Raw genomic sequence first — 144,179 nt, forward strand, 5'->3', positions numbered from 1 at the left:
TGAATGTCACATTCATTGCACAGGGCTGCCCACATGGTCCCTGCCCCCATCCACTACAGGGACCAGGGCTCTTGTCCATGGAGCTCTGCAGAACAGAATCCCTTTCATGCTTGCTGACTCATGGGTGGAGATGAATTTCTGGAGGAAATGACAACTGAATTGGGCCTTGAGAGGCAAAGGATTTGCACTATAGGGAAGGACGGACTCTGAGAGTCTACTGTCTGCCTGATCTCATCTCCTAACATTCTGAGGATTTTCAGTTACTGAAGCACGGGACTTCATTAGCTCCAAGTCCCAAGCTTCCGACTAACACTGTCCTCAGCAGTGTTTGAGGGTTTTACCTTTTTCTGAGCCCCTTTCCTATCATTTCTTGCCTCCAGTGAATTCTCCATGCTTTCTCTATGTCTCAACAGGTCAAGCTATTTTTTTCTCCCTCTCTGCCCCACATGACTCCTATCTTCAGTTTCTCAGAACAATACTACTGTAAAGCTGTCTGATGTCTGGATTTTAAGGTGACCACCGAGAGCTGCAGCGTAGCACAGAATTGGCAACATCTCAAAAGTTCTGACAGATTTCTTTCACCCAGTTTCCCAGGTCCAGGGAGATGTACAAAATATTCTACTAGCCATCCCACTTGGAGCATCACTTGTCATTAACCTGGGGCCACGGCTAGAGTAAGGCAAGGCTGATATGATAAAAAGGTCCCCTGATGTTATGAGTGGAAGAACTGAAAAGATATGATCAAGAGACGCCCCGATATTATGAGCTGAAGAACTAAAAGGCCTTCTTTTAGTATAAAACAGCATGAAGGAGGATTTCCAGGCTAGTGTTTGGCTCTGCTCCACACGGTCATTCAGGGACCTGGTTGTTAGTGAGTTCTTGCTTCATGGATCACCAGGCCTTGTGTCATTCATGAGGCTAAAGCTGCCATGGCCTGGTGGCCAGAACCAGCAGGCAGGAGAAGAGAGGGGCAGAGCATGCGTACTGCCTCTGGCTCTCACCCAGGAGCGGCATGTTCCATGCATGAGAATTCAGTCCTGGGACCAAACCCCCTGCAAGGGGCCAGGAGGTGCAGTTACTACCCAGGTAGCCACGCGCCCGGCCTCATATCTTTTACTATAAAAGAAGGGGAAGCCTGGATTGGTAGCTCAGTTGTTTTGAGTGTCATCCTGATACGCCAAGTTTTCAGATTTGATCCCTGGTCAGGGTACATACAAGAATCAACCAGTGAATGCACAGATAAGCGGAACAACAAATTGATGTTTCTCCCTACTTCTCCCCCACTCTTTCTCTCTCTAAAAACAATAACAATAAAATGAAAAATAAAATAAAATAAAATAAAATAAAATAAAATAAAATAAAATAAAATAAAATAAAATAAGGGGAGGAGCGATGCCAGTGGAAAGCTAGCAGTCTCTGCCACATCCTTGCGCTCACTGTCTGGAGACCTTCCCCGTAATACCCATCTTTCCCTCCACTCTGCAGCAGTCAGCTTTTACACTCCTGCCACATTTTTAGTGAAAACAATTGGAGTCCTCAAGCTGTAATGCCCCCCTTCCAGGTAAGACTCAGGGGCCTTAACTTTCAGTGCAAAAACAGCCAGTCAAGCTCTTTTTCTGCACCAAAGAATCAGCTGCCTTTGCGACATAGGCCCCCTGTTCCTATAACAGAGCAGGTATTTCACTGTGTGTGTGCCATGAGTGCCACTTGTGTGCAAGCTTGTACACAGGAATGTTTCCTTTCTGCTACAGGAGGACTGAGTGCAGGGGGTGACGGGGAAGAGATGTCCCGGAGACAGAAATCAAACAGGGCAAAACAAAGCAGTGAAAGAGAAAAGCATGGGATTGGGTGGCAGTAGCAGGTGGGCCTGGGGCACAGGTGAGTGAAGAGGGCCATGAGCAACACATCTTTCAGTCTCCGGTAACAGAAACCACAGACCAGCCAGCAGAGGCTAAGAGGGATGATTACACAGGAGGCCATACAGATGGTTCCGTTCCCAGTGTGCCTACAGCAGGGCTCCAAAAAGTATCGCGGAGCCCTCGCCTCTCTCCCTGAGCTGTCTGGTTTCTGTCTTCCCAGTTAGGTTCTCTCCACAGGGGCCTGGTATCTCTAGTCCACTTATCTGGAAAATGGTTATGTTTCCAGCAAGTTGCCAGGGTCAAGAAAAGTACAAAATCAGAGACAGGTCATTCCATGCAGCAGTTGCAAGTAAAGGGCTTCCTTCCCTTGACAGTTCAGATCTAGAAAGTTGGGAACCTGGCAGCGTCTACTGTGACCTTTACGATGACCTTTGTCATTCCTGTGCCACACCACTGTCTCTAGCTCAGTCGTGAAGGTATGCTCCTGAAATGCCTACTGGGCAGAGTGATGGGCTGAAGGCACAGATAACCTGTGGGTTGACCGTCACCTTGTGGCGCTCCTAAGTGGGACCTTAATACCATAATACTTCCAAAGAGCATTTCGAGAAAAATTGGAAGCACTTAATATACATTTAAAAACCATCGCATCCTTCACGCACCTTAAAATTACTGATCCTTTCACTTATTCAAAAAAAATTATATCTATCTATCTATCTTTCTATCATCTCTCAACATGATTATATAATAAGCATGGTATTTGACTCTGGGGAACACAAGAGCAGATAAAAAAAATATCTAAAAGTTCATCTCTCTCACCAGAAGTAAGTTCCACTAGAGTAGAGATCTTGCCTGTTTTGTTCACTACTGAGTGTACAATGTCTTGGAAAATGTGTGGCATACAGTAGAGCTCAGTAAACATCACTTGGTTGACTAAAGCAGCACATAATCATTGCCCTCCAGGAGCCTGAAGGCCAGTGGAGGAGGAAGACACACCAACACAATATAGTGTAGTAAGTTCAATGACACAGGACATCACAAAGCTGTACAACAGCAAACAGGGGGTGGGGGTGAAGGAGGAATGGATAAGGCTTCTAAGAGATGATGCAACGTGGACACTGAAGGATGCACAGAGCATTGCTCCTGACATCCTTGCTTTCCTCCCCTCCTTTGCAAGGATTCTTGATTCCATGGCTCCTCCTTTGATGGGCAGGGACAACAGGCACAGAGCGAGCACTCTGGCCCACTCTTTCATGGGCGTGGTCCTTTCTGTAGCTGTGACAATGGTACAACTTCGCAGAATCTTAGCCTGTGGGACTGCTGCTCTGGGGGATCTTTAAGGTCAGAGGTGGCGAAAGGGATGGTGATGACCACAAAGGCACTGGAGCTCAAGGGGGAGCTGGCACTGCGCAGGACTCTCCCTGCAAACTGGGCCTGCGCAGAAGTGCCTGGGAGCTTTTCCAGTGTGTGGCCAGTTTGATGGGGTTAAAACATGATTAAGCCTAAAGATGTAAACAGCAAATTCCCAAGTGAATAATGATGTAACGCTCTGTTAGAGTTAGGCCGGATTATAGCTGGTTGGGTTGCCTCATATCAGAATCTGGTCCAAATGTCGATTCCTTTCATAAATTCCATAGTCGTCCCCAGGAATATCATGACCCACCAAAGAGAAGCCTTTCTAAAGTTTCTAGAGTCTCAAAGACACATTTCTCAGCACCACCTGGAGAAACCACCAACACCAGCTGGCCCTTAGGGGCCCCAGGAAGATGGTCTGGGGTGGACAGACAGCCCGTCGGCCCTTCTCAGGCACGCAGGCCGTGGAGGCCTGGGTTGCATGATCTCCACTTCACCTGCTCCCAGAGAGGGAAACGAAACAAAGGTTGGTCAACATCAAGGAAAAGTAAGACCACGCTCAGCTGAAATCACATTGAATCGGGGCCAGGGCCCAGTTTGTAACCCTTTACCCTTCCTGGTACCCCTGCAGCTGCCATCAACACCCGCACAGGATGGACTCTTTCCCCAGGACAACAAATCCTCAGCTGATCAGAGAACAGAAGCACTGCTCTGGTGGTACCTTCCCGGGACCCTCAGAAGGTCTGAACATAAGTGGAAACCCAAAACATATTACTTTTCAGATGTGAACCTGCTTTCACCCTAGTTTCAGGAGGTCGATCCTCAACACTCCCTCAACCAGTGTGGGGTGTCCCTGGTCTGCACCATGTTCCTGGTGACTTCAAAGGGAGCCTGAGAGGAGCCCCAGAAGATGGGCCTCCTTATTGTGTTCCAGTCAGTGTTTCTGACAGCAAAAGCCACTGTTCCATCTAGGCGAGGACCTAAAATGATGGAGCTCTTTTCAAGATCAGCGACAGGAAAGGAAAATGCTGCAGGAAGCCATAACAGTAATTAATCGTTATCATGATATTAATATGCAACATCTGGGCTTCTAGAAACTCGGCCAATGGGCACACAAGCATTGTGTAGGGCCGGAAGCACAATCTCATCTCCGGGTTCATGAAAACAACTGAACATAAGCTTGAATCTGGGTTTGTTTTGTAAGACTCTTGGGATTAAACCAAAGCCAGCTAACTATTTCATGTCAGAAAGTAAGATGTTTTCCTACTCGATAAAATTATACAATAGACTCTGAGCAGTTGAGTTAAATATGACAAAGACTCAGAATGCGATGCTTGCTGTTGCCCACACTATTCCCAGGCTCATCTGGGAAATCCCCATGATTTCTCCCATGACCCTGTTCTGGTCACTCCCATACCCCACAGGGTCCCCAGTGCCACCACTGGCCTGGCCCGTTATCAATGAAATAATGGAAAAAAACAGATATCTAAAAATGGAACTCTAGTCATCCTCTGCCCCCTGCTGATCACCTGGTGACAGGTTGGTGGCCTGCTCAACCTTCATGGCTTCATGGGAATAATAGTATTTTCCATCTACAAGCAGGTTCAACAAGATGAATGATGTACCTCAACTTTACATATACTTTATCCACTTTCCCTGAAAGTAGTGCCATGAATCAACCAAATGGCAATGCTGTGAATGTGGGACCTACAAACATGCACAAAAAGAACTGAACCGATGTTATACCCTGTGTAATTTTGCTTATACCCACTTATTTTCATGGGAGCAACGTGATATTTTTTCAGCTTATGGTGAGGTCTTTTTATCATCAGATAATTCCTTGAGGTTTCACCCGGCTGGAAGTCCCACAAGTCCACATGTTTTCTCATAAGAATTTAAAATAAATCTGAAAATAAATGGGTCAAAAAGCCAGGCTTGTCACTGAAATGTCTCCAGAAACCACTCTTTCTGTCACATTTTCATAGCACTTTTCGGCCTTATTACTAGTTGTCCCGGTTTCAGGACCACCTCCTTCCAACGCGTTGCATACTCGTACCACGTAGTCTTCTAAACGTCTATTATCCATCTCTGCTCACCCCTGGCTCCTGCCACCTGGTGTAGGCCCTTCAGAGAGTAGCTCCTCCTTGTCTTTCTCATCTCGCTGCCTGTCATTCCCCAGCATGAGACGTCTGACCGATCACAGGGGACACTGGCCATTCTACTACATTCCTTGTCCCTTCTCACCAACAGAGTAGCTGTGCTGTTACTTCGTCGTAATAAGCCAAGTAATAACAAAGACAGGACTCCCTTCTGTGTTCTGTTGCTGTGGAGCATTGCTTTTCAAATGGTGCACCACAAGAATTTTAAAAACATGCAATACCTGACAATATAGGTAGGGGACGTGACTTCTTTTTCTTCAGATTGTCAAATTTTAAAAAAAGAGAGAGAGAGAGAACAGCCGACACAACAATAGCCATCTGGTGTGAATGAATCAAAATTATACTCATTGTTTGGTGAGATCAGCAAAAAAAAAAATGATTTTTTAGTGCGCTGCAGAATTTTAGTAACTAGTTTATGTGCCGTGAGATGGAAAAGGTAAGAAAATCACTCCTGTAGAAGCTTAGAATAACACTCTCAGTGGCTTAGTGGCTAAAGACACTCATTCGTTATGTCACGCAGGTCAGAAGTCCAAGCACAGCAGAGCTGGCTTCTTCGCTCAGTGTCCCACAAAGCTGGAATCGAAGTGACAACCTCAGCTGCAGGCTCCACCAGGGAAAGAGCTGCTTTCAAGCCCCATGAGGCTGTTGGCAGCGTTAACTTCCTTGCAGCTGGAGAACGCGTGGTCTTTTTAGCTGTCATCCGGGGCCACATGCTGCTCCTAGAAGCTTCTCCTCGGTCCCTGACACATGGCTTTCTCCACAGACCCTTCCAACCTCTGACTTCAGAAATGTCCTAAACTCTCTGAAAGGCTCACTCGATTGCAGCAGGCCCACCCCGGTAATCTTCTGATTAATGCAGCCCATAGGGACCTCGCTTCCTTCTGCAGAATTGCTTTCACCACCCATCCAATCATGGGATTCACATCTCATTATATTCACAAGTTCTACCCCCACCAAATGGAGGGGGTTGGCAGATTACATAAGAGCACAGATCACTGGGGTCATCGTCAAATTCTGTCACTCCTTCCTCTCCTTCCCTGCTGGGGAAACTCTGTGTTATTCGTTACCTGGGAGCTCATGTAGACCCACCTCCTGGGTTAAGTAATCTTGACATCCCCAGGCTGAGCTGCTGGCCTGGCACTCTTTGTGGGTCCCTGTTTGGCCCCATACTACTATACATATTCACCACATTGTATTATACCTGGCTGTGTAAGTGTCTGTTTGAATTAAGGTGTAAGGCAATGGGCTGTTGTGGAATCCTCAGTTTCACTTTGCACACTGCAGATTCCATGTTTGTGGACACTGTGTTCTCTGTGTTAAAAGCCCTTTATACACATTGCTTGCCCTACTTGGAAGGGAGGTGTACTGGGCTCTCTAGGAGGAAATATTTTCCCAGGTAAGGGTAGAGGCTTACTACTAAGGGAAGCATGAGTCCCTTTGACCTTGCACAGCGCCCTTGCGCATCAGCAACTCAGGACCTTCCTGCCAGGGGTGTAGACCCAGGATTCAAATGTAAGATCTGAAGTGCTATTTCATGTTCATTCTGCATTTATGAAGAACGAGATGCTAGCTCCTATGAGAAAACATTCTCAGCAAAAGGAGTGGAAAGATGCTAAAGAAGAGGCATCCTTTGTTTCTTAATGTGCAGTTTAATTTATTTCCCATCTGCTGCCCACATGAACGAGGCTGGTGCCCTTCACTAATGGAATAAAGGAATTAAGCAAGAGCACTGTTGGTATCCACGTAAGAACTTCAGAATGGCCATTAGTTACCCATTGCTTCTTCCCCTGGGGAATTTATTTTCATATAGGAGTTGCCATTGAACGGGCTTGATCCTTCCCCCTGAGAGCCTGTCAGTTCAGGTCTCACCCAGTCTTTCTAGAACTAGAGGATCCACTTTTGTGCGCTGTTCCCTCCAGGTGCACAGAATGCAGACAACCACCACGTGAGCCTCTTGGATGGTCCATAGACACCAACATGCATTCCAGATTGGGAGGAAGCAACCGTGTCTGCCCACTTAGCAATGCAAAATAGATCCCGCACGGTCAATTTTCTGGAAAGAAAGCTGGAATCTGAGTAATTTTATACTATAGGCTGAATTTCAGGATTCCTCATTTTGCAAAGAATGAGCGTGGGAAGTTGTCCAGAACCGCAGCTCTTCGCTGGGACCATGAAAGGAGTGGCTGGGATTTACCTCCCAGGATTCTTCCGTGCAGGATACACAACTCAGCAATTACTCTGAGTGCGGAACCTCCAAGAAAACAGCCAGGACAAAGAAAAAATAATGACTCCGTACATTAAAACATGTTTGCAGAAAACTGCATTCTAAACTCTGTGCCAGTGGAATGCTGGGCACAGAGGCACCAGTTAGGGTAATATTTAACCAGGCATTTCACCTGGCATCCAGCTTCCATTAATGGAATTAAGAAAGATCTGCCAGTATTCTGGGGAAGATGATTCCCACAGTTCCCCTCCAAAATGTTTTCAAATATGCAGGGGAAAAAAGAGATGAATCAGGCAGAATACCTCGTGGACAATTTTCCTAAGCTGGGATAAATTATGTTAGCTTCTGTTCCCTGATCAATACCTTCCTCAAGAATGTATGGATACGTCCATTTGTCCTAATCAGCAGAGACAGGTTAAAAATTGATCTGGAAAGTCGGCACTTGACCTTGTGACTCTGCTTTGTGTCAACACATTTGATCACATCTGGTCTTGAACTGTAAAATTGTTGGCCCATCCCAGAGCATACTGTTCTGACAGCTGCATGCATTTTGTTCACAGAGTCACTCCTCTCCCAGAAACTCGGGCAACCAGGACAACACAGCTTTCATTGCTTGATCCCCTAACCACAAAGAATTCTAACAAGTTTCTGCAAAAACGCCTTCTGGCCCAACATAGTCAAAAGGAAGGAACATGTGAGACAGTATCATCAAGGGTGTACACTTGGATGTGGGGAGACCCCGATCTGAGTTATAGCTCTGTCTTTGACCCTCAGGTATCCCAAAAGGTCTAAGACAGTCACCTTCTGTCCCTTGAGTGTGTGTGTGGGTGTGGGAGGGGTGAGAGGGTGGTAGTTGTAGGGGTCCAAAAACAGTGCCACTATTTTGAAAATGCTTTTGAAAATGCTTACACTATTTAACTCAGCAGCAGCGTAGTGACCAAACCCTCTAGTCCAGAACAACTTGGTGCTTTATGAAAAAACATGTTTTCACTAATTCAACCAGGGTTTACTGAGCATCTACCATATGGCAAAGTCATTGCTAAGGACATGGGATATGAATCACCTCTATGAGGAAATAAATAACACATTTACTGACTAGAAAATCAACCCTTGGATTCTAAACTATCACTTTCTAATTAAGTAATAGACTAACGGTAAGACACACAAAATATTAATATACTCTTAGTACGCTGCTAAAAGAAATGTGCTAATACAATGTACATTGTATACTCGAGTGATATGGTAAATATGATAAATAATATACTCAATTTCAAGAATTTAAAATTTACTTTAAATATTTTTATTTATTGAATATACCTTGGATGGTTGCATTTAAATGACATCATAGTTCCATGAGACAAAATGTCACTACATAAGTAACTGAAACTCAGAGGTCTTTAACCACATGTCCAAGGTCACGCAGCTTGCTGAATAGGTGAATCGGCCAGGATTCAGAACCCAGGTCTGTCTGACTGCACAGGGTCTGTTCACAGCACCCACCCTGCTAACCTCTTCAAGGTGCCAACTGCTTCAACAGCTTAACAGCTTCCAAGTGCCTCACAGGCTTTCACGGGTTGACCTCAAGGTGGCGCTAGAATAATCTGGCACATTTAGGCCATCTAGCAAGGCCTAAATTGCTAGCAAGGCTTAGCAAGATTCTTCAAAGAATCTTAAAGCTTTGTGTAACTTAGGCTAGAAGTTCCATGTGAAGGCCTTATCATGGCCTCTAACTTTGTCCTCTGGCTCCAGTCTGTCCCCAGAGTCCTGGGAGCCACTGTTCCCCACTATCCAGGCCTCCAGACGCTCCCTGCACCCATCTTAGAATGACTACTGGAAATCCGGCAGACAGGTGCTTCTACCGGAGTGAAGTCAACATTCTTAGGTAACCATATATGAAAGCATTGAAACTCGAAAAGTCGATATTCATGTAGCCTGATACCACCAGAACCAATAAGTAGAGACAGGGATTGAATCTTTATGGGCACTTTATTCAGATGCCAGTGATCTGAGAAGATGGAGGGTTACGTACCCTAAAAACCACTTGAACATCTCATCTCAAGCCAACCTTTTTATAAGGAGACACGGGTGGATAAGGGGTCTGGGAAAAGGCTCATCAGATAAGAGTTGCAGTCCAGGAGAGATTTTCTTCGTATTTCTTATCTACTAATCAACAATGTGAAATCTAATGAACAAAATAAACTAACCAAAAAAATTTAAAAAGAACAGTCTTCCATCACTGTCCATGAGGAGTTTCTGGTTATAGTTTGGTGTGAAAAGGTAGCCACACCGTGCAGTAGGACAACATACGGCGCCACCTGACCGGGGTCTTCATCTAACACCAACCAGACGCAGACACAGGAAGGAGAGGAAAGACAGTCCCCTGAGCAGACCCACGTTTAAGAAAAGTAGCTGCACTGGGAGGAGAGAGCAAAACACAGGGAGGAAATGGGTTAAGGGTGCAGTTGTGGGGGAGGAGGGACAGAATGGGGAAACTGGCAAATTAAACCCAGGAACGCCTTGTAGCATCCTAAGGAATCCTGATGTGCACACACCTCTGCTGTGTCAGCCTGTAATGTGTTTTCACCCACTGTCCACTCATCTAACAAAATGCCAACGTGATTTCAAAGAATCACACCCTCCCCTCAAGGCTGGTGGAACCTGTGAGTATGACGGAATATTTTTCTGTGATTAGATTATGATACACACCTAAGATGAAGGGCTTAATACAGAGTTAATGGACAGGGAGATTTTTCCAGATAAGCCTCATTTAATTGGCTGAGCCCTTTAAGAAAGGTCTCAATGTCAGAGTTGGAAGACAGGGTAGCAAAGGCCCCCCAGTTGGCCTTGAAGAAGCCAAGAGCCATGCTGCAGAGAAGGCCATGTGGCTACAGTAGACTACAGCCACGGTCCTCAGTCTACTAGTCTTGGACCTGAATTCTGCCAACAATGCCTCAGTAAGATCTCGGCCCCGGCCGGCTCCTTGACGGGCCTTGTGAGACCCTGTGCAAGGATCCAGTCGGCCATGCCTGGACCTCTGCCCTACAAAACTGTGGGGCAACAAATGGTCTCTGTTTGGAGGGAAATTTTGTTATGCAGCATGAAAAAATGAATGCACCAGCTTAAAACTGATCTCCTCTGAGAGATTTCCATTAATTTCCTTTCTTCCTCTATACCCCAGCTCTCTATTGCGCACTTTTATACTGCTGCATATATACTGTGTTGTAATGTATTTGCTCGAGTTTCTTTATTTTCTACTAGACTCTAAGCTCTTAGAGGGTGAAGATCTTCTCTCTATCCTGGGGCCCCAGCACAGAGAATTCAACAGCAGGTGCTCAATATATTAGGGAGCTGAACTGACAATAAATTGAATAAGCATTCCTTAAAGAAAACAGACAATTGGATCAAATCAGATGGTGGCTTTGTCTCTGGCATTTGGTCAGCTCCTTCAGGTACTACAGGTAAGATCCAAATGAGGAACAGGAAATACCAACTATGACAAGTTCTGGAAGCTTGTAGAATTTTTAAACAAACGAACGAACCTTTCTGGAATGACCTACCCATAACCCCACACTGAGGCAGAGGTTAATTTATTCACCTCTAAAAAGCCCTCTCTTGCCACAAGGCCTAAGTCCCCAAGAATATATAAACAAGGTAACAGAAAATAGCTTCTTAAGCTAGGAATGCAAGCTTCCTCCCAGTTGGTAGCAGTTTATAGAGACATTTCCTCTTTTGAATGAGATGAGATAGGTGCTGATAGGAATAGTGTCTGAGTAGAGTCGGGAAGAATGTGAGCTGTTGGATCTGATCCGAACAACAGATAGTTGTTTGCATCCAACATTTGGACTAGGAAATGAGAGGTGTAAGCACCGACTGCCAAAAGCCATCCTCCGGGGTCTGGCACATTTTCAAGCTCCTTCAGATATCATTCATAACTATTTTAGCTCCATGGAGGCAGGGCAGGATGGATGCAGCCAGCATGCAGATGCTCAAGTCAAATGGGGGTGAAAAGTTGAAAGCGTCACCTCATTAAACACGCATTAATTCCAACAGCAGTAATAGCAGTAATAACAATGGCCCTCCTATTGGATCACAGATATGAGGCAGGAAAGGGGTACTCTACTCAGTGGCTAGATGTTTAAGTAAATGAATCTAGGTACATTTACACATGAACTTAGCTGGTATTTGCACTTCTCGAGAAACTCTAGAAGGGCAGCTCTATGATTTCTATGCCTCTCCCTGTATCCCCAGTGCCAAGTTCAATGCCTGGCAAATAATATGCCCTCAATTAATATTTGATGACTGGGCTTTCTGGGGAAACACATCCTAAAGCTGAAAATAACAACAAATGCTGAACCAAATGAAATCACTAGAATCTACAGCTGGCAAACCTCTTCTCCCTCCCTCTTTCGGGAGATTAATTGCAGTACTTAACATTTGTAATGCATTTCTGACACATCAAAATGGCCACAGGGGAATGTGTACTGAAAATCTAATCCATTAGTATGAGTAAATTGCCTTGTGGTCCCAACTATCCCCTTGGGATTCGAAGATGGGAGAGAAAGGGAAACTCACTTTCAATGTTTTTCTCAATGTCTTAATTTGGGAAAATGCAGAGGGTTTTTTTTTTTTCCAGTGGTTCATTCTGAGGTCTGGGCAAGGGTTCAAGGCCATTCCTGAGTTATCTAAACTGATTCATCCTCCCCCATCCAAAGCCAACAATTGCGAAGGTTTGCAGAAGTACTCTGCCCTCACTGTACTTAGTGCTGAGAGGTTTTTAATCTTTTCCTTGTTGGTCTCCTTATCTTTTGGTGCTTCTCCGTCTCATCCCCTTTTCCAGAGGCTCCCAACGTAATCAGCATCTCCTGCAGCTGATGACAGACACAAGAAGCAGATGGACTAAGAAGGTTAATGGAAGGGGGACGGTGAGCCCAGGCTGACACAGAGAAGGAAAAAGCAGCCAGGAAGTCTAGGTGAGTTACGATCAGGCCGCGGAGGCTTCAAAGAGTTCAGCAGCAGGGCCAGGAAGAGGCATTCGACAGGCCAGCTGGTCATCCTCCATCCCCACAGAAAGGTCACTGTCTCAGCAAATTAGAAAAATTATATTAGCGTTTTCCAAAGGGCTTTTTAGGTCTTTGTTCTTGTCCGTGTATTCCCGTTGTTTGTCAGCTCCTTCAGTTAGAACATCTTCCCAAGATGAAAGGATCATTAGTTTAATGTAAGGTTTCCGGCCCACCATCTATTCTCTCAGCTCGTGTTGGGAGAACCCGGAGTTGATTTTGGAGAAGGGCTGTTGGGCCATTGAGTGCCATCTTGGTGAGACTGTCAGTCAGAATACATGGGGCTGAGCCTGCAGCCGATGGGGATCCAGCTGGGGTCTTACTCTTGGGGTTGCAGAATCGAGTGGCACAAGGGTTGGAGCTGCCTTGGCCCAGGGGCGGTGCCCATGAAGACTGGCAATAACCTCTGCCACATAGAGAGAATCTCAGTGCTACCCCGGTGTCTGTCTGTCTGCGTTTGTTTGCGTGGTTTTTCTCTCCAGCTGTGGACCTTACTCCCTATCTTTCCAGCAAAGTCTCTTTTGCTAAAGTTCGATGGAGCTGGTCCCTGTTGCTTGCTGCCAGCGACCCCAAAGAGATATGTATCCAGCTTAATCTTCTGCGATATTCTGGTGGAAAAAAATAAGAGATGACTGGTAACATGAGCGCATGAGAACAGGATGGAGCAGATAGAAGGTGACTAACCCGGAGAATATCACTGTGGTTCCAACTCTGTCCACTGGCATGGTCTTGTGTCATTCCCGAACTTTCAAAACAGTGTGATTACAGCAGTTAGAATTCCCCTACTGCACAGATTTTACTTGTGGTTCTAGTTGATAAAATGGGTTCCAACCAGCTTAGTATTCAGTATAATTCCAGTACGAGGCCTGGCCCCTGTCCGGGAGGAAAACACACTTACTTCAGAAAGAACGAGGAATTCAACATTTTTTCATTGGGACACAAGCTCCGGTGGCAATGAACGTGAATGTTTATGCCGAGAACTCTGAATACTCAGGTTTTGTCATCTCCCTGCCCCCAAGATACATGCCTGAGACAATTTTGGAAATCCCTGGATCCTTGGAGAATAGTGTGAAAAAACTAGGGGTAAACAACAAGGATATTGGATGGGGAGGAGAGATTTCTGTGGCCTGTGACATCCTAGGAAGTCTCTGTGGTCCAGGTGGGATGTAGACTTTGAACGATGGATGCCATTTGAAAAGAAAGAAGTGTGAATGGGTGGGCGGGGCCAGGGAAAGGACTGGGAAGAAAACTATCAGGCTCACCTGGAGGATGGTAGCGAACAGCAAGGCAGATAAGCTGGCTCACACTTTAGAATTCTGGGACCGGAAATCAAGTCTACAGTGTGAACGGAACTGTGTGCAGTCAGACAGACATAATCCATGATACACGTGTGTTTAACTTTACCAAAAACTGGTATTATAAGTGTTCATAGAACAGATGCGAATTGGAAATTCATATTACCAAAAGCAACAATTGTTTCAAACAGGACATTTTCATCTTTGAAAGTTGCTACATTCAAATGATTGGGTGTTGGGTGTGGATTTGGAGACCTCAGGTATCAGCACGATACCTGAGAAGAACATGAAAACGTTGAAACCAATCAGAAACGAGGAAAAATTGATCTTCACGAAAACAGAATAATCCTTGGTAAATTCTAGTTTACATTACAAATGTTGGATCAGTAAAGAACACATGGCCGTTCTAACGTTCAACCACAGTAGGCAATTCAACCACCAACCACAGGCAGAAGCCCACCCCATAAGCAACACCAAACTTGGAAATTTTCATCAATAATTTTATTATTCCAATCACATGGAATAATAAAATAGTTCACAAAATTACTCATTATCATCATCACCATCATCACCACCACCCCCACCATCAAGAAACATTTATTGACTAATACCTCCATTTATACTCAGATAAACAAGAGCCTATGTACATAATGCCTTCCTTACACAATGGCAAACATGTTTTTAAAATCAGCCAGTTTGGAAATAATAGGAACGGAAGCAGGCCCATAACATCCCAACAGATGTTCCCTGCAATGCCTCTTCTAAAATGATATCGACTACTTGGTGCTAAAGACAGTCCACAGTGTTTCTTTCCTGTGGTACAGTGGTTGGGCCACTTGGTTTTGTTATTTGACGCCGTCTTGGCCTTGGCAGGGTTTCCACCCCCCCCTTCCCACTCCTCCCCCTGCCCAGCTGGCGTTTGGGTGTGGGGCTGAGGACAGGGGATTGCACAACACCGCACAGCATGAGAGGGACAGGATCTGGCAACAGGGCCCCCAGAGATCCGATCCAGCTGCTGTAAAAGAAATCTCATGGTATGTCCCCACCCTGCCCCTGACGAAATCACAAGTGATCTTGGAAAGGTTACAAGACCAACTTGCTGATCTGTGCACACGTATGAAAAGCAGGCAGGGCAGCCTGTGACAGAAAGGGAGAACCAGGGGTTCCTAGGACCTGCTCCACCCCCACCTGCCATGTTCTGTGACCCCTGGGCAGGTGTGAAACCCCTTCCACTTTCTTACTCCAAAATGGACACACACACACACAAAATCTCATTCTGGAAGACATCATGAGAATGTTCTAGGAATACGAAGGGGGTAAGAAAATGTTCAACATGGTCACAGAAGAAAAAAGAGAAACAACAAAAGTTATGAACATTTCATAGTTATATTTCAAATTCCAGAAACTTTAAAAATAAAGTTTAGTAGGATGAATGTGGTATTAGAAATGTGCCAACATGAAAATGACAAACTCTACTTTTTACTACTGAGATGTTAGATTAAATAAACATTCCAAGTGTGTGAGTCTTGGGCTGATTTCAGGTCACAGAATCACGCATCTCTCATTTCATCAATGGCTGCTGTGTAAGGTGAGCTGGGCTGAACAGTATCGCCACCGTGTTATACTGAGGTTCTGAGAATCTCGCTGATACGGCATGGCCCAGTTATCCCGGGTTTAGAATTAAAACAGCAAAGGAGCTACTGGGGAAGCTCTGCCCTGGACACATTACCTTCCTGAGAAATATCCTTTTTCATTGTTTTTTTCAAGATCTTACTCATTTATGTTTTAGAGAGAGGGGGAAGGAGAGTGAAACTTCAATGGGAGAGAGGAACATTGGTCGGTTGCTTCTCATACATGCCCCCACTGGAACAGAACCTGCAAGCCGGCCTTGGGCCCTGACCAGGAATCAAATCCACCCGATGGTGCCCAACCGACAGAGCCACAGCAGTCAAGAGGAGGAATATTCTCGAGAAAAATCTACCTGGCATTTCGCTCTGAGGACTGATCTGTAAGCAAGCCAGAGCAAGGTGGCAATTTCCCAGACACTCGCAAGACCTTGATCGCATCCAAGAAAATCAGCCACATTTCCTTAATATCATCCAATTAGCCACCCCATATTCAAATTTTTCAAACTGTCAACAAAATATTGTTTTTAGCCCCCCTCCCCACTTTTTTTGGAAACACAATCCAAACTTCACACACTGGATTTGAACAGTCCCCTTACCTTTTTTAATTCCCTCTTAACCTTGACTTTTGAAGAGGCAAGTTCGATTTCCTTGTAGACTATCTCGCGTTCTAGATTCATCTGCTAGATTCAACGTGTGACCATCCCCTATATTTCCATCAACTGGGTATTAGGGCCTTGTTTAGTTTCCAGTTAAACTTGTTGGCAAAAGCACTCCACCAATGGTGCTGTGTACTTCATATTGCACAATGACAAAGGGCCCTGCTTGTAACGATGCTAAGCTTGATCACCTGGTCCAATGGGACCTTGTGACATGGCTATAATAGAGATACACTTGTTCCTTTTGCATTGGCAGGCCCTGTGTGGGACGATGCTGGGCATCATGGGAATGCTTTGTTTCCCAGCGGCATTCAAGCTAATACTATAGTTTACTAGCCTTGCACAACGGTGATGTTCTAATGCTATCCTTCTACCTACATTGTCTATGCTCACATTATTCTTCTTAAAGAAGCACATTCTTCCATCAGTGCTAAATAGGCTTTGTTTTATTTTAAAAATCACAGAACAAATGCAAATTCTTTCCTTTCCTCTAGCTGTTAATTTTCAGTGGTGTATTAGTATGGTAACAAAATATCTAAAAGGGAAAAGTTGAAAAACACCCTTTTAAAGTGTTTGGAAACCTCAAGTCTTTTCCATTCATAATCTGCAGTCAGCTCAAACCGGCAGTTTCACTATAGGCATACTCTGCTCTGTTTGGAGATTTATAATATCTAGGTAGAAGATGGTTATCAACTAAAATACAATCCACTTGCTTTAGGTGCCGTTTGGGTCTGGGTGATCAAACAGTTCATCTTCTACCCAGAAGGGTATTACAGAGAGGTAAAATCTAAGATGATGTTTAACAACAGTGAGAGCAAGAACAGAGAATGTAGGGACATTTGGCCATTCATCCTCAATAGGAAAGTGTCTCTGTATCAAGTGAAAGGGAAGTTCACTGCATGGCTGGGTACCGAGGAGAGGGACCGACGTGAGAAGGGATGAAGTGGCTTGAGATCCTTTTTACTCTTCCCACTGGACTCTGTCCCCCCGACTCCTTTGTACTATGGAAGGAGTCGTTTTGACTCATGAAAACAGCCATAGGCAGTTCCAGAAGAATGAAATGACTGCAGATTTATTCTTCCTCCTCTTTGTTTATTTCTTTGACCGTAGGACATAAAAGGCATTTGTTTCAGTGCAGACCACAGCTCAGTGAGTAATTTCCCATGCCAGGACAAAGTCCCCGAAAGGTCTAAGATGCCATAGCAGATAATCGGGGCTCCCTCTGTTCCTCTGTCTGGGTCTTTCCCACTGCCTCCCCCTCCCCCTGAAGAATTGTACTCAAGTGTTGAGAGCTAATAAAACCTATTGAACATTCTGTCTTCCTTTGTAAGGTGCCAGGCATTGATTTCGTTCAAAACACCCCAGGTGGCGCCTACTTGTTCCACGCTCTTTGCCAGTCATTGGAACGAAACACAGTGGGAGAAGGGGAGAAGCTGGGAGACTCCAGTGGAGAAAGGACAAGGAGGTGGGAGTCGGTTCTCTCACTATAATAATCTGCTCCATTACAGAAAGGGAGCCAGAACTGCGGTTTTCAAATTTATAGGAAAAAAAAAACAGAAAAAAATGCATGCTGTAGAGAGAGTGCCATAAAATTTTCTCCTTCCCTGTCTCATTTATTTCACTTTTCCCCGCCAAGGAAATGGTCAATTGAAAAAAAAAAATCAGTGTGGGGCCAAAGAGTTCGATCAGAGTTAAAGTCCATGTATGAAAGAATGGGGCAAGTCCAGGTGAAGTTCTGGGGTGGGGGGGACCGTCTGACCAAGGACAGACCACCTCCAAGTTTCACTGTGGCAACCCCACTCAGGAGAACAAGCAGAGAATGGATGCCAGCAAATGTTACTGTAACAGGATAAGTGGGGGGCAGCTGCCCTTGGCAAGAGAACTGAGCCTGCTCGTTTTCATAATACGAGAGAGAGGGAGACCCCGGGCTCGCTCACCAGGTGCGTTCTGTAAGCTTCCCCTGGTCCTGTTTCATTAGGTCCTCCAATATTATTGCAAGAGGCTTCAAAGTGATCCAGAGAGCGGCTGGCCATCCTGCTGCACTCATTTTGACTTCTGTTTGGATTTCATGGTTTGCCTACTAAAAAAAAAAAAGATTTTTTTTGGTCCGTGAAAAATAAGAAAGCAACTCAGAAATCAGTGAGCTTCAATGTACAGGGGTTGAATCCAAAAGCAAAATTCTGGCGACATCTTTTAGAACCTCTCTGTCATGAGCTTGTCTGATTCACGGTCAAGTGCCAGGTACTGAACTCACAGCATGGAGGTGATGTCACGGCTTTTATTTACTGTTGTTTTAAGAAACGTCAAGTTTCTTGGCAGCATGTGTAGAAATGCATCACAATTTCTTTTCATCTCAATGTCATAGGATAAATTTGGGATTTTTTATTTTATTTTTGTTTTGTCTTTTTCCTAAAGAATGGGATTTCTCTCTACCTCACCCCGGCCCCAGGCTTCCCCTCACTTTCCACTCAGAGCAAAGGCAGGCAACTGGGCACGTGCCTTCCTGTCCTTGGGAGGACACAGCACAAAACATATGCAGAAAGAAAGTGCACCTAGGATTTTGAGCTTCCGGATACACATTTCGAACATACGGCCAAATATTAGTTTGAAATTTCTAAAATTTTGGTTTGGGGGATATCTAAAGCATTTCCCCAGGGGAGTCAGGGTATAAAATGACCAGGCAAAAAAAAAAAATGGTCATTTTTTTCCTGGCTCTTAGCCTCTATGAAGATTCCAGGTGCTGAGAAGGGGAAGGAAGGAGGCAGGGGTTCAATTACAGAGTTGAGATGGTCCCTGAGAAGTAGCCAGGTGTTCTGCTTTTTCTTCTTTGCCAGCAGTCCCCCATTTGGGGGAAACAAGAATAGAAGTGTGGGTCTGCTTCACCTTCTGCTAAAACCCAAGAAGACAGCCATGCCCTGGGATCCCCCTGACACACGGTGGTGCAGGAGAAGTGGACAGAGTGTAGCATCCAGCCAGGGGAGAGTCAGATGGCATGATGGGATTCCCTTCAAAGGACTGTGGCCTCCAAAGAGACTAATTTGTGCTGCATGCCCTGCAGAAGGTTGGCTGAGACAGTCAAGGCCGAGGGCTCAGCAGTGAACTCTGAGGCCCAGGACTGCACTCAGTCAGAGCCTGATGGTATCAGCAACCCACCAAGACTGGTGATCGGTAGCAATGTTCTGTATCTTGATAAGAATTCCACATTGTATCAAGATACATAATATCTACAAGATTAAAAAATCAGTGTGCATCCCTATGTTCATTGCAGCATTATCTACAATGGCCAAGATATGGAAAAAACCTAAGTTTCTATGTGTGTGTGTGTGCGTGTGCGCGTGTGCGTGCGTGTGCGCTTAAAGGGAATATTATTCAGCCATTAAAAGAATGAAATTTTGTCATTTGTGTCAACATAGATGAACTTGGCATTTTGTTGGATAGAGAAAGACAAACACCGTAGGATTTCACTTACAAGTGGAATCTGAAAAACAAAACAAACAAAACAGAAACAAACTCCCAGATAAAGAAAACAGTGATGACGGCCCCAGCGGAGGAAGGTTGGGAGACAGGTGGAAATGATGGAGGGGATTAAGAAGTACAAACTGCCAGTTGTAAAATAAGCCATGGGGATATTAATATACAGTTTAGGGAAATGTAGTCAATAATACGCTAATAACTTTATATGATGACAGATGGTTAGTAGGCTTAGTACGGTGATCGCTTGGTAAGGGATAGAAATGTCTAACTATTATGCTGTACACCTGAAACCAATCTAATATCGTAATATGGTAAGTCAACTATAATTTAAAAAATCCATTGGCTGGCAAAGGAAAAGGCCAATCTCAAACACTCTCTAACACTTCGAGAGCTCTAAGTAAGATGTTACATTTGGCTAAACCCACACATGTGTTTACACACAGAGGTTGGAATGAGGAGCAAACAGAGAAATAGATACAACTGGACATTTCCACCCAGCTCATCCTTACCCTGATCTACCCTGTTTTCATTTTCCAGGCAAGTGGCTTTTGTGACACTCAGTTATCCAATGGATAGTAGCCTGGACCTGCTGTACCCAGTCTAGTACTAACACTGAAGTAGTAGGTGTCACTGCTTCTAAACAGAGACACAAAGAGCCACATCTGGGTAGACCAGATGTGGTAGACCAACATCTGTCTCCACACAGAGGTAGACCTCTACAGAGGTAGACCAACAAAAGGAAGCAAAGAAAACATTCCTTCCGGAAAAGAGAGCTTCATGGGAGGACAGGTAATAGGTTCATGAGAAGCAATTCTTTGAGTTTGGAAGAACACATGGTAAGCCTTCTAGTGAGGGCTCCTGGAAATTCATTTGCATGCTGCACGGTAATTCAAAATTAAACCAAGCATTTATTTACATATCTACTACTGATTTACTGACTTATTTAATAGATCTTTAAACTAAATCACCTTCATCAATCGGTAAAGTCTGGAGCTTGCTTCTCCACTGTTACTTGGTGAACACATAGGAAAACTTGTTTATAATGTTAACCTCAGAAATGTACTATTTGGCCTGTAAACCTACGGCTGAAGGAGCGGGGGAAAGTTTAAAGCATTCCAGGAAAAAGAGAGAGTTTTGGTTTTAAAAATCATCTCCTGTATCATTATCAGATGACCTGGACCACTTCTTCATTTTCATGGAATGGATAACAGGATAAAACTGATAATAGTGTTGTGTATCACTTCAGCTCCCTGAGTGTACAGGATGATACAACATGAGCGACAAAATATCATTTTCCTAATTGCACTGTGAACCAGGAATACAGAAGTGAGACGGCAATACAGCAGGATAGTCTTAGGACAGACGTGAGGGACGTTTGCGAAATCCTGGAAGGTGTTGTCAAGCAAGGTCCTGGGAATGACCAAGAAGATAAGTCCTTGAAGCGGTAAAACAAATACTGAAACTGAAATGACACTGAGAACATGTTCCATATACAATCCTCTGGGGTGGTTGGAAAGTCATTATTCCCGAAGAAGAGAACTGAACAAATGACCCCTCAAGGCTCCAAAGCCTCAGGATTCCCTAGTCCTGGGATCTGGTCCCTCATGGGCTAGACCAGCCTCAGCGGACAGAAGCCAATGACCCGGTGAGCTAGTGAGATCTCTCCTGTTTTCAACATCTGCGAGTGATAAGACAATGGCAAATATTATGAGAGTAAACTCACTGCTCAGAATCAACCCAGTGAAGAAAGTATCGTGACCATCCCCATCCTGCAGATGAGATCAAGGAGGTTCTGAAAATCACTCAAGGAGACACACTGAATGAGTAGTGTAGAGACAGGCTCCAGAGCCTGGGCTGAGTATGCTCCTCATCCAAAGTGGCGTTACTTACCAGGTTTATTATGATCTAGATCTCCAACAAGAGTGGATGGGGTTATCAGGTGATAAGTGGAGGCAAATTTAAAATGGTAAGACTTTACTTGAGTGAAAAATCAATTCCACAATAGTAGCACTGAACCAGAAGAGGTTAGGAGCCCTGTACCTACAGAAGTTGGGCTGAAAGACTTCCACAGGGGAGATAATGGAAGCAAAGAAAGGAAACGCTCCAATTGGCTATACCTTAAAGGCGGCTTGACTGTGACCAGCTGTCCTTAGCATGGTGATTTCATGGCCTTGAGGCAAGTACAGGCTTAGATGTGGGTTCGCTTACATAGGCTGCTAGGGAAGTATAGCCACATCAGTCTAGTGGGTACCTTAATGACTTAACCTGGTACATGCCTTGTGGCTCATCCATGCCATAGGAAAAATCATGTCTCCAGAAGTGGAGGATTACAACATGGAAAGATAAAAAGCAAGGTTCAACGCCATATAACAGCATGTGTCCAACTTTTTTAAAAAAAAGAAACATAAAAGTCTGTAGTACATATTTAAATGAAAATATAAATATATAAACAACTTAGAAATATCATATTAACTCTAGAAGGACACATACCACAACGTTGACAGTGCTCATATGTGGATAATAAGAGAACGAATTTTTTTTCTTTTTGTTCAATGTATTTCCCATTTTTACCATAGCCATCCTAAATTGTGTAATTCAAAAAGTTCTATAAAGTAAAAACATAAAAAGGGTCTCTAAAAAGAAGAGATTTTGTGTTATACATGGGGTTAGAAAAGGGGCAGAAAAGTCAGTCTGTCTTATAGAATCACCAAGGGGTAGCCACGAGGGCAAATGCTCCCTGTGCGCCCACAGGAACCCCACCGAGGGAGCTGGGTGATGCCCCCCGCTCCCGCTGGCCCCCACAGACTTGCTGGGCCCTGGTATTCCATCTAGGCATTCACTTTCCTAGACATCATATCTCAGAAGAGATGGAAACAATTGTTCTAAATTTAACTGATTGGAAAACAGGAAGAACCTTAGACAAGTCCATTGTATGCAGCACCGTAATCTATGAAAGGCACAAAAGCCCATTTTTTTATGGAATGCCCACAATGGCATTTTTTTAGGGCATGAAAAGTATCCTTGTCACTGACCGTTTAAGGTCTTCTGGAAAATTTTTAATTTTCTCAACTTTAAAAGGACAGAATCAGTACTTTCTTGTCTCGACATTTCAAGAGGCAAAAGTAACGAAGAAACATGGATGAGACATTTACGTGCACAGTATACAAAGGAGCTGGGGTTGTTTGGAGACCGTTTGTGATGCAGTCTTCGATTTCACCAGGAAACTTGGACATCCTCAGGGGTTAAAGGAATCCTCAACCGAGAGAACAATGAGTAAGGTATTGAGATGGAGGTGGACTTCATTTATAAATACCTCCCTTGGAAATGCTCAGTTTGATGTCCAGACATGGCACCATCGTGAGCCCATCCTTTCCTTTTTGGCCCCATTCCCAACATGTCAGCGTTTCCCAACACCCTCTTCTCAGTTCTCTACTCCTTTATCTCCTAGGGATCCTAGCTCACCTACTCTCTCACCTCCACATCTGCACAAGTAATTGTCAAATTGATGCCATTACTCTGGAACAATCAGGGAAGGCTTCCTGTAGGAGGCGGGCTTTCAGAAATGGGAAGGATTTCAGTTGGGGGGACACATATAGGGCCAAGAAAATCTCAGATAAGGGGAGCAAAACTAAAACACAAAATGACAGACGAGCTGGGTGTGTAAGGGGCACCACTAGTTTGACGGGAAGGTTGTTCGTTCACCCTGAGAAACATCACATTTTAGAGCTGTGCTTTTATTTTTCTGTCACACCTTCTGTCTCTTTGTCTCCCAGCACCGGCCTGGACAAATGAATGTTCCTGACCAATCCGCACTTCTTTTACACACTGGTTTTCTTTCACACATCTGCATGGCTGACTGTGCATCATCAAAGACCAATCCTGATCTTTCCCTGCTGACTGCTCAGACAAGAGTCGACTTCTTCTCCTCATGAACCGTCAGCGTTTATTTGGATGCTCACTGTTCAGAGTCAGTTGCTTATAACACATGTTTTTTTTTGTATAAGATGGCCTTTTACTCACAATTTTCAAAACCTGAAGCTAGCAGCTCTCCACCGACACATCACACATGGCTCTGTGTTCTACTGCCTCAGCCTATGTCCGTCCACACTGTAATCAGCAGTGCGCCCACACAGTTCTAGGGTGTGGTCTCAGAACTGCAATAGTCAAAGACTAAGTCAACCTCATTAGCTGTGTGCAGCATGCCACGCAACACCACGGGGAAGTAGATATTTCACAGACGCTTTCTGACAATTTTTATAACATATGATCCAACCTGCAGAAAGAACTTTGCATTTCATAGGAAAAAAATTAATTCATTTGACCTGGGATCTAATGGTTAGAAACTTACTTTATGCACATAGATGAAAGAGAGAGAAAGACAGAGAGACAGGGAGAGATGAATTTTCTTAAACAAAGATGTTCACTAAGGAAGTTACACATTTCCAATAAAAACAAGTGTTAAAAGCTAAGATATACTGAGATCTCTTTAAGTGCCAGCTACAGCTTTAAATGTTTTATATACATTAGCTCATTTAGTTTTTGACGATAACCACATGATATAACTACCATTCACAGGTGAGGTAACTGGAGCATGTGAAGTTCATGCAACATGTCCAAGGTCGTGTTACAGTAACGCTCCACAAAAGTTAATTATGTTACATCAACTCAATGGAACTATTCTTAATGACCATTATAATGACCAAAGAAAAAAATTAAAAATTCTTACAAGTTTGGTGAAAATTTTAACTATGATATTATATCATGATAAGTGACATTTTAAAACTGTAGACCTAAAACTATGTTCGTTTAGGAAGGAGAAAAAATAAAATAAGATTTGTTAGGATGATGGATTTGGTGGTGTTTAGGTCTCTTAGTCCAAATTACTTTTAATAGAATTTAATGTAGCTTTTAGAAGTAATTAACTTTTAGAAGTAAATGTGAATGGTGGTGGAGTTAGCATATTTTATTGCTGAATATCTTTTGCTTCTGTAAGAGTTCTTGAGAATATTATAGCCTTCTAGATCCATCTCTTCTTAATCACTATGTGTCCACTACCCACTTTTCCAGGTACCTAACTCCTCTTGAAAAATAGAAAAGGTGATTGAGAGGCCAAAGGTTTAATCCCAAGTTTCTATTTTATTTTCCCAATATCTCTGAAAATTGCTTTGTTTACCTAGACTAAGAGATACAAGAAACTGAGAGATGACCTAAGGAACCAGGTTGAAGCTGATCAAAATGCAGGTCTTTGTCTGAAATGGACCGAAGTATTGCTTTTATCAGCCACTTCATGTTGCTCTGTAAACGCATCATTGTGCAATAAAGAGGGAGAAGCAACTTAGCTGTTGAATGTTGTTGTATGTTGTTGACAAGTACTATGTAATATACTTGACATTCTTTGGAGTAGAGATAATGATGGCCTTAGTTCCCCACTCCACCCCGGCACACCAAGAAAAAAAAAATTTAAAAGGAAAAGTACTAACAAGCAACATTACAAAAATCAATTTATATGATCCCAAAGTAAAATCTTGACTTATCTGCATCACCATGAGGCATAACCCAAAACAGGAGAGAAGCAACATTCATGCATTGAAATGGGCAAGGACAGCAGCCATTGAATAAGAGTCTTTAAAATAATTCAAGGGAATTGGAGTGCGGAAACAAACCCTGCACCCAAGTTACAAATCTCTGGTTCCACGGGGGACACAAGCACATCTGTTTCCACACACATCTGGACCTCGGCTACCTGCCCCTCCCCCCTCAGGCCAACCCTCACAAAAGCTATGGGAATAACCTACCATCTAATGGAGGTTCTCCGACTTGCATGTAGTATGAAATCATAAATCCGACATAATTTCAGATGAGCAATGAAAATGGAAACCTTTAAAGTCTATACTTTCCATAGGAAGTCTCAGTCCTCTCTGAACAGATGATTTTGATTTTGGAGATCACGGTGGGCCTTTAACTTTTTCAGTGTTGGGGACATGTTAAATTCCAAGACTCGTTCACTATCCTAAAGAAACAGCAGTAAAATGTGGGTCAGAATTCAATTCTCCCAGCTTCAGAGGCTGGGATGAATGAACTAGTTTTGGGGGGATGGGGGGAGACACGACCCGACCCTTCACCTAAACCAAAATGACTCCCAGTTGAACTTTTCACAAAGTTCCCCAAACTATGTAATGGAAATTTTCTTAAAAAGACATCCCGATTTTATGTTACACATTTTCCTATTGCAAATCTGGCTTGAAGTAGAGGCCGGTCAATAGTTGACTGACCACCAAATCAGAGAAGATGCTTCCCTTCCTGGCCGTCCCTGAGGCTGTGACTTCTAGAATGTTCAATCCAACTATTCACAAGCAATAATCTGGTTAAAAATGAACCACTGGGGAAGTTCATCTCAGTGGATTAAAAATGTGTTCTGAATCAAGGTATTTAACATTAACTTATCTTAAAATTTCTTTTGATCAATAAAATACTCTGGAAGCCATTGGCATTGACCATAGATAAACTGTCATTGGATATATATGGCCATGTAAGAAGTATTGTTATCAAAAGAAAGAAATAAAGAACCCCATAGATGATCCCCTGAAGTTTTCCAAAGGGTGGATGTGTTTATTGTCCCAGCAATCTGACCTTGAGCAACAACCTGAACTACAGACAGCCAGGCTGTGGCTTCGTCTGTGGCTGTGGAAGAGAGAAAAGGTCCCTGGCTCTTAGGAGAGGTAATACTTCCACTGAGGCAAAGACCACAGGACTGTCTGCCACTTGGGAACTAATACCAACCACTCAGAGGCAGCTGGGTTGGGAATCAGTTCCTGGCCACACTTAGGAGAATCTGGATGAAACGACTTAATTTTCAAGCCAACTCTTTTTCTCTCTTAATTCATAGAATTGTTGGGTATCTGCTTCGTTCCTTTGGAAAATGCCTACATGTGACAGAAAACAAGCAACCCATTGGAAACAGTAGCACACACTTCAGAGAGGATGCGAGAGCTTAAGTCAAGAAAGGCCTTCCTTGTCTTCCTTGTGTCCAGAGATCTATCTTGTGCATTCTTTGGCACCAAAGAATCCAAAGCGTGCTCAGAAATGCAGAGGTAAGAAGAAAAATGGGGCAGGGGGAGTGGTGGAAGCGAGACAGGCTTCAGGAATTGGTGGGTTCACCAACAGGGAGCATCAGTCTGTGGGTCCCCATCAGGAGGAGGGGATGATGGAGTGCTTGCTCGGGGGGCAAAGGGAAGGCAGAGGAGACTATTCTTCAGTAGGCGTCAGGATGGGAGGGGACGAGTTAGAGCTCTTAGTAGTTTTAGTAGTGACTATCTCATTATGGTGGGAGGAGGGTGTGGGAGAGGAGTGACTCATTTTCAGGAAAAGGAGATAGTGCTTGATGTGGGGAGGATCAAGAAGACAAGATGCAATACTAAGTATCTAATTCAAAGGAGCCACATTATAGAAATCCCCAGGGAAGCTTTCCTTCCTTTCTTTTAAGAAAACAGAGTGAACTCCTGAACTGTTCTAAAAAAAAGGGAATCAGAGAGAGGACAAAGGTATTGCTGAGCCCACACCTATACATTCTATCCTGTTTTGTTTTGTTTTTTAAAATATAAAATTCGTGTGCCTATTCAGTGTGTGGGACCAATCAGATACCTTCAGCAATTTTCATGTTAGATGATCTGATTGCAAATTTCACATGAAATAAATTTTAATAAAGCTTCACAGTAATCACAACTCTGTTCAGTCCATTATTCTCCACGTTTCTAAAAAGATTGGAGTTATTTCACATGTTTTTCAATAAAAAAGAAGAAATTGTAAGTACAAAAGACACACATGGTCTCGCGCGTTCAGATAATCCCCGTGGGGACGCGTTTAAGTAATTGATTTTGAGTAACTTTGGCCTGAAAGTGAAGTCTCACTGCTTTCCCAAGGAGTCTGGGGACTGAGTGGGAATACAGATGGTGTGATGGAAAGTTTTAAAGACTTCACCCAAAACGCTCTATTCTTTTATTTCACCTTGTTGACTAGACCAAAATAAATCTCCGTGTCTGTAATTCCAAAAGGCATCTGCTTCTCATGGATATACAAGGTTTAAAATATATTGCACCTCTTTCGGGTGCTCTGAGTCATGTGCCCGCAGTGAACTCAGGTAAACCCCAGGGACATCTACTTCGAAGGGTTTGTGCCCCCCAGGTTCACACCAGATACTGTTAGCGTCATTGTCTCCCCCCAAGGGGAGCTGTGTTAGACTGTCCTCTGGCTTTAACCGAAGGAGGAACTCGCCATCCACGATCAGTCGATACTGCTTTCCTAACCCGGCTCCTTTCATCCTCCAAGCAAGAGTTTCCCTGCCTTTCACTTGTTTTTGCTGCTTCGCAGACATTCTATAGAAAGTTGTTGACCTTCTTTCCCTAACAAGTGCTTTCTCCGTTAGCCCATTTCCACACCTCATAAGGGATGAGTCATATTCTCCACTGGGCACGTCATCAAAAAGCCCTAATCGAAACCATGTTATTGCAATGGGAGTTTTCGGGGTTAGTTAACTTTCTCAGCTTTATGTGTCCCGTTGGGTGGAATTCGTACATCGGTCAGCTAGGCTTGGCACATGGGGGGCTCGCCGTGCGTTCACTCTGCGCAACCGTGGTCATCTTCCTTCCGCTTTCACAGAAAGAACACATCCGTCCACTCAATCCCCGTATTATGAAAACCTGTTTTATTTTTTTCTCAGAGGACATTCTTATCTCCCCAAACTCTTGGATGACATATTCAGAGAAAGCATTGGAAAGATATTCTAGTAGAATCTCCCTTGATATCAGATACATGCAGTCTTGCATTCAATTGAAATACAGCTTCCTGCTTTCTGTCTCAAGTTATTAGTTAAATCTTCAACAGCAGTCATCTGTTGTGGAATCAAAGTTATGACATTGCTTATTTCATTGATCCTGGAATCACTGAACCGAGAGAGCAGATTTTTAGAAATTCTCTTCCTCTTGTTTTTTAAAAAATATTTTACTTATTTATTTTTAGAGAGAAGGGAAAGGAAGGAGAAAGAGTGGGAGAGAAACATCAATGTGTGGTTGCCTCTCATGTGTCCCCTACTGGGGCCCTGGCCTGCAACCCAGGCATGTGCCCTGACTGGGAATCAAACCAGCGACCCTTTGCTTCACAGGCCTCTGCTCAATCCATTGAGCTACACTTGCCAGGGCTCCTCTCATTTTTTAAATATATTGTTCCTTGATCTACTTAATAAACATTCTTTGTTTGAGAGAGCTTCCAGTGAAACATGGATGTGGATTTTCTCCTCCTTTCTACTTCCCACTCCCAAACAAAGACCTGACAGCTTTCCTGTTCAAATCACTGATGTTTCTCCAGACCATGGGGCCAAGGACTCGACCTGTGCCACTTTCTGGAAAGAAGGAGGTGCTCAGTGGGACTACCAGGTACTGCTGCAGGGAGGAACCCTCATGAATTTAGTGGCTTCTAACCATACCAACTCAGCCTCGCTCTCAGAGCTCTGCAGATCGTAAGTCTGTGTAACCTCGACTGCGTTCTCTGTCCAAGGGTCTCATGAGGCCAGAATCCGCATGTCAGCTAGCTGGGCTCCTATTCAGAGGTCTGGAAAGAATCCACTCCCAAAGTCATTGAAGTTGCTGGCAGAATTCAGTTCTATGCGGTTGTAGGACTGAGGTCACTATGTCCTTGCCAACTGTCCAGCTGGGGTCATGCTAAAGAAAAATCACACTCCCCAGCTGTTGGCGCTCTTCTTCCATCTTCAAAGAGAGCAACAGTGGACAGAGACCTTCTCACATGGTGGATCTGTGACCTTCCTCTGCCCCCGTCTCTCCTGCCTCCTCTGCTCCTGAATCCTGACGTCAGCAGAGAAAGTGCTTTGCTTTAAAGAACTCATGTGATTTTGTAGGCCCATGAGGATACTCCAGAATTATCTTCCTATTTAAAGATCTATAACCTTAATGACACTTCCAAAGTCCCTGCGGCCATGTAAGATGACTATTTTACCCACAGGTCCCAGGGATTAGAGGAGGGGACATTTCAGAAGGGGGTGTTATTCCGCCTAACACACTGGGAGGTATTTTTCTCTTCCTGTGAGCAGTGTGGACCCCAGCACACGAGAACCTGAGAAAGCAGAGTGTTCTCTTCTCCAAAAACACCAACCAGGGAACCTGGTGGCTCTGAGGACCCTGGGGAGACTCTCCTGGTGACATGTTAAGAGACGGAAGTTCACTTAGCACAAGCTTTCCTGCAATCTAATTTTGATCGTGCTTTCTCTTAATTATACCTCTTGGTGAACTACAGTGTTAAGATCTCTCAGACTTAGTTTCCAAGCTGTTAGCAAGGATTTGAATCAGTCAAAGCACACAAGGCTTTGGTAAATAACTCATAAGCTTGGCTTAAGGCTAGTCTTTGATTCAAGAGCTGGAAGATGGTGGGATAAACCAAGGCCTGAGGAAGTCAGGGCTGGATTTGAGGAATGTGGGAAGGAAAGTTATACGCACTGATCACTTCAATCTCAAATCTTATCCAACATCAGAAGGCCTGAGTGTGGCTTAGGTGAAAGGTACGACTGAGTGAATCCCCACTACCCCACTGGCCCTCACGGGGACATGTCCAGTGTGGAGATATGGTCAGTTCAGCAGCACCGAAGGACAGGAATTTGCCAGTTTTGAGGAAGAGTCTGGAACTAGGAGCCCCTGGCCTTATCTTCCTCTTGTCTTCCCACCTGCTGGGCACGCCCTGCTCAGCAGGGACTCAGGTTCAGGTACAATGCGGTAACACCCTCCTTGTTCACGCTTAGGCAGCTCCCTTTCATCTGCTCCTGTACTACAGGGCTTCAGACTATTCCTGTGTTCTCCCGGGCTTCCCACGGGTGTGGACTAATGGTTACCTAAAACCTATTACAGTCGTTCTTCCGTATAGCGGGCAATGCTCAAGTCTTCTATAAGAAATGGTGTAGTATTTGCATATAACCTATGCACATACGTGTGTATACTTTAAATCATCTCTAGGTGACTTACAATACCTAATGCAATGCCAATGCCATGTATGTAGTTGTTATACTGTATTGTTTATTTAGGGACTAATGACAAGAAAAAAAGTTTGTACATGTTCAAGATGGCTGCAACTATCTTAGGCTTAACTACACGGTACATGTCAGCAACAATCTAACTTTATTTCTCTCAATATTTTCAACTGACACTTGGTTGAATTGGTGTGAAACTCACACAAAAGGCCGATGATTTGTGCCCCCCACTGCTAATGTGCATTACAGTACTACTTGAGTCTTTAAAAAAATCCTATAAGGCCAGAAGAAAGGTATTTTTAATTTCCTCGTGATAACAGATCCAGAGGATCTTGTTCAAAGTCACACAGAATTGGTGTGACTTGAACCCACTAGTATGAGATTTACTTGTATCTTCTCCTGTCAAAACGCAAGCTTTAGGTAACGTGGCCAGGAAGGACATCCCTCACCCCGCGAGTAACTGATGTTTTTGTCCAGTGGGCAGATGGGAGCAGATTGCTTCCTATGCACTAACTTCCTTAGACATGAGGTCTTTTTAATGTTTCAAGCTCCTCCCGCCCTTGAATTTGAAGACATTGGTTCTAGCTGTTTTCCTGAACACACTCGGAAACCCAGGGGTTACTCCACGGCTCAGTTGGCCTGCCCACCTTCGTGCACACCCTCCCCCACGAAGATGAGCATGCGCCCCTCCCCCACAAAGGCCCCCTCCCCCTGGGAGAGAGGCTCAGCAGCCCTGAGATTAACTGGGAGCTAAATGCAGGCAAGTAGCCAAACCAGAGTGATAAGCATCCTGGTTTTGACGGAACACTTAAAAATCGTTTTAACTTTTCCAGACCCTAATGCAGTGGAAGGATGTGTGGGTGGGAGGTCTTCGTGTGGGTTGTGCACACAGCTTCACTCCGGCAGCGCCTCTTAACCTAAGATTAGAAGGAATCTCGCTCATTGAGGGAGAGGGGGGGTCCTAGCTCCATCAAACTTAGCTCCATCACGGACTCCGTCTTGACTCTCATGCTTGGTGGTTTTTATTTGTTTGGGTGGTTCCACAACCTGGCTTATTGCTGTCGGTCTCTTAGCAGAGTCTCCCCGGAGGGCTCTGTGGGCGCAGCCTGTACCGGGTCACCGCCCAGTATCTGGCTGCCCAGTTCGTCTGCCATCTTCCATTTGTCTGTTTGTGTGGCGGCCTCGATAAGAAGTGAGGCTGACAAACGCCAGTTCGTTTCTGCCAAGGAGGACGCTGAGCAGGAAGCTCTTTCCAGAGGCCCCGTGACTGATGGTGTATTTCTTGTTTTTAACTTACTGGCTTTTGTTGCACTGTTTTTGCTGGAAGGAGCTATAGCTGATGATGTTCGAAGGGACAAGGCTACTCAGGATCTGTAAATGAGGGTGTGAAGAGGGTGGGAGACCCTGGCCCCCATTCCTGGGTGATCGAGGGAGCTCCGCCCCTCTACCAGCCATTGGAGAAAAACTGTGAAATTCTTCACGCACAGGACCGGGGTCAAAGCAACCCGAACAGCACTTGGAATCCGCAGGCCCGCATGGCGCCCAGCTGCACAGACACTCCTAAGAGGATGGATTTCTAATTTCATTGTGAAGGGCGGGGGGCAGGTAGACATGGCGCACAGCTGCTACCTCCCAGACAGCCTCAGAGCTTACAAAAATACTGAAGTGCTCCTGTAACGGGCCCCGTGGGCACCTTCGCTGGACACCCCAGGTCCTTGCGCTGCTCAGCCAGTAGGCAGCCCCAGTGTTGGGACCACAGAGAGCCCCCTGATGGCCAGTGAGCTGCTGCTGTGACTGTTAACGTGATGACCCCCTTGGGTTAGAGACGGGGTTCAAGGGGAGCAGCACACATCTGCCAAGTGCCGCCACCCCAAAGGCAGCCTCAGTTCTGCCAGCACCCTGGTTGTGCACTTTTCAGTCACTGTCTAGTCTGTGGCATTTCTGCCACAGCAGCCCACTGCCCTGATGCCGCTCACCAACCTCTTTCCTGAGGGCACGGGCCTGAACACTGAAATGGATCAGAGCTGCCATTTCTGGGACACGGACAAGGGCCGCAGCTCTGTGGCTCCACTGATTCTGCTGTCACCCCCGGCGACGAGAGGTGCTGCTACCTTCTCTCTGTAGAGGAGGCCACTGAGCCCTGAGAGAGTGCGTCACCCATCCACGGACAGATGGCAGAGGTTTGGACCCTGCTTCTCTTGTGTCATTTGACTTTTTAACCTGGCCGTCCCCATAACCCCGGACATCCCCTTGTCCTCAAGCTGTCTACACGGCAGCTTCCAACCAGAGTGAGGCTCAAAGGAATGAAATGACAGTCCGTTTTTAGGACGGCACATAACTCCTCAGAATCTGAGCCCGGTCCCCCTGTTACCCAGAGTGTTGCCAAGAGGCCCTTGAGAAGGGGAGTGACCAGCACAGAGAGAGATGTCCAGGGTCACCCAGTGGGTGTGGCTGGGCAGTGAAGAGGAAACAGCTGCCTCCCGGGAACCCGGAGCTCACACTGCCATGCTACCTAGCGCTGTCTCTGTGTAACAGTAGAATCTCACTGCAACACGAGAGACGGATTTTTGTAACTGATCTTTCGCAAACGCAGTGGCTGTCCTGGGTTTTCCAGGCACAGACAGGACGCAGACAGGTTCAGGCAGATCGGGGAGGCAGATGGGACAGCCACACTCTTTCCTACAGGTGTATGAAACGCCAGAGTCGGGAGCGACGTGGTCTGAGGGAGGAGGCAACCTCTGGTCCAGTCCTGGCCAGGGCATGCTTGAGATGTCTGACCTTGACTGAGCCACTTGGGCCATCTGGGCCTGAGGTTTACTCATCTGTTCTATAGAATCAGATGCTTCTCCTCACCTGCCTCTCAACTCACATTCAGAGGCAAAAGTGGACTGGCCAAAACTTACGTGTGAAATGTGGACACCAACTCAAGGTGACACTTTCTGAAACGTGTATGCAGACATATAACACATACAGAGTGTATGATGAAATTGGGATGGGAAGCTGAGACTCTGAATGACATTTCTATCCGCGGGTAACAAGCCCAGTGTGGGTTTGGATACAAAAAAACCTGTAACAACGCTACGCTGCTTACTTTGGAAAGTCACTTGAGGCTAAAGTGTCACCACTATGGTTACAGTTTTGCTTCGGGTCACAGAGATGTGTACCTGTGTCCAAGGGATCAGATCTTCCCCCCTAATGCTGAACAATGACACTTGAAATAAGCTTGTTTCTCTATCACAGTCTGCAGTTTTCCCTGACCATCAAAGCAAGAAGGGTAAACTTTAAACATGTACGTGTATAACAATGAGCTTTCGTCAACGACTCAGGAGCAGTCTGAGCCCCGGACTGGCCTGCCCTCCAGATTTTGCCCCTGCCCCTATTATGGGATCCAGCTTGAGTTTGTAACTTACATAAAAGAAGAGGAGAACTAGAGCTTAGCCAAAAACAACCACCCCCCACCCCGGGCCCGCCCCCATCCCGGCTGCCATAAAGCTGATACAGCAACTGGGATTAAGACGTAACCTGAACCGAGAGCATTTCTACAAATAATTTGAAAGCTGCCATTTAAGGTTTTTCGATGGCACCGACTGGATTAGATCAGCTCTCCAGACAGGCGTCTTCTGGCAACCCCTGGGAACCGTGTCTCCTCACTGGAAGGAGGGCAGCGTGGATGCATGCAAAGTCAATTAAAGAGCTACATGCACGAAAGACAGCGGCTTGACAGGACTCACGCTAGGCATTTTCCAACCAGCCCGGGCTTTCCGTGCCAGGGGCTTGTTCAGGGAAATGGCAAGTGTGGGCTGAGGCTGGAAACTGAAGTCTGAACATCGAGGAATTAAAAACAGCCACACTGAGTGCCTGACTGTAGAGGACGAGGGGGACTCTGTGCCTGCTGTACACACATCTATGAATCATGGTGAACTCTTGGGCAGGACTTTTATTTTAAAAAAGGTGAGGTCCTTTTTACTGACATATATGTGTGTGTGCGCACGTGTGTGATGTTCAGATCTTAGATTCTTACAACTTGCTTCATCCCTTTCCAAAAAGGCCAGGTGAGTAAGCCCTTAGTTGTCAGTGCAGCCAGGGATGGGGGCGCTGAGGTTTCTATCCACGAGGCTGATTAGTTTTGGTGCCGGGGACCTGTGCTTGACTGCAGGGGTCCCAGGGACTCGAGCCCCCCGAAACCTGGTGTTCCCCGTATTACATATCGCTGTAATGTACATATGATATTGTCCCTTTGACTCCTGTGATGTGGGAGGTAGAGACAGTTGCATACAATAAAAAGAAAAAAAAAAAACACCTTGGTTTTCCCTCATTCAGAGAATTGCCAGAGTGCACAGCTTAGCCTATAACCCAGTCCCTGCCCAACTGGTGCAAAGGGGGTGAACACAATCATTTGGTATCTCTCCTTGCCACCAAGTGGATTAAAGCCACTCATGTGGCAGCAGGAATTTTTTTCCCAGAGGTGGAAATATAGAAACAACGTGCAAATTCAGAAAATTTAAAAGGACAGGGAAGAACCTAAAGGGAAGGGAACCTGCATGGCATTGACTGGCAGTTCTGGAAACTGTCATTTGCTCTTCGCTCACCAAAGGAGACCCAGTACCAACAGCAGGCAGGCCGGGGCCCTCTGCTGGGGTCCTCGCCAGGCCCCGAGTCCTGGCACACACAGCGTCTCGTTGGGGTCCCTTTGGCAGAGGCCCAACTGTGGAGACGACGGTGACCTCAGTGCACATAGGCAGCTACGTGGCACTTTTCTCAGCTTCACATTACCACCTGCGTCCCCCAACCCCACACCTGCACGCACCTTCCCTCTCCCTGATGTGACCAGACTGCAGTGGTGGGCACACCTAGGGCCCACCGCCAGGCAGGGAAACCTTTACACTAGTACCATCAACGCCGTGCGCGCTGTCATCACAACCTGTCAGCCCATCCGTCATCCTCATCGTCCCTGATAGTTCCATAGTAGCCCTTTGTTGTTGACAAAGGGCTCCCCAATGAAAGCACACTTGCACGGGGAGTTGAGCAATGTTCTTATCACTGGTCGAGTGCAGAGAGGAAAAAATTTCCAGTTAAAAGACCTCAGCTCCAGGCCTGGCTCAGCTCAGCACAGACCAACACCCACTGACGAAGCACCTCTTTGCAACAGGAACCGTGCTCTGGGCTGGGACTTCTCCCACCCGAAAAGCGGTGCATGTCCCCAGGGAGTCCATGACCTGCCCCTCCTCCCCCTCACAGTGTTGCCTTTTTTTGGGGGGGGTGTTAAACCAGTGCTTTGCACCCTTGTGTCCCAGGGCCCCAAGATCCTCGCAAAGGTACAAACAGTGTCCTCAGTGATTATTAATATTTCCAAATTATAACCTTTAGCCTGTAGATTGAACGTTAACTTGAAAAAAGACTGCACGGGCTAGTCCTCATGTGAAAAAGATTGCATGGGATAATTCACATGTGACCTAGATTTTTCCGAGGTCTGGTTTTGCAGGGAGATGTTGCCAGAATAAAGAGCGCTTCACTTGGCCCAGGATGTGACCTTGGAGCATCCTTTGACGCGGCTGCTCCATCTTCTGCTGTTGCTCCCTCCGGCTGACCCAGCCCCCAGGGTTCAAGGTTCCCCAGGCAGCATTTTCCAAAGCTGCCAAAACCCGTGGCAGCATCATAACGCTGCTTGCTGCACCCGGGCCACGTGATTCTCAATTTTGTTTTCTATTCCAACACAAATGTGTTTGCAGATCTGAATACTAGCTCCCCAGAGCCTGCCCGCGTGTGCTATTTCGGGAAGACGAGAGGCTTCTGTAAACGGAGGAGTGAGTTGAAACATTTTCTTCGCAAGTCCACAAACGTCCTTTCTGCAGTTTCTCTTTAAGCGAGCAGTGTGTTTCATCTGCGGTAATCGGGAGCGTCCTGGGCCCGGGAGGAGGCTGGGGAGGGGGTGGGGCGTTTTCGCCCAGGTAAAAATGGCAGGGCCAGGTCAAGGACAGCAGTCGTTCTGGGTGGACACCCACAGACCTGAGTGAGCTCCAGCTGTCCACGTGCTCCTCGGCATGGTTCACCTGCCCTTCCACTACCCAGTGAGGCCTGCAAGGCCTCAGCTCTCAGTCACGGGTGGAAGGGTCCCGCTCCCGGGCAGTGGCATCTGCTGCTTCAGCCAAAATTAAAGTAACTGTCTTGTCAACTTTTTGTCAGGGGCTGGCCTAACTTACAACAAAATGCATGGCGGAAAGGGAGAGTCACGCTCAGGGTGGCACTGCCACACCCATCCCAGGGGACATACTGCATGTAATAAGAGGCCATGACAGCAAAGCCAGCTCACCCAGGACCCAGAGGTAGCTTCCTTTCCTCCTGCACAGCCGGCCCAGCTGGCTGCCCCGGCACTGAGTCCAGTACCTTCCTCCATAGCAGACACAGATGCTCTCGGCAGAACAAGGTCCTGAGAAATATTATATGGCGGGGTGGGGGTGTGAATGGGAGTGGGGGTTGGCTGGGTCCCTAGAGCTTTGGGCAGTCAGATGACATTAGCAGGCTCTTAATGTAGACGGTCGTAAAACCTTTAATATCAAATGCCCTCTATTGTTGCACTGAATAGTAAACAATCATCCCGAGCCCCTCCCTGTGTTGTTCTTTTACATAAAGCCAGAAAAGATAAAATAAAACTTGATCTAATTAATACATAGGATGTTTTTGCTTTCATTTCTTTAAAATATCAGAAAGACCGTACATCTCATGAAAAAAGAGAGTAATATTGTGCAAGGAAAATAATACTCACAATACCTTTTATTTTTCCCTACCCCCAGAAGAGTGATTGATATTGAGATTTTCTAAGTGGTTAAATGGATAATAGAATAATGTACTTAATTTTTTCAAACTGAGATACATTTAAATGCAGAAAAATGCATAAATTATAAGTGCAAAGTTTGATGATCATGATGAATAGGTGCATCTGTATAACTAATATCCAAATCAAGATAAAGAACAGTTTCATTATTCCAGAGAGTTCGCTTCCTGACTCCTTCCAGCAAATTCTAGTCTCCTTGTAGATCACTACTGTTCGGCTCTCAATCATCATAAATAACTTGCTTGTTCTTGAACTTCACATTAATGGAGTTGTGTCGCATTTATCTTTTGTGTCTATTTACTTTCACTCAGCAGAATATGTTGGAGATATATTCCCATGCACATCAGTTTATTCCCTTTCATGGCCAAGTAGCCCTCCGTGGTGTGAATATACCATGACTTCTTTGTCCATTTTCCTGTTGATGAACATTTGGATTGTTTGCAGTTTTTTGCTACTATGAGAAAAGCTGTTATGAATATTTATTATACAAGTCTTTATGTGGACACACATTTTAATTTACCTATAATTGAAATTTCTGGACCAGAGAATAAGTATATCGATCAACTTTGTATGAAAACACCAAAAAAATTTCGCAGAGCAATCACACCATTTTAAAAATCTTACCCGCAATTACTAGGGTTCTTGGAGTTTTACATACTCTGTGATACTTTGTGTTTTCAGGCTTATTTGTCATTTTAGTGGATATAAAATGGTATTTAATTATTATTCTAGTTTGTATTTCCCTGATGACAAATGATACTGAGCATTTTCTTAACGTATTTATTGAGCATTTGTCTATCTTATTTACAAAGTGTCTGCTGACTCTTTTCCCCAATATTGAGTCCACAGAAATTCTTTGTATTCTGGGGGTAGAAGTTATAATTTGGACATAGCTATCACAAATATTTTCTTTCACTGTGGGACCCGCATTTCTATCTTCTTAAAGGCATTTTTTTGATAAGCAAAAAATTTTACAGAGTTTAATGAAGTTTGATTTATTATTTGTCCTATAAAAATCTTTGTCTAGTTAAGGATTCAAAGATACTCTCCTGTGTTCTTTTAGAAGCTTCTAGAAGTATTTACATTCAACGACGACGCCTCTTCTAAATGCTGCAATGCCACATGGAGTCTCCAAGTGCAAGGAGAATGTTGAGGCTTCAGTAGCTTGGTGGGTCCAGAGCACCGGAGTAGCATCCATCACAGAAAGGCCAGCATGAGGAGTTTCAAGGCCCTAATTTCGGTGTTATTTTTGGAGATCTCGTGGGTTTCTGCAGTTTTGGCTTTCTGTAGGACCAGAGTCATGCTTGCTGGAAGGTCTGCCAAGCTAAACTTCTCTCTGGGTGAGAAAGCACGTGTTTACCCACGTGCAAACCTGAGCTTTCGTGTCTTGCTGGAATTGCCTCTGGAAAACCTCTTCCTCAAATATTACTCTTTGCCTCCGTGGAAAAACAGCATCCGTCGCAAAAAAAAAAAAAAAAAGGGGGGCAAGTGGGCAAAGGTTCCCCCCACACCACCAGAGGGGTAGCATTTAAAAATGGAAGTGGCCTGTGTAACCTACTTTTCTTTGGTTTTAAAATAACAGCTCATAGATTTGCATTTGTTTTTCATTCTCGGCCTTGTGACCCCTGCTTCTGTTTTACTTGATAAATTCCATCTCGCCTTCCACAGGCGACCATTCAGTCCCGAGCTTTTGCTAACATGTTTCATCAAAATGGTTTTAAGTCAGTCACCCGTTTGCTGGGCTGGGAATGTCTGTACCGAGAAAATTATCTTTACCACATGGATTTCTCGGTTTACATGATTTTTATAGCCGTCTAATATTAACGACTACCCACGATTAGGCAGCATGTAGAATATAACACATAACAGAGGCCCTGGCAACTCTCTAAAAACGGGAATTCTGAGTTTTTGTTGTTCTTGTTTTACAGCCAACTCTGAATTAAGATACAATGAAAAATAAATCTTGTAGACAATCTAATTGCCCACTTCATCACATGAGTGTGTACACACATATATATGTGTGTGTGCATGCACAAATCTTATGGGAACTAACAAAGAAAAAAACCACTGTTTGAAAACAAAGACGTGACTATGTATATTGAGAATTATTGCCAGGAATACAGGAAGAGACATTGTTATGTTATTTGCACCGGAGCAAAGGACAGCTTGGTAGAGAGATTTTAGGGTCCCCTGACAAAGCGCTGCTGTATACATGACACAGAGATGGAAACTGGTATGCAGATACCACACAGACATGAATTAAACATATTTTGTGTTATTGGTCACAACAGAAGATTTCATCAATCCTATTCTCTTTTAACAAGTATGCATGCTTATGGTAAAATTTCAAGCAATACAGAAATGTATAAATAAAATCATTGGTGGCTTCTTTTCCCTAATAGTCCCCTTCTGGAGGAAACCAATGTTCATAGTCTAGTAAATCTCCCTTTATACAAATACATGAAAATATGTACCTACATACAACCCATGAACATGAACTAAGATGGGACAATGCTGGAGGGTTGGCAGGTACAGGGGGGAGGGGAGGTAAAGGGAGAAAATTGGAAAAACTGTAATAGCATAACCAAAAACTATACTTAAAAATAGAAAAATAAAAAAACATGTATATACAGAGTTTATTGTCATGCCATCTTTTTTTAAACAGAAACTGAATCCTATTATGTGTATATAACCCTGAAATTGGCTTTTGTTGATGCATCAAAGATATTATATAATACTCGTTATTATTTAGATCCATATCTAGTTATATATTTATATATATTTGAAGTATTCTTTTAATGGCAGCATGAAGATGAATCTACTCATTGTATTAGTCTGTTGGGGCTGTCTTAACAAAATACCACAAACTGGTAGCTTAAACAACACAGCTTTTCTCACAGTCCCAGAGGACACAAGTCCAAGATCAAGGTATCAAGTCCAAGATCAAGGTATTGGGAAAACTGGTTTCTGGGGAGGCCCTGCGCATTCACGTTTCTGGGGTCTTTCTCTCCCGGAAGAACTCTAATACTGTTGGATCAGAGCTTTATCCTTATGGTTTCATTGAACCTTAATGACTCCCCTAAGGTCCCTGTTTCTACAACCAGTCACATCGGGACTGAGGGCTTCACCCTGTAAGTTTTAGGGGACACAATTCAGCCCATAACATTCACCAAGTCCTCTACTGGTAGACACATCTAGTTGTTGTTTTTTAACTGATCAACTTAACGACACCTTTCAAGATCATCTTAATGGTTCACATCCATCATACAAATACAGTGTAAGACCAGAACATGCAATGGATAGAGGAGAAAGTCAATTACCCAGACTTCTCCAGGTGAAAACATTCACTGTCAGCATCTGGTAAATATCCTAGGTGTATGTATGCAAATGAAGAGAGGTAGGAAGGTAGGTAGGTAGGCAAGTCTACGAAAATAGCACATGCATGCTATTTTTATTTCTTAAAAAGATTTTATTTACTTATCTTTAGAGGGGAAGGGAAGGAGGGAGGGAGAGAAATATCAATGTATGGTTGCCTCTCGTGCATCCCCTGCTGGGAACTGGCCTGCAACCCAGGCATGTGCCCTGACTGGGAATTGAACCATGGTTGTTTGGTTCGCAGGCCCAAGCTCAATCCACTGAGCTACACCAGCCAGGGCCTGCCTGCTGTTTTTATTGACAATGTTAAGTTACTAGTACTCAAACTTAATAAGAAAAAAATAGGAAAACTGTAGAACTTTTTGATGCTCTTGCTTCACAACAGGAATTAGGAATTTCTAAAAGATCACTCAGACTTAGGAATTTCTAAAAGATCATTCAGTTTGAAAAGCATCAAATGACTACAGCCATTAAGTTTAATTACAGATTTTAACCTATGTCACATTTATCAACCCTTTATGAATGAAAAAGAGAAACTTCTTTGTTCTTAGACTTCCAATGCCCCTCTCATTCCCTTTAGTTGTATCATTATTTTTCCATAGTCAAAATGTATAGAATTCACGTTCAGCTTTGAAACTATATTTCCCACTTTCATTCAGGTTGAATATAAAACACACACATTCATTGCTCACTAACATTTTTGTGAGGGCTTCTCCAATCCGGGATTCTTTACCTTGAAAAATCTTTGAAGGCAGGAATTTATCTTTGAATATGTTTCTCTAGTCATGCTCAGCAGTCACGGAGTTCCCGTATGTTTGAGGATCTTTGTCTTTTAAAAGAAAATCTGACTCGATATAAAGTTTCTGGGTCACGTTTTCTTTCCTTTATAAATTCACAAGTACTGTTGCAGTGTCTCTTAACATCTGGTGAAGACCCTTTTCTCTCTCTCATGCATCCAGTTTTCTCTACCTTGTTAGCCACATGCATCTATGTTTACTCTTAAATTTGGTAACTACATCAGCATACAGATCAGTGTGGAGAAATATTCATTTTTTCCCATCCTCCCCCATAGGTAACTATTAAAATTTTTAATAATTTGTATCTTCATAATTTTTCTGAAGTATAAATATATATGTATGTATAATTGTGTGTATTTATGTTCTTTATGCCTTGTTATGTTTCTTCTTATAGAGAAGCACATATATTTTCCAATGTTGATTTTTTAAATATTAACAATATATCCTGGATCACTCCATCATAGTATAAAAAGAGTCTTAACTTTTTTTTAGAAATAAAAAACAGTATAAGGAGGTATTATGAACACACAGTAATTCACATATGTTGTGCCATCTGCATTTTCTAGAAATTTATATACATGGAATCATATAGGTCTACGTTTTTTTTCCCCCAGGACTGTGTCACTCAGAATAATTACTTTAGCCATCACCATGTTACTGTGTACATCAGTGGTTGGGTCATTTTATTGTTGAGTGTATTCCACTGTATACATACGCCACACTTCATTTACAAGTCCACCTTTTGACCTTTCCGAATAGACATTTGTGCACAAGTACTTGCACAAACATATATTTTCATTTCTCTTCAGTAAATTGTGGGAGTGGAATGGAAGGATCACATGGTAGGTTTTAAGAAAAAGTTGAACTCTCTCCCAAAGTGGTTGTACCCCTGTGGGGTTCCCCAGCAACATGTGAGAAATCCAGTTCCTTCCCATTCTCACCAGCTAGTTTGATTGGGATTTCATGGAGTCTACAGGTCATTTGGGGAGAACAGATATCTTAACAATGAGTCTCTGACCCATGACTAAGGTACACCTCTCTGAACTCGCCAGGGTTCCTCAGAGAGACACCACCAACTCATTTTCAGTACTACTTTAAATAATAGTTTTTAATTGAACAAACATTTATAAAGCCAACTTTGTCTCAGATATGGTTTTAGACGATCTGATGACATTTTCTAATTTAATCTTCCGAACAACTGTGTAAGATGTAAATATGGTATTATTATCCTTATTTCACAGATAAGAAAATGGAAGCTTGGAGAGTTTAAGTAACTTTCCCAGTTACTCAGATTATGGAAGAACCAAGATTCAAAACAAACCCCCAGGTTTTTCTATCACACGTTGCGGTCTCTTTTCCCTGAGCAAACACAAACAACCATATACACACACACACACACAGCCCGGGCAGCTGGACAAAGAACTTTTTGCTTCAGACCCTTGAATTTCTACCAGATCAGATGTAGTCTTCAAGATCCAGAACTCATTATGTTTCATTGTGTTTCAGTTTTATGGGCACATCTCTCCCAGTAGACCACGAGCATCTTGAAAGTAGGTTCAGTTCATCTTGGTAAACTCTGTGGCAAAAATCACTTGTCTATAAAAGACATGTGATAGATACTAGATACACATGTCAAGAATACTAGAACTCTAGACGTGTGACAATGCACTCCTAGAGATGACCTTGCATGGCATATTTCTTAGGCATGCATGAAAATCCAGGACAATGGTGAGGGCATGAATGTGAACATTACCACTAATATATTGAACATGCATATGGATGTGTTTATTAATGCTGGTATATCTCCTGTCCCTAACAAATGAATGTTTTCTTTATAAAATGGGGAAATATATTCCCTTGGGAAAAATATAAGCACAGAAGTCACTAAAGAATATAGCAAACCTTAAAAGAATTGAACTACTCAAAAGAGAGGGAAAATTAAAACACAAAGTCATTATGTTTGTTTTTATATTTGGACCAACAAAGTCCAAGGGGCGAATGATAATTTGATATTTTTACCACATAAATAATGAATTCTTCAACTCCATCTGCTTCTCCTGCTGCATTTTCCTCTAGGGTAAAATGGCACTTTCTGGGTTGCTCATATTTTTTCCCCTAGAGTCACATAAAAGCTGGGATTTTCTAGAACAGAAAAGGTGTCTTCTCTCTAAATTATAAAGAACTTAAGGGCAGAGCAGCTAGTTTGGCTCAAAATGCAGAGTAATAACTCAAGCATAAATGCTCATACCAATGTAAATAAATGATTGAATAGGGGAGAAAAGACAAAGGATGCAAAAGGCTCCTGAATAGTTTATGCAGAGACTCTGTCATTGGAGAGGCGGAGCACAGTCGCCTACCCCTTAGGAGTGGACTGTACACAGTGACTTCCTCCCAAAGAGGCATTTCACTTGGAGAAACCCGACAAACTCGACCTCAGCCAGGTGAGCAAGGTGCTACCAACAATCATAAGTCCTGTTCCCAGCAGATGCCCTTGATAGGAGGTGCTGAAAGTGGTACTTTTCTTCCAAGCTGTTCACTGAGGACTAAGCAGGAGAAAAACTTCAGACAAATCCCAATGGGACGCCTTCTACAAAATACCTGAGCAGAGGCTCTCTGGGGTTGGCACTTCCTGGATACCCACATTCAAGTTTCTGATGCCCAACCCCTTCTGAGAGTCTACCATTTAACTCCACCCTGCACCCCACAAACTGGGAAAAGAAGTTGGCCTCTCAGTCACATAGAACTGAGCAAAGGATATGGTCCCTTAATACTCTTTTTTTCAGAATTAAAACCAATCCTCCCATATTCAGACCCACTAGCCCCTTTCCCCTGAAAGGTACCAGCCACTTCTAATTCTTGAGCCTTTCCAAGGGGGTGTTGCAAAATTTGGCTCTACTTTTCCACATGGTTAAGTATGTACTTGACTTCTTTTACAATGTTAAGTCAAGTACGACCTGTTCCTCAGCTCTCCAGCTTTCAAAATGTTGTCATTGTGTCTCATTGGTCCTTCCCCTCTTGACTGGTATTCTTCGTCTTTGTGGGTTTTCAGGATTCTTTGTTATCTCTTGACTGTCTTTTTGGTGGTGTTTCAGGGGAGAACAGAAGGCCTGTGGCATCTCTCAATTTGCGCTGCTTGACAAGAAGGGTCAGTTTTCCTTTTATCTCCTTCTACCTGTTCTGGGTTGGAGGTCACACTGTCCCCAGGCTCCCAGGATTCCACTCACAACGTAGACTCCACATTCTAGTCCCCCAGCCTTCAGCCATTTGGAATTCAGCATCTGGTGCATCAGCTTCCTCCAGCATGGCTATTTCAAGTGCATTATGACCAAAAAAGAACCCATTACCTTGCTTTTTCTACTCCAAAAGATTAATGGATATTTGATGCTCTCTGTTCCCTCATTCCTCCCCATCTTAATCCAGTACCTACCCCTGTTAATTCTGTCTTCGTCATTTCTAGCAAAATTGACGCCTTTCCACTCCTCCCTTAAATCTAGCTCTGCCTTAAATCTGGGCAATCACAATGGCCTCTTCACCTTCCAAACTATTCTAAAAACGTTCACCATGTTTTAATGACTTTAACTTTACCATTGTGGGTGGAATAAAATTTAAGCTCTTCTGCCAATTTGAGATCCTTTATGATTTCATATAGTACACTTTTCTGATTTTACACTTTAAGATCCCTCTCTTAACCCACAAGCTGTCTCCCAACATTGAACTTGCCTGTGTCTACTCCTCAGAGGGTGACACTTTTTTCCTAGGTGATTTCTGTTTTTCCTTCAGAGTGTATCTCACTTGTCTAGGTAAGTTAAATTTGTATGCCTTCATTTTTATTTTTGATACAGACCCACTTATGGATGGGCATTTCCCTTCTTTGAAATTACCTGTTCTAGTTTAGCTTTAAAAAACTCTGACTCTTTGTTGGCAGTGAGGATGGAAGAGATCATGGTTCCTGGGAGTAATGACAACACCCTTCTGGAAACAAATTCTTCTCCAGAGAACCAAGTTTTATTGAACAATAAGAAGAAACCTTAAATGTAAGCCTCAAATTTAGCAGGATCAGTGGCCAAAGAGGGGTGGTTGAACAGAATGGCAGAGAAATCCCCAGCTGGTCATAGCCCTTTAAAGTAATGTAAGATGCAGAATCTATATCTTATGCCTAAAAAATGATTACAAGTAATCTTTTGATGTCAAATTAAAAAGTGCTCATACCTGAACAGCATGCAAGTTTCTGAGGACAATAAAAGCACGCCTGGAAAATGCTATACCATGAACCAGTGTCATGATGACTCTATGATTCTTTATGGTGATAAACCCTGTAGCGTTCTTCAATAAAAGCTCAGAAAAGGCCAAGTAGCATGTAATTTTCTTTGGCAAAAAAAAAAACAACCAAAAACAAAAAAACAACTTGGTTTAAACACAGTGAAAAGGTTTGTGTGGGTTCAAAAAGGGGTGACAAAGACACTGTTTTTTGCTATCATTGGCCGGCTATCAACTTTTGTGTCCAAAACAAATGAATCTGGATGGAAGTAGTTAAAAGACCGAAGTGAACTAGCGCAGTTCTTTTAAAGATATTATTGCTCTGCTATCCTCCCCCATTTGAAATCTGTGTTGGGAGATAGAGACCACTTCAGCTCAATGAGTCACTTCTACTTCCTAGCCAGAACAATTAAACTTCTTGTATAAAACATGACCTGAAGCCTGCCCTTCGCCACATCATCCCACCTCGAAAACTCCCAGGGGTCAGCTTTGACATTTAACAGCTCGCAAATTCCGTTTCTTAGCTGATGAGGCCAACTTCATGCTTTTACAAATGACTATTAGGTTATTGCAGAGTTTCTTCTTCAATGTTTTGGGTAATATATAAAACGTGTTGTCAGTTGCACTGCCTGCCCGAACACCCTTACACAACCCTCTTTATCATGATGGTGATAGCGCTGGTAAGTCGGCCACAGAGGGAGTGAGCAAAAGACAAGCCCATATCCTATTCCTCCCACCGACCCCCATGGAAAGAAAAAAAAAGAAAAGAAGGAAGGAAAAGAAGAAATATCCCAATGCATACAGCTATACGATCCATTGAGCCAGTATTCCTACATTACCCTACCCCTTGCTGAAACGGTTAATGCAGTTTGCAAACTTGCTGCTTCTTTATTGTTAGCAACTAAGCAGTTCTTTCCCTCCTCCTTCTTTTTCAATGGTTATTAATCTCTTGCCATAGTTTGCATACGATCCCCTAACATATTAGCTCACTTTCTCTGTGATTGTGTAGATTAGCTCATCTGCATTATGTTCTTTGGGGTGTAGGTGTTGAGTGTTGAACATATCTTAATTTTTCATTCCTTAAAGGCATTCTCAACCACTGCAGGTGCTTAATGAGTTTGATCTTCTCTGACAGCATGTGCTGGGCCTTCCTACCAGAAGGGACTGTCTGAGTGTCCTGTACTCATGTGTTGGTGTCTACAGTAGGCGGATTTGTTTGTGGAAAGGGGGAGGAGTTTCCAGTCACTTTCCTGTGTTTCTCCACTGTCTCTGAAGCCATTCCTCTTCCTGGAATGTGTAGTTGACATTATTGCATTGAAGATTCTATTTCTGTCCACTTTAACATTAGAGAGGCTCCTGCCACTTAATTTCAAAACCAACAGGGAAAGGCAGTTCATTTTTCTTTACACGTTACGTACACACAGTCTATATACTTCCTACTCAGGACTCAAACTGGTTTCAGAGACAACTGCATTTCATCAACTAAACTAACCATAAGTGTATGGGAACACTGCTGCTTCCTACCCCTCAGTTTCTCCTCATGTACAGTGTTCATGCAACCTCATTGCAAATATTCCTCCTTTTCCCCACTTATCCCAGTTTCTGACCTCAGAGTAAATAAAAGGTCCAGGGCTATCTGTTTCTGAGCTGTTTCTGTCAGGTACCTGAAGCACCAACTCTAGGGCACTATCTCTAATTCTGTCTCCACTGCATCTGTGTCTACATCCACAGCAGCATTTATCTGTCTACCTCAGCGTAGATGCACAGGTCTTTGGTTTGCTACCTACCTGTCAAGGACTGGGCAAAGAAGATGAGCAGGGCTCAGCTTCCCTTCTTTTAGGGAAAAGCCTACAGTAAGAGGCAGAGCAGTTAAAAAAAGACACATTTCCACTACATGGAGTAAGATTGGGAATAAATGAAGTGGTATGAGAGCCAATGGAAAAGGCTGTGGAGCGCTCTCAAGAATTTGGGAAGGTTTCACAAAATGGGTGAAACTTCCTGATGGTGAGTAGGAATCTGCAAACAGACATGAGGGTGGTAGTATTAGAGGCGGGGAGAGCAGGATGTGCAAAGGCACTTAGTGAAATGTTTGGTGTGTTTGGGGAACAGCAAGAGAGCCATGGTGGCGGGAGTTCGGGCTGTGTAGGCTGGACTGGCAGGGGCCCAGACCCCGGGGAAGGAAAAGACCTATGAGCTCATCATTCCTTTTCTCCATCTCTTCCTTATCGATCTCAAAGCCAAAGTGTCCATGTTCTCATCCAAGGTTGGAACAGGAAACTGAACATCATCTCTTTGAACTAAAAGAAAGGAGGTCAAGAAAAGAGACAGGCTAGAAGCCAGGTCACAACCTTGCTTCTCCACAGCCAAACACACTTCAGTTTTACATGGGGAGGCCTGGGTGCTTTTTAAATTGGACTCACTCAGAATTTAGGTAATGCGCTATTTTTAATCTGTTTGCTAAAGTCAGCCCTTCCTCATCCTGTAATCCATTTCCCTAGATCTAAAAAATAAAATAAAATGTCTTTTGATGTGCCTTCACACAACTGCAATACTTATTATTTGAGCTGGCCTTGAGATCAGTGATGAAAAACGAATTATTTATTGTCTTTCCTCTTTCCCCATGCACACAGGGAAAACACTTTCTGTCCCACAGAGCAACCAAGAAAGCTCCATTGTACCACAACTAGGGGACAGTTTGATTTCTTATTCCATTTTGCTCAAGCATGACTACGTGCCTTTGAGTTACAAAAGGTATTCCATTGTGGTGATTCCAGTGGAAACGAGGCCATGGTATTTCCAGATAATATTCACCCAGTTTCTTACTTGGGAAAACTGTAAAGCTATGCTTGAAGAGACAGAGCAAGAGTTTAGCTCCTAAGATTCTTTTACCAAGATTACTAGAAACTTTAAAGAGCCAAATGCACTTTTTCTCTATTGTAACTATTAAATTAACCATGAAACAGGTATTATGCTTTGTGAGATATCAAAAAATGAAGACCAAGTTACCATTGGAAATTAAGTGAGATGCCATGGATAGAGTTCAAAGGCATGACGGTGTGCCAGGAATAATCTGTGACAAAAGACATCTAATAGAATTGAACACCTGACACCTATAGAATTTTATTAAACCAATGTTACCTCAATTAATTTCATTTAAAAAGAAACAATAAAGAAGATATCCAAAGTGAAAGACAGCTACTCATATCATTTTCTACACTTGATCTTATACATCTAAAAGGCCGAGGAGCGATCATATCATTTTCTAAACATTGACAATGGAGAGGCCAGTTGAAATGTCAAAATGGATCAAAATATACTAAAGGAAGTTACATGCATACGGCATGAAGCAAAATTCCTATTATAAAGCATATCTACCCAAATAGGATGACAATTAACATATCACTGAAAACTAGAAATGTGGAATATAGTTTCATAAATATAACTTTTCAAGAGCTCTCATTCACAATCTTATATATTAAATGTATTTCCACAACAAGATAATGATACTAATCTCAAAAGTGGTTTTGCGTGATATATAATTCCTACTTAAAATATTGTTATGTATGCACATCATTATTACTGTGACTATGTAAGACTCTTTACTCTAGGACTACATTTAATTACCACTGTGTTCTTTTTCCCTTAGAGATTTTATGTGATTATAGAACACACAGAAACAAGGCAAAACAACATAAATGGAGATTCATTCATTGTTAGTCCCTCATAAAAGTGTGAGGTTTTGTGTGTGACTGTGTAAATCATTTATAATTTGTGTAACAATCATCTCCTGAGTTACTACTTTGTGCCAAGCACTTGGTCAAGTGCAAAGATCTATACATTCAACGTAAGCCTTAAAACAACTCCGGGGCATAGGCACCATTAGTCCCATCTTACAAAAGAGAAGAGAAAACGAGCCAGAGAAATTTCAGATGATCGGCTGAAGCTCAAAGCAGCACAACTCGGACCTGAACGTGTTTGTTCAGACCCACTTCCACCCCCAAGTTCTTAGTCACTACCATGCATTACCTTGCTGCTCTTGCACAAGTGGGCGTTTGGCCCTTAGCTGACATGCATGGTAGTCTGGATTAATTCTCACCCTCAACTAAAAATGGGCAATTGTGAAGTGAGTTATCAACAGTAGCAACTGCTACCTTCATAGCTTGTTCTAGGAAATTCCCAATCCAACGGTTCGCTATGTTTATGTACCTGATCAGACACACTTGCTGTCATTTAAATCCATTTCCTTTTCCCTGCATCTTTCAGGGAATAAAACTAGTAATAACTGCCATCTGCTGCCTATTCCATATGTCTTCATTTTAACTCTGGAGTCATTCTCTAGTATTGGTTGTAAAATTCTGAGTTACAGTATCACTTTTGAAAAAGAGAAGATCATGTGATATACAGTTTATAGCTTTTCAAACTAGACTCGAGGACAAGGTGTTTCAGCTGATTAGCCATCTATGTCATACGTCAAAAGCTAAAAATAATGATGATTTTGTTGAAATCCCCTTTTTAGGTGGATTACATATTTCCTCACACTCAAGAAGGAAATATTTTGAACATAAATACCTTTGTTCAGAGGCATTGTAACATTATGTGGTAATAGCATTATGTTATCGGAAGTAGGACTATGTCGGATGCTGTGACGGCTCTCGAGTTTTGTACTTTTTTTTAGCATCTCCCTTTCACTGTGTCCCTCTGTGGCTATCACACCATGAGGCTCCTGCCTTGCAGACCCACCGCAGTGCACCTGCTACAGAGATGAAGAGAGCCAACACCAGTTCCGAAAGCCTTAGTACCTATCACACCTACCTGTGTATCAACAGATCATCAGGAAAGAAAAACACTGATACTTCATCAGTACTTCTGATGCACTACATGCTGGGCCCAATGGATAATGTGTCATTCATTCCACATTGTCCTACTAGCCCATTCCACATTGTCCTACTAGCTAACAAGGGGTCGTTAGCTCTGATACTCAGGTGAGTGGAGACCAAGTCATCTGTATATACCTTTTTATGACTGTGTTTGAATGGAGTCCAAAGCAAATGTATATGCAGTTCCTCTCTGCATACAGGGCATGAGAGCCACTAATTTGCCCAAGACCTTGACTTTGCACTCTTCATGCTTCCGCCATGACCCAGATGGTGGACGTTGGACATGCAAATTTTTCTCCCATAATACGGTATATACATCTAAAAAAAACCACCCTAGTTTTACAAATTGGATCCCTTTTTGAGGAAATAGGGGTGGGCAGTCAAGGCCTGTGCACCTTTTGTAAAACAGATAACTTTCAAATGATACTAATAAAAATATGTTTTAAAATATCTTAAATTTATAGTAAATAAATACCAAATGGCAGACTGGGCTTTAGAAAGAAGGTGAAAGGGCACTTGATGGAGGGAATATTTAAAGAAAGGCTAGGAAAGAAGGAGGCCTCGTTACAGAGGAAAGGGAGAAATGCCCAGAAAGCAGGCAGAGCCACCCAGTAGCACGGCTTACACCGACCCAGCCACACTGAGCCAGGAGGAAACAGAGGAAGGGACGGGGCCTGAGGGACCCTGGCAGTCAGGGGGTTTGCTGTACTTTACATTCTGTTTCTGTGACTCCATGGCAGGAAATAGTAACGCACTGGGGAAAATCTCGTATGAACAGCAAGGACATACCCCACTGTCCTGATCCCATTCGTTCCCTTATTCCCAACAGCCTATCACTTATCTACGTGTCAGACATTTATTGTATGAGAGAAGATTCTATTGCCTTCAGAGGTAAATCATATTGCATTGTCTTTTGTTTATCAAATATTTGGCAGTCTATTTGGCCACCAAAACTGCAAAAAGGCACCACATCGGGAGAGCAAATCCTTAAGTCCTTTGATCGGAGAGTATGTGTAGACTTCAGTGGAGATACACTGGGCAGAGCAGAACTCGTTTACACCCTGTGGTGGGGATGGAAAGAGAGCGTGCGGGGGTCTTTTCCACCGTGTGCTTTTCGGCAAGTTGTTCTAGTTCTCAGCCTTATTTTCCTCAGTTGCAATAGGGGCAATAGTAATTCCCTGTAATCCCTCATAATTATTCTGAGCTAATTTGTGAAAGTGAGTATAATGCTCAGTGAAAAAGATTCCTAACTACAACTTAATAAAAGGGGATGGCGGTGATTTCTACTGCTGCTCTGGAGTGGCTGATTATTACAAGGGTTTGGATGTGCCAGCTGTCCCATCATGCGTTCGCTATGGGAATTAATTCTATGACAACCTGTGTAGGGAAAGCAAAATCATTCAACTCATTGATAACACCAAGGCCATAAACTTAGTTCGATAAATTTATCTACTATCTAGTAGGTGCTAGGCATTTTTGCCAATACTGTGCAGAGAAGAATAAAACCCATTTCACGTTCTAAAGGAGCTGAGTAATGAGTAAGGAAATATCGTGTGGAAATTAATGCTACACAGCCACAGAAGTGGATGCGGTAGAACGATCATAGTTCATAGACATTGACCAATCTGGGTTCAGAAATCTGCTCCATGATGAACCCAAGAAGAAACTGCCTAGGGTCCAGGTCTCAGTTTCTCTTAACCTCAGGTAACATGGATGCATCTTTGAAGAGTTAAAAATAAAGTATATACAAGTAGGCACTTCTGCAGTTCCTGGCACACGGTGCCCTTCAATAAATGGGACAATTTCCTAAGAGATGCCACAGATCATTTTGATGGGAACAGATTAGGGAAGGATTTTTATGCAGGAGATGGAATTTGAATTGGGCTTTTAGTGGAAGACCATGTAGAATGTATCATCTGTCTGGGACACAGTAATGTTGTGTTTATTTGTGTTACAGAGACTGATTTTACCTAAATCGAGATCAATTTAAAAGGCCCAAAGTCAGTCCATCAAAATGTGAAAGGCTCAGATGAAAAATTCAAGGTTGATTTCTTTTTTTAAAAAAAGGAGAAAGTGAACACGCAATGTATCAAGAGTCCATTTAGATGCTGGTAACCCTGCCGTGTACCTGGGGAGGCTTCAGCTCAGCCATGGGAGAGCTGGGGGAGACGTTTCCTGCCCCCACTGGGACCCACGTGCCGGCCCAGCCCCCTCTGGCTGGGACAGAACAGTGGGGTCAGAGCACAGCTCTGCACCGTGGCAAAGAGACAGCAGGACAGCAAGACAGGAGGTCTGTGATTGATTCCTCCTTTTTTTTTTTTAAGGGACAGGGGGAAAGTGTTCTGAGAGAGACACAAGGCTCAACAAGTTGAATTTGGGATTTATTCCCGGTATTACTTGGATTTTCAAGAATTTTTGGAAATCCTGCCTTTCGGCCCACAGCACTCCTTGGCAATACGAGTTATTTGCCAAATTCATTTCAAGCTCTTGAATTTACAGTTAAAAGAGAAATAAAAAAGGCTTTCATTTGTTCCTAAGCTGTTTATTTTGCTTGTAAAACTAATCATAATGTCTTCCCAATAAAAAAGAGAAATGCACGCAAGTTTTAACTCCAGAAAAGTTAACCGTGGGTGCCTGAAATTACCCCCAGGCAAAGCCAGAAGACATTTTAATGAGACCAAGCTTTCCCTTTGAACTGGGGAGGGCACCAGCCACAAACTGGCTCAGAAAATTCTCCCTTCATCCTTCTTTAAAATGCTCACCTGTAAGACAGATTGAGGCTAAGCTTGAGATGGGCAGCAATCCCTTCTAAGGCCTGAGCAGCAGGGAGCAGGTATCAGTATCCTATTTCTCTAGAGCACTGGGGATGCTTAGCATGCAGGGAGGCACCCTGCTGTGCTGTGGCTCAACTTGGGGTTCTGACTGTGAGTCTGGGCCTGTCTCCCCTCTACCCCTTCCCACTGCCACCACCTCTCACTGCTCACACACACAGCCGACACGCAGACTGCAGCGATAGTCAGGCTGGCCATTTACTACAGGTAGTAAAAATGTTATGAAACCGACCACTCCCCTCTCCACTAACCACCAGGCTGATATGCATACTGAACAGCAAAATCCTAGCGGAAACGAGGTAAAACGCAAGAGCCAATGCTAAAGGGAGCTTCTTCTCATTCCTTTTCAGACCTACTAAAAGACTAGCCCCGGCCATATGGGATCCTGTTTTGCAGAAGATTTGGACATGAATCAAGGGTTTTTGTTTCTTTGGGTTTAAAACCTTTTCATCACTTTTTCCTCCTAGCACGAAAATACAACACTAACTACTTTACCAGGAGGAGCACAAGTGTTTGAAAAAAATAATTTCGCCCCCTGCCAGCATCTGCTATTGACATCAGTGTGGGTTCTAATTTGTTCCCGACTCTCCAAATTATTTTCGTTCTCACTGGGAGTTTTCTCCTTTTGTGAATACGAACGCCCCACATCTGTGGCACCAACAAATAGGTAAATAAGTGACTTTCTACATGGAAGCTGTGCACCCGGGAATCACCTTTCCCCGGGACTTTCTAATACCCTCCTTCTGATGAGTCACAGCAGTTAGGGGGAGGCCGGGCTGGGTGCAGCCCGCAGCCCCATGGCCCAGCTCTCCCGAGATGGGGCGGACACCCTGTTTTGGCTTCCTCATGAAATAACGCACATTAAGTGCATTCTTTTCATCCTCAAAACACAACTTTAAGTCTTCATCCCTTAATGCTTCCCAAGGGGTGAGGTCACTGTGATTACACCATCCATCTTGTAACTCTTTTAACTATTTATCCTTCACTTATCTCACTTCCCCTTTTACTGAAACTGAGGCATCAACTTGCAAGCAAAGACCATAAAACATCAGTCAATCAGTCAATCAAACAAAGCCATAAGGAGAATGCGATCCATGCTCCCAGATGTGTTCTTCTTAGCCTTCTATGTTGCGGGGGCCCCTGGGCCCCTCGGATTCTCTCTTATCAGTGAAAATGTGTTCCTCAGAGCACAGCAGGGTGTCATCTGAAAGCAAATGTACTCTTAGAACATTTGAGGATAGGGTTTGGGGACATATTGGAGGATAGGACTGTGGCTGAAGGGTGACGGGTGTCCTCTAAGAGCAGAAGGTAGAGCAGCCCAGGCTTTGGTGAATTCAGGCCTGATTCAACTACTTGCTCAAGGGTATCCTTGAGAAATCACTTAAGGGCTCTAAGTCCAAGTGTTTTCTAAACGGGTGGAACCATGCCCCGTGGGTTTGCGGAGGAGATCTAGGGAGATCAAGGTGGGAGAATGTCTAGCCCTCTGCCTGGCACACAGGAAGAGTCAAGTAGACGTGAGCTGTGAGTGGACGATGGTACCACATTCACATGCTGCTGGGTGCCTTTCTACAGGAAGAACTCTTGAGGAGTCAGCTGCACTGGAGCACCAGGCAGCAGACAGAGTGGACTGAGCGTGAGTCTTCCAGAACTGCACTTAACATCAGTCCTTCACAGGGAAACTTGGCCAGCAGGTCTGCCGCCATCAAGCGATATGGCTTCTTACAGCTTATACCCAACCCAGGGTGAATGGGGCACTGAATGAGACGAGGGAATTAAACTGCTCAGCTCATAGTAGACACTTGGTTGGTATGCTTTTCTTCTTTACATGTTTTATCCTTATGAGCATGGACAGCTTAGAAACTCCATGATTGAAAAAGTTCTTGTATGTATTTGCTTCTTGTCATCTTTTTTTGTAATCCTCACCTGAGGATATGTTCATTGATTCCAGAGAGAATAGAAGGCAGAGAGAGAAACATCGATCAGCTACCTCCTGCACACGCCCTGACTGCGGATTCAACCCACATCCTAGGCATGTGCCCTGACTGGGAATCAAACCCAGAAACCTTTGGCAAATAGGATGACGCTCCAGTCAACTGAACCACCCGGCCCTGGATCCTGTCATCTTTTTAATGAACCTTTTAATAAACCAGACATAAATAATCATTTCCATTCCCCTTTTGTGAGGGACACAAAGACAAGCAAACAACATTGACATTGATTATTTTATGAAAAATAAAATGTAATGAAGACTAAGGTGCTTGGCCCTTTAGCTCAAGAACTTGCATGACAAATAATTCCTGAAAACGATGCTTGATTGATGATAAGAAGAAATAGTATAGACAGTAAGTTCTGTAGGAGTTCAGGAAACCAGTTTGGCTAGCTCACAATTAGGGAGTGTTAGAAGATAAGACTACAAAGTTTGAAAAATGGAGTGGGGACAGATTATGGATAACTCAGGAATTTGGACTTTATCCTGCAGCTGGTTAATGGGAAACCATAGATGCTTTCCATGCAAGGGAGTTAACACAGTCAGAGTTCTGGTTTACGGTTATTCATCTGGTAGCAATGCGAAGGGTGAATTAGATATAGAAAAGCAATCAGAGGCAGCAGAACAGCCAGAGGAACTAACTGTTGCAATAACCCAGGGATGGACGATAAGAGCTCGGGCTAGGCCGTGAGGAGGAAAAAGAAGAGACAGAAAGAATTGTACTGAAGATCTCGAATCATCCTTTCTCTCAAAAAGAGAATGAAAATGTTAAACTTACTACTGTGAAATTAGGATAAAGTCTGTGAATTTTTCACAGGGCAAGAACACTGTCAGAGGTCAAACCTATTATGAAATTGATGACACATGATAAAATCATAATTGTGTTTGATACTCTGCATTCTTTCAGAAGTGAAGAAATGGACATTCATCCAGACCAAGTCTAAAATGTTTTATAAACATCCACATAACATGATTTACCTGATAATTCTTCGCCAGTTGTTCTGTAAAAGACTTTTTTTTTAGTAGGATAGGGTTCTGAAAATTGGGAAAGTAGGGAGGTCACATCTGGTTCCATTTCATAAATTCTAGGTTATAGAAAGTTCGCATAGTATAAAGGAAAGACTTAGAAGCTGTGAACAGAGAGACTCAACTGATTTGTGAGCTTATTGTCATTGGTGTTGAATTAGCAACTGCTGTAGTTGGGTAAAACTATCCTATCATTATGAAACAATGCTAAAATACCAAGTCTGTATCAGAAATATGACATTTACTCTGTGGAAGAACCTCCAGCTGGGCCAAACTGATGTGGGTTAAGTTGGTATCTGACTTATCTAGTTCCGTTTTTCCTTTAGTTCACTGCAAAGCTTTGTCTGTCTCAAATAGCATTCTTTTTTTTTTCTTTTCCTCTCTTTCTCTCTTATCAGTTGGACAATCCAAGAATGCCATTCTTAGCCTTTGAGTAAGTTCTCAGTCATCTATGGAAGCCAGAGTCCCAAAGCTCTCAGACGTCATGAAATTCCATCTTCCTTCCCCTAATATAGTATAGCAATGGGAGCCCTTTCTCTCTGCCCCAGTTGCTGTCACAGTCCACACAGAGATCGCCACCAGTCAGGAGAAGCAGCTCATCCACTGCTGGAAAAGTGCTTGGCAGCACACACACCCCAGTCTGAGAGTGGGGACATATGCTTCAGCTGACAGTCACTCTTCTTCGGGGGCAGGGGGTAGAAGCGGGCTCAGAAAAAGGTCAGGTTTTTCAGTCAGACCAGCCAGAGTCCCATCAGTCTAGACCATCTAGGAAATGCATACATTAGTTTGAACAAAACACTATACAGCCTGAATGGCTTATTAGGCAACAGAAATATATTTTTTCACACTCCTGAAACCTGGAAGCCCAAAACTGGTGTCAAGGCTGGCTTCTTTGGAAGATGACTCTCTCCCTGGCCTGTCAGGGCATCTTCTCCCTCCGTCTCCAACTCTCCGTCATCTAACTCTCTGTGATCAGATCTCCCCCCATAAGGACATCAGGCATTTGGGTTAGGGCCCATCCTCAGACCTCCTTTTAACTTAATCACCTCCTGAACGGTCCCATGTCCAAACAGAGCTGCATTCTAAGATACTAGGGGTTAGAGATTCAACAAAGGAGTGTGGGGTGGAGGTGGGGGGTGCGATGGAGCACATTACATGTATTCTAAGGCGAATTAGTTAGCTGCTCTCTGTCTTGGTTGGTTATTTGGAATATACCTTGGACACAGTCCAGTCTGAGAATTGCAGGTGTTGTGTGAAGTGGAGACCATGCCTGACGTTCCCAGGACGGACACCACTGTTACAACATAAATGTGTTCATAGCAATCTTCGCTTTTCCCCTTTAAAGCCAAGGTTTTGGGTTGGTTGGTTGTTGTTGTTTTAAATGGCATTAGGCTTATTTGGTGTATTGATAATCAAGGCATACCACTAAAAGTAAAATCTGTGTTTCTTAGAGGAACTGCCAAAACGAGCACATTACAAGTACTAGGATATCTACCCAGACTGAATCTATACAGATGTGCGATTGATGAACAATTCACATACTTCGAAGTTACTGCAAATGAGCCAGCATCTTGTCCCACTGATCTCTACACAACGATATTCCTGATTATTTTATTTCTTCTTTACTCTCAACTTCCACGTGAAACAGTCACAAGTTCTACTTGCTAAAGGTCTTGATAGTACATCCTTTCTCTCCATCCCTGTTGCCCCTATCGGAGACCAAGTCTCCAGCAATGTTTTGGTGACGGCGGCACGTCTGGGGTCGGGACCACTGCAATAGCCTTTCCCCGTGTGTCCCCTTCCCCCATCCTGCCATGCCAGGTTCATAAATTCTACTGCCAGGCCGGTCTCTGAAACTGCGAATGGCACTGCCTGTCTAACTTCCTTCTGATCTGGCAATTGTCTGACACAGTACACAGCAGTTTATCAGAAACTATTTTTACACTGGGACCGACAGGGAGGGTCAAGTTCCCACGTGTGACAGAGTCCCAGCCGTCAGTAATCCGTGCGGAGGCTGTTTCGTCGGGAACATTGGCAGGACGGCTCCCTGCCACTCTATCCTTTCACCGCACACTAATGCTGGATCCGTCCGGGCTGGCGCTGATCTGCAGAATCCAGTCCACATTGCTTCTCAAAGACCTTCAACAACAGTAAGATCCTGCAGCGAAGCTGTGCCTGCCCTCCCTCCTGCTGTTTGGAGGTCCCTCCACTTGTTTCCTCTCTCGGAATTCCCTTCCTTTCCCTGTTACAACTTGCCACGAGCAGGCGCCTTGGTGTGTGGCCATGGCATTTCAACGGTGCCTTCTTAGCATTTCTGCCAACAAGCTCTAATTATTTGTTTGTGTGTCGGCCTCCCTCCCAGACTCAGAACTCTTCCGTGGGGTTCATCTCACCCTTATTTCTCTAGTGCGTTCAACACGTGGATGTGAGGACCACCAGAGGTGGAGGAGGGTAAGGAGCACTCGCCCTGAGCTCGTGCCCCTCCCCCAGGTCTCCCCACCCACAGCACCAGCTCTGTACCTAAAACAGGGGAGGTGCGGACTTCCCGCTCCCAGTAAATCTGCGGGCCTTCCTGCCTTTATGCTGTGTTCCACGCGTCTTGTGCTGATGGAGAATGTGCTCAGCTCTGATCTCTTTCTCTTTCCTTCCTGTCTTGGTCCCAATTCTGCATCTTGCCTCATTAGTTTAGCGGTGGAAAACCATACCAAGGTGGCCTGCCCATCACTCAGGGGCAGCCTTTGGCAGAATCTCTAAGATAGTGGCTGGGAAGGGAATAAAGAACAGGAAGGAGATGTACCTTAAATGAAAAATAAAAAGAGGGAGAAATCAAGGGGAAAATGAGAAAGCAAGAGTGAAAATAAGAAAGGGATTTTTTTTAATAAAAAGGAAAAGAGAGCAGAAGAAAACAGCAAGGGAGAGAGAGAGAGAGGGGGAAATAAAGTCATCTCGTGGACTGAGCTTGCCTTTGAACTGTAATATTGCATGTTCTTTTATTTCTATTCGGATTATTCACTTAAATCCCATTTAGCATAAAAGCAGAAAAACTAATCCTTAAATGTCCCACAGGAATGGCTTTGATTTGACACTCCTGGGAGGAATCACAAAACTGTGACTCAAGTGAACTGGACTAAAATTGTTCCAAACACGAATTACTATTACGAAGCTCTTGGCTGTGAACAATGACAAAGTGAGCGTAAGTCCTCTGGGGGAGGCCTTACTGGGAAAACCCCACCCTGCTCAGGCTTCTGCACCGAAAGGGCACATTGACCTGGATGAGAAGGCAGACCACACAGCTGACCACAGAGGGCTGTGGCCCAAAAGCCTAACAAACGAGAATAGTTGAGAACTGCCAATCGTGACGGTGTTTCTCATGTGAGAACATCTTGCCAATTTTGAACCTTTGCCCTGGGTCAGAGTATTTACATAATCACACAATGACTGAAGCTCATATATATATCTTCTGTTAAACATTTTTCAAGGAAATAAAAAAAAAAGTGTTTACTAATGATCTAGATAAACATCTACCTTCTCTAACATAACTCCCACTTAATAAAGTTATTCTCCCACATGGCTCTATTGAACACAGAACTGAATGAACAGGGATCTTTATATATCAGGAAAGTGATAACTTTCAAAGCTCCAATAACTCAGGTTTGTTTTATATTCCAAAGATGGCTTTTTAGTCACAGTTTCAGCAGATGTGTATTGAGCGCAAACCTTGTAATAAGCCCTCCTCTGGTAAGTAGGGAGACAGTCTTCTCTAAGATAAGTAAAGGCAAAAAGTATTATCATTATTACTTTTATTCCAGCAGAGAATCTATATTTTAAGGTTCTGAAGTACTTGTAGTCCAAACCAATTTTAAATGTAAGATTGAGCCAATCCTCTTAAATGTTACTTAGAAAAAACAAATGTTTCCCTTTGGCATCTTCTCTAGGTCAAACCCATGAAGCCCCATTGAAAGGGACCCCTCTTTAGTCCTGGATGATGGTGGGGAGGGAGTCTCACAATGTCCTCTGCCCCCCCCCAACACCTCTGCACGTGCTGTTGCCCCTCATGCTGACCCAAAGCCAGCAAGGTTTGATCTCAGCTGTGTTTGAGCCAGTTCTTGCTGTTCCTATAACTAGGTAGTGTGTAAAGCAATAAAACACAAGCCCTCAAGGAGAGCTACAGTATCTCTGAAAATCACACTGAATACTTTGGAAAGCCTTCAAAAAGAGGGTCATTACAAATATTTCTGTTGAACTAGGTGTGGGCAAGATGACTGTAAAAGATGGGGAGAAGCTGTAAACATCTACAAGGACTCTGGTTTCGGAATACTTTGGGTATCTCTATGTTTTTGGCCTCACTTCAAAGGAGCTGAAATTGAGAAATCGTAAGATGAGGCATTACAACATGAGGGCAAGGTCTGTTCGGAAAAAGTCCCACCATTGTCAATAATAACAAGAACGGTCTGCACAGCATCGATGTAAGCTGGCAGCCGAGGAGAGTGGACTGGGATGCACATGTGTCAACAATGACTTCACTGTAGTGGTCAGTGCGGGTGGTAGATGCTGTTGAGTGAGCATGTGTACTATGTGGCTGTTGCATTCAAAATGACTAAGTGAGTAGAGCAATAAATCTGCACCAAATTTTGCATTAAGCCTGAACATTCCTCCCCAGAAACTGTCCGGATGATTCAGAAGGCCGCAGCTACGGGCAACTGGTGATGGGCAGCTTCATCACAACAATGTGCCCACTCACACAGCACGTCTCCTGCAGAGTTTTTTGGCAAAACATCAATTCACCCAGGCAACTCAGTCCCTCTTCAGCCCAGATATGGTGCCCTATACTTCTGGCTTTTCCCAAAACTAAAATCACCTTTGAAAGGAAAGAAATTTCAGGCCATCGATGAGATTCAGAAAAATACAACAGGGCAGCTGATGGCAACTGGGAGAACCGTGTGAGGTGCCAAGGTGCCTGCTTCGAAGGGACTCAGGCATCACTGTTCTGTGTACAATGTTTCTTGTACCTTGTATCTTCTTCAAAAAATGTCCCTATCTTTCATAGACTTGATACCTTCTGGACAGACCTTGTACATGAAAATACTATGTAGGATTCAATCAGGCAGCCAGGCACAGAGAAAAGGCAGGGGTCTACAAGAAAAAGGGTGAAGAATAACTACGTTTATTCATCTGAAATGAATAGTTCAAGGTACGTATGCATCGCCTTTGTGATCCTCTCTCTGTATGGCTCTATTTTTTGAATACCCTCACCCGAGGACATTAACACTGATTTTTTTTTAAAAGGAAAAGAGAGAGAGAAAGAGAGACATTGAGGTGAGAGAGAAACATTGACCGGACGCCTCCCATATGCCCCAACCAGGGATCAAACCTGTGACCCTTCAGTTACGGGATGGTGCTCCGACCAACTGAGCCACATGACCAGGGTATAAGCCTCTTTTAATTAACTACCCAATTACAAGTCCAATTACTTTCCCAGTAAAATGAGAAAAGCACTGAAATACGTGTGTGGCATAAACAGCAAAGAGCACACTGATTTCTTTCTCACCTCAGCCACTTCAAGCAAGACACGCTCTCAAAATGTTGAATTCTTGGTTATAAAATGGAAAACACAATACTTGACAGGCTTCCTTCAGTCACTTAATGACCATGTCTTTTTTGTGGTGAGAACGTTTAAGATCTACTCTCTGAATAGCTTCTAAGTCTATGATACAGCACTGTTAACTATAATCACCTCGCCACACGTTCGACCCCCAAATTCAGTAATTTTCTACCTGCAACTTAGTACTGTCTGACAAACACCTCTCCACTCTCCCCACCCACAGACCCTGGGAACCACCATTCTACTCCCTGGTTCTGCGAGTTTGGCCGTTGCAGATTCCATATCTAGGGAAAACATGCAATATTTTATCTTTCTTCATCTGACTTATTTCACTAACCACAATGCATTCAAAGTTGATGCATCTTGTTGGAAACGGTAGCATTCCCTTCTCTCTCGTGGTTGAATAATATTGATAACAAAAATATTTTAGCTATAATCTTATCCCTATCTTCTGCATCCACGCATCTGTGGATGGACATAGGCTGCTTACATCCCTTCGTCATTGTCCATAAGGCTGCCGTAGACGTGAAAAGGCAGATTTGTCTTCCGTCCCCTGCTTTTCCCCGTTAGTGCTGGATCACGTGGCAGTACTGGTTTTCCTTGTTTTAAGGAGGCTCCACTTTGGTTTTCAAGGTGGTGGCATGAATGTACATTCCCACCAGCTGCGTACAAGGCTTTCCTTTCCCCGACATCCTTTCCAAGACTAACCTCTCATCTTTTGATGACCAGTGTGAGGTGGTACCTCACTGTGGTTTTGATTTGTATTTTCCTGATGATCTGTGATGTTGAAAACTTTTTCTTGTACCTGTTGGCCATTTTTATGTCCTTCTCTGGAAAAAGAGCATCTAATCAGATTGTCCGGGGTTTTGTTAGCGGATTATAAATATTCTTTATATGTTTTGAATATTAACCCTTTATCAGACAGATGGTTTGCAAATAGTTTCTTCCATTCTATAGTTGCCTTTTTATTTTGTTGACTGTTTCCTTTGCTGTACAGAGCTTTTTGGTTTGATGTGCTCCCACTTATTTATCTTTGCCTTTCTTGCTTTGCCTTCAGTGTCATATAAAAAAAAAAAAACATTGCCAAGGCCAATGTCAGGGAGCTGTTCCCTTATTTTTACTCCTGGGAGTTTTACAGTTTTAGGTCTTAATTCTTTCATGCATTTCAAGTTAATTTTTGCAAGTGGTATAAGACTGGGGTCTAATTTCACTTTTCTGAGTGTCGTTTTTTAGTTTCTCAACACTATTTATTGAGATTGTCCTTTTCTCATAGAGTACTCTTGCCTCCCTTGTCAAATATGAGTTGACCATCCATGTGGAAGTTTATTTCTGGGATCCAGACTCTGTTCCATTGGCCTATGTATCATTATTTTTTAACATCAATGTCATACTGTTTTGATTACTATAGCTACATAGTATAGTTTGAAGTCAGAAGTGTGGTAAGTGTGCTACTTCCGGCTTTGTTTGTTCTTCTCTCTCAAGATTGCTTTCCACACCAATCTCACTGTTGTTTTTTTTCTACTTCTGAGAAGAATGACATTGTAGTTTCAACAGGGCTCACATTAGCCTAGAATTGTATCTTCAAATGTAGAGAAAAAGAAAATGAATATGTAACTATCCCATCCAATGCATGAACCCACCCAGCTCAAGCACAAACCATCCTACCCTTTTTCCTCACCCTCCTTTTCCCACAGCAGCACTGAAGACTGAAGAGGAGCCTGCCCATGTAGTAGAAGATGAGCAAGAAGAAGAGGAGAGAAGGACCCCCAGGTCCCCTTTCCCACCAAAGAAATCTGCCATCTGGAACCCTGCCCAAGCTGGAGGAGAGTGTAATGCCAGGTGGACACTGAGTTTTATCAGCACACTTTTCCTGTAATTCCTGAACTTGGAGAGAACAGCACAAACTGAAGACGGAGCTCTCATCAACTCACACTCTCATGAGTAAGTGTAGTCTTGACATGACCTATGTACCCTTTTACCTATCAGCTTTTGTGTGCCCTCGATCTGAAATGTCTTCTTGCTTCTTTGCCTGTACCTTGCTTACTCTGATGTGACATCTAGTAGCTGATTTCTTCTCAGCTTTTTTGTCAGAACACTGATTCCTCATTGCCTTCCCACTGTAGCGAGCAGTAGTACTTCGCACTGACTCCTGTCCATGGTCAAGTCTGCACCCTTGGCACTGCCAACCCTCACCCACAGCTGGGCATGTCTCATCATGGAAGGAAACACAACAGTTAATTAGCTAGTTTACATTCCAGCTTGTTTTGTGAGCATTGGAGATCCAGGCAAACAAGAAAGAGCAATGCAGTATGTAAAACTTGTGAGCGAAGCACAGAAATAACCCTCCAGAATGGAACTAACATACACTGTGAGCTCATTCACATGAGAGAGTTGTGAATTTGGCTTTATTTGCATTTGATGAATTGTGTGTTATACATCCACTGGAAATCAGAGGACCTACTAAGGTGGTGCAATTTTCTTTTAAAAGTCGCACACAAATTTGGGCGCCTTCCCTTATATGGGTATGTGTTTAAAATGGTATCAAAAGCAGGTTTCAAAGTGATAAAAAAAAAAAACACTCCTCAATCAATTTCTTGTTAAGGTTTGAATTTTGACAAAGTCGAAACTCAGAAAATGATTGCAATGATAACTTTTATATGCCTGCATAATGGAATGAGTTAGTACTGGAAATGACTTTCTTTTTACTTGCTGTGATCTTTCCCAGTCTCCCTTGCAAACTGCTTTGGATCGGCTCTCTGAGCCAGGCTAGTACGAAACCGCTAGGGAAGGCCCAGCTGCAATACATAAAGCAGCAGCTCTGGTTCATTATTGCATTTTCCCTCCCTCATAACTAGAAGGCTAATAATAGGGGCATAGGGTATCACATACCACTACGTCAATGAGAAAATTGGTAATGGTGACATTTAGTTAATGCATAAATCTTTACTAAAAGTACATACAATTTTAAGTAATGAGTTGTAGACGATGGCTGTTAATTGCCTTGCCCTGTGTAAGATGACCCTTATATTCCTTCCACTTTCATTCATTAATCAGTCAACGATCATTTATCGATTGTCTAGAATGTGTTAGGCTTCTTGCTAGGTGCTAGAGATACAAAGTAGGGTAAGAAACAATACCGCACCTGCTCCACAATTTTGGTGTATTTGCAAAGAAAGGCTTGTAGAAGATCATTTGAGGAGATGTTAAGTGCTATACCAGGTTTGCACCAGCTTCAGCGATGGGAATTTGAAAAGGCACAATTAATTGATGGGGATGACTTGGGAATAAGTATTTCAGAGAGAAGAAAACCCCTGTATTTCCTAAGCTACACTAGCAATTCCGAGGCAAAGATGCTGAGGAGGAGAGAGACACTGTACACCACAGGATGAGCATGTGCTGAAACACCTGGGCCTTAGCACCTTCCAGGAGCTCAGTCATTGCATCAGCAAGAGTGTGAAGTATGAGAAACAAAGTCTCATTGACACACAAAGACAAGTCCTAGATTATCAAGTATCTTCTATGCATGCCAAAGAATTTGGTGTTTATTCTATAGGCAGTAGGGAGCCATTGGAGAACATTTATAAGGAGAAAGACATTTTCGAATTTGTGATCATAGACAGATCATTCTGGCAGCCATACAGAGGACTGGTTAAAACTCAGATTCAAGTCTTGCAAATCTGTGATCAGTTGATGTATAGATTCAGAGGGTCTATTATATTCCGACACAAAAGCGCAACTTCTCTGTCTATATATCTTTTCTGGGGAGAACTTCCATGACATACATTTGACTTCCAATCATTAAAATGAGATGATACTGGAAGCTGAGAGTAGGGGGGACCATTTATCTGGGTTTGTCTGGGACTTTCCTGGTTTTAGTAATGAGAGTATTGCATCCTGGGAAAATTCTCAATTCCTGGCAAACTGCAATAGTTGGTGGCCCTACTGGGAAGTCAGAAGACTATTGCAACAGTCTGTGTGAAAGGAAGTAAAGATCTCCAGCTAGAGAGAAGGAATGACCTTGAGGGGTAAAGTCCATAGGACTGAACGGCTGATGAATTTAAGGTATGGTGGGAAAAGATAAATTGAGGATTAATCCCATGTTTCTAGCTCTAGTTACTACATTCATGTGGTTACCATAAAGAAAAGTGTGTGTGTTTGTGAGTGTGTGTAGAAGGATTAGTTCCACTCGAAACATATAGATATTAAGTATTTATGAGATTCCAATGGGAAGTTGGATATAAAAATTTAGAGTTGTAAGAAATATATCTAGGATGCATATGTAATTTAGTAAGCCATTATATTGTGGGTATTAATTGAAAATTTGGATAAGATTATATAAAGATGATGTGTACTGTGAGATGCAGGGGTCAAGGAGAGTATTCTGGGAAATTTCTATATTCGAGGACATCTGTAGAAAGCAGGTCCTGCAAAGGATAAGAAAAAAAGTCTGCTGAGAACTCCAATAAGATTGCCAAGAGAAACTGCACTCTTAGAATCCAAGAGAAGAAAGATTATAATGATTATTTATATCTGTTAAAGTTTTAAATATTTTTTCTGGACATACTAGCCAAGGTAAATAGGAAAGAGAAATAAATTATAATATAAAAACTGGAAAGGAGGAAATAAAATATATTGTTTGAAGCATCCATGATTACTTACAAAATCAGTTGAAAATATGAGGGCAAACACTAAGAGAATTTAATAAGCTGGCTAGAAACAAAGTACATACAGAATGCAAATGGTTTCTGTTTATATAAACAATGAGTTGGAAGATTTAATGGAAAAAGGCAATCATCTCTAATAACAACAATAAGAGTTAATATCGAATGCTATTATTAAATGAATATTGAATGTTATTATGTGCTAGGCACTCTTCTAAGTGCTTTCATAGGTCTAATTTATTTAATCCTCCTAGTAACTGCACTTGACAGATGAAGAAAGAGATAAAGAGAGGTAAAGTAACTTGCTCATGTTTATACAGTTAATAATTGGGAGACAAATATTTTAAATCTAGGGCGTCTTAATCCATAGGCTGTGATCTTAACTTGTACATGCTATAGTATGTAGTTAATCTCTTTAGGAAAGAAAAGTAGTAAGGTAATACTCAGGAATATCAGTATACTTAACAAGAAACACCTAAAATCTCTATGAAAAAAATGTTAATACACTACCAATGAAGAAAGAAAGTCTTGGACAAATAGAAAAACATATCATATTCTTGGATAGAAAAATGTAACATAAAAATATAAGTTCTCCCTAAGTTCATCTATAAATATAACTTGATTCCAATAAAAATAACAAAAGAAGTTTTTTTCTGTGAATCTAGTTTTTAAAGCTCATATGGAAAAATTTTTAAAGGAAACTCCATAAAAGAAGAGTTTGGTTAACTAAAACTAACAGATTTCTACAAAGAGCCAAGAACAAACAAGACATATTGAAAAAGAAAGTATGGATGAAGGAAGGTCTTGCTTTATAGATACTGAGATTTATGAAGCTGTGGTGATTAAGATACTGTGGTACTGGTACAGGAATACAGAGAGACTTAAATGGTGTAGCATGGAAAACTAGGAAGCTGACCCAATGCGTACACAGTCCCTTAAATATGGCAAGGGTGACATCCTCCCCTTCCCCTGCCCCGGCAGAGCAGCTGGGAAGATGAGAGTCTTTTAAAGAAGTGGTGTTGACAAAACAGGGATATCTGCTTTTACCACTCTCATTCAAAATAGTACTGGAAGTAACAGCCACAGCAATCAGACAAGAAGAAGAAATAAAAGGCATCCAAATTGGAAAGGAGGCAGTAAAACTATAGTTATTCTCAGATGATAGTATTGTATATATAAAACCCTAAAGATTCTGTCAAAAGACTGCTAGATCTAATAAATGAAGTAGGCAAAATAGTATGATACTAAATTAATATTCAGAAGTCAGTGGCATTTTTACACACCAAAAAAGAACTATCAGAAAGAGAAATTAAGAAACAATCCCATTTACTATTGCAACAAAAAAAATCATAATGTGCCTAGAATAAATTTGACCAAGGAGGTAAAGGACCTGTACCTGGAATAGTATAAGATACTGAAGAAAGAAATTGAAAAAATGTTCCTGGATAGAAAAGTTAACATCCTTAAAATATCCATGCTACCCAAAGCAATGTATAGTTTCAATGTAATTCCTGCTAAGATGCCAATGGCATATTTCACAGATCTAGAACACTCCAAAAATTTATGTGGAATCACAAAAGACTCTGAATAGCCTCAACAATCTTTAGAAAGAAGAACAAAGTTGGAGGTGTCACACCACCTGTTATAAAATTATACTACAAGGCCATAGTAATCAAAACAGCATGGTATTGGCACAAGAAAAAGCATACAGATCGATGGGACAGAATAGAGAGCACAGAAATAAATCCATGTCTTTAGAGCAAATTAATATATGACAAAAGAGGAAGAACATACTACAGGGTAAAGACAGTCTCTTCGATAAATGATGTTGGGAAAACTGGACAGATACATGCAAAAAATGAAACTACATCATCAACTTACACCATACACAAGAATAAACACAAAATGAATTAAAGACTAAATATAAGTTGCAAAACCATTCAAACCCTGAAAGAAAACATAGACAGTAAACTTTCAGATAACTCTTATAGCAATATTTTTGCCAATATATCTCCTTGGGCAAGGGGGAAAAAAGGAAAAAATAAATAAATGGGACTACATCAAATTTAAAAGCTTCTGCACAGCAAAAGAAACCATCAATGAAATGAAAAGGGAACCCACTGAATGGAAGAACAGATTTGCCAATGATACATCAGATAAGGGGTTCATTTCCAAAATATACAAAGAAGTTGTACAACTCAACAACAAAATCCCATTAAAAAATGGGCAAAGGACCGAATAGACACTTCTTTAAAAAGTACATACAGATGATCAAGAGACCTATGAAAGAAATGCTCAATGTCACTAATCATCAGAGAGATGCAAATTAAAACCACAGTGATGTATTTCCTCATGCCTGTTGGAGTGGCCATCATCAATAAATCAACAAACAAGTGCTGGTGAGGATGTGGAGAAAAGGGAACCCTAGTACATGTCAGTATGATCGCAGGCTGGTGTGGCCACTGTGGAAAACAATATGGGGTTTTCTTAAAAATCTTAAATGCAACTACCTTTTGACCCAGCAATCCCACTTCCTGGAATATACCCAAAGAAATTTAAAACACTAATTTGAAAGAATATATACAACCCCATGCTCACTGCAGTGTTATTTACAATAGCCAATATCTGGAAGCAGCCCAAGTGTCCCTAAGTAAATGAGTGGATAAAAAAGCTGTGGTATGTTTACACAATGGAACACAATGGTGCCGTGAAAAGAAGGGAATCTTACTTTTTGCAACAGGAGGAACCTGGAGGTTATTATGCTAAGTGAAATAAGCCAGTCAGAGAAAGACAAATATCCTATGATTTCACTGATGTGTGGAATCTAATGAACACAATAAACTCATGAAAAAAAAATGGAAACAAAGGCATGGACACAAGGAACAGACTGACAGCTTGGTCAGAGGGGAGGGGGGGAGGGGGGAAGGGATTAAGGAACACACCTGCACACACACAGAGACACAGACAACAGTGCGGGGACAGCCCTAGGGAAAGAGGGTTGGTAGAGGTGGGCAAAGAGGGGATAAATGGGAACGGAAAAAGACTTGGGTTTGGGCAACGGGCACACAATGTAGCACTCAAATGAGATTCTGTTGAACTGTTGTTCACCTGCAACCTGTATGGCTTTGTGAACCAGTGCCACCCAATAGCAATAAAGAAGCAGTATTGATAAAATTGGGTATTTGCTTGAGTGGCAGAAGTTGGAGTAAGTTTCACACATTCACACAAAAAAAGAGCTATGGGGAATTATAGATTTAAACACAATGAGAAAGAAGGATTCTTTGTTTGTTTTCAAATACTAATTCAGAAGAATAACCTCACTATCTGGTAAAGAAAATGATATCCCAAACAAGGCAGAAAAGTTAGACCACAAAGAAAAAATATGAATACATTCCTGACAGTAAGCATATGAAAAATTTGTTTATCAAAGGATACAGTGAAGGACATAATGAAATTGAAATGACAAACCACAGAAGATAACATATGTAATACATATAACTGACAAAGGGGTCATATCTCAAATATACAAAGCATAACAAACTTATAAGCAAAAGATGAAAGGCAAAAAGCAAATCTATAAAACATAGGGAAAGAGCTTGAGCAGAGTCGGCATCAGAAAGCAAATTCAAATCAGGTTGGTTAAACAAGAACTTAAAAACCTGAGAACATCAAATGCTTAGAAAATAGAGCAACCAGTAAACTCTTTCACTGCTGGGGCAACATCAATGGATCAAAGAAACAGTTTGTCATTTTTTAGGAATGTTGTAGATTTATATATCTCGTGCCTGAACAACTGTATCCCTAGATTTGTTCCCTGTAGAAATGTGCATATATATGATATTTAAAAAGAAACCCTCATTTCCCAAACATCCACAGTTACACCACGCAGCTTACATTGCCACAAGCCCAGGAAGAAGACTCAGTCCATCAACCAGAATGTGTTCATTTGACAAAACTTAAGTTTGAGTACACCAAAAGGTATAAAAAATGCTGAAGAAAAGTTTCTTATCTTTCAAGACCTTATATTTAGAGGAATAAAGCAAAACATGAACATTTAACAAATCCAGGCGTGTATGGTAAGAGCCAGAGAAAAAGAGAAGAAGAAATTTCGAGGAGGACTGGTGTGGTCAGAAGGAGCTGCACGGGAGAGATGGATGCAATGTGACAAACAAGCTTGCATGAAGAATTTCGACAGCTGAGCACACTGCAGTATCAAGCGTCATGCTCATAATATCTCCTATTTCCCCAAACAAGCTCTAAATGTTCTGTGCTGTGACTTGAAAATGTATCTGCATTTAATCAACTCCCAATTACTCGTGCCAGGGAAAGGAATAACTCAAAAACAATTCACTTTGGAATTGGAATAAAACGTGGGCTAGCACTTGAAGTCTCCTGGTCCTCCCTACTTTGGATTACTTGGGCTGATGTTAAAAGAAGCTTGCACCCTTGAAGAGCACAGGGATGCAGGGCTCAGCTTTAGATGCTGGTGACAGGGAAAGCCACTCTGGGACACACACAAAAATTAAAAAATGCTTCTGAATCAATTTCATGTTGTCAGGGCTAAACACAAACAGCCTTCGAACATCTGGGATTTCCTCATTTTAATTCCAAATTGTCATATTTTTACACATTCTTGCTTTTGGTGCTTGGACAGAAATTCCCCCCCCCCAATGTGATTTGTGTCCACTTACAGAATTGTTGAGAGTTCCCATCTGAGGGGGTGCTTTGGATTTTCCCATGGAGACTGTCTTTTATAACGGCAAAGATGGCAGGAAGGGAAGAAAAGGCTAGACAGCGATAAAGAGAATTTCTGCATTAAAAGTCGACATCAACAGCAAACTAAATTATTAAAGAAAATGTGCTAAAATCGTTTCTTTTCTTTTAAAGGGATATGTAAGTTGACATTGAGGCCAACTTCAAGGTGACAGCTTCATGGGATTTTAGGTTACCCCATGCTTTTGCAGTGTATCTGTTTTCTCTGCTTTAGTTTTTCCCCTTAACATCTATTGTTATCTGCATACAGTAATACACTCTGTTTATTTTATCTTGTTGATGCTTTGTCCCCGTGGCTAGAAGGTACACTCCATGAATGCAGAGACTTTGCCCAAAACAATGTGTTAAATGTAAAAGTATATATGTATATATACATATATACACACATACACGTTTGTTACTGAATGAATTCCAAATATTTGTGCTGAGTTTACAGTGGCTTTATATAATCTTGAAGTAATTTTTATATTCAGTTTGCCTTGAATAGATCTTACATTTCTACTCTGAAGAGAAAATTAGATTCAAACTTGACATGACAATGTCTATTCATAAAATGAGATGAAACAGAGAAGATAAATTCGAATGTACGGTTTTTCAAAAAGTATATGTGATCGTCAATCAGAAATACATTCTATAGCATAAATTTAATAACTGAAATCACTGGGCTTTTGTCTAGTTATCTCAAGAGTAACATAAGCTAAATCAATCAATCTCATGAGTAACACACAGTCCAACAGAGGACCTGATGGCAAAGCACAATACAGACTAATTTTTTAGTGTTAAGTATCATCAAGAGTAACTTTAGCAGAGCAACAACCTTGAAGAAAGCTCTCTTAACTGTTTCATAATGATTATTATCGAGCAGTGTGCATGATTGGAGGCGAGGCTCCTTATAAATAAGTTATTTAGTTGAAAAGCAACTTCATAGTGTGACAGGTTGCCAAGATAGGCATGTTGCATGTAGATTAAAGGAGGTACAGATGCATTTTGTATCCTGCATTGGTCAGAAAATGCCAAAACATTTTGAGAAACATTTAGGTGGATCGCTGGCAAACTAGAGCAGATCGGATAAAATAACCAGGATAGTGAAATGCCTAGAAATTATTTTAAATAAATAAATGAACAGTTAAATGAGCTTTATTAATTTAACAAACTTGTTTAAGAATCTACAGATGCTTGGCATGAATGAGAAAATATTTGGATAAGGAAGAATGAAAATTGTTCAAATCATCAAATAATTGAATACCAGGTAACACAGCTAGAATTGGCTTGTTACTCTGGTGAGTCTAAAAAGAACCAGTAAGTAAGTGAAGTTACACAGAATTAGACTGGTATTTTCTGTAAGAGAAAGAAAAAACACCCCTTGTGAACATTGGAAAAACCAGATGACCTGCCCTGTGAGGTAATCAATAACCTCTGGCCACTAGAAGAATACAAACCTCGTATTGTGAATGCCCAGCAGGCAGTGGTCACATTTTGTACGTTCCTGTGCCTTTCATTGGTGCAATGTGTCTACATGTAGAAGAAGACCTATGAAGGGCTCAAGAGACTTTGGTGGGATGGATGAATGGATGGTCTTGGACCTCTGTGAATATCCATCTTTTTGCATGGTCCAGGCCAGTTACGGAAGAATACCAGTGAACTTGGTAAAACAATGATTGGATAGAAAATATGTTGTGGAAGCGAGAGAGTGTGTATAGTGAATATGTTTTAAGACCCATCTACCCCAGAGCCATCTGCTTACATTCCAGTGGAGTAAAAACCCAGAGAATTTCTCTTCCCACCCTCAGAGAAGATTTATTTACATTCCCCAGTGAAGGATTTTCTCTTTCTGGAAAGAGGACAGACTCATGGGCCAGCCATCTGATACAAGCTTTGAGTCTCATAATTTGAGGGCCCCTCCTCTATGGTACAACCCCAGTGAAAAGTTCAGGTGCACACCTGCCTTCACTGCGTTGCCCTCTAGAGGGTTGGACCATTGATGGAAAAAGCCTGTGGGTAATAACCTGTTCTCTGATCCAGAGAGTCTGTGTTTTCTGTCCGGTACCCATACCTATATCCATATATGCATCTACATCTGTATCTTTATCTATATATCTTTGTAAACTAAAGAGAAGGAAGGAAAGAAGGAAGGAAGGGAGGGAGGGAGGGAAGAAATCTATCTGTCCAGGATTCTTTACATTCCTAACTAGATAAAAATTTTTACAGATAATGATGAGGCCTATTCAATGTTTAAACACATGTTGTTCTCCTTCTACATTTCCAGATTATTCCTGGTAATTTTAAGTGGTGTTTTCAGTCCCATGCCAACAAACCAACCAAACAAAATTCAATTTCTGAGAAAAAAATAATGAAGAACGCTAAAGAGGATGCGATGTTTTTGCTTCTAAATATCCCCTAGAAAATGTATGAACTACTTATAAGAGGAAGCAAATTAATCATTTTTCTTTGATAAAAGCACTAGTGAGAAATTGCCTGAGAAAAGGCAGGGCAGCTTGAGGTAAAAGAGTTAAAATAGGGACAAAGAACCTCTTTGGTGAGATAATGTGAACAATTCCATAAACGCGAGCCCTTAAAATGGCAGAAATGGGAAAAAATAATCAACTGGCTTACATCTTCCTCAGGACATGCTCAAAATACACCAAATTCTTCCCTGAACAGAAGAGGAACAAAATCTGTTAACCCAAAGCATTGGAAACTTCTAACTTTCTACGTTGCTGGCATTTTGGGTCTTGAGATGGGCATTAGTCAAACAAGCCAATCATCCATTTAACTACAGGCATTTAGATTTTGTTGTTTTTCTCAAGTCCATTAAGGACAGAAAGCGATCCACGAAAAACTTTAAAAGGACTGATTAACGCATATCTAGTTTCTGTAGTTAAACTATTTGAACGCTCTTTACTCAGCCTCCCCGGGCAAGTTTTATGGTGATTCACCTAAAAAAATCCCTCTCGCTGGCAGAAACACATGTTAAGTACATTTATACACTCAGGAGAAAAGAGACCAAAATATTATGTTACCGAGTTCATGATATGCATATCTTATAGAATTGACTGTAATCAATATCTGTGACCGAGTGGGCCTCAGATCAAACCGCGCCTGGGAGCAAACCGCTGCGGAGCACTCCCCTGAGCGCCCCACTCATTGACCACTGCACGGCACCCCTCAGACCCTAAGCTGCCCGCAGCCTGCACCCGGCCTCGCTCCAGCTGCCGCATGCGCATTGGGGTTTCCATCCTGCTGCTCAGTGTCAGCGCGTTTGCTCATGTGCTGACAGCGGCATCGTGTTACATATGCTGCACCGAGGGGCTGCAGAGATGCTCTTTGAAGATGAAGTTACCCCGCGACCCAGGCACGAATCGCGCGCCCACACTTTGAGAAAAGACGAGGGCACCGACAGGGGAGTAGTTGTGCTCAAGTGGGACATGCTCTGTCTGGCTCTCATGCCACCGAGCAGTTTCAAAGCAGGTCCCCTGGCCTCTTATGCGAACCACAGGGCCACCAGCCGGCCCTCCTGCGGATTTTCAAGGCTACCACGGGACAGGGGTTCAGGCTTGTCCTGAAAGACCCCAGGAGGTAGAACTAAACCACAGATAAAATCTGAGAGCAGGGCCGTCTTCACCCAAAGCCAAGGTGCCTGTTCTGCTTGTCAGAACTCTAAGGGGCATGGGTTTGCGTTGTCATTAGAGTTTCTTATTGGTGAACATCTAACACGGTGGCCACTAGGAGTCAAGGACTCCAGGCACAGCAGGATGAGACGACTTTGGATGTAGGCACGTACTGGAGTATCTGGTGCACGCCCTGGTGTTCCTTTACTTACAGATAGGGAGTAGCTTGGTATCTCCTCCTTCTGATCCTAAGGGGGAAGGTATCACTGCTTCCCCCCTTCCATAGTCCTCGGCTCCTGGACACGTGCCCAGCTAAGAGAAAGAGTGGTTGGGCCGTGGCTGCAGCTGCCGTGTGGCTAATGGCAAAGCAGCCCAGGAATGCCCCTCTCGCTGGGTCTGCTCTGTGCCAACAGGCTCGCCCGATCTGCACAAAAACCCAGTCAAGGCGCCTGGTTGGCACCGTGCAAGCAACACATCTTGGTGCCTCACGAGGGCTGTGGCTGAAGTGAGCAGCTGTTTCCAGATGACGTGGGCGCAGCATGAAACGCTCCCTTCCCCCAGGGGCTGTGCGGTTGCCAGCGAATGCAGGGATGGCGACCCCCGGGGCACCGCAGAGCAGCTGAGGTCTCAGACGTGCACTGCTTTGGGAGAAGTCCCATGGGGAAAACAGGGCCTGATGCCAAAGAGATGAAAGAAATACTGCACATTTAGGTCCTTCTAGAAGATTCACAATGCACATTATTCTATTAAATGTCCTGAGAAGTCTCATTGCCAAGAAACCAGTAAACACAGACGTGATCAGCACGTTTTTCGTTTTTCTCCCTTGCATGGGGCTCATTAACATCACATACAAAATACACTGGAAAATGAGTTAGTGCCAAACCCTCATTTTCACATATGAAGAAACTGACGTGATATGAGAGAAAGCAACTTGTCCCTCTGAGGAGGACTTGCTTTTCTTGCTCCCGGGGGCTATTGTGATTGTATTCTTGACCTTGACGCTGCATTTCAGCATGCCCAGGTGAGCAGTCCACCCTCAGACTGATCAGCTCTGGCTACAGGGTAGAGTCTGGGGACATGCATGCTGCTTAGCCAACCTACTAATGAAAGGAAGGGGTTGTGTTGTAAAAAAAAAAAAAGAAAGAAAGAAAGAAAAAGAAAAAAGAAACAGAAATGTATTAGACTGTGGAGAGATGGTCTAGCAAATTTGAAATTCGCCCAAGCTAGAAAGTTTTTGACAGTGTATTTCATGACAGTTGCCCTCACACACAGATTTCATTTTCATACAAAATTCCTAACAAGCCCTCTCCTGACATGATTCACCTGTTCTGCACAGAACCTCAGTGTCCTCAGCCCAACTGAACATGTCAATATCCTCTAAGTCTACTAAACCACATGGGACTAGCAAGAGAGCTTGCCTGCACTGGAGAGCTGGAGGACCAGCTGCAGGACAAAGGAGCATTCCCTACTGGCAATGCCAGCTGCTCTTCCCTGGCCACACTCTGACCGTGGCCTGAGCCAATGCTAACTTCCACAGTGAGCAGAGAGCCAGCAGGTACCCACTGCTCATGCGTGAGCAGTGCATGATGATAACGCACGGAGCAGTGTGCTCTCTGCTAACCTCAGGCACGGCCAGAATGCAGGGGTGCTCCCTGCATTGGGAAGAAGAGGAGGAGGCAGAGCAAGAGATCAGAGGCGGTGGCCATCCCAGAATCCCTCTGTCCCTCAGACGTCTAACATGCTCGAGGTCAGATTCTCGTCCTCGTTTCTTCTCAGGCAGCGGGACTGCCTTCATGTGCATGTGTGTCATGGCCATAGAACATAAGCATTGTTCTCTCTCCCTGAATCCAGGATTTGGCACGAAACCACTCTGAACACAGAAAGTATGCACAGTTGCCTAGTGTTCAGCAGTCCAAAGACATGTACACATTCTCAAGGAAAATTAAAACTTAAAAACAACCTGAGGTAGAAAAGTTCAAATTCTCTGGACGCCACATTTTATGGAGCATGCAACGTCAAATCAGACAGGTTCACGTTTATCAGGATCGCAGTCTTTAAAATGAAGGCTGGCTTTCTAGGTACAGGAGGTTTGCTCAGGTCACTGAGGAAGAGATGACTCAACCAGCCACACCAGCGAGATCTATGAGTATCTGAGCTAGAAATGGTGCCCAACGTGACCACAAAGAACCCTCCCTCCCTCCCTCCTTCCCTCTTTTCATCCCTTTCTTCCTTCCTTTCTCCTTTCTGCTACTTACTGGGAGCCTATGGGACAGGCAGGTGGGTGGCTACCAGTACTACGGCAGTGATACGCAGTGCTTCAGGGGCTTAGACGCTACATGGGAAACATGCCTCAGGATATCGTCTCCTGGGGATGAAACTGGCAGACCAGCCCGTGCAGCGAGGTGTGGTAGCTCCCCACTCTGTGAGTTTGCTTTCTTTGGTTTCGGTTACCTGCAGTCAACTGTGGTCCAAAAATATTAACTGGGAAATTCCAGAAATAAACAACTCATGACGTTTTCCATTGTGTGCCATTCTGCATAGCCTGATGGAATCTCACGCCATCCCGCTACGTCCCACCTGAGCCCTCCCTTTGTCCAGTGCATGCACATGGTTCATGCTACCCATCCTTTGTCACTTCGCAGTTTCAGTTATCACATGGATGGTCATGGCATCACAGTGCTTGTGTTCCAGTCACCCTTACAGTAGCCTCACGTCATGTCTCAGTGTCTCCGTCACTCACCTCCCTTAACCTCATCACACGGGCACTGTGTCATGTTGCATCATCACAGGAAGAGGGAGGGCAACTATAGCACAAAATAAGATGTTCTGAGAGAGACAGGACATTCGCCTAGCTATTATTACAGTATATTGTTACAACTGCTCTATTTTTATTATTAGTTATTACTTTTAATTTCTTACTGTGCCAAACTTACAAATTAAACTCTATCCTAATTCTGCATGTGTATAAAACTACAAAGTGCACAGCACATACAGGGTTCAGACCTCTCTGCAGTTTTTCTGGGTCTTGGGACATGTGCCCTGCAGATAAGGGGAAACCACTGTATAGTTACTTTCCTGGAATGGGAGCACTTATTATTTGAAAAATCCCACGAAAAAATAAAACGGCGCATCATAATGTCTTCATTCTTACACCATGAGAATATTACACAACTCTGTGACATCCTGTTGACTAGAATCTTTGAGTCACAAATGTACCAGAGCATTATCTTATATTAACAAAGCTTCTAGGAATACACGCACTTATAGGCCGAGATATTCTACCCTGAACTGTTCTCCCTTATTTAGCCCAGTAATTGCCCAATATATGAAGACTTTCCAGAAGGTATCCAGTTGTGTAATATGAAAAACAGAGACATTTATTGAAGAAGATACAAGATACAAGAAACACTGTACACAGAACGCCTCAGTCCTCTTCGAAGTAGGCACCTTGGGGCCTCACATGGTTCTCCCAGTTGCCATCAGCTGCCTTGTTGTATTTTTCTGAATCCTATTGATGGTCCGAAATCTCTTCTCTTTCCAAGGTGATTTTAGTTTTGGGAAAAGCCAGAAGTCACAGGGCACCAAATCTGGGCTGCAGGGGCCGAGTCACCTGGGTGAGTTGATATTTTGCCAAAAAACTCTGAATGACACCCAATGCATGAGTGAACATGTTGTCGTGATGAAGATGCCAATCACCAGTTGGCCATAGCTGTGGCCTTCTGAATCATCCAAATAGTTTCTGTGGAGGAATGTTCAAGCTTAGTGCAAAATTTCATGCGGATTTGTTGCTCTACCAGTTCAGTCATTTTGAATGTGATGGCCACACAGTACACCTGCTCACTCAGTGGCATCTACCACCCGCACTGTGAAGTCGTCATTGTTCATGCATGTGCATTCCAGTCCTTGGCTGCCAGGTTACATTGATGTTGTGCAGACTGTTCTCATTATACTAACGATGCTTGGGCATTTTCTAAACAGACCTTATATACTTAAGATAGGCAAGCCAAGTCATATTCCAATGATGTCAACTAAATTGAGGAAGAGTTTAAGATGAGACAGAACCCTTCTTTTCTACCCTGTATTTTCTAAGTATGCATGAAATTTAGAGATTAAGTATTTCTCTCATTCTTAAAGCAGCAGGATTCCAGAGTTCTTCCTCAACTATTAGGGGTACACTATCAAATGTTACCAAAATAAGAAATTCAATATTTTTTAATGTAGGAGAATGTATATCTGCAGCATTTATTTCATGGACATATTCAATAAAATCGTGTACGAAGTACACTTGAAAAAGAGAAATTCTGAGAAGCAGTTCAAAGGGTTTTTGCCTTTGTTCCTCTGGTATATTTCCTGGTAGAAGTTTGTTATCCTAGACCTTGACCCTGCCCATGTTTCTCTTCTTGGCACCCCCATTTCTGGGAAAGCCCAGCCAGCTCTACTTGTGTGGCATGGGAGAGATGAACATTCTTCAGAAGACTAAGTTATGCAACTGAACGGATCAGTGATAACCATGGTTTAAACTAAATTGAAGAGCAGCCAACAATTAATCCGCCCAAACCATTAGTGCTGTCTCGGCCTTACTTGAACATATTTAATATGCCTGTGACTGTTTACCTTTCTGCCCTACAGAATGAAAATGTAAAACTTCTATGCTAATAAGCTGGGAAGACCCAGCACCAACAAAACACTCTCCTAGAAAGATTTCAATGAGCTATTATTTTCTGGCAATGGCTCGTCCTTCCTGACTAGATTTCGAAGAAAATTTGTCATTCGAGGTCTGAAAGGTGCTGTAGGGCTTCTAGAAGACAAGTTTTGTATAAACATTGCATGTTTTGATGGGGTCAAATATTCATAAAATATAGTTCAATTCACTAGAGCAACAGAAGACAAACAGAAAATACATCTTGAAAAGGAGATGAAACAGAAAACATGGGTGCTCACTTTTCCAGCCTATACTCTCCCTCATAAATCAGTATGTCTCTATAATATATCATCTCTCAAAACTCTGAGAGCTGCTAGAATCATTTCATGGAAAAGTGGCCGAATGCCTAAATCATCTCCAATCGGCCCCAGAGCTTCCTGAAACTGCCAATGAATGACACCTGTTTGCAAAACGCTGCTTTTTCTCAACGTGGGCTGCTTTCCAGCTCCACAGCCACTCTTTGGTGCAGCCATTCGGTGACCACGGTCCTCAGCTGTTTTTCCAGAACATTCTGTCACCTCTCCCTTGTGTATTCCTTTCGAATACACGGTCTCTGCTGTTATCTGTTGGATCTTTGGTTGGAATTCCTAGAAAAAGCCTCCTGGGGAGGCGTTTGTTCTGTTTACTCTCTTATTTGTGCCTTGGAAGTCCATACAAATAAGATACTTGGAACCAGAACAGAACAAACCATTTCATCTTTGAGTTGTGTAGACCACCCAACGGAAACCTCACGTGTGATACATAAACAGGCAGTGTTTAACTTCACCTTGTCAAAAGATGGAACGCTTTCAAAACACCTACACTATGTACCTTCATTCTCCAGTGGTGATCATGGAAGGGTGGGGCAGAGTGGAAAAGGGGGTGAGAACAGTGAAATTCTTTCCCCTCCACAAAAAAGTGACGATCTTTTAAGTAGCAACTGAATTTACAGTAAAACCGTGTAAATCCAGCAGGCCTTAACAATTATCTTCACTTTTCAGAAAAGAGAGAGAGAACTGATAACCACCCATAACGAGTAGCTGCCTGGGACTCTCTCCAAACACCTCCCTATTTCCCGCTTTGTGAACTGCCTTCGCGGAACTGGGGAAACGCTGATGGGAGGACTGGTTTCCTGGGCTTTTCCCTTTGCTCCGCACAGCGCTGGGGAATTCACAGGACATTAGGCACCTGTGTTCTTTGGCCATTTTCCTTGTGTCCCTGGGGGAGAAATCGAATGCTTGCCTGGATGCAATGAGTATGCAGAAGGCAGGGGAAAAGCAGCTGTTCCTGTGGAAATACACAACATTTAGAAAGAGTCCAAAGAAAACCAATGGTGAATTTCTGGTGCGCCCCCTGAGTGTGTGTACATGGACACTCCCGGACCAGCGAAGACACGGACAGCAATCAACTGCTCCTCTCAGACAGCAACACTCCCGGCTTTTTTCCCCTAAAAAAGGGTGTTGTGTCTTTCATTTTGGACACACGGGGCAAACATTCTGAAATCGCTTTCTGTTTTTATCGTTAAATGTGGGGATATACCTAAAAACACTGCAAGGCTATTCTTCATGTGTGGCCTGAAATATTTACCACTTTTTCCTATAGAACTAAGGAAATTCTATGTTTAGCCTTTTGCGGTGAAGGTAACAGATGACTCTGAGACGTGATAATTACTAGAAGGTTTATTCCATTAATGAACTAATTAGCCTGGTTTTTAAGTTTCACAAGCTTAGAAACTTTTCCTTAAGATATTTGGTCTTTGTACATTGAAAAAAAATGTACATGGTCAAAAAAGTAAATGGTCAAATGACATTCTAGATTTTACCGCAAGTGAAAATGTACTGAGAACATTCAAGAAAAAACAGGAAACATGGGATGAATGGAGGAAACTTAAAAAGGAAACTCAAGAGATTATAAATATTACACAATAGACATGTAGTAGATATTCCATTAACACAAACTGTCCCACTGAGATCTAACAACAATCTCATGTCCACTCAGGATTGAATATTGGTCCTTTCCGACCTGGCTCTCACATTCAGCTTCTTCCCTCTGTCCTCACCAACACGTGCCTATGAAACTAAAGAAGTGCTTCTGGCCAAAAAGAGAGGCTCCTCTTATCCTGAAGTCCAAAGAGACCAAGACTGCCTTAAACACTTCCATTCGGGATATTGATGCTTTAAAGCTTTTTAACTATACTTTCAAACCATTATGCATGGAGGTCAAGGTGAGGAGTTGGATTTCATTCCTGGAACAATGTAAGGGAGTCATGTGGTTTCAGTTGTGTTTTTAAGAGATGGATTTTGGTTGCTGTGAACTGAAGAAAAGAAAAAGGCAGGAATAGAGGCAGCAGGAGTGGTTTAGAGGCTATTAAGGAGTCCCAGTGGGAAATAAGGAGAACTTCATGTAAGATCACAGAGGGCAGGCAGAAAAATGGAGCAAAATGGACGGATGTGTTTTGAAAAGAAAGGGGAGTGAGACTCCCCAACACGCTAGCTTTGGGGTCTAAAGGAGAAAGGAAACAGAGTTCCATTTTTAGTGTATTAAGAATCAGATAATTGTAAGATAGTTTTACAAGTCAGTTTAGACTTCTGTAGCAAACAACGCTCAAATTTCACGATTTAGCCAAATAAAAGTTTATTTCTCACTCAGGCAAGAGACCACCCTGGGTCTTCCTGAGCACATAACTCCCCCGGAAATCTCTTCCCTGCATGATGGTGTAAAGCCTCACCCTAGGTCCTTAGGGGGGTTCCTACTCAGCTTGCTAATGAATGAAGACAGCACAAACAAGCAGACCGCTCTGTGCGAGAGACTCTTATAGACTCATTCAGGCAACAGCATCACGTCCACCACATCACACAGGCCAAGTTCAATCACAGTGTCTACTCTAACTGCAAGAGAGTCTGGGAAATGTAGTCCAGCTCTATGCCCAAGAGGAAAAAAGGTGATAGAGCAGTCCTACAACAATATTCAGTGAGGATATCAGTCCCTTGGATCTGAAGTCTGAAGCCTTCTCTCAAATAAATTTGGAAAAAAAGAGAATAAACAAATATCCATAGAGTCCTACTTCCAGCGATCTAACCCAGACATTTCAGAGGATACAAAGGTGTATACTCCTTTCTTCCTACCCACAAGGGCCATGTAATGTGATTGGAAAAAAAGAAGATACAAAAATCTGAAAAAGTTGTGGGGCAAAAAAACCCAATGGAAGATGTCACAGAGCAGTGACTAATTACAAAATAAATGGTGTACACAGGAGGAGGGGTTCATCACAGGCAGAGTGATGTAGGGAGGTCTGCTAAACAAGGAAGAGTTTTAGGTGGTCCTGAAGCATGTACAAGGTGTCTAGGGAAAAAAGGATTGAAGACAATTTTTTTTAGGCAGAAGGAAGCACATCAAGAAAAACACTTTTTTTCATCATTTAAAATGACTCTATTTCTGTCAAATTAACGCTCTTTTAGAAAAGACAGAGTTATATAAGTCAAGCAACTATTTTGTAACCAGCCAAAAAATGACCTTATTCAAAATGATGTTTATGTGGCTTCATGTACTTTTTCTCCTTCCAGATAGGCGTAGCCAACAGGTACAGCCTCAGCAGCTAACCTAAGATGGGGTTATACACACTTAGACTTGGAGTTGATGACTCATTGTCCTTGGTCTCAGTTCCCTGCTTCACACACCTAGAAGGCCAAGATGCCAGAGCTTCCGGGCAGTGAATGATCAGCTGACAAAGGAGAATTTCTACCTATTCTCTGTATACACAGATACGATACTGTGAGGGTCAGGAGAAAGCCTGGCAGCAGAAACAGAGTCCAGGAACTGGGAGCCAGGGGCTGTCTGTCTTCTCAGGGACTGAAAGAGCTGATTTCCACTGCTCTGTCTGCACTTGGGTCCTCATTCCCAGACCAAGCAGTCAAGCTCAGCAGAGTGAACCAAGCCCACAGAGAAGCATCTTGATTCCCCTCTTGGAGACTGCCTTCGGATGCGTGTGAAACAGTTTGATGATGGCCATAATGATGATGATAATGATAATAATTTGCCCTTAGTAGCTTTCATGCTATATTCTCAAAGATGCTATAAGCATTAATTAGTTAAACCCTCCAGCAGTTAGTAAGGTAGCTGTTACCTGTACTGTACAAATAATTAAACAAAGCAAAGAAAGGTTAAGTGGGCAGCCTGGAGTTATGCAGGAAATCAAAGCTAGGGAAACAGAGACTGAATTCTGGCCACAAAATTGGTTCAGTGATGGCATTTCCTTGAGAAAGGAAGCATATGATTTGCAGAACGCATACTAGGTTGTGGGGGGGGGAGCCCAAATCTGAGGTCCCAGGGTGTCCAGGGGCTGTATCAGAATCTATCAGAGAGTCAGGAACCCAATCCCAGTGTGTCTTTGGTGCTCTGATGCCCCTGAGCATCGTACAATTTGCCCTTCTGCCCTGCTGGCTTCTGCACAAACACTTGGCTCCTTTACCAGAATAAGCAAAGGACAGGCAGAACTGGGGGTATTTACTTTGATTTCTGAACATCTAACCCAGTATATTACGGATATAATATAATCTAAATATTTTGAAAAAAATGCATGTGTAAAATACTGTTTTTTGCAAACTTAGCCTGAGGCACAAAAAGCAAGGTGAAATAAAATATCTCCGGAAGGCAATGGAACAGAAAGGAAAGACACCCTGATGCAGAAATCCTGGGGCCTGAGCACGGACCGGGAACACTGAGCCTGAACTGGCTCTGACAGTCAGTTCTGCCTTGTCTGCAGCGTCCTCATCGGCCAGGTGAGAATGCCAGCCTCAGAGAGCTGTTACAGGGATCAGATGGCATAGGACATGCTGGTCACCTGCCTCCAGACCACGCCCGTGTCCAGTAAATTTTTATCTTCTTTCCTCCTTTTGAAAGCAAAAGTAGCACTTGACCTTCACAACAGTGCAGGGTCAGAGGCAATCTTCCTGCTTCTAGGTAGGAAAAGCTATTCTCATATGGAAAACCCTTTATCAGCAGGGCGAAAGGAAGGAAACATTAAAATGCTGCACTCCTTAATGCTATTTGAAAAAGACGAAAGCGGGACTGGAATTCCATGGAAATGGCACTAGAGAAACTGCAGATAAATATGAAAGTTGGCAGTTAGCTAATTTACCTGATACAAACAGTCCCGAATTGATTCAAGGACCTCACATCTCTGACATAGTGACTATGGATCATAACTTCATTAAATGTATAATTATGAACTCAATTTCACCCCATTCTGCAGAGTCAGCATTTTAGGATTTGAAGACGTGATGGAAGGAAATTAGCTGAAGGAAGGGTTGAGGCAGGAAGGAGGAAGAGAAAAGGAAGGAGTGAGGTCAAGTGCAGTGGTGGGCAAGAGGGGAAAAGGGGGAGGTGGTAACACCCCACACACACACTCTACCCCTCAACCATGTCTTTAACGTATAGATACCTTTGGAGAAGGTTAAGCTTACAGAAGACATGAGAAAGGAGTCTTAATCGCATCTCCTTTTGACTTACTGCATATGAATAATCCTATAAACATTAGTGTTTTTTTGCTATTTTCAGTGTCTTGAAAATAAGCTTATTCAAAATTGAGAAGACAGTGGATCTTTCTTCCAGCTCCTGGAAAATTGCACTTGAGAGAACAGTCTTTACTTTGATCAATTTACTTGAAATTTGTGTGGGGCTTTATGCTCTTAGCTTCTTCTCCGTAGGTTGCCATGGGCCTCACCTCGCGAGGGGTTCATGAGAGGATAAGGGGGAATAAACACGAAGAGCATGAAGGGAGATACTGAGAAAATTCCCTGGAAAGCTTTGCGTAAGAATCTAGAAGACAGATTTATATGCCGTCTGATAGTGCTAGCTCTTTCAAAGAACAAAAACAAAATATAATTGGGATTACACCTTCCATTACAACAAGGTAAAGGAATTATCTTTATTAGTTGTTGATTGAAGCTGAAATCTAGCTTTGGGTTGAATGCACGTACAACGTGAGATCACTTTTAACTATTGAGCCAAGCTCCATGTATTGTATGCTTGGCTCTGTTAAACACTTTGGAAAGAATCAATAGCAACTTCGTCTTAAGTGGTACACACACAATTTAATCATCTGTCATCGCCATCGACACCCATTCACACGGAAATAAAGGAAATAAACGTTAAAATGCTCTCACTCTATATTTGGTACCTCTTCAATGTATCAAATATTTTTAGTGCATTAACTGTCTTATTCTTTTCTTGCTCAAAGTGGCAATATCTGATTAGCAAGTTGACAGATAAAACATGGATTTAAGAGTCAAATATAGATGAGAAAAAGAAAATTTAAACACTAAACAGAAAACCAAACAGATGTGGGGTTTTTTTTTTCCCTTGAAGCCAAATTGGTCCACATACCCCTGCCTTTCGTGAGTTCTTTAGCATGATCCAAATTCTGGTTTTAAAACTTACAATTGGTTCTGGCTGGTGTAGCTCAGTGGATTGAGCACGGGCCTGTGAACCAGACAATGCCGATTCGATTCCCAGTCAGGGCACATGCCTGGGTTGCAGGCCGGTTCCCAGCAGGGGATGCACGAAAGGCAACCAGACATCGATGTTTCTCTCCCTCTCTCCTTCCCTTCCCCTCTAAAGATAAATAAATAAATAAATAAATCTTAAAATAAAACTTACATTTGAAACTTAACTGAGGCTTTCGACTAGCTCCATTATGCCTGGGCAGTATGAGGGTAGATCTGAAGTTAGCATCAGTCAGTTCAAACTGCCTGCATTATGATTCTCTTTTTACCCCTCTCTGGCCTTCCCATGATCATTGTTACTCAGTATCAGATGCAAAAAATCAACCCTTTACAAATGTACTTTGTTGTCACAATTAGATACAATAAGAGCATAATGAAGAATTTTATGAGCAATAAAAATTAGTTCAGAAAACGTCTGACCCTTACTTTTCAATGATTATGAAAGCAAGTGAGTTTAAGAAATATAGAGAGAAAATAGGGTGGGCTCCATAATTGCATTTCAGCTTTCTTTTATTAAGCCAAGAAAAGTAATTTTCAAGTAACCTACATAATTCCTTCTGTAATATTTTTAATGCTCTCCCCACTGACCAGCATATACACATACGTATAACAATTCTTACTTAAAGACAGTGCATGCCTCTGCAAATGATAGAATTGGACATAATTCAGAGATATATTTAGGTCACTAATACCATTCAGCACTAAGTATCAACATACTTGAAATTAAGTCGGTTAGAAATGAAGACATTAACTTGTCTGGATACCAAATTAATTACTATCCTTCATAGATGCAATGGTAAGGCATTTAGTTTTCGAGAACTTTTGCTTTGATGACCTTTGAGCAATTCTGATGGAAATATCCTAAAGACTATTCATGGTCCCAAATAATTTCTGTACCCTTCAGGTCATCTGCACCTGTGACTACCTGAATGGAGAAGCCACTGCTGTGCACTGTGTGGGTGCAAACATCCTGAACTGCCTCCTAGTATTTTGCTGGTGACCTTGTCTTGCTGTGTCTGTGATATGAAATGTTTCTGCTTCTGTTTGCAGATGTCATTTATAAAATCATTCAGAATGCTAACTGTGGCAAGTATGTGAGCCATAGTAGAGTATCAAAAACAGTTACTTTTCTCAAATCCAGGCCAAATGCTGTTCACTGAAATAGCCTGCCTAGGAAAAGTTAAACAAATGCTACAGATATTTGTGGCACTCGTGCCTAAACGTAAGGATAGGTTAAATGAATTGTCCAGCTTTCTTTCTACACGTTCCCAAAAATGACCTCCGGTGGTATTTTTTCCCCTTCCAACTGTTAAGATTTCTTAGTGGCATTTCTTTCCCTGGACTGCTGAGTAGTTGATGATATAAAAGTTAATATGGGTCCGCTTTGAAACACTCTGTCACGTTCTTACACTCGCTTTGAATTTACGTAACGTAATTACATGTGGTTAAATGTCAAACATGAAAAACCAGTTGAAGAGAAAAGTGTCGTGGGTAGAAAATGGCTGAAGAAAAGTGAGGAAGCTGTTCTAACATCCTTAATAAAACTGATGTGTTGAATTCAATTAACTCAGTATCGATGGGTTGATGTGAACAACTTAAGATGTGTAGACATGGCTGAAAGTATGACCTCTATAGCTGACTTCTAAGTTACCGAAGGAGTGGCATGCAAATGCTCCCAAGGTGAGCATCCCTTTGTTTAGTTTGTTTTGGTCATCAGCATTTGAGGATCATTTAAGGAGAGGATCACTTCACATGATTTTGACTCTGTACCTTGCAAGACAGAAAACTTAACTCTCTTAGGCCAACACACACTTTTGTCTTCCTGGACCAGGGTTTTTCAACAGCACTGACATTTTGGACCAGGGTCTTTGTTGGGGGGGGCGGGGGGCGCCGTCCTGTGAGTAGCACCCATGACCTGTACCCACTGGGTGCCGGTAGCAGCCCAAACTGTGCCCATCAAAAATGTCTCCAGACATTACCAAGTGTCCCTATTGAAGCAAAATCTCCCCAGTTCAGAACACCTACCCTAGATGTATCATATATTATAGTTTCCACCACAGCTATAAATAGCCTCCTCTTACCTATCCCAGGTATCGGCATGAATGAGACTTTTTTGGGTTCCAAATTACTTTACATCCCCCCTCCCCAAAATGCAGGACACTCTGTGTATCCAAGAAAAGTGAAGTAAAGACATCACACGTACAATCAAAATACAAAGATCTGATAGTACATTTGTTAGGTAAAGCCTTTGAGAGTGCTCTTACAATGCTTTCTTCCCTGAAGATGTCCAAAGCTCCAGGTCACTCCGGCCATTCTGCAGCTCAGCTGTTGCACACTCTCTTTCCTAGCTAGGGCACGAAGTTGATCACAGAAAACAATGGGGGGGGCATCTATGCTCTTCTCAGTTCTGCCTGTTCTCTGACCCCAACTCTCTGTCTTTATCGGGTTCATGTGATCGCAGCCCCCCCCCCCCCCATCAAAAGCTAGTTGCTACAAGTCACGTAAAAAATAGTTACTACATCCTATATATCACATTCTCTGACTGGACATAGGCACGTTCTTCTAAGAACAAATCTGGTGATTTATATATAAAAACTGGGAGAAAAGCAAACTGGAATTTCCTTTGTCCTTCTGACCCTACCCTGTTGATTTCTAGGATTGAGTTCAATGTGATGCACTTTCATCTTTCCTTGGAAATTATGAATAAAAAAAAGAAATTCTGCTTTCAAAGTTCCCTAACAATATTTGCCACGTAGTTCAATGCCCTCCGGGCCTCGAACAGAAGGAAACAGTCATTACTGTTTGTGACAATCAGGGCGGGGAAAATGTGTGAGTGCTGCTGAGGGACACAAGGTTTCTGGAAAAACACTAGCAAGCGTTTAAATGATTATGATCACACACACACGCGCGCGCAAAATTAAGTATTCTTAGAAATGCGCCATGCTGCTCTTTTAGCCGTGGTAGGGTAAATAAGAACCAGATTTTTCATTTTTTACATTTTTAGTTTTATTGGGGACATTTTATAAGTCACAGGACAGTGAGCTTTACCACATGCGTCGCATTGGACACCTGCCACCGCTCAGCTCTGTAAAAGGGCCGTCTCTCCTTTGAACCCAGAGAGCAGCTCGCAGGCCCAGCTGTGGGAACAGGTGGGGCTCCTTGTTTTGGGAAGAACAGGGAAGGTCCCTTCAGAAAGGCTCTTTCTGCAGGGGAGAGGGGTTCACACACACTTATAAGGGACTCTGCAGTGCCCCTAGACCAGAAGTACCGGCTTAGAACTTCAGGGCCTGGAAAGATCCATATGAGCCTAACACGTCCACAAGTGGCCCCATGGCATCACTTGGTGAGACTTGGGTGAGACTGTTATCTTCCTGTTCTTAAGGAAAATGAGCTCCTGGTAGGCTGCTGGGTCCTGGGATCCTAAATACTAGGGAGGGGTGGGGGTGATCTAGAAAAGGCAGGGCTAAGGACACTTACAGGGGCGCCAGGGAAAATCTGGTTCCACAAATCAAGGGCTGCCTGGTGAGTTTTGACAGCGATTTTTAACCTTCGGTGTACGGGCTAACGGGTAGATATAACTCTCAGACAGCCCCATGGGAGAAAGCACTTCCAGAAACCCAGAACTGACAGCCTTCTCATCTACCTAACAGCAGCCCTCTTAAAACTGCACCTCTGTCTACCCACTCGGGCGCTCTGACTCATCCACTCTCAATAATGGAATCTCATGTTCCTTGGGGGGGGGTGCAGAAGACAATGGACAAGGGGTGCAGAGAAAGGAGTGTGTTCACACACAGAGGCGCAGTGTATCTACTGTCTCCAAGAATATTTCCTCTCTGACTCATTCAGGATGCCTTAAGACAAAGAGATAGAGCTCATTAAACATAATTACCCCAATGACTTTAATTGCAAATCATTAAGGAGAGGCAGCCTTGTATTTTCTCAGAAAAATGGAACATTGAAGAAATCCTGTTTCTGATCTTCTGGCTTTAGAGATGCGGGTTAGTAGGGCAATTTGGACAGAGCTTTGGAGGCTCTGAGATACATAAAATTAAATTACATTCCCAACAAAAAAAATTACATTGCCAACAAAATATGATGTCTTTGGCTCATCCTTGTCCTCTCTTTGGAGCCAGAAGGCCTCTGCCAAGTGTCCCAATCCCTGTTATTTTCTCATGTGGCGTCAGTCACGAGTGCTCCCCCCCCACCAATCTAAACTCCACTCCGCAATGAGTCAAATTCGGGCCCTGGGATGCCAACCCTGTCCACCATCTTCGGTGTCACACAGCTTTGGGGTCCTGAAGCTCCCATGCTGTGACAGTGCCTCAGTGCAACCATCCCAATGCCGTTGACTCTGAGGCCTGGTTCGGTGGGGATCGAGTACCACTCCTGTCGCTGGACCTCAGAAAATTCAAAATGGGGCTGTGATGCCCCCCCCAGGTGGAAAATCTCCCTTTCCCTTTCATTCCTGCAAAAGAGGGCTGCCCGGCATTTCCAATCACTCGGGCAGATTTTGGCAAAAGTTCTTTTCATCTTGTTCAACCTTCGTTTCTTGCCTGGGACTTCATGGGGCTCTGCTGAGTAACTGAAAAAATGGCAGTCACCGCACCCACTGGGTGTCACAGCAGACTCAGTCTCCAGACAGATCAGAGAGACAGAATCTGGGTTAGAGCCCAGACCCCAACTCTATGTACATTAGTTGTCCACTGAGTTGTACAGTTGTACAACTAAACATTAGTTGTACAGTTTAATCCATTCTCTTTGCAAAATAGAACCAAGCAAAAAAAACAAGGGTGGGAAGAACTGTAATCTACATATGCAAAATGTAGGTAACCGACAATAAGTGGACAAGCCAAGGTTCACAGTCATCTAACATTCCAATTTTGTTTAGCTTTGTTTGGCTGTCCTGAGTCTCAGAGGACATGTTCCCTGTTAATTCACACGTATTGGTAATGTGATGTTTTATTTCCAGCCGTTAACTCATATTTACTAGTAACATAATTTCTTGTTTCCAGTTGAATAACATGTTATTAATTAACTAGATCAGTTAGAAATTTCTAGTTGACTAAATTGACCTGCATTTCTTTTCCCTTTCAAATTGACTTATGTGAGTCATCAAAGACCAAGAACTTCCCAAAGTGCATGGTCATGTGGAGGATTGTCTTCAGTATGTGTCTGGGTGTATAAATTTCAGGATCTACAGCAAATGTTGGACTGCCTGGCATTTCATCACATAGAGAATGACCACTTCTACTCATATATAGAGTACAGGTTAATGGAGCTTAAAATGAAGACACTTCTAATTCAGTAACTTCAGATCTTTTAGTAACTTCTGAATCATCAGTGAGCAAATCAAGTTTAACTGAGTTTCAGTGTATTTTTTATTGCACTTTGCTTCCTTAGAAATCAACAATTCATGTGACTGGGCAGTAAACGATGTCTTGGAATAACACGGTCACCAATCATGAAATACAACAGAGGCTTTTCTGTGACCTTCTTATGCTATCTCAGCTGCGCGTTCCAACTATGGATATGTTATGAATGACAAAACCTATTTGCCTGGCTCCTGTTCATGGTTTAGGGATCTTCTTAAGGAACTTAGGCTATAGGTAACAGCCACCAAGGACCCTGGATGAACAGAAAACGGACACACTGCCTGTCACAATGGTTAACATACCATTGAAGGTTGACTTGTTTGTGGGTGTCAGTGATGGCTGTCCTGATCATTTTGCTTCCGGGGAAGAGTGAGAGAGAAGGGCCTCTGCTATCACCTCCCACCCACTGCCAACCCTCACAACCAATCGAAAGCCTTTCTAGCTTTATAAAAATCTGAGGGAAGACTGAGACTTCCTCTTTTTAAAATATATTTTATTGATTATGTTATTACAGTTGTCCCTATTTTCCTTCCTTTGTTCCCTCCATATGATACCCCCATTCCCTCAGCAATACTCCCTTAGGTCATGTCCATGGATCATCCACAGAAGCTCTTTGGCTTCTCCATTTCCTATACTATTCTTAACGGCCCCCTGTCTATTTTGTACCTACCAATTATGCTTCTTATTCTCTGTACCTTACTCCATTTTCCCTTTTCCCCCTATCAGCTGATAAACCTCCAAACTATCTTCATATCTATGACTCTACTTCTGTTCTAGTTGTTTGCTTAGTTTGGTTTTTAGACTCAGTTGATGATAGTTGTTGAGTTTGTAGTCTTTTTAATGTTTACGGTTTTGGTCTTTTTCTTAAATAAGTCCCTTTAACATTTCATGGAATGACACCTTGGTGATGGTGAACTCCTTAGCTTTACTTTGTGTGGGAAGCACTTTGTCTGCCCTTCCATTCTAAATAATATCTTTGCTTGATAAGAAGAATCTAGGTTGTAGGTCCTTGCTTTTCATCACCTTGAATACTTCTTGCCAGTCTCTTCTTGTCTACAAAGTTTCTTTTGAAAGACTTTGAATCATATTTATGATTTTGACAAATCAGCTGACAGTCTTATGGGAACTCCTTTGCAGGTAACTGTCTGCTTTCCTCTTGATGCTTTTAAGATTCTCTTTATCTTTAACTTTGGGCATTTTCATTATGCTGTGTCTCGGGTGGCCTCTTTGTGTCCAACTTGTTTGAGACTCTTTGTATTTCTTGGGCTTGTGTGTCTATTTCCTTCAACAAATGAGGGAAGTTTTCGTTTGTTATTTTTTTTCAAGTAAGTTTTCTATTTCTTCCTGTTTCTCTTCTCCTTCTGGCATCCCCCACACAAGAGCCACAAAGCAGTGAAGTGGGTTGCCATGCCCTGGAGATTACCTGAGGCTCCACCCCACCTGATTTACAAGTGCCTTTTCTACAATAGGCCATGCCACTAAAACAGGGAGTCAAAGAAACTCTACCTAACACACAGAAACAAGCACAGGAAGGCTGCCAAATCGAGGAGACAAGGAAATATGGTCCAAATGAAAGAACAGAACAAAACCCCAGATAAAGAACTAAAGAAACGAAAATAACCAACCTATCAGATGCAGGGTTCAAAACCCTGGTGGCCAGGTTCCTCAAAGAACTCATGGAGTACAGCAACAACATAAAGGAAGAAATGAAGGTTACTCTAAGTGAAATAAAAAGAAATATATAAGGAGCCAACTGTGGAGAAGATGAAGCCAGGATTCAGATCAACAATTTGAAACATAAGGAAGAAATAAGCATTCAACCAGAACAGCAAGGAAGGAAAAGAGTTCCAAAAAATGAGGATAGTATAAGGAGCCTCTGGAACATCTCCAAACATACCAATGTACTAATCCTGGGAGACTGAGACTTCTGAGAGTCAAGTCCTTGGTGCTTGCCCATCTGAGCCTATTTATAAGCCCAACATTGAGCCTATGATTCATCCCAATAGTGCTAGTCACATGAAACTTGGTGGCAGGGTCTTCCTGGCCTTCCTGATCCTTGCTGTGGGCCACAGCCTTCCCCTACAATGCCACTGTGTACTGAAGTCAACAGATGCTGATGGAATCCACTGGAATTATGTGCTGTGAAAGAGAAACAGCCCAAACAACCAATATTTACACTTTTGTTGCGTCCCTTAAATGGGCACTAACACAAATAAAGATCACTAACATAAAGAATGGTGACAGAGTAGCCTGTGAGCCGTGTCTTAAGTCCTGGCAAAAACCAACGCACAGTTTCTGTTTCCATCCTTTACTGCTGATGTTCTTGGAAATGTGTTTTGCTTAATAAAATAGCTCTTGGTAAGATCGCTCTGCAAGATCAATATTAAGGATTTGTCTGATCTGACTAATGATAAGCCCGACAGGGTCAGGGACCTTTGTTTTGTTCATTGGTGTATCCCAGCATTTATCAGCCTGTCTGGCACACATCAGTACTTAACAGATATTTATGAATGAATGAATTCACTCATTCATTATTCATTCATTCTGTGGACTATTTTACCTCTTTGCAGCATCTGTCACCTGCGAGGAAGACTCGAATTTGCTCTCTCAGCACCCATGACCCAGATGGTCCTCCAGCCTCTCTGTGTTTTGTTTCCTTCTGTTTGTTTTTTTCTTTCCCAGCTCTTCTTCCTCCCCCTGTCTTATTCTACTCTTATGAATCCTACTGATGTTTGAAATTTTAAAATTATAGTAACAAATGCCAACCTGGTCCCCTGTCTCAGCACTTTTGCTCTTGAGCTAAATGAATTTAAGCCATGAAAAAGCAAGAGGCCAGTATTTGACTCATTAAACCAAACACTATAGAAGGGGGATTAGTTTGAAGTACAGCTAGAGTCAGAGATCCTTGGAGGTGGCTGTATCCTGAATGTGTACGGTCACTTGGTCACTCCTGGGAGTTTCAGAATCACATCCTTATCATTCCCTATCAGCCAGGAAGAGAAGCTGCTTCCCTGCTTGTTTGGAAATGCACGCGGACTGGAACAAGAATGCACTGATTGCTACGGTGTATGTATTGCAGAACTGACCCAGATTCCGTGAGAATGGAGTCATCATTCTTGACTGAAATACATGGGCTAAGAGAGGGAAGGGATTACATCCCTGAAGCAAAATTCTATAGTTCCCGGATTTTCTAGTAGTATCTTAAAAGACGCATGTCATAAATAGGCTATGCAGTCAAGGTCATGAGGATGGTTAGCTGGTGGGGGGAGATGTGTAGTGTAATGTCTGGAAAGGGATACGAGGGGCTTTGGGGATGACAGTAACATATATTTCTTGATATAGGTGCTGGTTACAGGGTGAAAATTCTTCCAAAGCATACCTATAATTGTGGCCTACTTCTATATGGATTTTATACTTCAACAGAAAGTTCACTTAAAACATTTTCAAAAGAAAGAAAACATGTTAAGACAACTTAGGAGGCAAACACTTCCTCATACCTGGTAGTTTCTTAGCAATGGAGATTTACAAGTTGGTGAAACCCTGCCTTTTTCTTACCTTGACTTTGGAGTGAGGAATTCCTGATTTGATTGATGAGTTTGGAAGAGGGGTTATTACATTGAAAGTTCCTTGAGGTTAGAAAGCATATTTTATATATTCAGATATCCTTCTCTGCCCTAGGACTATGCTTTACTCAATAAAGACTAAGAAATTTATGAGCATATACATATAATATATGAAGATCAAGGGAAAGAAAGCAAAATCAAAGATAGAACTGACCCCAAAACCTCATTACACTATATCCCAGGAACCAGGGACTGGCTAATAATGGTCCAAGGGCCAAAGACAGCCCAGTGGCTGTTTTTGTAAGTAAAGTTTCACTGGAATGCTTTATATGTGTATGTTTTTGCTATAATGACAGAGTTGAGTAGTTGTGACAGACACCACACAGTCCGTACAGCCAAAAAAAATTTATTATTTGGCTAATTACAGAAAATGTTGGCTGATGCCTGTTATAAACCATCAGCTTGAACCTAGCCATTTATTAATTGATTCTCTGTTCATTGATTCATTCACCAGATCTTTGTTGAGGATATAGTACTAAGTACTAAGGGTTAGGGCAGCAACAGAAACATGCAATTTCCACCATCATGAAGTGTATGGACCAGGGGGCTGTGTTATTTGAAAGTGATTCTGCTCCACCCTTCCCTTAATCCCCACGTATAAAAATATCAAGGCTCCAAGGAAATAATCCAAACCCCAAAAGGAAGAATTGTTTTGTAACTTTCTATGTAATTCTGTTCTTGGGCAAAATACCTGAGATAAATTACCAACATAATGGGCGTTTGTTCTTGTCTTACAACATTAAAAGAGAGTATTGTTGATGCTGTTTTATAATCAAAAACATTTTGGAAAACGTCGGCAAACTTTGGTGAGCACATCTTGAAAATTAAGCAATTAACCACATTTTCCTCTCTTGAGTGTTAGAGGAACAAGTGAACCCTTAATCAGTTCATTTTTCTATGTAACTGTTTCTAATAAAACATGTGCATTACAAAGTTCCCCTTCTGCAAATCAAACCAAGCTGAAAAAAAGTTTTGGGGTCAGTTAGCACATGCTTCTTATCCATATCATGACCTTCTGTTGGGGAAAAGAAGGAGCTATTGCTCAGAAAAGGAGTTTGGTCATTAACATTGCTCCTCAAATGTCCTAAAACTTACAGTATGCCCAGCTGAAGGCCTCTTTGGACTCTGAGCTTGTACCTTTGCCCCTGCTACCAGATGTGAAGAGAAAGCATCTGTAACACCAGCAGCCATTCTCCTTAATGAGAAATATTTAATGACCTCAAGGTGAATGTGTAGGGAAGGGTACTGTGGATTCCTTGGTCTCACCCTCTGTAGGCTTCTAGTGCTTTCTGTCAGCCCAAAGCAGCCCAAGCCAAGCCGGGCTGTCATGGAGGCTGTGTGCCCTGGGCACTTGCTCCCCACATTACTCCCTTTAGTAGAAGCTGCTGGTAAAACTCTTCGCAAGTGTGGACGTTGCCACCATGACCGTAGGATAACCCTGGGAAAACCTGCGCTGTGATCTGTGAAAAGCAAAAACTCCCAGGGATAAGATAGAGGGAGGGCTCTGACAAAAACAATGAGTTCACATGCAAAGGAGATTCTTCCCTTATCGATGGAAAAATACATCTTTCTTTCACTAACACTTGAACTCATGCTACTTCAAGGGACATTAGACTCAACAAAGTTTGCCTGCTGCCTACCCATTGCCAGGGTTGTCCAATGTTTTGGCGTCTCTAGGCCACACTGGAAGAAGAGCTGTCTAGGGCCACATGTTAAATACACTGCGACATGAAATCACAAAAAAATCTCATCATGTCTTAAGTAAAAGTGCACTCTTGTGTTGGGCCCCACTCACAGCCATTCAGGGCTGCACGCTGCCCACGGGCTGCAGGTGGGATGCTCCTGACAGACACCCGCTGTGGTGAGCGAAGTCGTCCTGGATGGCTGGTGAGAAGAAATCTCCCCCGGATCTGAAACATTCTTCCACGCTAATCGGGTAATTCCCAAGATATCTGAAAGTGCCCTGGAAAGTGATTTTAGCAAGAACTGGATGCTCTGTGATGGCTGTTAACCCATCTGACTTGTGAAGTTGATGGGAGATGTCAGGTATGTGTCATGCACGTGTTACTGGACAAATACAAGTTCACACCACACAAACTAATGTGACCTGGAGCATCCTGGGACCTGGGACATCCCGGGACCTGGGTGGCTCTGCAGGAATCGGCAGCCCTGAGCCAGAACTGCTCTTTTCTTTGAAGGTGATACCACTCAGAGCTGAAGCCACTGCCTAAACAAACTGACTTTTGAAAAGAAACACCCCAGTTTTAATTGCACTTTGAAGCTAAGTTTAGATCGTAATTCATCTTGCCACAGAATTAAATTTTCTAAAAGATGTCTGTGATTTAACCATTAGCGTTTCTGTGCATGTGTGCATGACAGAGGCAGCCCAGACTGGGTCAAGTTCACATACTTTCTTCTGTACCAAAGAGATTGAGAGCTAGCTGTCAGATATCCCATGCAGGCTACAAAGTCCAGGAGGGATAAAGAGTTTCAGGAGGGATAAAGAGTTTCAGGAGGGACCATGTGTGAGCGTCCCTTCTGTGACTTTCTTTTCTATCAAAATTAAATGCAGCAGCTTCAGAGGCCCCTGACCAAGGAAAGGGCCCCCAGTCAGAGGAAAACATCCACTCGTGCCTGCCCATACATTTCCCAGAGGGCCCAGTGACAGAACTGTGGAAGAACGGAACGAAGACTTCACACGCAACGCACTTCTCAAATTTTAAAGCACATCAGGCCTGCCTGGGGATCTCACTGAATAAAGACTCTGATTCAGGAGATCTGGGACAGGCCTGAAAATCCACATTTCCAACAAACTCCCGGGCAGGGCTGGCCTTTGAACCATGCTCTGGGATGGGATGGTTCTGCGTGCTGGTTTCGTCGTGGCCACCTGGAATGCTATGTTGGAAAAGAAAATTCTGGAGCTAAATTCTAGCTTTGGGGGAAAGAATGACACCATCCATGAGTAAACCTTGCCCTGGTGGTGGTCGTGGCTGCAATGATGTCAGTTTTTTGCTCCCACTTCTCCCCCTTCCTCCCAAAGGCAGTCCTTATAGAATGTCACCCTATACTGTTTAGGGGACCCGGGAGTCCTAGAGTTTATGGCATTCTCTTATTTCCAGAAAAACTTAGAATTCCTGCATACTGATGAGATAATAAGGTGGTTTAATTATGTGGAATATTTTGCAGATGGAGGAAGTTCCAACAGAAAGGTCAAGTATGGTAGGTAAGGTCAAGTAGAAAAAATCAAGCATGCACTTGAGTTTTTCTGTCTCTCAAAATATTTCCATGATTGCATTAACCTGCAACTCACCTTTAGTATCAAATGCACATGAAATCCAAGCAGAAAATCCCTATGAGCTATTTTTACTCTTAAAAATCCTGTACATAAAAAATCAAATTTGGGGGTTGTAAAAGATAAATTAGAAAATATTTGCATCTAAAAAATCGTGGTACTAAGTCCAGCAAATATATTTTAGAATGAATTAGTTTTGCAAAAATATATACATATTTTTATGGAGCGTATTATACCTGTATAGGTACTAGATTTTACATATCTACTGGGGTATAGCTGCAATAATAATGCTGCTGAAAACTAGGTTTATTGGAATAGAGAGAGCAGCAATAGGAGTGTGCAGAACTTGATTTGAGCCCTGCACTTCCATTATTTAACTAAATGAACTTGGGCAATATATTCTGTGCTTGTGCATGTGAGGGGGTGGGTGTGCACATGCATATACATGTATCATGCATGTGAAGGATAATGATACATACCTGTGTTTATCACTGGGTCATAGTGAGAATACAATACGATGATGTGAAAAGCTCTACAAACTGAAAATCACCGTGCAAATATGATTATTTTTACAGTAATAATTTTCTCAAGATGTTGACCCATCTGCTAGAGCATGAATGTAATAATTGGTCTTGTGTGAGTTGGTATTGGGAGTGCCAAAGTTCATTAACATACGTACTTCCAGGTTCTGTTGACCACGGGATTATTGGCTGTAGGTTCTTAAAATGGACTCATGCCTTTGATATTATATGCAGACATACTCTGCAGAAAACACACGCACACTGGTTAATTAGAGCAACCAGGGCCATTCTCTTTTGTGAATGGATGTTTTTCAAAAACAATTTTTGCTTTTCTATAATATGTGAAAAAAACTAAGAAGAATAAATCTGTAGTATTTAAAACTCCCAAAATGAGAGTTTTGGGAGCTTCTAAAAACAGAACAGTGAGAGCTTCTAAGGAGACAAAGCAGTCACTTGCCCAACACATGTAGGGAACTCTACCTTCAATAAGTTCCAAGGAGCGCAAGGATGTGTAACACCACACAGATGCTCTCCAGGGAGGTCTCAGGGCTGCCACTCTGTGGCTCCGTCAATGGCAAACCCAGACCTTCCTCTAGTTAAACTTGGTCACAATGTCACTTCAGTGAGTCGCAGGCAGTGGGAACAAAGTCACAAATTCTGCCATAGGTAGGAGTGTCCATTGTGGAACCACTTAAATTTCTGGTGGAGATAATATCAGTCAACCACCCTGGGGGGAAAATGCTACTCACTTTCTGAGCAGTTCTTAAGGGAAAAAAAATGGACTTAACTGTGCTTAAGTAAGAACCACTAGAGATTTCCTTAATAGCTTTACTCGTCTGGTAAAGAAAATGAAAATCCCCCTTTTGACAGCCTCTACCATTGGCAACTATCAATGTTAATAACATGAAGTATTCCTAAAGTTAATGAGTTTATGTGAATTAGGCTATAGCTGTGGGCCCGCCTGTTTCCTCTTAGGCAAAACCCAAGGGAAAACGGTGTTTGAAACATCCCAGGTCTTCTCTGACGTTCTACATAATCTTGGGTGAGTCAATGAACCTTTGTAGATTTAAACCCTCCTTTCTGGAGAAAGGATCCACAGCTCTCTGCTCATGTATATTGCAGAGGTTTGTGAAAAGCCATCTCGGTTGTTTGAGTTTTAAAATATGATACTAATGAGTGAAAGACCACATGCCTAGTCTCTGGGTGGGCTGTTTAACTTTGTTCTGCTACATGACCACACACTTTATCTTAACCAGGGACTTGGATCTAATAAAATATCAGTTTGGTTCAAGTTTACTTCAGAAACTATTCTGATGCCTGAGTTTGATTCTGGTTCAGTGGTTTTCAAAAATATAGGGTTGGTTTCTGTTCAGAAGTTCTTACTGGATTTTAAAACAAACGCAAAAAAAAAATGTTGGCATTACTGCTTTGTAAGTGATGTTCTGCTCAGCTCAGGGTTCATTAAGCAGAAGTCCACGCCAGCTTTGAGCATCCATTGTGTCTGCAGTTGGAAATGGTTCAGTGCCCAGCTTTGAACCTCAGGTCAGAGAGACAACACGAGTCACAAGAGCAACCGAGTGGGTGAGAGGGGAAAAGATTCAGTGTTTTCCTTTACCCCGTTCTACAACGACAGAGCCTGCTGAAAGTGGAAGAACTGCATCGTGTTATACAAGCGGGACACGCGAGGACTGGATCACAACAGCTGCCTGATTTCTGCCCACCACGCTGCCTTTACACTGGCGCAGTGCGGTAGTCTTCCAGCTCCCTTCGTGCAAAAACTGGGGGAGCTTTGTGATTTTCTGGTCACTCTCAAGACATAAAAAAAAGGTTGAAACACAATCTCAGTTCAGTGAGTAGTCGTGTAAGGTAACAACCCTGTCATCATCAAAACTTCAACTTAGAATGTCCTCCCCGTCCCCACTGGTCCTCCTGTCGGGGGCTCCTTGGGTGGAAGAAGTGCATCCCTTGCCCTTTCATCCTGCTCCTCTTTGCCTCCAGCAAAGGCATGGAGAGTGTGGGTGGCCCAGGCAGGACAGATCTCAGAAGCTGGTGCTACATAGGAGACCTGCCCACTCTTAGCACCTGGCATGTGGATTCAAGCTGCCTTTGTCTCTCATGGAAACTTTTGTGAACTTCAAAGAGTAGAAACCTTTCTTTCTCCTTCGGTGCAACATTCCCAGTGTCTCATTCATAGAATAAGTGGAAAGGTCCACAGAATACTGCAAATCACATGGGACTGAATAAACACACCCCTGAAGGCATCTGTGTCTACAGGGTAGAGACACTGGCCGAAGGAAATGGATCATCTGGCAAGAGGTTTGGAGATAACACGCCTTGAGCAGAACTTAGCTGACAAAGGACAAGAAAGGTCATTCCAGGCAGGAGAACAGTATTTAAATGGTTTGAGAGGTAGGAGACGTGAGTTATGGGGAGACATTTGCTTCACCTTCCCAGTGGGGGTCAGTCTCCAGCAGGAAATTTGACCAACGTCGGAGGTAAAAGGGCAATATTTCTTATGAAGAATCAGATGTTAATTTGAATCAGGATGGAATTGGAAAGTCTCTTGGGAATTTAAGAAAGAAAATGCAATGATTAAAATATTGATAGAAATGGTCTTGATAATGGGGGAGGGGGCACCAGAGAGAGGGTGTTGTCTGCCAGCTGCCTGAACAACCAAATCTGGGTAAAAATGGAATTGTCTTCTAAGACCCAGATGGTCTCGTATTTTCCAACTCTGGGAATAAACAATATTTCCCTCTATATCTTTTCATCATTTTTAATTTCTTCCTACTCTCCCGTATTCTGATGAATAGCCCCTTTCCTGGTGATTGGTGAAGAAAAGAGAGAAGTGCTTGATAATTCCACTGTGTGGTCATGCCATTTTTCAAGTAGTGGACAGGAGTCAAACAAATAAAATGTGCCCTATAGCAAAAACTAGCATGTGAACAATATAATTTTAAAGTCCCCCTATGAAGTGTTCATCCACATCCCACAGGAAGGAAGGGTGCTTTTCTGCAGTCCATGGATGATGGGACCACTTCCCTTCTGACGGAGGAGGGCATGTGGGTATTTCACGGAACATTTCGAAGCCCTGCACGAGCCTCTATTCTCCAGTGGAGGTTCACATTAGTCCGTGAGTCCCATGAGGTGGGGTGGCCATTGTCCAAATGAACAGGTGAAGTTCAGTGGGAATGAGTGACTTCCCCAAGTCACACAAATCACTGGAAATGCAAGAACTCAATCCAGACCATCCGACTTGACACTGCAGGCTTCTTTCTCAAACACCAGACAATTTGGCATCCACAATGATTCATGAGTTAGTCATTGATCTTACTGTCTGCTTTATTTCATTAAATCAGTTGCCCACGTCCTGGGATGACACAGGACCACACACACTATGAAGGCAGATTTGTTAACGTGGAGATGCCTTGTTAAGTCACAAGGAGGCTACCTCAGTTATCCTTTCTGTGACTGACTTTCAGCAGGGATACACTGGATTTTTAGCTGTGGCGAGCCCAAAGACATGTTGTAAACACCCACATGCACTAAATGAACTGTCTAAAGACAGCTGTAGTATCTTCAATGATACTTAAAAATGAATATATCAAGCAATATTAATGTTAATAGAGTAATCCCAATAGCCACAATTGTGACAACCATTAAACCAACTACTTTATGACTTGGGAAATTAGGAAGCAAAGACATAGCTAGACAAGGAAACATCTAATATGTAAGATATAGAAGGGGCCACGGAAACTTTGCTGATGGTTTTACCTATCCAAAGTAAACTGAGGCAAGACAGCGTTCTATTATTAAGAAGTACCACTTATCTGATTTGTCTACTTCTAGGCATCAGGATCTTGATAAGAATATTTCAGAACAACACAAGCAGCAGATGAGATACTGTATGATCGTCTGATCCATTACTTACCTTGAGACCTTATGAATATTAAAAACAGTGACTGCAAATGAGGAACAGATGCTTTTTATGGGGCACACTTGTACACAACTATAGTGAGGTCAAAAAGAATTCACTCACATTACTCTCACATAATCGTTTTTCTACTCTTTAAGTAATTTCTAGAAAATCAATAGTAATATGAAGGATCAGAAAAAAAATCATCACTTTAAGGTGGTCATAATTTTCAATGAATGTTTATGACTTCTCAAAAGGGACAAACATCTTGATGGTGTCACCTGAAACGCAGCTCGATCCACGGAGCTGACTTGGATCCAACAGTGGAACTTTGATTTAGGAGAGATTTACCAAATTAAGCCAGACTCATCAAACACAAATGAAAAAACTAGCCTGACACCCCCTCAAAGCAAATATACTGATGATGATGATGATACACTTTCTGCTTGAAGACTTGATGAAAACCCTACCTTCTGGCTCTTGCAACACTTTGGTAAGAAAGACAAGTGTGTCTGCACAGTTTGGTTACATGTTTAAAGGTGCAGTCAGAGATTTGCTTCTCAGTGTGGTAAGTTTTCCACGCCAGGATCTGCCACCCGAACATAACACAGAAATGTGCCCAAATGTTGATTACAGATCAATGTCAACACATGAGGGCCTTGGAAGGAATAACTCATGTCTAATTGGCTGTGTTTTGTCCTCTACGTCTAAGACATAATAAAAAAAGAAACAAATGGACAAATGAAAAATTCAGGTCAATCTAATTCCTCCAATTCCAAAACAATTCAGTAGTTTATATGAATTTTTATTTGTAGAAGAAATTGTTAAAGCTCTTCATTATTTTTCCAGGGGTTCTAGAACCAATTATCCTGGCTATTTGAGATTAGAAGTGAACAGACAGAATATTATCCATTAGTCATCTTTTATGAATTAAAATGACAAATTTAAATCACGGAAATCTCATTATGTGAAATGTAACCATAATTTCTATCGTTATAAAAACACAAGTTTGTTTTTATCATTAGACAATATTGGTCAAAACATCCAACATATTTCTTCTAAATATCATGTGAAGATTTAATCAGTTATCTTTTTAAAAATATTTTATTTATTTATTTATTTGTTTGTTTGTTTATTTATTTATTTAGAGGGGAAGGGAAGGAGAAAGAGTGGGAGAGAAACATCAGTGTGTGGTTGCCTCTCATGTGTCCCCTACTGGGGACCTGCCCTGCAACCCAGACATGTTCCCTAACGGGGAATCAAACCAGCGACCCGTTGCTTCACAGGCCCATGTTCACTCCACTGAACTACACCAGCCAGGGCTTAATCAGTTATTTTATAAAGTATATTACACTTGTTAAATATTTTTAGAAATTGGGATGAAACATTCTATATTAGCTTTTATTTTTTTAAATATGGATTTCTTAAAACTTAGATGCCCAATTCTTTTAAAAATATAAAGAATCTAAGACTTTTCTCTGTAGCATCTTATTAGTTAAAATTAGCCCTTGGTCTTTGGACATGACTGCCCAGTGTCTCCCGACCTCCACAATTCCAGTACAATCTCCCCCCTGCCACCAGAATTATCTTTCTAAAGCCAAATACATTTGAACACCAAAGTATCAATGGCTTCCTCTTGTCTAAGAGATGAAATTTAACTTTTTAAAGGCTTTTAACACGCTTCCATTTCAGATGTACGGCTCCATTCCTGGACAGGGCAGTACACCCAGCAACATTCTGGTCTCTGAAGATACCGTGCTCCGTGGTACCAATGTCGCCCTGCACACATATGGTACTCTCCCTGGGCAGCACGCCATCCACAATGATGCTAATAATGGGAGGGACAAACACTGGCTGAGCATCTTCTCCCTCCTCCCGACTGCCAAGCACTTCACCTAGATTCTCTCTCTTGGCCCAACACTCCCTAGGAATCTGCCCACTTCACAGAGAGGAAAGCAGAGGCTTGCATGGAATAAGCTGAATGAAGAGGCTGGAGGGATTTCCCTCCGATAAATAAATAAAATAATGTCATTTTTGGAGAGTTTGATTAAAATCAGAAGCCAAGGAACGTGGCTTTGGGAAAACTGTTGCCTTCTTCAGGCCTTGCCCTCTGTCGCTTTTCCGTCTGTGAAACGAAACGACCCGGTGGTGAATCCTTGCACGTGGGCTCCCTGCCGCCTGCTTCCTAATGCAACTGGCAGGCTAATGAGGCAAGTCTACAGCCAATTTCGAAGATCGAGTGTAATGTAAATACAGGCAAAATAACGCATCTGTCGATTTCACGCGCTATATCCCTCTATTCTATTTATAAGTGAGTGAAGGTACAGAGAGGCCACAGGTATTATATTGGCAGAGATTCCACCACATGGGGCAGTGGGCAGAACTATTCCCCCAGACCTCTATGTTCCCGTGCTGTAGTCTCTCCTCCCGACCTCGTGAATTCTATTTTACCACGAGGAGCAGACTCTGCAGAGAAGATGAGAAGTCAGCTTTCATCAACTACTTGGGGTGGGGAGAATTTTCCCGTGATCTCAAGAAATTCTATGGGAATTCATCAGAATTGTCTGATTGGTGTGGTGGCCCTTGTGGGTAATTGGAAGCCCTTGTGCAACCATATTCAGTGCAAGAAGATAATCTTCGGTGAAGGAGACCCTGCTGTTAGGCCCCTGAGTTACAAACGTTCCAGTAGACTCATTAAACCACAATGACAACAACATTCTTGTGAAATGAATGCATGCATGAGCAGTAGCTAAATTTTACTGAGCATTTACTATGTGCCAGGTTCTACTCTAAGTGCTTTACATGCAGTGACTTACTTCACCCTGAGCACTGCCCCATGAAGGTAAATATTAAAATTAACCTCATTTTACTGGTAACCACATAAGCACAGAGAAGTTAGGCCACCTGCTCATTCACATAGCTAGCAAGAGGCTGAGCTAGAATTTCAACTCAGTCTGGTTCCAAGTTTTCCTCTTCAAAATTAAAAATGACAAAGTGATCTCAATTGGGCAAAGTGACCTCTGAAGACCCTCTAACTACGTAGAAAAATTATCTGGCAGATTTTTTTTTCTGAAAGACCAGAAACATGCAATCATTAGCACAAAACTACTTTATTGTTTCCCTATTAATCTGTTTAAGCATAAAACACTGGTTGTTCTGTTGAAATGTCCTGTTTACTTATTTCTTAGTGAATGGGATCCTCTTAGCAGGTCCCAGTTCTGCAGGAAATGGTGAGAGCTGAAATTCCCCAAAGAGATAAAGGCCATCATTATCACACAGGGTGATGCCATTATTAGCCATCTGAATGAAACATGAAGCTAAGCAAATCTGTTTTATTTTCTTCTCCATGGTAAAGTCCCCTACATTCCAAATACAATTTGATACATGAGAGACTATAGAGGAAAAGAGTGCAAGAACAATTAGAATGATTGAAACACTTAAGCATGCAATCTAAAATCTGCTAATTTCTCTACCATAACCTAATAGAAAACATTGAAGCATTTATAATTATGTAATTACCAAGTTTCTGCACAGCAAATAAGCATGATTTTTTATGTGGGCTATAATTTAATGCGTTTAAATGATACTTGCTTCTACAGGAAATATTTCTCTTGATCAAAATGCTACCCAGGCCAGCTAAATATTAACAGAGAATAAATGAGAAAAGCCAGTTGATTCACCCAGGGTGAGGTATGAAGAAAGGCCTTGTAGTCACAGGACAAAAAGAAGGGGGATGTCTCAAATCCAACCTTTCATAGCTTTTTCTCTAACGCCACTAAAAACAGAAGGATGGTGACTTTGGACGCCGCTCACTAGTACTGTGGTAGACAATCTGAATAATCCCCATTTAGAAACATGTTCATGTTTGAATTCCATATTTCAGATTCTTGTATTTCTTTCTATATGGTAAAAAATATATGTGTGTGTGTGCATTCTACCATATTACTAGTATTATAATGACAGTCTTTAACCTAGCTTGGTTAAAGATAAAAGCCTACCTGCTTTATAAAGCTGCCCACCTATCATATAACAGTCATCTACTCATTGGGCCATCTACCATGTCTGTGGAGCCAGGCACAGTGATATAAGGGTGAACCGGAAGCGGGGCTTAGGCTCTGGTGTGAACTGCGTGTTCACGCACCACCACGGTCAGGTATACAAACGTACACAAGAGCTGTTGAATGTGACTTCATGATCATGTGAGGAGATGAAGAGTGTCCCTCTGCCTCCACGCCCACGTGAAACACAGTGATCATTTTCACACTGGCTTCCGCTGAGTCCAAATCTACCACAGCTAGGATCAGTATTTTGGGTTTCCACTTTCTTATTTGGCCTCAAAAAGAACTCTGGAAAAATACGGTGCACCCTAACAGAAAACAGCTTAGGCAGCAGTGTGATGAGATAATCGGCTGCACCGTGGCAGGAAGGCAATGACCTAATGTTATCTCAGCTGAGCCCCGGAACCTTCTGGTCTCATCTGTCCTTGGAGACTCCACCTTAGCAGGTAGAATAGGGGTTTCTGGTCAGTGAGAAGAGGGTGCAAGTTTTCTAACTTCACTTTCTAGACATGAGCACCATGGGTAAGTGGCTTGACCTCTCTCAGCCTTCGCTTTTTACTGCGTCAACACAAGGCTTATGATGCATCCATAGTAGTTATCCTAGAGGTGGACAGAATAATTCATTTTAAAACACTTTATGGAGCGTGTGGCACTAGATTAGATGCTCATCATGGGTGCAGCAGGGTGTTTTCAGGATGGGGGTCAAGATGTGGAAGGCACTGTGTGTGTTCCTTTCCGGAGCCCAGTCAAGGAGGTCGGGGCGTTGGGCCAGGAGAAAACAAGTCATTGAGAGACAGAGCAATCACTTACTAAGCAACCAACCGAATGACTAGAGGGATGACCACGGCCGTGTGGGGACGTACAGAAGGGGCATTAGACTTGGAATGAGAGACACGGTCTGGCCCTTGATTTGCTGTTTGTGTCGTACACTTCTGTGTGAATCACTCGATCTTACTGAGTCCCGACTTGTCACCAAAAAAAAAAAAAAAAAATTGGGTATGATACTCCCTCTAAGGTTTTAAAGATTAGAGAAGATAATGTACCTAAATATATGTTATAAACCATACAGTTTGTTTAAACTGCTTAACGGAACATTGCTACCAAATGAACGGTTATTTTCTAGAGCTATACTATTATTAAGACATTCTGCTTAGTTGTCACGTGGTACGCAGAGACTTCTTTTATGAAGCTGCAGAAGGCGGAACGAAGGCTGGTGAGTGGAAACTCTAGGAGAACCGTTTTTCATGTGAGATCACAAGAGACTTTTCAGAAACTAGAGCACTCCAACAATAGAATGATGAGGGCCAAGAAGAGAAGCGAGCCCCACCAACGGCCAGAGGCTTTGAAAAATCACTGTATCGAAGGAAGGTTCACCGAGGTGTCCGTGAGCCTCTTTCAACACGAAAGCTCTGGTATCATCTCCTGGGTACCGCCAGCTGTCAGCTCCGAGTGAGGTCTGAGTTAAGAGGCCAGTGGCAAACTACTGTCTTTTCTACTGTCTTTTTCATCACAGGCCCTATAGTACAATCGACCCCTCGCATTCTGCGTGGGCTGTTGTGCAGTACACAGCTGTGGGGACGCTGGCCCACCCAGAATTTCAAACCACGTCCCAGTGCCTCCTGGCACCCTGCCAGGTGCAGAGCCGCTGTCCACATGGTCACATCCGGCTGCCCTTGGTGCTGTCACTTACCAGCCCATGGTTCGAGTCCCTGCAGACAGAGCCTAATAATCATATTACTTTGCTACCTCTAGGTCTGGCGAGATGCTGGTGCAGTGATTCTTCAACATTTTGCAGATATTTTTGGCAGACTGATGAAAGCTATGGCCCTCTTCCTAGAAAAATTCATGCTCATACATGCACACAAAATTTTCCATATAATTTCAAAACGTATCCATTGACTTTCTGCAGGGGATTAATATACCACAATTCTAGAACCACTTGACCAGGGGCTTGACTTGGAAACTGAGCAGACGACACAGCCACCCAACCCCCAGACTGTAAAGGAAACCAGGGGCCCACCAAAATACTCCACGCTGTCTCCAACATAAACGCAAATTTCCAGGGAAATGGTCAAGGTCAGGTTACAAGCAGGCCACTGTCCCTAAAAAAAGAACAACCACTGAAAAATGCTGGGGTTCCTTCTCCCCAGAGTTACGTTCCTCACGTTAGCCTTTTCTGAAAGCAGGTGAGCACGTACGTGGGGATCATTGAACCCCCTACTTTGATGCATGGCTCCTAAAATGGATACTCCGCATTTTTCCTTCCAGGATATTGATACCTTGCTGAGCTCATAGGCAGAGCCTGGCCCCTTACGCCGGGTTCGTTTTCATCGCCTCGGTTCACTTTTCCTTCTCCACTTTGATGTTCTGTTGAGTGGAATGTTAAACTACAGGTATGAGTATCCACACACAAGGGGCTCATAGACGGGAGGCTCTAATGATCACGGGGTGCCCAGGTAATCTGGCCTCATGATCAAAATCAGACATTCTAAAAGTTATTTCCAACCCGAGGCCATGCGCCTGCCTTTCCCCATTCCTCATCGAGGCAGAGCCGCGGTTTGCAAAAAGATCCTATTTCTCTGATTTTATTTTGTGGTTTCAAAGGTAGGAAAGAATTCCACCTAGTTTGAAATTACAGCTAACTGCAGGTAAAGAATGTTACTGTGTGTGTGTGTGCCTCGGCCCACCAGAGCCAAGGATAATATAAGGAAAATTAAAATGTCTGCACCAATTGAGGCCATTGTGTCTGGGTTCAGGTCTCATTAGGGAGCGAAGCTAGCTGATGGATCTTGGTGTGTGGGCTTCGAGTCCTATGTGAGGGCCATCAGGCGAGTGATCAGGCTGGGGCGGCCCTCAGGGGTGGGTGCGGACCTGGGATCTGAGAGCAGGCTCAGAAACCGAGTTCTGAACCTAATGAGGCAACTGCCCCCACTCACCCTCAGCTCCTAGGGCCCCACAGAGAGGAGAGGCCTGGGAGGGGCAGTAGGTGGGGGGCAGAGGCCGACTGAAGCACTGCCCTGATGCCTTGTAAGTCCATGAATCTCCTGCTCCCGGTGCTGAATGAATCCCAGCCTCCAAGAGGTTTGTTTACAAGGGACAGGCTGTGACCCATTAGTGGAGCAAGAAACCAACTTAGCAGGTCGCAAGCATCCTTTATAAAAAATACACACACACACATAAACATAAACGGACTAGAAAAATATCAGAATGCATCAGAGGTAGTCAGAGTAGGAATGTTCTATAGAACTTTTATTTCAAGTAAGTATATGATTATGGAGAATTGGTCCACAATGTCTGAAAGCTGCCATTGCGGGTGAACCCGAAGCTCAGTTAGGGGAGCAGGTGGCTCTGTCTCTGCATCTTGTGGCCCCTTCTGGCATCATCAGGACAGAGTCACTCACTCTGCAGTCATGAGGGCTCTTTTTCAGAAAGTCCCTCCTGAGCTGAGTAAGTTCGGATGACCGTGCTTAGCCCCTCCCCTCCTTCCCCCCCGAGACCACTTCTGTTGATTCAAGTCCAGTCTCGGCTCCAAAGGCCCCAGTCCGCCTGCTCCGACAATCCTCACCCTCTCACTCTCCCTTCCTCCTCCCTCCCTTCTTTTCTCCACCCTTTCTCTGTTGGAAGACTGGAAGGAACATTTCAGAGTCAGGAGGGGTTGGTAGCTAAGGGAAACTGTGGCTAGAAGAAGAAATTGCAGCAAATAAGCAATTAAGGTGGGCACAGCACCCTCCCCGCCATGCCCTGCACACACGCCCCTGTCCTGGACTCATCACCTCACACCTTGATTATCGCCATTGGTTTCAGTTCGCCCCCCCACCCTCCGACTCCGGCCCACACAGCAACTCTGTCTGGCCCACAGAGCCCAAATTCATGCTTTGAATATATTGTGTCATGGTGTAATTTTCCTGCTCAGAAGCCTCTGTGCTCCCGGCACCCCAGGTCAAATCTCAACACCACAGAATGCCACTCTGGACTCTCTACTGTCTTGTTTCCACCTGTCTGGCTAAACTCACCTCTAGATGCTTCTGAACTTGAAGCCAGCTCCTTCCCCACTCAGTCTCCTGGCCCGCTGTCTCTCCACCCACATGGATTGATCCTTAGTGTGTACACGTACACAGTGACCTGCAGCATTCTCACTATGCTTGTTTGATGTTTCATATTAATGTATCTGACCTCCTCGAGTTACTCAAAGGCAAGGGGATCAAGGCCAAGACCTCCCGCCACGCCCCTCCTGCCTATCAAGCCCCTGTATTATATTAACATATTAAAACAAGAGCTGAACCTTACTGAGCATGACCAAAAATGGTGCTAAGGTATATTATTTAATTTGAATTTCAAACATGCGTAATTCTATACCTTCTTTCTAGATGAGGAAAATGGAGGAAGGAGAAGTTAAGAAGAAGAACTAAGAGCAAAAACAAGAGCTGTCTGTCTCTTTGGAGGGGCGGCCTGTGTTTGCACCCACTGCCTCGGAGCTTACTGAACAGTGGTTTTTAAATATTTTCAAGGTCTGCAGACTCTGTTAAAGATCAGATAAAAGCCATGGAACTTCCTTCCAGAAAAACACCTGTATTGCACACCAAATATACCTGTTCAACTTCTGGGGGCTTGGCCCTCTAAGGCCTCACGTTGGCTCTCATGGTTAGGAAGTTCTGTAACAGTCATTGCACAATAGGACATATTCATCTAAAGGGTTCTTGTCCTTCAAAGTCAACACCCATTACACAAGCAAGTGTTCACAATTCTACCCTAAAACTTGGAGACTTGGTGCAGTGTGAATGGGCGATACAGCTGTGCATACCTGTGTGCCTTCACTCTTATCTAAAACACACACAAGCAAGGCTTCTTTGGTGTCAGCCTAGGCCCTGTTATGAAATTAAGACTCTTACGAGGTGGACAGAGGCGTTTACTATCGTCTCCTATGTGATTAACCAGGCAGCTAAGTTCAGGGAGGTTACTTGCTCCAGCTCAGGTCCCACAATGGACTGGACTCAGCGCTGGGCCTCTTCACTATACCTTGTGGAAAATCAATATCCTCAAAATGAAACCAGCAGCGTGAAAGGTAGGTTATTGAACCAGGGCAAAGCTGAAAGCAAAGAAATTGGAATTTGATGTTAAAAACCATTAGCCCTAAGTGGTGACAGGGGTGTCTTAGCAATGGTTCCAGACGCCTGGCCTCCACAGTGTCACCTGCAGATGACGGCTGTCAGGGGCCGCAGCCCATGCGGGACACGAAAGTGCTTTCTGAGAACGTGTAACGGCTCTTATGACACCTCTGTGTGGTAAGTCAGTCCATAAATGTCAACGTGCCTCTCCACGTAAACGGGGTTTTCAGGTCGAAAATCACCTGGTTCACTCCCCATTTGCATTCCGGTGTAATAAATGCACTTAACCACCAGGAAAAGAAAAATGAATATCAGCGCAGTTTATTTATAGCTCACTTCTGGCCTTTCAAAGTCCCTGTTTCCAGAACCCCTTACATTTTCTGCCCCATGAATTCTTAATGAGTTCCAGTTGAAAGTGCTACGGTTCCACATTCAGGCTATTATTTCTTTAAAAAAAAAAAAAAAGGCTTGGGCGGGGGGGAGAAGAAATCTGAAAAGTATGTTTCTCCCGACTACCGGGACTTTAGCTGATAGAACCTCCCCGCTCCCCTCCCTCTCGGCAAATGTTGGCAAATGACGCTAGAGTTGGACAGGCTTGCTATGTTTTTAAATCCTTTTAATCCTCTTTATAGTAACAGAAACATTTGAGGCTGATCTTTGAAGACTCCGCAGAGTTCAGAACACCTGCAGTTTGGGTGCTTTGTGCTAAAAAACACGCCGGGTGATTGGAACCCTGTTGGACAGGCTCAGAGCCGGCCAGAATCTTCCCAGAGTAATGAGGGTCTGTCTTCCCCTCTGACCTCACCTCCCCCAGCTTAAACGGGCTCTGGCAAATGGCGCCCTTGCCCTCTGACCCTCACCAAATGGCTCAATGAATCACGTAAGGCCTCATAAAAATAATTTGCTGATATGTCAGGAAGTAGAAAAAAATAAGAGTGGATTCTCGCTTGGAAATGGCTCCCATTACCGACAAACCCTCCTCCCTTTCATCCAGTTGCTAGAAAACTTGATCATCTAGGCTTAAAGCCAGGGTTCGTGACAGTCTCCCAACCATGTGGGGGGAAAAAAAAAGAACATTCTTCACTCTCTTCTTTCCCACAAATAATGAATAAAACCAGTGCTGTTCACAACCTCTCCACTACCAATTAAAATCTGTTCACACGGAAGTAGATGTTCACTTCTCCAGGTAGGAATGGCGTGTGTTCCCTACTATTCACACCTAGGAGCTGCTCTGCCTAGCAGCTGATATAAGAAACTACCTTCTATAGTAAACCACCTTCTATAGTAAAACCACCTTCACATAAAAAAAAAAGTTTATCTAAAGCATACCCATATGAATGCATATTAATTTGCAAAAATGATTTACTATAATATTTTAGATGGAAGACATTCTGTTATATGAATTAACAGTGATTCACAAAATGATGCACTATAATCTTTTTAGATGGTAAAGCACTTTTCGGATATACAGAAATATGGGCAGAGTTTTGAGAGTAATATCGAGTGTATACGTGAGAAACCTCTTAAGTCTGTGGGTGTTGTCAGATTATTGCCCTCATCAGTTACATAAAACCAAAAAGACGCACATGTTCCTGAGCACAGTGGAGGAACCCCAGCATATATAATGTCTCAAGTCACCTGGGGGGAAAAGTATGTTCGTAGATTTTTCTTAGCCACACTGAGCGGTTTGGATTCAGTCAATGGCCACCAGTCCATTCTGGTGTCTGGGTCCCAACCCAAACCTGGGCATAAACACGAAATGTCCAGTCCGCCAACCTTTCAAACTCCTCACTACCGTTGCCTCTGCCTGGAATTTTCCCTTCACCCCCTCCCCCAAGGAAGAAAGCCCCTCCCCAGTCTGAACTGCTTCCATGCCCCACACGGCCCTTCCCAGCCCACCATCTGGAGCAAACACCTGCCACGGCGCCGTGACACCGGGTGTGGGTTGTAGAGCATTTTTCAAAGTGAGCTGATGGCAATTTGAAAGGATGCGTTTTGACAAGCTGGAACAACCGGGTGTCCCCATGCCTTCAGATCTCTGGCTTCTCTGCTGGCTGGCTGAAGTGCGGAGCCAAGAAAAGGAGCAAAGAGAAACAGAGAGTACAATAAGCACATGGTCGTGCTTCTGTAACCATAATATTGCTACTCCGTGGTGCTGCTGACACGTACGAAATGCAAATGTTTTGTTTCTAGCAGCCGCAGCCATTTTCCGGCGCGTTCTTTTACCTAACAAAGGGCGCGGTCTGCATTGATACAGAAAACCATTAGGCAAGTCTCAAATTCTGTTCAAATATTTCTTTTTCGGATAGTACGTCATCTCAGTATTTGTATTCTACTTAACCGGGAGGATAGAATGACCTATTTTATTTTTCTTCTTTTTCCTTTCTCATGACCACATACTTCCTAGGGCGATGGGTGGGATGTACAATATGGTGAATTAAGAATTTTTTTTTGGGGGGGGCAGGAAACTAGACATCTAAGTTTAGGCCACTCTGTATAACATAACTCTGGGAACTTGAATAAGCTCAAGCAGGCTTATTTTCCATTTCTGCTTCTACAAAAGTATTATGGGGTTGGGTTAAATTTTACCTTAAGTATTTTCAAGGCCTAAACTTCTATTATCCTAAAAAATTAAAACTTTGTGAAAGAAAGAAAAATAATCTGGATACAGCAGAGATCACAAACATACACATATAAATGTATGTACACACACGCATCCAAACATTTGTGTGTGTATATATATTGGTACCTTCACCATATTATTTTTTGAAATCTTTATCAGTTGACTTACTTTAATCCCACAAGAGAACATGAAAACATAGAATTAATGGCACTGGCATAACCTGGAAATAAGACTAGCCAGAGAGAGGGCCTGCTGCGACTCACTGAATGAAATCACAGGAAAAGAAGTCTGGGGACCCAAGGCCTGACCTATTCAGAGCCGATCTGTTCACAGAAGGGCAACAGCACGCGCCACGGGCCCGGAGCTGGCTCATGCTGGTGGCGGCATCTGCCCGAGTCAACCCAGAAGCAGCTCTGAGAGGAGTGAAGGGGAAATACTGTCCTTCTCTGCTGGGACACCCAAGGACATGAGCATCAGAACAAATAAAACCTGTTTGATCTGATAACGGAAGGCATTTGCTATAGGAACATAGAAGTGATTTCTGTCCGTTTGTCAGCGGTCCAGGTGGGAGGAGGACAAGACAGAGGCTGACGCCCTGCTGAGCACCTGCAGGTGACTGGAGGGGGGGCCTCAAATAACCCCCCGACCCCTGCCGCCGGGTCCTGAGACACACCTGCAAACGTTCTGATTTCTGCTTTGATGAACCTGTCACGTATCTCACGGGAAAAACGGTCAGGAATGACACAGACCAGAACGACTTCAGTGTGTAACACACATGAGTAAGAGGGAAAATGCTCTTCAAAGCTACATTAGGAACAAAAGGAACAATTCAGAGCCTTGATGCTAGAGCCATATCCACGTCACGTTAAGAAAGAAACAATTAGAAAGGCAGAATTTCTGAATTCCTCTTTTGTTTTGTATTGTCTTAAGGAGAATAACCTTCCAAAGTACAATCCATGTCACTGTGGTTAAAGGAAGTAGGTGAGGAAGAGACATTCTCTACCACATATTTTCCCGTCGTATAGAACTGACACAATAGAGAGATCCATCACCAGACAAAACGCGAATTCTAAAACACCAAAAATACATGTGATGAAGAATCAGTTGCACACAGATAGTGAAAGCACAGACTAGCAAATTAGGGACGCTGATTTTATATATAATTCACACATGTGTGCACATACACACACACACATGGAGGGCGTGTTACCTGGTAAAGACCCCCTGCAGATTGCTTTGACTTAACCCTGCAGAGGGGAGTGGTAATGGGTGAGGCCACACCATGGACATGACTGCATCAGGTACTGAGAGCTGGGGTATTCATACTCCAGTGTATCCATGGTCATTGGTTAAGTGCTGCCCCCAGGAAAACGTTAATTCCCAGAGAGTCTCCCACTGGTACTGGCACCATGGGCCCCAGTCCCTGACCTCCAGCAAAGGGGGTTGTGGGGAGGCACGCCTGTAGCCGGGGTACAGAAAAGGGAAAGGGAATTTCAAGGAACATGGCCTGACTCCCGACCGCCGTGGTCCTTCCCGAAAAGGAGAGCTTCGCTCACCCATGCCTGGATCCTGGATTTTCCTATCAGTGTTCTTGCCAGCCAGCTGAAGACCATACAGAAAGCAGGCATCCTGTGCATGCATCCAAAAGGGGGGAGGAACAGCTAATGAGCCAGCTATTTCAACACCGGCACAAGTTTGAATGGTGGGCCCAAACTACCAGAATCAAATTGGAAGGAGGTAAATATAAAACCTTCCCACTGAGCCTCAAAAAAAAAATCACCCAGATAAGGTATAACATGAGAGAGAAGTAGATCAACAGCAATGCATGGGAAGGTGAACAGTTTCTAGTTCACTGCAAGTTCAATGTGAGTCAAATGTCCATCACCGGGCAACACACTGGACCTCACACAGAGTGATGGCAAAAGGACTAAGGCTGCTTAACCCAGATGAGGAAAAAATAGGCGAAGTCAAGTGTGAAAGTGGGGGGGGGGGCTTGATTTATTCCATGTTGCTCTACAGAGAAAAAGCAAGAAGGAAGGGTAGAAGTCAGAGGAACGCAGACTCTGGCTCACAGGGGAGAACGTCCTCCTTCTCTGAGCCAGGCAAAGCTGTGCTGTGAGGCTGTGAGCTCCCAGCTCTGGGAGGGGCCTGAGCTGAAGCTGAATAAAATTCTGCAGAGAGCATAGCGGGGGCTTTTCATATGGGGGGAGAGAAAGAGGGAGCTTGGACCGAGAACCCCACATCCTCTTCCAACTCAATGGCTGTATGACTCTGTGAATTCGTTCAGTACAACTGCTAACAGACAGGGAGCAGAAAGAGAAACACCCTGGGGCGGAATCCTTTCCAAATGGATGTAAGTCTCTGAGTTATGGAAGTGGGCAACCCTTATTCAGCATCATTCAAAATTCCTGCTCAGTTGTGAGTGCTCGGAAGGAAATGGAAATATTTGCTACCCTGAACACACCTATATGCTTATGATCAAGCAGACAAAGCCAAGGAGAGAAAAAGACTTGGAAAGCGCTCCTTCCAGAGAAAAAAAGGAAGACTTGGATGAGCAAGAGGAAAGGAAAGAAAGCAGAAAGGAGAATCACTGTGCATGTAGGATTCACCCTTCCCATCCCTGCTTCCTCTCCATTGTTGTTTTGGATGCGTTTGATTTCATCTCCTCTGGGTTCAATCAACGGCTGACCACATCTGTTCGATTGGAAGTATACGTCATCTTGGTTTTGGAATATAGGCAAGTATGCACTTAGTTTCCCCGCAAGCCAGGAGGTTGCTCAATGTTTAAGGCTGCTGCCGGTGCAGAGCCAGAACCCAGGGAGCTGTGGTGTCAGGGCAGGGAGCCCTGTGCTGGGCAAGAGTGGACTGTTGTCATCCTGTGTGCCTGGGGGCCAACTCTGGGACCTTCTCAAGAGGGTGTCATCCCACCCACAGAGCAGAACCTTGCTCACATCATAAAAACATCTTTCCACTTTATGAAGCCTCCTTCTTCCAAGATCTCAAAGCACTTCACCTAATTAACAAATTAATCTTGACCAATTTCCTAGGGAGATGGTAACGACTGCTATTACATTCCTTTTGCATATGAGGAAATCTGGAGGTTGATACACAAAGTACAAAGAGAAGAATCTTGACCAGGGAATTGAAGTCCTTTGGAACCCAGTTCAAAACCATGTCATAGGCCATCAAGGCTTTCCTGAACAGTGTTATAGAAATGACCACCGCCCCTCCCCCCCAAAAAATACAGACAGGCATCAGGCAATAAAAAAAAGTCACATGGAGGGATTCTTGAATGACAGCAAAAGTATATAATGCCCACTTTATTTGTCCAAGGAGCCTTTAACACTCACTACAATGTAAACTTCAAATGCTCTGGCTTCTTAGAAAAAGGACATTTGAGACTGGTATAATTATTATTTCCTTTGGGTTTATAAGCAATGACATACATGTATCAATGATCAATGAGTCTATCTAGCACTAGATTTTGCTTTAAATACCAAATGTACCTAAAAGCAATAAGAAAGGTAGGATATAAATTTAACTAGAGTAATCAATTGGCCTCCTACAGAAAAACAATAATCAATTACAAGGTATAATTAATAAAATTTCCCATTTATAAAAATAGTAACACAAAAATAAAATACCCACAAATAAAGAAAGCAATAAATGTTAAACACTGCATGATACCAAACTTAAAAACCATATGGAAAGACTCAAAAATACTTGAGTGAATAGGAACCCACATGAGGGTACTGAATAGAAAAAAATTAACATCAAGACTCTAATGCAAATACTACCTGTTTTCTGCAGTCAGCAAAGGTTTACTACTCTTTGTAAAACTAGTAAATAAAAATCATCAAAGAAAATACTCGAATGCAAGAGTGGGGTTCTAGTATATTTTTCCCTAAGCACAGCGAGAGACCTCACAAATTCCATATTCAGTCACTTCCTTCACCTCACCTTAAAATTATTTGCACAGGTTTAGTTTTTAAAGCCCAAGTCCTGCCTGTTCTAAAGGGGCCGGGTAAGAGACAGGGAAACAATGTATCATTACACTGATTTGCTGTGAGTGTGAATCATCAACGGTACATTTTGAAGTGGGCGTAAAGTAAATTTAGCTGAATGAACATAACTGTAAAAGTGAGCCAGACACGAGAGGCCAAGGGAGAGATGAGCCACTGTTTCCCTCCTATTGGCTGAGTTGTCCACAGAGGCAGTCGAAGGGCTGGATGTCTCCATGTGGGGCTGTGGATCACCCGAGGGAACATGGCCACAGGGACTGTGTTGGGAGAAGTTTACAAATGGACCAAAAAAAGGAAACGGACAGGTATCAAGGTACACTTCCTCTGTAACTTGAAACCTGCCTTGCGCCATAACTAACGACTGTTCTCCGTCATCATCCTCCCACTTGACTATCATGCTTCTTTCTATAAGGGTCGGAGTGTGTGAGTGGGTGAAAAAGAAATTTTCGGTGAGAGAATAATCAAATAATATCTCTAACAATTCCGTTCACTTCAACAGTGAAGAATGTACTGTGCTATTCTTACACACTTCACAGTGAACTGAAGTCTAATTTATTTAAGACCAAAACAGCTGGAAATTGCATTGGAAGTTATGTATGACTTAGGAGACACTGTTGTTAAATTAAAAACATGTAATTGCCCTTTGCTCATATTTTAAATTGAGACGGAAATCTTCATCAGAAAGCAGAAATGCTGAAGAGTTATTTAAGCAGAAAAATCTGGAGAGTTTCAGGACATGGGGACAGATTTTAGGCAAACAATTCCATGTGTACCCATGCCGGCTTTATTTACTAAAGTCATCTCTAGTAAATAGAGGATAGAAAAGGGTAGAAAAGAGCAGTCCATGTCTCATCCTCTCCACATTTTGTTCATCTCTCCGGTGAAGGGATCTGAACTACTATTCAGTACTGGGCAGAAAGCCAGAGTTCAGGGCCTGGCCAGGAAGGATGGGAGCCCTCCTTAGACCAGCGGCTCCCAGTAACGAGCAAGTGAAAACAAAGGAAGAGGGGAGAAGGGTGGAGGCTGGCTGTGAGCTGCTGGCTTTCTGAGTTTCTATTTTAGATCCCTTGCACGAAATCATTAGGGCGGATGCCATTTCTACACTATTATGAAGGTCACCAAAAATCGGACTTGGCGTTGGGTTCTCTTTCCATCTCGGCAAGCCCTACACTGAAGTTTAACCAAAAAAAAAAAAATCCTTTACTCCTTATTGTGAAAACATTATCTAAAGGTGTAGTCAGTCTCACGGTGTGCTTTGCCAGCAAACACAGAAATGATCATGAAAAACGTTAGCAAGTTCAAGATCACCCAGGGCTCCACTGCAGGGACTATCCATCATGTGAACGACACTGCTATGAAATGTTAGCACTCTTCTGTCTTTGCTAAAACCTCATTCTGTATTCTTATTGTCTTTTTCTTTAATGTTTTCTGTAGCTTCTTGCTGTTTCCAGACCCCAGGCACACATATGCCCACAAAGCGCATCATTTATTTCTTTATTCCCTAGGTATCCCGTAATCTCACTTTCTAGATAGTTCCCCAATTCACATGCTGATCCTAACCCCTCTTCTATGGTTCAGACTCCTATTTCCAATTAGCCAATATTCCAGCTTACATGTGCTGTCTACCTGGATGGACCCCATTCAAGATGCCTTGGATGAAACATGTTCCTTTGACAAAAAGCAGGAGTATGGAGCTGCAGGGGTTCTAAATTGGCTTTATAATCACAATCCAAGTGTCCGTGACCTGCATGCCCCAAACCACCAGACATCTGGACTTCTTTAATAGTCAAAGGGGGAAAGGCTGAAAGCCTCATCCCGTATAATGTCCCCCTTGATATTTCCAAGGGCTCTTGAAGAAGAGGGAACAGGTGGGGTGGAAGGGGAGGCTGTATTTCTACTAGCCACCTCTCCTCATCATCGTGTGCTCAAATTTCCTGCTTGGTTTAAATTCTGAGACTGAAGGGTTGCTTTCTTCCTCACGTTGCTCTTTTGCCAATGACTCCCAGATTCGGTCTCTCTCGAGAGCTCTGGAATAAATTTCCTAAATGTGTTTTCAACACTCAGCTTGGATATCTGACAAGCGTCTCACACTCTGAGTGTACGAAACTGGACTCTCCCCCCTGCGCACACCTGTTTCTGTCATTTTCACCATCTCTGAAAATGGCACTACCATTGATCTAATTCCTTGAGCTGAAAATCCAGGTGTCATCTTCGATTCTTCTCTTTCCCATACACCGACTAACCTGTCCACTCCATTTTCAAAATAAGTACTGAAACCGACCATTCTCACCCCTCTGGCAATACCGTCATCTCTCACCTGCAACACAGCAATAGCCTCCTATTGTCTATTGTTTCACTGTGTGCATGCTTGCTTGCCACTCTGTGTTCTCATCTCTTCCCAAAACCACCATGATCTTCCAAAACACAAAACAAACTATGTCTAAGTGGCCCAGTGGCACCTCCTCTGAACACTTGAGCACATAGCGGACAAGTCCCTCCTGAGCTCACCTACACCCCTTTCTCCGTGTCCATCTTGCAGCCGGCTTCCCACCGTCTCTCAAAGCTCCGGCCAGCATGGCTCTGTTCCTCATTCTTCAACACAACAAGCTCTTTCCATCTCAGGGCATTTGACCTTGGTGTCAGTTTCCGCACAGAGTGCCCCTTCACCAGTGTTATTGTCCGTGATTTGGTTTAGAGTTCTTCATCATAACATGGTTGTTTGTCATTAATTTTCATCCATACTGTGAGAGTTATTAGCAGCTGAATTGAGTTGCCCTCAGTTGGAATATGCACACTCCTCACTCATGTTCTGTTTCCTGCGTCCTTCATTGCTTTCTCCATAGCGTTTATTATGGCTCTAAATTATCTGGCAGACTTGTTTACTTTCTCATTGTTTGCCCCTCCCCCACTCCACAGAGGCCAGGACCATGGTGCCCCTAGTGCCTGTCACAGAGCAGGCACCCAATATATGTTTGTAGGTTAAATAAATGCGTGGGACTTGTCATTCAACTGTTCTAACCTTCACTTTTCTCATTTGTAAAATACAAATGACAACAAGATGGAGGTGAGCATGCCCCTGAATACTCAATATTCCACTTTCTAGTGACCTGTAGGGCAGTTCCGATCTCTCTTCATCTGGCTCATCTTGGCTCTGCCCTGGGGGAGCTTCCCGTACTTATCACGCATCCTACCAGGGTGCCTTATGAAGCAAAGACAGCTGTCTGTGCCCCAAAATGTTACACCTTTAAACATTTGTTTATCTATGACATATATAGATATCTGTATGGGATTATCTATGTATGTTACATATGTATGTATTCATATACTCCTTATTTACTTTTTAAATTAAAAAGTAAAAGGAGAGAGATAGAAAAGGAGGGAGAAGAAGAGGGAGAGAAACATCAATATGTGGTTGCCTCTCATGTGCCCTTTACTGGGGACCTGGTCTGCAACCCAGGCATGTGCCCTGACTAGGAATCAAACCAGCGGCCCTTTGGTTCACAGGCCGGCACTTCATCCACCAAGCCACACCAGCCAGGGTTCTGTTATTCTCTCTATGCACAACTAAAGTTAAATGGATATTGTTCATTTGAATACCATCTGTACAAAATTTTCCCAGTGTGATTAAGAGCGGCAGTAACAGTGCCCATTGACGTCTTGAGCTTTGCATTGTAAATGAAGGTAGAGATAAGCATATAGTATGTAATGCTCATTGTTTATGTGATGCCCCAGATAAAGTCCAGAAATGACAAGCTATGTGATTCAGCATCAGAAAATCTCTGAGTGGCTCCTCAGCATACGGATGCTACTTTTATTTTTTCTAACCTGAGACTCCCCCTTCTTGTTGAATTTTCTCTAAGAAACAGTGAGGTGTAGCCTGGAGAAAGCCAGGTGAGTCAAACCGGACTTGACCAAGTGTCTCTGGCTGGAGATATGGTAGCTCCAACACTACCTTGGCCCCCGGTCCCCATGGGTAAGACCTTGAAACCTAATGGTCATGAGGTAAGAACCCACTGGTCCTATGTGGCATCACTAAGCGGGCTGGAATGAGATGGACAGAGAAGCTTAGTTTTGTTCCTAGATCCCATAGGCTGCCATCACTAGAGACACCTCTTCCGTCTCAGGGTTGGGTTTTGAGAGGCTGATGCTAACTTGGAAGACTGGGTCCCAAGAAAGGAAGGCTAAGTAAGATCCTTAAGAACAGCAGAGGGTGGGGTGGGAGGCAGAGGGCTTGTGCAAAGAGAGGCCTTAGAAATTAGTATAATGCAATCAGACACAGTAATGCTGATAGTAGCTTTCATATGTCCATAATCAGACTGCTCAGGGTCATACTAAAATAGCAGGTATCTCACATTATTTTGGCTTATTTTCTATAAAGCTCGTAGTGTCTACCACACCCCAAACCATGGTCTGAGGTATTCTTCACGAGTAGGTCACGCACAACTGCAGAAACTGTCCATAGCTGATTGGGTACAAAGCAAACTCAACTGCAAAAGCTGGCCAATAGCCTTTTAGGTGGGATAGCATGAGAGTTTGGGAGGCTCATTCTCCATCCTGGATGATCCATTGCTGAACCCACAGGATCTCACAGGCAACTCATAAAGGATCTTTGGGGGAAATATATATATGTATACTGGAGAGAGAAGATATGTGTAAGAGATAAAGTTGAGAAGCAAAGACCAAACAACTAAGTCATGATAATAGTCAATTTAAAAAAACAGGAAGGAGTGACCCCAGAGTTTCCACGGGTCACGAAGGCTGCCATTCATTCAGAGCTCCTGCTACACCCAGTTCTTGGGGCGGCCTGGCCTTTCTCTTCCCCGATGACCTGACAATGAACTTCCACTTCCTAGAACGAGCAGAGCACAGCATTCTTCTCTGCACCTTAAATCGGGTCGCACATGATGGCATCATTAGTGACTAATAAATAGAGTCTTTATTTTTGTCCTTGTTATCTTCCACAGTCCTTGACTATTCAGGGACACTGAGCAGTCAAGACTTCTGACATTTCACTTCCAAGTATGTAAGTACCGTGACCTCCCAAGTCAACCTAGGTCCAAACTATGACAAGGATACCCCAAATGCCATTCGTGATCTAGGGAACGTAGCCTGGTTCCCCCCATTTTCTCCCTGACAAATACAAACACACAAAAAGTTCTACCAATTGTCTTCAGCTTAAAAAAATACTAGTAGCTTATCCCAAACCACTTCAGGGGTTTTTTGGAGGGGGATGTACATTCATCAGCTATGATGAATATATAATATCTGCATTTTATCTTGCTTTTATATTGCAGTTATATTTTCACTTTCCTTTTCTCCAGCCTGGACTAACTAACTGCCCATGGAAGTCCCTGGTAATTAAATTCGTTTGCACAAATAGAAGCCCCACCCTGGAAGCCACAGAATGCTTTGCTCTACCTGCTGGAGACAGGTATGAACTTTCTGAAACCCCAGTTTAATCAATGCCTCAGTCAAGCCCGGGACACTCCCCTTCTGTGAGTAGATCACTTCCTCTCACTGAACACTGCTTCTCCTTCGCAATTAATGATTCAGGAAATCGTCTCTCGTGGCTCTGGTATTTATTATTTCCTGTGACCCAGTGGGATATCCCGTGATAACACCTCATCGGGAATCAGAGAGTGACCTGCATCAGAACGATGGTCACAATTTTCAGTTTCGGACCGAGTTACTGGTCTTGAAAGTAGTCTGATCAACTGTGGGCACCAGAGTGGATTCCACCCTGACCCTGCACTGGAACAACTGTCACCCTCAGGTCCTCTGTGCATGACAACAATGCTGGCGACGACAGTAATAGCAGTTCAACAGCCATACAGAGACCCCACATCTTTCATGCCGAGCCCCTCCCCACTGGATGGTAAAGCAAGCCAGGGTACATCTTTGCAGGCCAAGACAAAAGCGAATAACTAGTACCAGTACTGCAGGAGGAAGAGCATAGAGCTTCCTGTCCCGGCATGTTTCACCTGGCTGTGAGATCACGTCCCTACTTTGGATATTTTCAGCACCTGTAAAAAAATTTGGTGCTATTTTTTTCAATTATTAATACTGTCTTCTAATTCTCAAGTCCAAACCTTTGTGGATATTAGCACATTTATCCAGCATCCTGGGGTAGTTAGAAGAAACCTCATTTTGCACCTGAGAACACAGGGCTGATATTAATTAGAGAACTTGCTCAAAGTGGCATAGGTAATTAGGAGACAGAGGTATTTTGCAAACCCAGGTCTGGTCCTTCTGACTCCAAAGTCCATCCTCTTAAATGCTCATCCATACACCTGAACTCTCTCTGCACCAGTGACTTCTACCTGAGACCTTTTGGTCGGGGGCACAGTGTTGATACGTAATTATTGGGCTCCACAACAAAGGACTTTGTAATTATACTCACAATCCCCTATTTTCAATTCCAGAATCTATAATGAACACTAAAAAATTTTTAAGTTTGGTATCAATTCTCTTCTGGTAGCAAACTCTAAACTAAACTGACATAGGCCTCTTTAACATGTGAATATTTACATCTGTCACTGAAAAAAAAACTGTTTAATTAAGGAATGTTGTCCAGACACTCCTTAACACTGCGAGTTTTACGTTATGTATCGTAAATGCTCCCCACTGCTTTTTTTCATTCTGAAAGAAAACCCCAACAGTGAATTTCCAAGTAGACTTGGCTCCAAAGATTTGGAAAAGAAAATACAGGCCTATCCTTTCCATTAGGATTGATCTGCTCGAGGAGAAAATGATCTGCCACCGTTATTAGCTTTGAGTTCTTCTAGTTCAGCGAGTCTTACGTGAGCCCACATGCTATGATCATTGGGGAGCTTTTAAAAGTCCTAATACCCAGGCTTTACCCCGGACCCACTTCAGCCAGAACTTCCGGGGGAGGGATGCAGGCATCATCATTTCTGCAACTTGCCAGCTATTTCGTGTATACCTGTCTGAGAACTAGCCTCTGGCCCTAACTCAGGCATTCACAGTCCCTTCCAGTTGAGCCAAGCAAGCATCCACTGCCTCTGCCTTCCACGGGGACTTGAGGCCAGTGCCCAGCGACCACACGGGTGCAAACAGTAACTGGAACCGGGAAACACAAAAGGAGTCTACGTGTTATGGGTTGAGTTGTGTCTCCCCCCATTTGACTTGAAAATAGGGTCACGGCAGATGTAGCCAGCCGAGGAAAGGTCAGACTGGACAGCAGTGAGCCTTTCACTCACTATGACTTGGGTCCTTATAAGAAAAGGAGAAGAGAAACACAGAGGACATGTCATCTGAGGACACAGAGACACATAGGGGAAAACAACCACATGACCACAGAGGCAGATACTAGACTGACGCACCTGCAAGCCAGAGAACACCGGCCACTTCCGGCCAACAGCAGACGCTAGGAAGAGGCAAGAACAAGTTCTACAGGTTTCAGAGAAACTGGGGCCTGGCCGACCCGTTGCTTTCCGATTTCTAGGTTCTAGAACCGTGAGAATACATTTGTGCTGTTCTCGGCCACCTGTTGTTGGGTATTTCCCATGGTAGGAAACCAGCGCAGCAGGTATGTGGGGATGAACCCCAGCACAGGGCTTAGCGTGTCCTCCCCACTCCCTGGACCCGCCACGAGCAACTAGCCACGAGGGTTAAAGCCTGGGAACCAGAGGGGAATGGAAGGGGGCGGCTGGAGCACCGTGAGAAGCAAAGTGCACACTGGCTACACTAGTTCCCTGAACCCAACCAACCCTGGGAGCTAAGCACTATCTAGTGAACACAACTTGCTAAATGAGTAAACGCTGCTTAGTAAAGAGGTAGCAGAGGCTCATGGAGATCAAGGAACATGTCCCACGTTGCTCCAGTACTGAGAAGAAAAGCCAGGATCCAAACCCAGTCGTGCCTGACCCTAAAGCCCCTACTTTCTGTGCTGGCTTGGGGGAGAACTTGGGGTGGGTCCAGCGACCTTACCGAGGTCCCTCTTCTTTAAGAGGCAGAGGCCTGGTTTGGCTGCCCTGCCGCACGCGTAGGTGTCACAGCTCTGTGGCGACACACACAGGAGCCTGGCACCCAGCGCTGACAACTGCCAGAGAGAATTAAACCCAGTGAACGGAAGCAAAGAAAAGGCAACAACAAAGACGGCGGCAGCAACAGCAGCCGCGGGAGGGAGGGCCCCGTTACTACTGGTTGAAGTGTGAGGAAAATTAAAGTTGGTGATGGTTCAAGGTCATGTTGAAATTCCAAAGCAGTGGGCTTGCATAACCATGAAACATGGAAACTAAAGTATTACTGATGTTCACAGTTCATTTCAGGGCCTCGCGTTCCGTCCCACTTTGCCTCAACAAGTCTCAATTCAGTCACACGCACGCCACCAGAGTAAAGGAAGAATGAGGGAGCTGTGTGTGCATTAAAAACGGAAACAGACTGGGAACAGAAAAAAACTACAAGAAAAGTGTAACCCACATAATCTACTCTGCTTCCAGCCATGCCCACTCGTACTGTGTGAGATGAAGCCATTTGCCACCATGACCCGGCACCAAGACACGGTAAAACATTTTCGGGCAAAAGTTTTCTGAATTCACCTGCCAGATGGTCAATACCTTCTGCATCCTCCACAATAACAATGATTCTGTTTACTGAGCATGTCTCATGTCTCAGACAGACAGAGGCACAAATGTAGTTCATCCTCCAATAACAACCTTACAAAGAAGGCAGGATTATCACCATTCTGCAGAGGAGGACATTGAGCTTCCAAAACTGGAATAACCAGGCCTGGTAACACAGCGACTAAAAGGAAGAAACCAAATTTGAACCTGAGACTGGCTGACTGACTCGAAAGCCAGAGCTCTGTCATTTCTGTCCTCTTATATGTCCACCCCGGAGATGACACTGTGCACCCTGCCTTGTCTGGTCCCTCCCTCCCCTTCACACTTGTGACACTTCTGTAAGTGCCCTGTGTGTGCTGATGACTAGTGGCTCAGCTTTGCTCCTCTCTGATGAAAGATGTTAGGTCACAAACCGGAAGAAGCAACCCCCGCTCACCATCTCACGCATCTGATGGGAATGCCTTCTCCAGGGTGTGTGTCCTGGAGGCGAACAAGTTTTATTTCTTTCCCTTTCAGAGCAGAGCAGCTGCACAAACTCTTCACTAAGGCTCCTGTTCAATTTCCACAGCACAGAAGGTACTTGCCAACCGTAGCTCGCAAGTCAAAAGTTTCATATCTGTATACCAGAATTGGATGTCATTTGGCTCCCTAAAACCAAAGGACTGGACAAAAATGACTGATGGCGCCCTCTCCATCACAGAACACGTGGGTAGCACCTGGCAGTGTGACACAGAGTTGATTTTTTTTATGCCTCATCCTTGCAGGATATGGATAAAAGACTAGAAGAGCAAACCCAGAAAAAAATTCCCCTTAAGTTGTATGATCACTTTTTTTTTAAAAAAATCAAGAATTTTGTAAAGATGTGCAAAAAGTAAGGAAGTTCATTGAAAAGCTTAATATACAAATTTTAGAGTTCACTCTAGATAAATAATATTTGTGGAAAATTTTGCTTCACTTACTATGATACTTTCTGATCAACCAACAACAAAAAAAAACCTTGGGACCACTTTCTACATTTGGGGACAAAATAGTGACAAGTGCAATATTCAAGAATGTGACTCCTAAACAGAAGCCTGTTGAAACGTTTTGATTTTTATCTGTGGACACATCTCGGCAGGTCAGCAGTGTATAAGGTGACAAGAAGTAACATTTCCTCCCTGCCGGTGTTTGGCTCAAATGTGGTGAGAATTTCCAATTTATTCTTTGATGTCCCAATTTTAAGATGGTCCTTCAAGGGGAAAGGTCCTTCAAGGGAAAAGTCTACTAGAATGAAGATGACTCAGAGGCAGCATAAATGTAAACTGGTAAGATTAATCACTGTTTGATATTTTACATATATATATTTGTTCACAATAACACTTTTTGAAATTTTATACCTTAGTAGGACTTTTTAAAGTCCAGTCCTTATTTCCCATCATAATATTCATGGAGTCCTTCACTGGGGTTAAGAAAACTGCTCTAAAAGTCAATCGAGTAATGAAAACGTTTTGGTCAGAACCTGTGCTGTGAGACAATTCGAAATGAACAAATACTGAGAACCTACTATGTGCCCAGCCAGAACTGGATGTGCACCACTGGCCCCCTCGTTGCATGCAGTCTGGTGGGAGATGCTGAGGGTGAAGCAGGCAAATGGACTTCCACATGGTGAGTAGGAATCAAGGCTGCGACTTCTAACCTCTCACACAGTAACATAACTGTGGGACATAACCCAAGTTCAACCCACACTGTCAAATAAATAACTGGTTGGTTGAACAGGTTAAAAGTATTGAACACGGTGCGAAGGTAAATGACCCCACGAGGGCGGCTCTCTGGTCCACATCGGATTCCAGGGCACTTGAAGCGCTCGGTAAGCTTCTACTGCTGAGTGAGTCTGTTCGGGCGTGTCTCGGTGGGGTAGGCGTGGTCTCCACAGACAAAACATCACAACAGTAAGTACCCTGCAGCTGTGTCAGGGATGCTCAGGGCTACAGGAAAGCACTTGCAGAGGTGACTTAATTCTCACTCTCATTCCTGGTTAGAGAAAACCAGAAGCTTCCTTTCTACCCAGCAATTCCCATTGCCTGTGCATTTGGGGGGTAAGGAGTGAACCTCAGTCACCAGCAAGGAAAATGCATCTTCCACGAGCAGAAGAATAAGGAACAGAGTTTTTCAGTCTCCGACCAATAAACAAAGTTGACTTATTGAGGATGGAATGTTATTCGCATGTCAAGATCTATCCAGCCAGTTTATTAGGGCCATGTGAGAAAAGGGGAAAAAAAAGGAACCCAACCACCACAGCACTGGCAAAAAACCACACTTTCACAGGTTAGCAATAAAGCAAGACGTTTTTCATTCTCGCCTCAAATTTTTGGCACCACGAAGGGACAATTTTCTGAAGTGCAAGGGAAGAGCACAGAGGAGGATGACAATATGAAGGTGGGGTGACCAGAAACCCTGGCACTGGCTGCAGGTTGCCGGATGCTCTGCACCGGCCTGCCTGGGAGAGGGGCCCTTCAGCAGGGCTGCTCTCTCGCTCGCTCGCTCATTTGCTGTGTCTGCTTCCTTCTTTCCATTTTACTGAAAGGCATATTTTCCTATCCATTAAGATTTATAGTTTTCCGCCAACTACTTCACTGGAACACGTTTTCCCTTTAATTTAACAATGCACCTATTAGGTTGTAATGTACCCATATAAAGTCCTTTCAGATAGTGGTCACAAAATGCATTTCCTTAGGACTGGAGACAGATAGAATTATAGTACACGCAATTTGGAATCAAGTAGCTCCCACTTATTTACTAGGCAAGCACATTGGGGCCACGTTGTTTCACGAGAAGGTCACATTCAATGAATTCACCATCCCCAGGTTCTAAGAACCACATGATCTAAAGGTTTTCAAGAAAAATAAGACTGTCACTAATTTTTCTGGCTCATTTTATCTTCTGTGTGACTTACCCCTTAGCTGGGCTCCAAGAAGTATTCATCTTCATTTTCCCATGGTGGCCAGAAGCCCTGGACTTCGTGGCATTTGCCATAGCACACTAAAAAAAAAAAAAAAGATTTAAAAAGGGATTTAGAAAGAGAGAAAATTTCTTAATCATGCTTTCATAACTTCTAGTGAACAGTTGGTTTAAATTTCCAAATAACTCTTTTCCAAAGGATAGTATCAAAACACATGCAAAAAATAAAAGTCTAAATAAAGCACAATAAATTATTTCACTGCTGAGGGATTAGATTTCAAAGAGAAAAAAGAGTACACATAAGGATATGAGAGTGGACTATATTGGATCTTGGGGAATTGCTGTCAGATATTGATGAAAACAGAGAGGCTGGAGGAGATCAGATAAAAGGGAGAAATGATTACATTTGGAAGAACAATGTAAAATACGTGGCCAACAGAGATTTCAAATGTAAGCTAATAGCAACCCACGAAAGAACAAAGCTGGAGCGAGTCCCGCATCTCTGACCACATTTACAATCATTCAGCATCTGTAAAAATTTTTACATAGCATTTTCCCTCATTTCAAAATTTGCAAAATACGTATTTAATGGGTTTAGCATGTCAGTCAGTAATTTTCTCCACAGGCAGTGAAAAGGATTTGTGGGTGTGTGTGTTTTCTTTTTTGAACGTGAGTTGGGTTTTGCTGCCCTTTCAGCTCTGCCCCCAGCCCACTGCAATCAGGGCTGATCCACAGCCCAGAGGTGCTATAAACAGTGTGTTCTGTACATTTCGGCATAGATGCTGGTGAGAAAACCCATCGGTCTGGGACTCTCATCTTCCTTCCCCCAAGTTTCACACCCCCGTCAACCTGGAACAGAGAGAGTCCACTTTCAAATTGCTCACTGTCCTTGCTGTCCCAAAAATCACTGAAGAGAAAATTGATGGCAGAGAGATTTTCCTGACTTCCTATCTGGTGGAGGAGTATTTACTGTTACATTGGAAATGCTCAAAGATTACTTGAACTGAAACAAAATTTGAGAGGAAAAAATGCAGAAGCCAGCCGGGACAGTCACTGGGAAACTGAGTGGGATCAGTCCCCCAGAGGTGGGGCTGTCCTGTCCCCTTTGTGATAACGTCATTGTGTGGAGATAGCCTGAAGCGGCCATAGCACAAGCTGCAGTGTGGTCCATTTCAGCTACACAGATGTCACTTCATTACACGAGGCAAGCTTTTCAAACTGCTCCTCATTGCATTCTCTATTCTTCCTAGTTGCAGTTGTATTTGAACCAAGTGAACAATTAAAAAAAAAAGATAGTAGATATCAAAGGCACATTAGAATGGCATCCCAAATCAATTAATTTCCAGTATAGATCCTTCCCCTCTGATCTGAGCAACTCTTCCAACAGAGATTTGTTTCAGGATGAAGCCTGAACACTCAGTTAGGGGTCAAGAGCACCTCAATTATAGCTGATTGGTTTTGGATTGAAAACTTTCCTCTTGTGGAAGGCAATGGGGAAAAATGCAGAAACAAACTTGAATGTGGAAACTCCTCAATGCGACTCAACTTTTACAATAAGCTCTACACTGACTGGATATCAAAACTTGTTTGATGTTGCATAAACAGAGGATAGGGAAGCTTGTCCAGTCTACTAATCTCTTGTGCCATCTGTGACAATTCCTTATTTACTCCAGGTCTACATGAGTCTATTTCAGAGCTTCACAACAGAGTAACTAACTATGTCCTACAGTGAATTACAAAAAGAATTATAACACATATAGTATAATTATAGTATAGTATACATATAGTATAACACAGAGAGTTTCCTTAGTGGAGATCGTTTAAGAAGGGGGTTTATTTTCTGAATTTGCTTTCTCAGATATAAAACCTTTCCAATGTCCTTCAAGTAGAAAAACAGTTAACAGTAGTACCACATTATGAGAGAATTTATATCTGTTGGGACTTTTCAACAATATGCCTGGGACAGATTTTTGAATTTGTTTCAATCTTGATTACAGTGTAACACAATGAACAAAAAGTATTTCTACACAATGGCGAATCCTAACTGAAAATAACACTGCTTTAGTTCAGGGGGGAAATTTTTCAATAAAGCCTCCCACTTTGTATTTTGAAAGAAAAAAACACAAGTCCTAGAGAGACTTAGTGTCTTCCCTACAAGAAGTCCTATTTTCCTCTGAGACAATGTAGGTGGCACCAAAACAGAGATACGACAAAACAGCCTTTTAGTTACGCGTCTCGCAAGTCTGGAAGGGACTGCTGTGACAACTCCGTGAGCCGGTTTGTTCTTCCCCAGTCCCTTGTCACGATCTAGTTTCCAGGAATCTGGTGCTGTGGTTCAGTGGAGGGGGTTGGGGTCAGGGAGGAGGGAGCCTGGGCCGGAGTCCTCAGTACATGCCTTGGTAGCTGCGACCTTGGCAAGCTCCCCAACTCCCCTGAACCTCAGTTTCCTTATCGCTAAAATAGTGACGATATTTCTCCCAGGGTAAAATGGTTGCGAGATGGAGACAACGTGTATAAAGTGCCTCACCCACTGCCAAAAATATGGTAATTGCACTATATTTATATTAAATTGGCAAAGTTTTCATAATAATAAGAGAGTGATTTTCTGCTGCTTTCAGAAATCTGGCTATGAAAAACTGTAAGCCCTTCAAAACGTAGGGACCCCCTTTGCCTCCCCCCAGGACAAGACCCTCAGCCAGCCAGCATGTGGATACTGACCTCTTCCAACACCAGGTCCAACATGTTATTACTCTTTCTTCAAGTAAGTTCAGCCTTCTCTCCTGATGCCCACACCCACCTCAGTGGTCTGAGCTCCCGTAGCTTCATGGGCAAGAGTTTCTCCCCGTGTTTTATTTTATTTTTACTCTACCCTCATGACCACTCCTCAAATTCAAGTTTATTATCATGAACTATTATTGTTGTAAATCAAATTCCAAAGAAAAGCAGTAACAGGAGATTTCCTTTCACTTAATGTGTCATCGAACAGGGTAAGACACAGGTCTGACCCCACATGTGTCCTCTGTCTATGAAGAAATGCCCGTAGGTCAGCCCATAAATTCGGTTTCCTATCACTGGCCCCTCTAAGAAAAAGAAAGAAAATAAGAGAGTGTCCCCTGCCGATTACCTCTGAAGAAACTCCCTCTCATGGTGGAGACATGTTCAGTAACTGTGAGAGGATTTTTTGGTGGATCTTTTTAGTTGGTTTCTCATTCTTAAATGGTCTAGTTTTATTCACTTGAAGGGTGAGGGAGATGAAAACACTCAGCTTTCAGAGATCATAGGTACCAGTTACCTACTGCTATACAAAACACTGCTCCAAAATTTAGTCATGCAACGTGGGGACCATTTCATTCCATCCATGTGCTCATCATTCTGCAGCTCGGCGGTTTGGGCCGCACTTCTCGGAGAAGTTCTGCTCACGTCACTTGGGGTCACTCTGACTGAACCAGGGCTGTATGGGCTTGTTTGGCCTCACTGACACCCCTGGAGACTGGTGGTCACAGTCAGGTGGGCCGCATGCCACCAGCAGGACTGTCGGTCGGGGCTGGTGGCTGGGTCCTAAGAGCTCCAGAGCAGAAGCTGCGAGGCTTCTTGAGACGGGTTCACATGCCATCACTTCCGCCGCACCCTGCTGGCCACAGCACACCGTGTGGGCCCGCCCAGAGTGGCGCACACACACACAGAGAGGGGGTCCAGCAGCCCCGTCGCAAACAGGCCGCCGTACCATGTAAACCTTTATGAAAATAATTTAAGCCGTGATACTCATCTTCCTGACTCAGTGGACCTGCTGTGACTCTCTACACTGTGTGCCGGATGCTACAAAAAGGGACACACATGGCTGATGCTAAGGGACTTCATCTCAGCCAGAGAAGACAGTTAGTAGATGTCCTGAACAGTGAGCAGTTCGATGATTATGGAAGGGGGTTACTTGAGGTCTGCTGAATGTATGAAGCTGGCCAGGCATCCATCTCGAGATGTGTACCATTCATCACAAAATGAACTGAGCAAGAAGGGTGTTGTTTATAAACCCCACCTCGTTACAACACAACAGAATCGCGCAAGTCATGAAATATTTTTTTTTTGCTGAGATCAAGTTCATTACATTGTCATCACACTTGAATGACAGCCAGGGTCTGATCCCCATCTGAGGCAGATTACAATAGTGGTTAAGAGCTGGGCTATGCGAAATAATAATAATAGTATGAATAGCCTCAACATTCTCACTGTCAAATAGAGGCTATATTATAATCATGCAATTACACTGGAAAATAGGGGAAAGAGCATGGAAAGCATGTAAAAAAATCTTAGTTTTCTTATATAACAGTGTTGGTTTATAACTAATAAAGAATCCTCTTTCAGGGCTGTTGCAGTGAAGATCCAGAATTTAAACCGACTCAGGCGTCCACAGTTTCTCTCCTTTACCCCCTGCTCTTCACAGGTCTTGGAAAACTGAACGAGAATGAATGTGAGAAGATTTCAGCTGCAATATATTGGTGTACATTTGGCATCAACTCTCTCTGCTGGGAACATTTTTTTTACTAGACACAACACGAAGTGTGTATGAGTATGTGTGTGTATTTACTATGATAGTAGTGAGTAACTCCTGGTTTTCTTTTTTTCTGATAAAAATGCAGTTTTCTTGTAATGGGTGTTTTTCTAATCCCTCACTCCCTGAGAGGCATTAATCACGAGATAATGGGAAGAAGGAACAGCCATGTGACATGCGGTACATTCACTCCCACCTAAAGCTCGGCCCCTCCAGAGGCGGGCACCAAAACGCACGATGTCAGAAGGAAGGTCATAGTCCAGTGTTTTCAGTGAAGATGCTCCCAGAACCTTGTATTTGGGGCCAAATTTCCAACTTAAGAACTTACTTTTCACCTGTTCCAAAGTTCTGATGCAGTATCAGTTGAATGATAAAGACACCTCTCTTTTTTTTTAAAAAAATATTTTATTTATTTATTTTTAGAGAGAGGGGAAGGGAAGGAGAAAGAGTGGGAGAGAAACATCAATGTGTGATTGCCTCTCATGAGTCCCCTGCTGGGAACTGGCCTGCAACCCAGGCATATGCCCTGACTGGGAATCGAACCGTGATATTCTGGTTCGCAGGCCCATGCTCAATCCACTGAGCTACGCCAGCCAGGGCTCAAGACACTTCTCTTCACAAGGGGTCACTACAACCTATGCCAGGAAGGGCTCACTCATAGCACATGATGGCCGACCTGAAAATGCGGTTGCTCGACCTGGCTGGTCATGTCACCGCTCAAGCACGATCGAAGTGTGTTTCTCCTCTTAATCCAGCTTCCTGTGTTGTTTGCTCAAAACCATAAATCGTCTCTGGAGAAAGCTGACAAAATGCATATTGTTCTCCTGGGAGGCCTGTCCTGGTCCTCGTCTGGGCGCTGCCTGCCAAGTGACATTTTTTTTCCCTGCAAAGTTTTCCCTTTGCTGGTTTTGCAGAGTGGTTGCAACGACTCTCAAGGAATGAAAAAAGAATGAAGAATGAGTGTCCTTTGCAGCCCACAGCCACCATGTCAGTGTTAAAGCAACATGAAACAGAAATCCATGCCAAAGTGGGGACACCCTGCCACCCTCCTCTCAGCCCCCTTATTCAAATTCAACACGTTTCCTCTTTTCTCCTCTTACTGGAAATACAGGGCCCGGCAGAAGTAACGCCTGCTTGAGCGTGATCAGTAGGGTAATAACATGGGTGTGATAATTCATAGTTTTCATTTGAATATGTCACCGAAAACATCAGTGTGCTTGAGTGTGGTGTTGTTATGTGGCAGAATTACATGCTTACGATTTTGTAATAAAAACAGGGTTGTTATTTGTGCCAGACCCTGTATACTCTCTGTGTTCAAAGATAATGCATCATGTAGGACATAAGCGGTAATGCCCTGTTGGTCTTGGGGGGACCCTAGCTCCTCCGCCAACCAGTGCAGAATTCACAGAGGGACCAGACGACTTGTCTGAGCCTATTTGGTCACATTAGTGAACCAGGAGTAACGGAGACTACTTCGTTGGATTGTCTGGGAGAGTAAAGAGAATTCGGGCGAGACAAGGGTGCCTCACACAGGGTGAGCTGATGCCAAGCACAGTCTACAGTCAGTTCCAGGGACGAAACCAGCACGCTCTGCCCGCCAGGCCCAGTGGGTTGATGGAGGGTGGGAGAGGGCGCAGGATGAAAGGCACCCAGCACCAGATCCCACCCTGCCGGGTGCCAGAAAGCATAAAACTGGGTCTCAATTCCCTTTCGTATCTGCAAGAGCACAGAACAGACACTGCCGTCTGCTGAATTCTTTATTGTTTATGAATAGATTATTGGGCACAGTGACCTATAACAGCAGTCAGTAAACTACAGCTGTGGGCCAACCTGGCCCGCTGTCCATTTTTGTAAATAAAGTTTTATTGGAACAGGGCCACAGCCATTTATGTTAAGTATTATTTAGGCTGCTTTTGTGTTACTATGGAGAGTTAAGCAGTTATAGCAGAGTCCCCCCACAGCCCACAAAGCCGAAAATAGTTACTACCTAGCCCTGGTCCTGTGTAGAAATTTTATCAAGTTTGGCCTATGGAATTAAGTTACCTACTCACTCCTGCCTGAATAGAGGGTCTCCTGATGAGCCCCCTAAATCAGGTGCCATGCACTTTTTTGAGGATTATGCTTCATTTTCCCATGGGCATTATCGGCTTACTGCTTTTTTAGAAAGAGAATCTGACTTTATTGAAAAAGAAAACAAAAGGTGAAGGGATTAAGAACTAAACATCAGCAGTTACAAAATAGTCACAGCTTAGGGAATCTAGTCAATCCTTTTGTAATCACTGCGTGTGGTGCTGGGTGGGCAGGTGGACACTGGACTTACCGCAGGGAACGGTTTGTGAGTTCTATAAATGCCTAAGCACAATGCCTGCTGTACACCTGAAACTAATATAATACTCAATGTCAACTGTGACTGAGAAAAAGGAGTGCCTGTGATGTGCGGAGACACTTTACAAGCCCCAGCTGGCACCCTGGAAACCCCAGGAAAGGCACCATGATGCAGAGGGTGGCCAGGGCCCTGCTGACCGGCTCTCTGAGCTGAGTGTCCGCTACTGGCCGCCTGGGGTCCCCACGGGTGATACGTGACCACCACTGGCTTCATTCTCATTCCTAGCTTTTCCCCCGGTCTGTGGGTCTCCTCTGGACTCATGGACACTGCCCACAGAGATACTGCACACCAATGTGGCAAAAGAGACAGGTTCCTGGAAACCTGACACGGCCTCCTACCATTATTCACTCCACATCGGGGCTGACACCCAAGCCTTGGAAGATTATTGTGTTCGTGAGCCTCTAATTCCCCACGGTCACCTTCTGGGTTCTGGAACATATTTGCAGCTGTGTGTGACGGACCATGAGGAGGAGCTAAAGCAACCACCGATCAACTTGCAGTCCTCTCCTCTCTATCTGGCAGCTACTTATACTGCACTTACTGTTCTAAAGAGGCCACGTTTACATGGCTTCTGGACTGCCTCTGCAAATCCGCTTGGATCTCCTTCTTTGACTACCATCAACCTGGGGGGTGGACCAAAAAAACCCCAAAAACCTCAGGCTCAGGAGTGTAGAAACCACTGTACTTACAACTACAGCCTTTGCTTATTTATTCCAAGCAGGAGGCCACACACACGGAGAAAAGCAGCAAGGCAGGAAACAAGATTTCAGTTCCATTCTGGCCAAAGGGTCCGCCCTGATGCTCAATCCTCGAGGTGGTACTCCTCAGTCTGGAAGAATTTCCAAACCTTCCATGCCCAGGACAGTTCTTCCTGTCGAAAATCTGCGGGACAGGAACGCGTAGTGATCCCTTGCAAGTGCAGGCTGAAATCAAGTTCAGGCCAGGTTTGCATGGTGCACTGCCCCGGAACTGTGGGGTCTCTTCTGGAAGGCTCTCCACACACCGCACTCCAACGGAACCCGGCGCGTGGAAAGAACGGATGCCTGCAGCCTGTGTGCTTGTCATGGAAACACGACCGTGGCCCCACGACCCAGGTCTGGGTCTGTCCTGCCATAAAATGTGTTTCTCTAAACAGAGCAGCAGATGCGCCCTCGATGAGTGGGCATGGGAGGCTCTGTTAGAGACCCCCCGCAGGTGGGCAGGGAGCAGAGCCTCCTAGTAAAAAAAAACATGCATTTCAGGAGAACTTTCAGGTTTGTGAAAGGACTTTTGCCATTTAGGATTCTGAGGACAAGCCTCTGAGGTAGAGGAGGCAAGTATTCTTTTCCTCCTTTTACACATGAAGCAACCGCAACACAGAAGTAGACAGTCTTCCTCACGGTGCATTAAAGGCTCGGGGGGGAGCCACAGCTAAGGTCCTTTCATACCTGGCTGGTCTCTGACCTTTGTCCCTGTGTGAGACCATCTAAACCAGCATTGACGCTCGAACACAATACTTGTCTGTAAGCGACTCTGATATGAAGCCCCTCAAAGAGCTCGCCAACCCGAGAATGAGAGTGAGGAACGTATAGAAAATATTTGACAACCTTAATGATTATTTAAGAAGTGCCCTAGGAACAGACGCTTTTTTAATGAAAACACGGGGTGGGCCAAAAGTAGGTTTACATTTGTTTGTATGAAAAATAATACAATAATTAACAAACAATGATACGAGAATAAACTATGTTTTGCACACTCATAAATGTAAACCTACCTTTGCCCCGCCCTGCACACTCCAGTTTAACTACGTGTTTGAAATGTCCCTTCGACCTTGAGTGGGATGATCGCATCCTGGCTGATGAGTCGGGAATGGAGCTCATCCAACACTGTGAGCCAGTCCTGCTGTGGACACTGGCCAGTGTTCAAAGAAGTGTGAGCTGCCTAAGATAACCCACACACACCCATGAAGACATCAGTGAGCAGAAGAAGGTCAAGGTCAAAAGTGAGGCTCATGGGAAAGGCCATTTGTCTCTTATCCTGGCTCTCACTTCACACCAACGCCCACTGAGTCCTACTGTAAATCCAGCTAGAAAGCCCTTGGGTTACTTCTCCTGATGAAGTTCAGGTGGTGCACCATCCAGGTGACCCATGCCCCTCAGGTCTCCTTCGTGTCTGCCACCCCCCCCCCGACTCCATGTTCTCACTGCCCCAATCAGCATGTCCAAAGACATGGAAGAAGAAGTTGGAAGGGATGCCAAATATCTTGTTTCCATGAGGCCTTACCAGGTGTTTTGAACGACATGGTGCTGAGAACCAAAGTCTGAAGTCAGAGTCATGCATCAAGGAAACCCACCCTAAATGAAGGGCGCTCCGCAGCCAGACCCCGCCTCCAGCTTGGCTGGGCGTTTTGTATCCGTCTTAGGGGCGTCTGTGGCCCAGGGGCTTGTGTGGCCACACTGCTCCATGCAGTGTGGCCACACAAGGGGGCAAGCACCCCCATAAGGGGGCCCTCAGGGGGCAAGCACCTGAACACTGCTATCGCCTTCTGCTATGTGATATTCAACAAGAAGACAGCTCCAAGTTCACCTAACACTAACTGAAAATGGACTCCTCTTTCAGTCTCCCAAGATTAAAGTGTATCATAAATTGTTTTGACACAGGCAGAATGAAACAAAGGTCATATTATACTAACCAGAAACTTGTGTTTTTTTCTAAAAAAATAATAATGATGACGTGTTTGAGGAAGAGGAGGACCTCAATGGCACAGATTGCTTTTTTAATGATGCTTTGATTCCATCAAAGTGGTCGGCCTTTTCTGTAAGAACACCCCAAAATGTTCATCAGAGCCATGGTTTCTGTTTAGAATTTAAAATTTCTAGGAAAGAAATATCAGAAGGAAGTTCTCATCTCATGATCTCTGCAGATTAGCAAGCTTGAATTTATAAAAATGTAACTGCAAATTAAAATATTCGAGGCAAAAAATTAAAGTTCTGCAAACATTGTTTTGCTGGATATAGTACATTGGGTAAAATTTGAAAATTAAGCCACCGGAAAAAAAAGTAAAGAACTAACACGCAGTAGATAAGGGCTTTCTAAGCATAAGACAAAACCGTTAAGAAAAATAATGTATTTTTTTAAGTGAAAACTCTCCATATTAAAAATACTATTAATAATATACTGAGGATACAGTATTTGCAAAATCTATGGTAGGCAAAGGGTTACTATCCTTAATTCATTTAAGAAAATGTTCTTTTACATCAACAGGAAAAAGAGTAGTCCTCAATCGAAAAAATAGGCAAAGGGCACAAAGAGGCAAATTACAGAAGAAAAACAAACACACACAGGAGTTTACGGTGAATGTTACCAGCAACACACAATGAGTTTCACTTTTGCCTATCAAACTGGTCAAGGTCAGAAGCCAGGATGAATTCCCTCTGAGGGAGAGATTAAGGGAAGGCAGGCATCCTTACCCACAGCCAGTTCAACGGCGTTTCTGTGTAGCAGAAACAAAGGTGTTTAAGAGAGGTCCGGGCCCCAGGGAACTGGAGGGCTTCTGGGAAAAGGAGCGGAGGTGAGCACTAGGCAGTCAAAGCCTCTGAAAGCTGTGCGTTCAGCTGTGGAGTAGGGTGCACACCCAAAACCCCACTGTCGCCTAACCCCGCGGTGTGGACGTTGGCCGGCGAGGTTGGCATCCAATGCTTCTCAGATGCAGGTGATGTTCAAGGCGCAGTCCAGCGGAAAGACGCAAGGTTGGCATCATAGAGCTTCTCCTTATACAACACCCCCAGTGGCGAGGAAGGGGGCCAGGGTCAGAACATGCAGCACCGTTTTTTTGTTTTTTTTTCTCTTACTCGGCTCTATAAATAAGCTAAGAAACACACAGGTACAAAACTATTTCTGCTTTGTATGTGAAAAGGAAACTTAAAAATGTATCATTACACATAAAGGGTGGTGTGACACATTGCATGTTTCCTTTCTGGCCATCCCCAGCCAATTCTGAGCTTTAAAAATGGCTTTCTTTTCACCTTCTGTTATTAGCAATTCCTTCGTCTTCTGCAAAAGGGACCTGGCCTCCCTGTGAGGGTCTTCAAGCACTTCCAGAAATGCTCGAATAGCAATTAAATGGTTTCCAGGCCTTGGGGGGTCTTCGTTTCTGACGTAGTTCAAGAATGTCATCCTGGGAGGTTTATTGTGCTCTGGAAAGGGACTGTCAAATCCAAAGGGCTGGCGGCCCCTATCTTGTCCTCCATTGTCCTTGGATTGCTCAGCAACGGAGTTGTCAGTCCTGAGACCTGTCCAACTTGACTTCTGCCATCGGCAAAAGTGAGGTGGGAAGATTCTTCCTTTGTAATGTTCCCATCATTCTTTCTGACTGGTGATGAAACTCTGAAGTTACCGTTACCGTAACTTTTTTATTTCCTCTTTGGGTCTGAATACCAAATATAGAGGCTCATACACATTAAAATAGAATCTTCCTGGTCTCTTCCTTCGAGGTACTTAGCAAGGGTTGGAAAAATGTGATGGACTCCAGAAGGTGGGTGTACTAGAACACACACAGTCTTCCAGGAAAAACCAAAAACAAGAGAGATGACGTGTGATTATCTTTCAACTGTGTACATATTGACCCAGTAACTCTAATTCTGGAATTTTTCCTAAAAACAATAATGAAAGAGATGCTCAGAGTTTCATGTAGGCCTATAATACTCCCTCGGTATTATTCATGATGGTGAAGTTTTAAACCAAAATACTATACAACAGCCTAAAAATTACGTAATAGAAGATTATCAGAAAAGACCATTTTTGTTTTCTAAGACTTTTCTGATGCAGAATGTTTTAATCATATATTAAATGAAAATTAATTTCTCAAGCACTATGTTTACTATATCCAAATACTTTTTTAAATGTACATAAGGATGAAAATGACCAAAAGTATAATCGTTAACATGTTCACAGAAATTTGCCTGGGATAGTAAAAATATGGATGTTCTGGCTTACATTATGAAATTCTGTATAATTAATACATTTTTACAGGAATGATTGTAAAAACGGATAATCACTTTACGCATTATTTTTGTGGACATACAGGCTCCAAATTATTCCTCAAAATGATAAAATATATAATTACTTGGGGTTTTTCTTTTGATAAGCATGAGTTATCAGGAAATAACTGTTAAAATTTCACTGTTTCAAAAAAAATGCCTTTAGCTTCTTGGTAGAAAATTGCAACCTGGCTCTCGTCCTTCCTGTTATTTTCATTTAAGAAAGATAAAAGAGTGGAATTATACTCCAGAACTGTAGAAAGCGCTCCACATTTTAGTGTTTAAGTAAGTTATTCCCAGGTGTGGCTTTGTGATGCCCATCCTGTTACTTCCACTAAATATTTCTGGTATTATTTCACATTTCTCGAAGATTCATCAAAATCTGCAAACCATCTTTGCCTCACCCACGCTTTAATCTGTCACATGTAAGTTCTCCTTGGTGCCTCCTTCCAAAATGATATGCTTATGATTTTAGACCACTGAAGCTAGATTTTTAAACTGTAATCACCTTTAATTGCCAAAACAGTTCTTGATCAGTGTGGGAAAGTTAGAAAATATAAGTAAACCAAAGGCGGGAAGGATCAAACCTCATAATCTCATAGCCCAGAGATCATTCAGTCCCACGGTACATTTAAAAACTGGTTGTAATATTATTTCAGTGAAACAATTAATCTGTCGGTAGACACATTAGGCCTGAGAGGGGTGCCTGTCTCACCAGGGGTAAATGTGTCCAGTTACCTGTTTATTTCCATAAGAAGTCAAAGAACAGTCAGGGAAATGGCTCTAGTTTAATCTTTCTCCAGGTACAAAATGAAAGGCGTGGCCAGGATGTAACTTTCTTACAGTTTCTTTTTTGTGGTCAGCTCTGTCGGTGTGTGATGCCGAGATACAAACCATTATTATAACTCCTGTGATGAGGGTATATTATGGCTGGTAATAGTCTTGTAGGTTGATCTGAGTCCATTCATAATGTTACTCTCCCTGGGTTGAGCACCCTCTTTCACTCATAGCGTAGTTCAGACGAACTCTACAGCTTCAAAAATACTGTCAAAATGTTCACGAACAATTTATTTCTGATCCTTTGCATGTCTGATGATGTTTTTCTATTGCTTTCACATGTGAACTAGTAATTGGCTGTGAGTGAAACGCTTCTATCACAAAATTTTCCCCTCTGAATTGTAAATATGGCAGAAAACTTGAAAGTCAGGCTGATTTTTTGTTTCTTCATGCTATCTTATATTCTTACCCAAATAACATACAACATCCTTTTATTAATTTTGCCAAGAATGGGTTGAGGCTTTTGAATTTCGTAAGTAAACATTTTTTTAGCTCCACAACATTTTCCTTAATTGTGTTAGTTCTTCTGTTCCAATTATTTTGAGTTCTGACTTCTTGTCCTGAAAAACCCCATAATCCTTATGTTAGATGCTTGTTCTTTGCCCTTTGTGTCTTTCATGTTCTCTTTCGTCTCTTTTTCCTTTGTTTTCTTGGAAAGCTTCTCGGGTTGATTTTTTTCACCGGCATACAGGAGCTTCCAAGTCTACGAATACAGTCACCTTCAAATAAAATTAGTAGCATACTTTCCTTACAATTTCTCTTGCTTTTTCACATAGCTTTCTAATGTCTCTTAAATGTTT

General features: G+C 43.2%; 1 long non-coding RNA gene across 2 annotated transcripts; it reads left to right on the forward strand.

Moving 5' to 3' along the window:
* The first annotated feature begins 58,719 nt into the window (after window positions 1-58,719).
* On the forward strand, window positions 58,720-88,396 carry LOC128627768 (uncharacterized). 2 transcript variants are annotated; one of them, XR_008392069.1, is made up of 4 exons: window positions 58,720-58,860; window positions 64,007-64,253; window positions 78,897-78,968; window positions 87,443-88,396. It is a non-coding gene; the product is annotated as an uncharacterized LOC128627768 (long non-coding RNA). The 2 variants fall into 2 exon arrangements; XR_008392070.1 differs by having other exon boundaries at window positions 64,010-64,253.
* The last annotated feature ends 55,783 nt before the right edge of the window (window positions 88,397-144,179 follow it).

Source organism: Artibeus jamaicensis, unplaced genomic scaffold (assembly GCF_021234435.1).
Source record: "Artibeus jamaicensis isolate MK-2021 breed Jamaican fruit bat unplaced genomic scaffold, CSHL_Jam_final contig_467, whole genome shotgun sequence".
NCBI lineage: Eukaryota > Metazoa > Chordata > Mammalia > Chiroptera > Phyllostomidae > Artibeus > Artibeus jamaicensis.